The sequence below is a fragment of the Zingiber officinale genome, chromosome 2B (assembly GCF_018446385.1).
Source record: "Zingiber officinale cultivar Zhangliang chromosome 2B, Zo_v1.1, whole genome shotgun sequence".
NCBI lineage: Eukaryota > Viridiplantae > Streptophyta > Magnoliopsida > Zingiberales > Zingiberaceae > Zingiber > Zingiber officinale.
The window spans coordinates 1,062,729-1,203,068 of NC_055989.1; the positions used below are offsets into that span (position 1 = coordinate 1,062,729).

At 37.1% G+C, this 140,340-nt stretch overlaps 15 protein-coding genes and 1 pseudogene across 21 annotated transcripts; 5 read left to right on the forward strand and 11 right to left on the reverse strand.

Moving 5' to 3' along the window:
* The first annotated feature begins 6,866 nt into the window (after positions 1–6,866).
* On the forward strand, positions 6,867–12,909 carry LOC122044962 (protein EMBRYONIC FLOWER 1-like). Of its 3 annotated transcripts, none has more exons than XM_042604992.1 (7): positions 6,867–7,129; positions 7,674–7,776; positions 8,219–8,385; positions 8,667–9,085; positions 9,153–10,333; positions 10,968–11,133; positions 11,233–12,909. In XM_042604992.1, the coding sequence occupies exons 3-7, from the start codon at positions 8,285–8,287 to the stop codon at positions 12,555–12,557; spliced, it is 3,192 nt and encodes a 1,063-aa protein (XP_042460926.1). In that variant the 5' UTR covers positions 6,867–7,129; positions 7,674–7,776; positions 8,219–8,284; the 3' UTR covers positions 12,558–12,909. The 3 variants fall into 3 exon arrangements, with proteins under 3 accessions (XP_042460926.1, XP_042460925.1, XP_042460924.1); XM_042604991.1 differs by adding an exon at positions 7,304–7,437 and having other exon boundaries at positions 6,868–7,129; positions 10,968–12,909; XM_042604990.1 differs by having other exon boundaries at positions 6,868–7,129; positions 10,968–12,909.
* A 2,558-nt stretch (positions 12,910–15,467) lies between these two features.
* On the reverse strand, positions 15,468–19,067 carry LOC122044963. 2 transcript variants are annotated; one of them, XM_042604996.1, is made up of 8 exons: positions 18,934–19,067; positions 17,578–17,715; positions 17,383–17,491; positions 17,224–17,306; positions 16,530–16,593; positions 16,350–16,440; positions 15,858–16,012; positions 15,468–15,703 (listed from the first exon to the last, which is right to left on the reverse strand). In XM_042604996.1, exons 2-8 carry the CDS (start codon positions 17,685–17,687, stop codon positions 15,629–15,631), a joined length of 687 nt encoding a protein of 228 aa, XP_042460930.1. In that variant the 5' UTR covers positions 17,688–17,715; positions 18,934–19,067; the 3' UTR covers positions 15,468–15,628. The 2 variants fall into 2 exon arrangements, with proteins under 2 accessions (XP_042460930.1, XP_042460929.1); XM_042604995.1 differs by having other exon boundaries at positions 16,323–16,440.
* Positions 19,068–20,169: 1,102 nt separating this feature from the next.
* On the reverse strand, positions 20,170–22,659 carry LOC122044964 (transcription initiation factor TFIID subunit 11-like). Its single transcript, XM_042604997.1, has 4 exons — positions 22,340–22,659; positions 21,974–22,061; positions 20,758–20,857; positions 20,170–20,597 (listed from the first exon to the last, which is right to left on the reverse strand). The coding sequence occupies exons 1-4, from the start codon at positions 22,612–22,614 to the stop codon at positions 20,470–20,472; spliced, it is 591 nt and encodes a 196-aa protein (XP_042460931.1). The 5' UTR covers positions 22,615–22,659; the 3' UTR covers positions 20,170–20,469.
* A 1,614-nt stretch (positions 22,660–24,273) lies between these two features.
* On the reverse strand, positions 24,274–27,275 carry LOC122048063 (annotated as a pseudogene).
* Positions 27,276–31,110: 3,835 nt separating this feature from the next.
* Positions 31,111–33,897, reverse strand: LOC122048064 (putative ubiquitin-conjugating enzyme E2 38). The gene is made up of 6 exons (XM_042609672.1): positions 33,851–33,897; positions 33,501–33,777; positions 33,247–33,310; positions 32,394–32,533; positions 31,999–32,310; positions 31,111–31,666 (listed from the first exon to the last, which is right to left on the reverse strand). The coding sequence occupies exons 1-6, from the start codon at positions 33,895–33,897 to the stop codon at positions 31,307–31,309; spliced, it is 1,200 nt and encodes a 399-aa protein (XP_042465606.1). The 3' UTR covers positions 31,111–31,306.
* Positions 33,898–43,968: 10,071 nt separating this feature from the next.
* On the forward strand, positions 43,969–46,123 carry LOC122044966 (pentatricopeptide repeat-containing protein At3g49240, mitochondrial-like). The gene has a single exon (XM_042605000.1). It carries the CDS (start codon positions 44,026–44,028, stop codon positions 45,937–45,939), a length of 1,914 nt encoding a protein of 637 aa, XP_042460934.1. The 5' UTR covers positions 43,969–44,025; the 3' UTR covers positions 45,940–46,123.
* Positions 46,124–46,308: 185 nt separating this feature from the next.
* Positions 46,309–49,804, reverse strand: LOC122044969. The gene is made up of 3 exons (XM_042605002.1): positions 49,664–49,804; positions 49,154–49,335; positions 46,309–46,712 (listed from the first exon to the last, which is right to left on the reverse strand). Exons 2-3 carry the CDS (start codon positions 49,333–49,335, stop codon positions 46,526–46,528), a joined length of 369 nt encoding a protein of 122 aa, XP_042460936.1. The 5' UTR covers positions 49,664–49,804; the 3' UTR covers positions 46,309–46,525.
* Positions 49,805–51,486: 1,682 nt separating this feature from the next.
* On the reverse strand, positions 51,487–56,072 carry LOC122044967 (NADH dehydrogenase [ubiquinone] iron-sulfur protein 7, mitochondrial-like). The gene is made up of 2 exons (XM_042605001.1): positions 55,640–56,072; positions 51,487–51,967 (listed from the first exon to the last, which is right to left on the reverse strand). Exons 1-2 carry the CDS (start codon positions 56,038–56,040, stop codon positions 51,733–51,735), a joined length of 636 nt encoding a protein of 211 aa, XP_042460935.1. The 5' UTR covers positions 56,041–56,072; the 3' UTR covers positions 51,487–51,732.
* A 521-nt stretch (positions 56,073–56,593) lies between these two features.
* Positions 56,594–60,068, reverse strand: LOC122044965 (pentatricopeptide repeat-containing protein At4g39530-like). 2 transcript variants are annotated; one of them, XM_042604999.1, is made up of 2 exons: positions 57,307–60,068; positions 56,594–56,895 (listed from the first exon to the last, which is right to left on the reverse strand). In XM_042604999.1, the coding sequence occupies exon 1, from the start codon at positions 59,945–59,947 to the stop codon at positions 57,614–57,616; it is 2,334 nt and encodes a 777-aa protein (XP_042460933.1). In that variant the 5' UTR covers positions 59,948–60,068; the 3' UTR covers positions 56,594–56,895; positions 57,307–57,613. The 2 variants fall into 2 exon arrangements, with proteins under 2 accessions (XP_042460933.1, XP_042460932.1); XM_042604998.1 differs by having other exon boundaries at positions 56,594–56,937.
* Positions 60,069–61,303: 1,235 nt separating this feature from the next.
* LOC122044971 (inorganic pyrophosphatase 2-like) lies at positions 61,304–62,367 on the reverse strand. Its single transcript, XM_042605004.1, has 4 exons — positions 62,220–62,367; positions 62,027–62,148; positions 61,738–61,939; positions 61,304–61,674 (listed from the first exon to the last, which is right to left on the reverse strand). Exons 1-4 carry the CDS (start codon positions 62,355–62,357, stop codon positions 61,327–61,329), a joined length of 810 nt encoding a protein of 269 aa, XP_042460938.1. The 5' UTR covers positions 62,358–62,367; the 3' UTR covers positions 61,304–61,326.
* Positions 62,368–64,599: 2,232 nt separating this feature from the next.
* Positions 64,600–70,203, forward strand: LOC122044970 (inactive protein kinase SELMODRAFT_444075-like). Its single transcript, XM_042605003.1, has 9 exons — positions 64,600–65,947; positions 66,395–66,549; positions 66,627–66,721; positions 66,834–67,864; positions 68,208–68,368; positions 68,875–68,951; positions 69,027–69,174; positions 69,389–69,538; positions 69,621–70,203. Exons 1-9 carry the CDS (start codon positions 65,761–65,763, stop codon positions 69,732–69,734), a joined length of 2,118 nt encoding a protein of 705 aa, XP_042460937.1. The 5' UTR covers positions 64,600–65,760; the 3' UTR covers positions 69,735–70,203.
* A 174-nt stretch (positions 70,204–70,377) lies between these two features.
* LOC122044972 (RGG repeats nuclear RNA binding protein A-like) lies at positions 70,378–75,019 on the reverse strand. Its single transcript, XM_042605006.1, has 6 exons — positions 74,604–75,019; positions 74,010–74,421; positions 73,753–73,891; positions 71,005–71,163; positions 70,865–70,927; positions 70,378–70,774 (listed from the first exon to the last, which is right to left on the reverse strand). The coding sequence occupies exons 1-6, from the start codon at positions 74,776–74,778 to the stop codon at positions 70,580–70,582; spliced, it is 1,143 nt and encodes a 380-aa protein (XP_042460940.1). The 5' UTR covers positions 74,779–75,019; the 3' UTR covers positions 70,378–70,579.
* Positions 75,020–77,567: 2,548 nt separating this feature from the next.
* Positions 77,568–78,265, forward strand: LOC122048920 (transcription factor MYB1R1-like). The gene is made up of 2 exons (XM_042610432.1): positions 77,568–77,889; positions 77,952–78,265. The coding sequence occupies exons 1-2, from the start codon at positions 77,649–77,651 to the stop codon at positions 78,155–78,157; spliced, it is 447 nt and encodes a 148-aa protein (XP_042466366.1). The 5' UTR covers positions 77,568–77,648; the 3' UTR covers positions 78,158–78,265.
* A 2,145-nt stretch (positions 78,266–80,410) lies between these two features.
* On the forward strand, positions 80,411–82,035 carry LOC122044973 (pentatricopeptide repeat-containing protein At1g77170, mitochondrial-like). Its single transcript, XM_042605007.1, has one exon. It carries the CDS (start codon positions 80,438–80,440, stop codon positions 81,833–81,835), a length of 1,398 nt encoding a protein of 465 aa, XP_042460941.1. The 5' UTR covers positions 80,411–80,437; the 3' UTR covers positions 81,836–82,035.
* Positions 81,911–82,724, reverse strand: LOC122048065 (early nodulin-like protein 1). The gene is made up of 2 exons (XM_042609674.1): positions 82,430–82,724; positions 81,911–82,344 (listed from the first exon to the last, which is right to left on the reverse strand). Exons 1-2 carry the CDS (start codon positions 82,722–82,724, stop codon positions 81,911–81,913), a joined length of 729 nt encoding a protein of 242 aa, XP_042465608.1.
* A 6,290-nt stretch (positions 82,725–89,014) lies between these two features.
* On the reverse strand, positions 89,015–99,465 carry LOC122044974 (alpha,alpha-trehalose-phosphate synthase [UDP-forming] 1-like). 3 transcript variants are annotated; one of them, XM_042605008.1, is made up of 18 exons: positions 99,292–99,465; positions 98,329–98,784; positions 97,906–98,003; positions 97,325–97,713; positions 96,296–96,410; positions 96,018–96,119; positions 95,786–95,936; positions 95,115–95,203; positions 93,905–93,953; positions 93,036–93,136; positions 92,146–92,333; positions 91,588–91,705; positions 90,620–90,799; positions 90,430–90,552; positions 90,257–90,344; positions 90,036–90,166; positions 89,811–89,909; positions 89,015–89,659 (listed from the first exon to the last, which is right to left on the reverse strand). In XM_042605008.1, the coding sequence occupies exons 2-18, from the start codon at positions 98,762–98,764 to the stop codon at positions 89,240–89,242; spliced, it is 2,877 nt and encodes a 958-aa protein (XP_042460942.1). In that variant the 5' UTR covers positions 98,765–98,784; positions 99,292–99,465; the 3' UTR covers positions 89,015–89,239. The 3 variants fall into 3 exon arrangements, with proteins under 3 accessions (XP_042460942.1, XP_042460944.1, XP_042460943.1); XM_042605010.1 differs by lacking the exon at positions 99,292–99,465 and adding an exon at positions 98,911–99,057; XM_042605009.1 differs by lacking the exon at positions 99,292–99,465 and having other exon boundaries at positions 98,329–99,043.
* Positions 99,466–140,340: the final 40,875 nt, after the last annotated feature.

The following is a 140,340-nucleotide window of genomic DNA, read 5'->3' on the forward strand; positions in this document are numbered from 1 at the left end:
TGGGTAGTGGTGACGCAGCGTGGTAGTAGGACAGGGATCCCTCCTCTTGACTATGACACAGGGAGATGAGAGCATTGACCTCCCCCACTCTATTTGGGATAGGAGGATAGGTGTACTCCGACAGCATTATGTCCACTCGATCACTCAGGAGTAGTGATGACAGAGTGCACAGTTGTCATAGCCCTACCCACTCAACCTCACCATCGTGTGTAAGGTGGATGACTGACGTCAGGGGTGACCAGGACATTTGCATCATATGCATGGATTGCATCTATTACTTGTGATTGCTGCATTTTGGATGTTGTATTTTTGTGGATGCATATGTTTGATATGCATACAGGAGACATGATGTTTTTGGTTTGACAACCTTTATATCTGGATAGAAGGTCTTGGTTAGTATTGATTCTCCTGTCTTTCAGTTTTTTCCATTTCCAATTATTGTCCAGGAGACTGCACCGCATGATTATTACTGTTGGTTATATTTTACTATGCATGTCAGCTTGATACCCGCTGAGTTGTTGAACTCACACTGTTGATTTATTCCTATTTCAGGATGAAGTTGTCATGAGATTCCAGTTGCTAGTCTCCCACTCGTGATCTACATACTTGTGATGTGTAGTTTTACTCGTGGATTTCTATATCGAGATTTTAGGTCCATTACCCTTGTTTTCCGCTGCAATGGTTTTTCGTTGTGGATTGTGTTTTCCTCAAGTAGTGGAGTAGGTTTATTAAACTGCATGGTTGTGTCAGCCGGAGGCTGCACTATTATAAACTACATGATTGTTTATCATATTTTATTGTATATGTTCCGGGCGTGTTGGCTGAGGATTGAGAGCCCTGAGGGCTATGTAGTCAAGTTTCAGATTGTCACCTATACAGGGGAGATGCTGTCGAATTTTTCTCTGGCAGGGACTCCCCTGGGACGTGACACAAGTGGCGAATTAGCATGTTGACAAAGTTGCTTTTGCTAATGTAGAAGTCCAACCTGGTGACGAAGTTGCTGATGTGGATACCGATGATGGAAAAGAGGGCCAGCTCATGATTTTGCCTTACCATTGCCGCAACTAGGTCTAGCCAACATCCTACAAAGCGGACAACACGGTATAGTGCAGCGAAAGAGTCGGTCTACAGAGCTACTAGTAGGGTATATATATATATAATTTTTAATATAAAATTACTAAAATTATATATTCAAGTTTTGATAATAATTTTTTAAATTAATAAAATATAAATTATTTAATCTTTAAACATTACTAAACACATTATTAATTTTAAAATTTAATATCCCAAATGTATTTAATTCTAAATTTATTATATTTTAAAAATATTTATTTCTACAAATAAATCTAAATCATCCCTATCAAATAATATCTGGTTTAAATTCAAACATGCCAACTGTAGAAACTTTCCTTCTATACGTACTAGAAATTAAAGATAGTCATTTTTTAAATTATATAATAAAAAAATAAATTTTGATATTTAAAAAATTAACGTAATAAAATTTTTCCAGGAGGAAGAAAGGTGAGGAAAGAAAATCACTGATCCTTTAATAGTATGACTGAAAATAACATATTGTCCTGGTAATGTACCTTCTTAATTTTTTTTTAGATATCTTATAATCTAAGTTCTAGTTTTAGTAAATTAATATATAAATAGTTTTTAATGAACGGTTGACCTAAAAATACTGAATTGATAGATCATCCATTATGAACACTTCATAATTTATCCAAATGTATGATGAAAAACTTTTATAAGATCGAATCAGTCACAATTAATCCATGTAAGATGTCAATTATATAAAACTAAAACGGATTATTCGATGTCTAAACTCTCCTATCAAAAAATCTATTGCAGTAGAAAAAAAATATTATCCATAATTTATGTGTACATACTGTGAGGCCGGTAATACGATATTTAGGGGACGTTTGATTCGGGTAAGAAAATGAGAATGAGAATAGGAATGATTGTAAATATTAATGAAATAAGAATGATTCTCATATCACTCATGTTACTCAGTAATGACACATTTTTATATTTAGAGGAATGAATCCGTGGGACCCAGCATCATTTCTCCAAATCAAATATCAAATTTCATTCCATTCTCATTCCAAACCTCCCAACCAAACAACCCCTTAGGAGACATCATTAAACAAGAGAAAGAGTCAACTAAAACAATAAAGATATACAATTTAAAAACTCGGCAAAAAGAAAATATCTAAAACTAAAAATATTTTTTTAAAAATTAATCTAAAACTTAAAGTGAATGTTTTTTTTAATTATAAATAATATTAAAATGTAAAAAAAAATGACCCGAATCAAATTGGCCCTAGACATAGGCATTTGAGCCAACATTGGATTTATTAACAGTTTATGGACAAATTTATATTGGATCGTTGGCGACCGGTTAAAGGAGGTAAATAACTATATTTAAAAATTAGAATCAATCTCTTGTGTTTGAACTCGGTAAGGATATAATATTAATTAATCAATTAAAGACATAAAATAAAAGTATGAAGGTTAAAGATTTTTTATTTATTTATAAACTAGGTCGTTGTTAATCCAAGGTAGTTGAAAGCTCCACTAAAAAAATAACTCTTCCGTAAATGCGGAGTAGTCTCTTACCGACTTTGAAAGCTAAAAAAACACTTAAGAAATGAATACAGTTCTTGTTCTTTAAAATCTTGAGCACAAAAACTCTATTTATAGTCTACTGGTTGGTTGAATATGACCATTGATGACGTGGAACCTTCAGAGTGCTTGGAAGCTATCCAACAGCCTGGACCCATTGAACCCTATCTGTGCTAGCAATGGTCAACTAACGGCTATGGATGACTTTTGACATTCTCGGCGGTTGGAAGAAATCCAGGTGCCTGGAGTCTACTGACGTGACCACCATGTTGATCCGCTTCGGTAATGAGTCACTGACATGCCCAACCCTTTTCCGAGTGCATGGATTAGATCCGGATGCCTGGACTTGGTCCAGTACGTCGCTTGGAAACGGTCAACTTAGAAGTTAATTGTTTCCTCGGCCGGTTGCTTTGGGTAATACACCAGTCGTCAAGAGTTAAGTTCACCCAAACCCAACTCCGGCCTTCTCTTGGAGCAGATTTCCTCTTGGGCTTCTCGTCCCTTAGACGCAATTCGTGCGCGTCCTTCTGGCTCCCTCGGTGTACTCTTCTGTAACTCCTCATCTCTCAGATACATCGAGTATATCGACTCGCGTTATGTGTCATTCTTCTCGCTCGCTACGTCTTTCACTTGACTTCTTGTGTTCCTAAGTCCCTGTACTCTCAGACACAAGACGTCAAATACATAGACTCTAACTTAACTTGGTTGATCACATCAAATTTAACCCAGAGTACTTACAGTTTATATACATAGGGTTTTGTTATGCTGCGCAACTTACGCCACAAACTCGTGAGTATCTTAAAATTATTTTTATTTTAAATATTTAATATTATAACTTAATTGCCTATATATATATATATATATATATATATATATCAATCAGATTTTCTCTTTAGTATTAGAGTTAAGTTATAATATTAAACATAAAAAATTTTGAAATGCAAGGGATATACGATGTAAAAGTTTGACATATCAAAACTATATCTAGAGACTTATTTTCTATTAATGCTTGAGAATTTAAATTTATATAATGTGCATTGTAAAGTAATTATTTTATTTTGTCATTCATAACATACAATGAGGGGTAGTCTCCCATTTAATGTATTATATTGCGAGGACATGACACCTACTAAAGATGAAAAAAAAAATCAACCTTTAGAATAGAAGTCAAACAGGTCAAAAGTTTTAGACTAGTAACAAGTAGAGGCAGCATCAGTGGACATCGATCATAAAATTCTTTCTGATCATCTTAATTCATCAAGCCTGCCACTTATCAAATCATCAAAACGAAAGGAGATCAAATGAGTTACCAGCTGGGGCGGAAGCACTGGTCAGGCTGAGGAGGCAATCTCCCGCCACCCAGTAGTACTGTCAATTAATAGTATTATAAGAATTATAAGCATTGGCGGAACCTATCCGGATGATTTACTCGGGCTGTGGACTACGAGCGCTCGACATCCCGGACTAACTTCCACAATTTCTCATTTTTCTTCCTTTCTCTGTAATAAATTCAAACTGTATTTTTTCATTTCTACTACATTGGTACTCGGGCTACAGCCCGAGTACTTGTGAATCCGGTTCTGCCCTGATTATAGGGCTGTTTTTTAGGCCCCAACAGACGTAATTTCGATCCATTAAAGGATTTTTTCTTAAAACAAAAAAAAATAAACAAACGTCCAATCAAAGTGAGTCAAAAGACCCAAATAATCCAAAATCCAAACCTGGATAATTATATTTTGTTCATATATTTTTTTATCTTAGTGTAAAATTTTAATTATTAAATATATTTATTTAACCGTATGCAACCACGTTTACGAGTAGCATATGATATAAAATTTTCACTATTGTCAACTCTTTCTGGATGGGATCCATTTGTTTCCATGGTTGTAAATGAGCATAATATCCCCAAATAATGTCTTTTTTTTTCCCCTCGGATGGGTCTAGTGGCTAGCGCATGAAGTGTTGTCATAATGAGATCTGGGGTTCAAATCTCGGTAAAGTCGAGGTAAATACCTCCTTTATGTGCTAGTCACTATTCCAAAGGCTAATAGCCATATGTGATTTACCTCCTCCGTATTGACCGTGAAATAAATTGGCGGGGGCATTGGGACAAACGTATTTGTCTTTTATCATAATGTATAAGATTTTTTTTTAAAAAATTTATATTCGTTACGTATAAAGGCAACTAAAATATATATATTTAAACTTTGGTAAGTTTGTTGATTGCATTTAATGTTTGTGAGCAAAGCTTACCAATGTACATGTAAATTTGTCTCAAGTTAATTCAATTGGGATATTATTTATTTATTTTTTGATTCATTGGAGAAAAAGTTAGCAGCCCCTACAGAGTCACTCTACCCTCTCTGATAAAAGTATTTGTCCTAGTATAGTAAACCTTAACATGAGGAGGTCATTTATTTTTTTGATTCACGATCATGTTGATAATAAAAAGGTGAATCTATCATGACGACCCCTCTAAGATGACCCTCATATTGTCTGAAAAGAAGGTAAATATACCATAGGGGTTTTCGTCCAGCAACAATAATGCATATAAGATGTTGAAATAATCAGTAGGGCATTCCATACCCGTTAGAAATCGACTATAGACCTATGAATATAACACCCTTGTATGAATCAACTTGGTTAGTCCTTAGGGACTTTTGATTCACAATTATGGTGGTAAAATATGATAATACTCACCATAGACATCTCTTATAGTCTATCCATAAAAAAAAAATAAATCACATATGACTACTGGCCTGAGCAATGACTAGTACATGAGGTAAGATATAAACCTGATAGAAATTGACCTCAAATTTTAAGGTAACAACACACTATATACTAGTCAACTGTCCATCCCACATGGACAAACCTTTTATTAACAATCCAAATTTTAAGGCTCGCACCTCTGTTTTTTGTTTATATAAATTAAAGTTAAAATGAAGAAATTCTAATGTGCATGCTTGTGACCTTTTACGTTCCCGGGACTATGGTACTGCGGTAGGATATTTAGGTTGTCACCTAGATATCTACGGTTCGAACTCCAGTTATGATGTATTTGTAGAAATTTTTCCTTTAAATAGGAAACGTAATCAAAGGATATTGAAATACTGAGAAACTTCGATGGGACCAGACTGGTTACCCAAGTATATTCCTTGCCTTCTCATTCAAATATGCAAATTAAAGCATGCAGTTACCAAGAGATGTTTAATGTAACCTTAATTACTGTCCAGTACTAGTTCCACGATAAACATGTTTAATGAAACCTTAATTAATTACTGCCTGGTACTTGTTCAAATTTCTTTTTATGAGCTAGCTGATAAACATACTTAATGCAACCTAATCTTGGCTAAAACAAACTTGTCTTAATTACTGTCTCTTACTTGTTCCCTTAACAACTATTTAACTTTCCCTGCCAGTGAACGAGAGATTCATTAATTGCACTTCCCATACCTGTCAGATCTGAATCATAAAATCATCCTGTCTAACTCTAATCTAGAAAAAAAAAAAATTGACTCCTTCAATCACTTTCCATGCATATAACACACATGCTCTCAGTTCATCAAAAGCAAAGAAGCATATACGTATTATGGGATTTTGAGAGGGAGGATATCGCCCCTTGTTCATCATGATCATCCCTCCATACTTAAATTCCTAGATCCGTCACTGTACGTGCATGCTCTAACATTAACACACACGAAACTCCCTCTGCTTCCGCCGCCGGCCGCCGTCGACCGTGATCCACCGCCTCATCTCGCCATGCATCGATCTCGTCAACTTGGACGAACTGTTGATTATAATACAGGCGTCCTTAAACTTCTCCTTTAATCCTCCAAACTTTTCTGCAGTGTTGTCCTCTGCCCTTAACGTCAAACGAAGAAGAAGAAGAAATCTCATATTTTGCTTTTGGCCCAAGAAAAAAGGGAATTTACACGCATTGAAAAAACTTAAGCACGGTGAAGCTGTCCGCGTATTTATCTCTCATGGTGGATTCAAGCGGTAAAGGACGCGGACCGCTGCGTCAGCTACTCGCATTTCGCACCACACCTTTTCCCGCGGGCCCCGCACCAGCCCACGAAACGGGGATCTTTCCAACCGCAGCGCGTCATCGTCGTGGGGCCGAGATCAGATGCCGTCGAACCGTGGTTAGCTGCCCGCTTTTACTCTCCCGGTCACTCGAGTTAAGGTTAGGGTTAGGGTTTTTTTAGCTCAGTTACTGTGGACGAGCATTTGTGTGTGTCGTGGGTGGAGGATGACATGGCACATGGACGTGCGTTAAATTAATCGCGTGGAGGAGCACTATGTCGCTTGCTTTTGTTGCACATAGAAGTGGAGGTGGAGGAAGAGGAGCCCTAGAAAAAGGTCGGGTTTTGGGCCTTTTAGATTCGCGATCGATCCGTCTCTGATCCCCAACTCCTAGCTTTTTTCCACCCGATCCGCCGGTTTGCGCGAGGGAGGAGCCGTGACGAGGAGGGGGAGAAGCCGGAGGCTTCCTTTTCAGGTTTGGGAACTCTCTTGCTGTTAATTGGGAAGAGTTTGTGGTTAAAGTTGTGATTTTTTTATCGGTTTTATCCCGTCTACTTCTCTGCTTTTGATCAAGTGCCGGGTTTGAGTCGGGTGGAGGATGGCTTTTGCTTCATGGGTTGTTTTTGTGTACGGTTTATTGTACAATTAGGTCTGATTTAGATACGAGCGGGATGCCGAGGTGCTCTTTCCAAAAGGGGGTTTGCTGTTTGGTTTCGGGCTTTAGGGCGTCGATATAGTGAAGCCTGCTGTTTCTTTCTGGTTATGTGGAATCGGCTACAAATAGTGAGTGTATTTTTTTTTCCGTTCTATCATTTTATGTAGGAAACTTAGGATTGATTAATTAGAGCTTCTTATTAAGTTCAGTTCTGTCTTGGTTTAGTTAACTATTATGTGAGGTTTCATACTATGGGAAGTTGAAAAAAAAAACTTTTTGGAAGCTTATGTAGCTTGCTCTAGAGCTTTAAGTAACTTCTTGTGTTGTCTTTTGAACGTATTATTTTATGCTCAATATTGTGCAGGTAAAGGGTGTTTGATGTTTCATCTCGTTCGTCATCATGAGTGGAGCTTCAAAAGATTGCTTCTCTTTTATTTCATGCTCCAACTTGCAACTTTGAACTTCTGGTAACTAAAATGAAACTGACTATTATTTTTCTCAAAGTCAAATGTTTGTTCTATATCTTTAAGCTTAAACCATTGTTTGGTGCTGGGGACGATCATACAAGTCCTTTCAGTGACATCTTCTTCTATTTTAAGTGGTTAGCAAGTATAGCTAGCATCTTATCTAGCGAATGACTGCAAGATAAATGGATTTTAGTTCATTTCTATTTCGCGTGGCCGACTTATATATTCTTGAACCCATTCATAAGCTATTACCATCTTGTTTCATTAATTAGTTTTTTACATCAATTAGCTATCTTTTTAATGCATTTATACATGCAACCAACGTATTATATATCAAGTCTCAATGTGTTATATGTTTGGAGTTTCTTTTTTACCATTTTAAGCTAAATAGACTCTTTATGGAATGTTGGGTTTGATGCACATTGTCTTGTTTGATATTCAGCAAGAAACAGTTACCGGATGCAACTTCCTAAAACTGCCTGGAATATGATTTTGATTGTTTCAAGTAATGGAAGCATCATTGAAGGAGCTCCTCGATGAGGGAAAACAATCTCTTCCTAGGACTGATAACGAGGAAGATTCTGAAATTTGCAATCATTTTACCATTCGGTAATCGTAGATATCTATCATGTGCATTTTGCTTCTTAATCAACTTTCTCAGAGCTTTCTTTTTGCTACTTTCTCAATGTCAAGCTAGAACTTCTAAATTTGATAATAAGATACCTCTTCGACAGTAAAAATACTTTTTCTTCTCTAGATAATAGACTATATGGATGATTACTTAATAATACTTTAAACTATGATGCTCAAGGACATTGAAATTAACCAACCAAGCACATTTTCCTTATCTTTTTTGTAAAACCATTATTAATGTGTTTTCATTTTTACAGTGGTTATGTTGCTGGTGCTCGGGAAAGAGATGTAAAGACCTGTTGGCCATTGTTTATGCCCAATAATGAAAGTTCTAATACCCCTTCAAACAAGCTACCTCTATTACATGTTTCAAAATTCAAACGATGGAATTGTGTGAATTGCCTTCATACAAACTGCACCTCTGAAGATAGAACTGGAAATGCAGACCTAGGTGTACTTGATAACAGAAAAACAAAGAAAGAAAATTCCTTATCTTTTTTAAATTCTAATGCAAAAAGATCATTTTCTCGCCCAAAGAATTTCGCTGAAAATATCATACCTGGAGAGAGGCTAGTGTCAGATTCTTCTACTGACATAAACCGTGTCGAGTTCAATCCAGATCCATGTCATGGAAAGAAAGCAAACCGATTCACAAGAGAAGATGTGGCAAGAACAGGTAAAAGTTAATTTGCCACAAGTATTTTAGTTATTAACTTTTCTACCTATTACTGTCTTTTTGTCAGGTCTCCAAAAATGCATATATAGGAATTTTAGATCCAAAGAGAATCAAGATTGGTCATGCAAACCTACCTCTTCTGTGGCTGGAGATGAATTCCGAGAAGGAATGGGTCTAAGAAGGAAAATAGTTGCCAGTAAAGACAAATGCTTGTCTGCTTTTCGTTATCACGATGCTTCTCATGCTGTTTGTGACAAACCAAATGGAGGTTCTAACATTGGAGGTCCTGATGGATTTCATAGAGACAGTGAAGGAATTACTGTTAAAACAAAAGTGAATGTAAAACCTGATGGCAAGCACAAAGACTGCAAGAAGATGTTTGAGGCTGAACTTGGTGCTTCAGGGGATAATGCTCTAACTTCTGTTGCGGTTGATTATCATCCGGTGAATTTTGAGCAGAGAAAATTTGGAGCATCATACTGTAAGATGGGTTTGTCGAGTAGTATGAACTGTTGCCCACTTCAGGACAGTGTGTCTGGTGATTCACATGGTAAAGTGAACCATAAAAAGGTTCGGAAGGTACGCTTTATTGATGATATTATGAAGAGTGAAGAGTTGCACGTATCTAAAAAGATTTGCACTTTCAAAGGACATAGAGAAACATATGGTGTAGATAACAACCAAGGATTTAATGCGTCGAAGTCTGCAGCTCAACTTGGAGATCTAAGTAGCACTCCTTGTAATGATGGTTTAGAAGTTAATCAGAACAAGGAGGAGGAACTTTCTCTGATACATTGGCTGAAGAAGGTCTCAAAGAAATTTGTCACTGATGATTCTCACATAAAGAAAGTTCTTCATGAAAAAGAGCATGTCAAAATCCAGGAGATAAATAATAATGCTGGTATATACGACAGTAAACAAAATGGCAACGGTGCAAATCCTCTTCGGCAATGTTTAAAAGTGGGTAAACATAAAAAAAAGCAAGTTGTTGAAAAGGAAAAAAAGGTACTTCTAGTAAACTCAAATGACAATTGCTTCATTCCGCAAGAGAGAGATTGGATTTCTAGAGGTGCTATAATGAAAAAAGCTCACACTGGAAATACCATTCCTAACATGGGAAGAATAAATTCTGCAAGCAGCTTCCCACCTGCTCTAGGAAATTTAGATAGTAGTAGTGACACAAAGTCTAGAAGGAAAAAAGTGTCTCATGTCAAGTGCAGAGATTCTTCCCAAGTAAAATGGTCAGAGGTATGACCCAAATTCTTTCTTCTTGAGGGGAAGAGGGAGCTTCTTCCTTCTTCACCATTTCATCTCTGTGTTTGTTTTTATTTTGCAGAAAGACTCTTTTTCTTTGTTTTAATTTAGTCAAGTGTCATAATAACAGTATCCTTGTATCCAACTGATTGTTTAACATCAGATACTTCATTCTAGACCACTACATACCTGTTGCAAAAGAATCTTGAATCAAAAAATAAATAAAAATACTGTGTTATTAATTGAGACATTGTTATCTTTTCTTGTCCACTAATATGGAACTATGCAGGAGTCTAACATGGAAATTTCCTGAAATTAAGTTAATCAGATGGTGAAATAGACAATTCAACCAACTTTGTAGAACATCTATGTATTGCCTGCTGTTCTTGCTTCTGTCACACCAAAGCACATTAGAATGACTAAATAATTAAACTTGTAGTCATGTGATTGACAAAATAATACTTCTGTTTTCACTAGAAAGATGATACCTGAGGTTCTTATGGATTTTAGAGGTATACTAGTTAGTGGTATGTTTGTTCCTTTTTTCTATTATGTTAGTGAGACAAATGTCCAATTAGTTGATAAATGATTTTCTCTTCTGACGCACTCATACTCGCTTGTTTTGCAGAAAGAAATGGTTAAGAAACAAAAGACTGCAAAGGCAGTTGAGAAGGAAACTCTTGATGATATTCCAATGGACATTGTTGAACTCTTAGCAAAAAAACAGCATGAAAGAAATTTAATGAATGCTCATGTCACTTGTAAGAACAAACATGAACTATCAATAGCACAAGGTAAGATAAGACAAGGTTTTGATTCATACGCATCTGGACATTGTGAAGACAAGGTTTCAAATGCAAAATATAACAGCTATGCCAAACCTAATGATACAGGATATGGTATCCCTATTGCTTCCTGCATTAACCAGAATGCTGAATGTGGAGTCAGCAAATCTGAGCATCGGAAGCAAATCCTTATTGATCTTAACCAGCAAGCTACAGAGTTTCTGACAATTCCACAATATGATGGGCACCGATCATGTGCAACTGATTTTGTTGATGATTCTAAGAAAATCTATCCTTTTCAAAGTTCTTGGGACCAAATGAGGCTGCAAGATCTGGAATCCTACCAAAAGTATCAGGGATTTTCCGCCCCATGTTCAAGCAGAGCTACTCATCATTTTCTGTCATCACCATTCATGGACAGAAAATATGGAGTTGACCTTAGGAATATCGAGCCTTGTTGCAATCATGGGAAAGTGGTTCCTTATGATTCATTGTTTGATAGGTTTCAGCCGACAGTTTCTCAGGAGTCTGAGGTATCTGAAAGAATGAATCTCATAGGCTCCTGTTTTGTGAGTGGGGGAGGAACATCTCGGCAATCAACAAATGGAACTCAAATGGCCCGATCATATCTCATGGAAGGCAGAAGTAGGCTTCATTCAGGAAGTGTTGTTCCCACAGATTTGCATACCAATGAAACTGTTCCGGCATTGCATTTGCTTAGGCTTGTTGATCAGGCAGCTCATTCAGTTGCTTCATGGGATTTAAACTTCACAGGAAATGTCCAAAATTCTATTTTAAATCACCCCCCTGAGATTCTTGGTATGAAAGTTGGTCTCCAAATCAGGGAGACACCTGAAAATCCATGTGCAGCTGTATACTCTACTTGTGATCAAAATGAAGGAAACTTTAGTAGACCTTATCGCCCAGTTCCTAGAATAGGTGATCTTGGGTCTTTGCTGCAAAAAGAGATCATGTCTCAATCAAACAGTTCGTCATTGGGTTATAAAGATTGGTATTTTAATAAGCTGCCTTCTTTCTGCATTGGTGAGAGAGAGAAAATGCATGCTTCTTCAGAAATTACCAAGTCCAGTCTCTCAGCGAATGTAAATAACAAGAAGAATACAGAAGCTGGTGATTCTTTTCTGCATAAGTTTGGCATTGGTCAGGCCTCGATTAGCAAAATGGATGAACTAGTGCAGTTAGTGAGGCATGATTGCGGTACTGTAAATTGCATCATCAACCAAAACCCTGCTGATTTCAGCCTACCAGATGATGACAATGTTTACATGCGAGTAATTGAAGATCAAAGCTCTAAATGTATATTTCCCCAGCACAGAATTGAAAACACCTTTCCCCAAAGAAGCTCATTGTACCAAACTCACCATGATAGGAAGAAGTGGCCAGCTGCAAAGCTACCTGTTGTGAAGGGCTGACAAGAAATCAAGACGTCAAACATCGAGTGTAGAGGCTAAATATTCCACACAACTTTTGCTGTTGGATGTAACTGTATTGTGTATATTACCTAGATTATGGCTTGTTGTTGTATCAACTTTAGCAATCTCTTAACATGCTTTGCTAAAAGCGTGGAGAGTGATGATATGATTATGAGGAATTATTTTAAATCTGAACCGGCCTGTTTATAGCCGTCTGAAGTTTTCTGTGCAACAAGCAAAAAACAGTGCAATACTGGTATTTTGTATCTGCAGATGTTGTAGTTATTTACTCATTTTGGATCGTTTGTCCAAATAAATAAAGCTGCTGAATGACCTTTGAATTCGATTCTTACATTATCCTTTTTGACCCTATCTTGGTTCAGCATTCTTTACTGCAATCTGTTTAGAACATAAGTGCTATAATTGCTTAGTTCTGTTCAAACACCAAATTATGCTTGAAATGCTCACTTCGGTGATGTGCAGTCTAATATACCATTGAGTGACAATTATATGAAGTGGTTTTCTTGAATAAGGCATTGAAAGCTGTGATTTACCTGCACACAAACATTAAGGTGGGAAAACGAAGGTGAGTGAGCTAAAAGGTGGCATTTTACCCTTTATGTTGTGAATTGATTTGGGCATCAAATTCCTATTTGAAATTTGAGGAAATTTTCATTTTGTTTTTCTTTTGAAACGCCACGTAATAATTTTATTGTTATCATTTTCACTTCATATTTTTATAATTATTATTTCAGTATTGTTACTCTATTATTGTCTTACACTTCTATAAAATCTTAAAGCGTCTCGACCATTTTATTATTGTGAATTTACGTCACTTTTACTAATAATAACGGCAGAGCAAATCAACAATACTTAGGATAGTTTCTACAATTGTTTTACATATGAAAAGTTAGGGATATAATTTCTCGAAGGGTGTAAAGGACTTTATTGGACCAATTAAATATCAGATAATCGAGTATGAATATCCGAATACAGAGATAGATCTAATAAAATTTTATCTATATCTGATCTAAATATCTGATTAAATTTTATATATATACATGAAAATATTACCTTGCGACACGCATCCGTGCAGAACGATACGATGGATCGATCCAACGTGGTTGAATCGATCAATGGATCAATTCAGCCCTACCTGCCTGTCTTCTTCTTGTGTGGTGGATCAATCTAGGGGGACTGGATCGATCCAGTGGGAGTTGGATCGGCTGGAGTTGGATCGATCCAGCCCCCTGCTGGATCGATCTGATGCCCTCGTCTTCATGTGCTCAGCTCGCGATCCTGGACGATTCCGGCTGCAATCTAGCCTCCACCGTGGTCGGAACCATCTGGGTTCACTTTTTCCTCCAGTTATAGTAAGGTTCGGGGCAGGCGGCCGGAGGTCGCCGATGGTGGGAGAGCGCGACAGGTGCAACGGGGGCCACGGCGCGAGAAGACAAGGCAGATTGGCTGAGTTGATCCACTAATATTAGCTTGCGGCACGCATCCGTGCAGTTTGGTGCGGTGCACATCAAAATCCGTGTTGGATCAATCAGTGGATCGATTCAGCCAGCTTGCCTTATCTTCTCACACCCATCGCACCCTCCTACCGTCAATGACCTCCGACTGCCTACCCTAAGCCTTACTATAATCAGAGGGAAAAGTGAACCTAGAGGGTTCCAGCCACGGTTGGGGTCGGATTGCGGTAGGAATCATCCATGATTGCGAGTTAGGCTCAAGAAGACGAGGGCATCGGTGCTGGATCGATCCACCACATGCAAAAAGACAGGCAAGCGGGGCTGAATCAATCCACTGATCAATTCAATCACATTGGATCGATTAATGGATCGATCCATCACATCATTCCGCACGGATGCATGACGTAGGGTAATATATATATATATATAGAGAGAGAGAGAGAGGGGGGATGAAATGAAAAAAATATTAGTACAGAGGATATTTGATCTTTGAATAGAGGATATTTGATCCTTAAATAAGTAAATATAAGGATGAATACATATATTTATATATAAAGAGGATGAAATGAAGAAAATATTAGTTTGATCCTGGAATAGGTAAATATAAGGATGAATATACCATAGATATAGAAATGAGGATGAGAGTTGAAAATCGATAGAGATGTGTATAATAAATTATGGTAAAAGGTGAATATGTTCATCCTAGCGCCCCCGTCAATCCATCCCAAAGTCAACACGGAGGAGATAAATCATGGGCGACTACTAATCTTTGGAATAGTGACTAGCACATAAGAAGATGTGTATAATAAATATGGATAAAAATAAAAGAGATAAAATTCGATCCAAATATGACTCATTACTATCTCTAATAAAAGGTTCAGATTAGAGGTAAAACAGGAGAAAATTATATGAGTTATTTTAAAGAGGTACTAAAATTTTAAAAGGCGAAATGATGTTTTTTTTCTCATTGATAAATATCAGCAATACTCGAGGAAGATAAATTATGAGATGACTCATATCTTATTGTTTTACTAAGAGAAAAAAAAAAATTATACAGCTGAATTTCCGCTTACAAAATTACGAGGCTTAAAATTTCTAGGCAAAAAAGTTTTATAGAAATAAATATCTTTTAATTTTAAAAGGTGAAATGATTTTTTTTTTCTCATTGATAAATATCAGCAATAGTCGGAAAATAAATTATGAGACGACTCATATCTTATTGTTTTACTAAGAGAAATAAAAATTTTACAGCTGAATTTCTAGGCAAAAAAGTTTTATAGAAATAAATATCTTTTAATATTTTTTTAAAAAATTATGTAGAAAGCCTTTATTTTAGATAAATATCTTTTTAAAAATATATTCTATATGAGACTACTTATTTTAAATCTCGAAACCACAGCAACAATTGCTTACTGCACATATGATACTTGAGACATGGCTAACCACTAATAATATCTAAATCGATTGGATCAAAATATTTCCAGTAAAATATAAGCCTCATAAATGCACAAATAGCTACGAAAATACCCAATTGAAACACCATGAAGAAGTATTTACAAATTCCTACGCTATAACCTATCCAATAGATCCTGTGATTTATTCGAATCCTGAAGAGTTGACGCAGACTCGAGCTTCCAAATCTGTTCTTAGAGTAGTCCACCATGATTCCACCTATTCAAGATAATAAGCCTTATATACAATAGCAGAATAGCATTTGAACGACAAATCTTGCAAGCACATTGATTAAGAATTTTGTCAAGAGAGTACAATTTTGCTTATAATTCGAAGCTTCAGAATTGGGCAAGGACCTGAAAAACATATCTACCTGTCCTTTGGAAATACTTGAGCATTCAAATCGTAATCCTTGACTGGTTAAAAGGTAAAAACCATATCTTGTTTCTTTGTCTTCATCGATGAAGCTTGGAATTGATCCCAGTTCAACAATATCAGATAGATTTGTAGTATCCTGAGGACTCATATCTGGGGAAATGGAAAATAAAATACAGATTTGAACAAACACAATGAATCTTAGAAGGCAAAACAATATGTTTTTGGATAAAAAGAAAAGTATATGTGCATTCATATTCATGTTGGGTTAATTTTTGTTTAGTGTACACTCCTAGGAGAACAGATGTTTACATGTGAGATGCATTAAGATCTTCTAAAGCTCCTACATGACATGTTGGAACCAAATGAGGAATGATCATTTGCTCAAATCTTCTGATAAAATAATTTCTCAGTGAACACAAGATAAAGGGAAATAATGCAATTACAGATGCAAGCAAATTACCAAATGATCTGAGATAATAATAGATACATGAACCGTGGAGAACGACAAATCGGGGAATCCAATCATCTATATCATCATCATCTATTATAGGAGGTTCTCCGGGAAGTTGTGTCCATCTCTACACAAAATAAGATCCATGTTATACTATATTCCTTAGTTTGGTCATTCATAGGGGAGAGAGAAAGAAAGAGGGGCAGATATGCATACAGTTCGAACATAGAGATAAGCACAAAGCCGTGCACATCTCAAAACTCCATCAGCATGTTCCAGCCTAGCACAAAAGGGAAATATTTTAACATCAAGCAAATGGAAAGTGAAACGACTACGATAGCTACTAGGTCACTAAGCAGTGATGACACAAATCTATGGTGTATCTTGAGCGATGACAGAAATCTGTGTATCTGTCTATAAAATTAACTGAAAAAGGATACGCTGGATACTCATGCACTTTTAGTATTCGGCTACTAAATTCTGTGTCTCACTTAAGAGTTAAGATTGTTGCAAAAAAGAATGTAGCTTAAAAGCAATGTTTTCAATTATTATTATGGACTACATTTTCTAGTCTCAAAACATTCTTGTGCACCAGAGGTTGAAGAAACCACTGAAAAGATCTGTTGCTCTGACTCATATACAGGTATCCAACATAGTTGTTGATCTAAATATTTAAAACATATCTTAAAAATTATGTGTGATGAAAGAAGTGCCAATTGTCAATTGTCCACTCGGATGCAGTGTTGGACTATCAATGCCTGAAACAGGTTAGAAGAGAAGGGGGATGGGGTAAACTGAGAATCCAATTAACAAAGAAAAACAGAAGTGGAATATCAATTAGAATCCATACAGCAAGATTTTGCAGAAGTCATGCAATTTGAGGTCATGGTAAAAAAATAATGAAACTTACTGAGATTTTAGATGCATCTCTCTGTCCTCTGCATCTTCAATTTCAGACCAAAGAGACTCAAATTCTGCTCTAGTGAGTTCTACCTGATAGCAAGAAAATTATTCTCAGTATCTTAATACATGACTCAAGGCACTCTGATACTAGACATTGTGTGGTAACCTTATCATCATCATTGCCAGATCCCCATGGAAGACGAGGTAGAGAAAACAAGTTCAACAGAGACGCAGCACCCAGTACCCTACTTACAGTCCATGAATGACTACGTGATCTGGACCAGTGGAGATTACAGGAAATATGATACTGTCTAAATCCAACAGAACTGAAATGCATGCATATAGCAATGTAATATTTCACCTCAGTTTATGGTCAACGCTTGAACTGCTTCCTTGTGGAGATTCTTCAGATGCTTTGATGGACTGGAAGTGTTCTGGGAAGACATCTATCTTTCCGTAAATACCATCCATCAAGTTGGTTTACTTTTTTGAATCCAACCTATACAAAGGTATTGACAAGCAAAACCAACTTAATCGTATACCTTTATGCCATTAGAAAAAGTAGAATACACAATTTTTGATAGCATTAAGATACTTAACAACAGACATCAGTTATCCAAATTGTTTATGAATACTTTTAATGAAACCTGAACACACAATAGTCAGTTATCTGTATAATTTCTGCAGATAGTAAGATTAATATTAACTAAAAAGAGACGTGTCAGAATCCAGATATTCGAGGTTCTCGACGAATATTGAGTAGAATAAGAATTTATCAAACACTTGGAATTAAATCAATTCAACATAAATAGCTTCATAACCAACTACTAGTCCCTGAATAGGATTCCTGACCAAGGTAAAGTAACAAATAAATTTATTGTTAGAAAATATTCAAAAAATGGAGGTCATATACAATACAGGGCAAAAATATGAATTTGCCAAAACTACTAAAGACCAATAATCACTTCCAGCTTAGAACTTTGTGGTCCAGTTCAATGCAATAGGATAATAATACAGTTTGGAGGCATATACAACTGAGACCTTTAAACAAACCATTTTAAAAGTTTATCCAGCATACTAAAATTCAAATTGGAAAACATTTCTGCTAGAAGTCAAATTAGAAACTTGTACAGCAGCAAAAACTATGCCGAATTGTAAATGTTGTACAAGCAATTCCAATTCTAATAGTGTTTTTGAATAATTTTCTTTTAAAGAAATAATCCTACCTTATTCATTCTTTATTCATGAAAACAGTGCTCTCAGTTCTGCCTCAAGATCTAGATTCATCGTTTACTGTATAAAAGCACGCAGAAAGTAAATTATCTATAAACAAATTTCCTATGTCTTGTAAATTTCTTGAGCATTCACAAAATTCCAACTTTTCTCCAATCCTAAATGTTACCGCGTTGTCGTATTTGCTTCTTCCAGCACGACACCATCACTAACCCAATCTCTCCGCAAGAGCTCAACAAAAAGAAACCTAAACTAAAACAATCACCCAGCAAGCGATCGACGAGTACCAGAAACAGAACAGAATTCGGTACGCAAAAGAATCGATTTCAATCAGGATGTTGGACAAATTCGCATGGGACAAAAGATTCCCCAAATCGCGCGAGTAGCGAGGCAAAGGGAGAGGCTAGAACGACACCATCAAATCAACAGAAGAAGCGAGAAAAGGTATACGGAATCCTAGAAAAAGGTAAGAATCAGAGCAGACCTCGGGCGAATTAGGGGTTTGGAACACGCGCGGGCGCCGACGTGAACTCGCGGCGGAATCAAACCGTCGTTTCAGTTGGCTTCGCGTTCGTCGAAGTCGAATAGAGCAAGGAAGCGACGGGCCCACTGCCTGATCCTATCGTGTGGTACATCTATTTATAGTAACTTCTGGTTGCATTGGCTGTTGCCTGTAGGGATCGAGCAGCTGATCTCTTCAACCAACAGGATCATGCTAATGAATAATCCACTAAACTCAATTTTGGACGCCAATGCAGTTTTTTTTAAATAAAATTTAAAAAATGTCAAAATAACACTTTAAAAAATTAAAATAATCAATAAATCATGATATATTTAAAGGGAGGAGAGGCCACTGGACGTAAAAATATACAAATCCATTTAATTTATGATATTTTACTAGCTTTATATTTTTATTTTTAGTTGGCGATTAATCCTCCGGACTCGTCCAATTCCATTAAAAAAATTTATCCACTGATTCGTTAAAACTAGAACTCGATCTAATTCATGATATTTTACAAACTTTATTATATTTTTTTAACCAATTTTATTGAATGTATAAAAGGCACATTAATACAACTTTATGTATGTATTTATCAGAGGAAACTAAAATATAAATCTGATAAAAAAATTTCCACCGACTTATTAGAGGACATCCCTGAGCTAGAGTACATTTTCTATGCTTATTAGAGCTAGAGTACATTTTCTATGCTTATTCTCTATGCAGTTCATTATTCTACTATTTATTTGACTCCTAATATATTTTTAGAACTTGCCTCAAACATCGAGATACCAAGTATCAAAGCAACCACATTGCTATCTACATGTAATGTTGACCAAAAACCTTCTGACCACTTGATCACCATAGAAAACCCCTGAGCTAGAGTACATTTTCTATGCTTATTCTCTATGCAGTTCATTATTCTACTATTTATTTGACTCCTAATATATTTTTAGAACTTGTCTCAAACATCGAGATACCAAGGATCAAAGCAACCACATTACTATCTACAGGTAATGTTGACCAAAAATCTTCTGATGACTTGATCACCATAGAAAAAATGTTGACCAAAAACCTTCTGACGACTTGATCACCATAGAAAATAACTCCTCTAGATCATAATAACTAGGTCAACATTTCAGACACATCATTCCGATTGTGTCTTTTCAACTTTCAAATAGGATCAAACAGAATAAATCGAGAAGCATTCACAACCAAACAACCAAGAAACCAAGCATCCTGTAATTGCTGGGAGAAACATCTATTTTACAGAAGAAGATATCTATAATTACTTCTACCAAGCATGTTTCATAGTTCAATTAGACAAACAGACTGATCATTCCAGACAGTTACATGACTTGAGAGAATTGCAATCTTGAACAAAGCCTTAACGGGGCAAATTTCAGCTTCAACCCACTATAATCTTGAAAGTGCAGGGATTATGCTGTACATGGAGTAGGAATGTCCGACCAGCCCCAGAACCAAAAATGGTTTTCTGTCAATAATCAGGTAGCCACCCTTCTACCGGAAGAGCCGAGGCACCGATCTCTTCGGTATTTTCCCCTCGAGCTTGAGTCGTCGATAGGCTTCCCTGATGTGGCAAGGCCTGATTGGGCCACTTTCCTTTCTTTCCGTCATCACAATTCTTGCTGCAGCATCAACATTCGTTCATACAATGTAATTAGTTCAAAATCAAGACCACAGCAATTTAAGAATCCTCTGTATTTAACTAGAACAACCAATCCTGAGGAGCCAATAAAATGGCCAAGAAAACATATTATGTTGGTATTTTGACTAGAACCAACTTGCCTGTCTCAATTAGCTCACCGACAAACATTTTTGCTATGCCAGACACAACAATAGTCATGGGTATTGAAATTTTTTGGCTTCCCGTGATGCTCGTCAATAGCTGCACGCAAAGTCAGACAAGTTTTAATATCTCACCAATCTTCTCGATTAAGTAATCCCTTTGATAAGCGGGGAAAATGAGCATGCAAACCAATTTTACGAGGGAACATCTATTTTGCTATATTGCCATGGTTTTAGGTTTCTTGTTCTTATCATCAAAAACTCTGTGGAAGACCTCAGAAAACAAAAACACAATCTTGAAATCGCAAGTATTCGTGGGGTGGGGGTCGGGAATGGTACTAAATCAAGAAGCCTAAAAGATTTAGCACCCTACAACTATGTTGGGCAATCCATTTTTCAGCCAAAAAGACCATGAAATCTGAAGCCATCTGTGCATCAGGCTTCATGCTATAGTATAATTCTTTAACATGATTGGTATTTCCAGGTGATGGTGCCTCATGCTACAATAGTGTTGTTGTGTTCTTTAATATGAGTGATGATGCCAGGTAGCTGCATGGTCCACAATTTAAGGGGAGGTGGTTGCATCTGATGGTTGCAAACGACACCAAAATTTCATAACGGCAATATAGTCATAATACATGTATACAACAGATGCACTTCGCGGTAGATACTTAAAACAAGTACCTTATATAAATCATTATATATACTTTAAACTTCTTTTGATAATAATTGTCAAAACAAGTAGTAACCTAAATAAAAAGGCCAAACGAAAGGGAGTAAATCTCCACATGAAATCTGCAATCACAGAGAGCAGTCCCACTAAAATAGAATTCAAGCAATCATGCCAGCATCTTAATCCAGCCTATGGATATTACCAATACAAAACCACTAGTACTTTAAACATTTTGTTTCTTGTTTAGAGAGCACAAGCAAAATTATTTCAATTCTAAAGTCCACAATTAAAAATTCCTTGCCATAGAAATAAAATAAAGCAAACAATTATTAATCTTTTAATCTACATGAATGACTATAGAACCTAAGACAAGCTATCTCCCTCTGATGGCTATAAGCTAAAACTTATTGCAAGCAAAGATGGCATTGTTAAGAGAATGTCTCATGCCTCCTCTAATGCGAAAATGTCTTCACAGCAAACTGTCATTCACTATTTGTGTGCGATAATATCTATAATAGCATGATGAGTTAATGCTAAACATACCCGTCTCATGTTAGATTTCTGAAAGCCAGATCTCCTAAACGATTCATAACGACTCATCTGTTCCTCCGTAAATTGCGAAAGGATTGCCCTGAGGGAAATCAATACAAACAAATATAAAAAATATGTAATGGAGCATCAAGAGAACAAACACTTGTGTGACCAATGACATGACAGAACATTGAGCAAAAGTGGAAACTTAATGAAGTTAACAAAGAACCAAATCCGAGGTAGTAACAAAAAACAACTAGGAAGAATGAATGTTCCAGCAAGTATCACCAAACGGCAGTTGAATGAAGGCCTCAAAAGTTAAATAGCAAATGCACATGCAAAATGTTTCCTAGAGCTTTCAGTGAGGTGCAAACTTACTGCATCTTGGCCATCTTGTCCGGGTCGCCACCAGAGGGGAACTTGCCGAACTCGACATCCATGTTCTCCTCCTCTTCCTCTTCCTCCTCCTCCTTCCCTTTCCCGCCCCCACCGGCGCCGGCCGGTCCCGGGGGAGCGGAGGCCTGGGGCTGCGACGGGGCGTCGGCCTCCTCCTCGTCGACGTCTACGGCGACCGCCACGTCCTCCTCGGCAGGTATGGGCGACTCCGGAGGCGAATCTTGCTCCTCCGCCGCCGCCTCGAACGGGTCCTTCATCGTCCGTAGCTAACCCACCGATCTGACCTTCTCCATTAATCCTATCCGCCCCCGGAGTAGTTAAGGGGATGATAAATGGGCGTTCGGCCCAATTAGTAATGGGCCTTCATTGCATTGCCCAATTTATGGAAAATTATAATTTACCCCAAATGAAATATCAGTAAAAACTGGAGAAAACACTTCACAAAAGTTATGATTTCCCTTTTTTGAGGGGCGAAATAGAAAAATTGGTGAATCCAGCTGTGCATCATCACCAATCAGATTGACAATTGGATAAATAATGCAATCTATTAAATAATTTCCCCATTTCCACTCACTAAAGAGATTTTCCATCAAATTCAAATTTTTTTTAATGTTTTTAATATGTTTAGTTCAAATTATCATATATAAATATATAATAGGAATACATTAACAAAAATTATGAGAGTAAAATATAATCTATTTAAATAATTAAAAATAATGTATAACTTAATTTAATCTAATATTTTATTGTATTAATATCGTTACAAAATCAACATACATATTATTATATTTTTATTTTTTTAAATTTTATATTTTTTAATATATATATATATATATATATATATACTACTTGATGTTTTTAAATAAAATATCACATAATTTTATTTTTATCTAACTTTTATAATTTAAAATAAAATTTTCATTATAAAAATTTTAAGAATATTTTTTTCCAAAAATATAAATATCGGAGGATATTTTTGACCAATAAATTTTATTAATATCAGAATAATGAAAAATCTTACTTTTCTAAGGTTTTTCAATTCCAAATTGATTGTATGTTTTTTTTCTTTATCTACGTGGTGGGCATGAATCATACTTAAAAATCACTGATTAACTAAATAAATTAAAATTTTCGTTAATAACTAACTTTAGATGGATAATTAAAATTATCACAGATAAATTTCAACTAAATACAAGAGTATGTCGTTGTAGTACATCATCATGTGATTTCTTAGGCTTGGGTGGATGATAATAGATGGATAGGCTGCCTAAACAGAACTTCGGATATATTATTATTGAGGAGTTTGAATCGATTCGTTAGGATTCATATATATTTTTTAATTTATTTTAATAATCAATGAAAAATTTTTATAGGATCAAATTGATCATCTCTTGATTAATCGGATAGTAAAAATTAAATAATTGAATTAAAAAAATTAATAATAATAAAATAAAAAATCAAACTAACTTAGTTAATCATTGACTTGAGCCTTTATCTTCGTCAGCACTCAACTACCATTAATTCCTTCCCCTTGTATTCTTTATCACTCGAATACAATAGAAAATCAAGCAAACCTCCATAAATCAGAAACAAATTACTAAAACAAAAAAAAAATGAAAAGAAATAATGTCGGCCGTCCGATTCCATCATCGCCTTTTGCGGCAGGTCAACCTCTTGAATCGGAGCCGTCGGATGGCGATGCCAAAGTCCCACAGGTGCTCCTCTGCATATTGTTGCCGATAATAGAAAAATTCAGTGGGTTATAGTTTAGAGGACGTTCCCTTCGTATATATTGATAGGATGAATAATTTTTATTTATAAATAAATTAAAATCATCTATTTTATCAATACATATAAAACGATCATTCTCTTAACCGTAAAAACAGTTCAGAGGATCTAATTTCGGAGAAATTAGGTCACGGCGCGGCGCTGCCACGATTCCCAGGCAAAGCACCCACTCCGCCATGTCGATCACGTAGCCGAGGCCCAGCACGGACGGCGAAGGAGTTGTCGCTGTAGCCGAGGCCCAACACACCGTCCGATGCGTGGAAGTTGGATCCGACGGCGGAGGAGGTGCACCCGACCACGAGGCCCCACAGCTTAGTCCGCCGACCGTCCGATGAGATCACGGTCGCCGACTCGTTCGCGACGATGCTGTGACCAGCCGAGCCGTCGGACTACCTGCGATCGCATGCGGTCAAACCCACTGTGAAATTATTTTCATTAATAAATGATTTTCAACAGCGTATTCGAAACAGGATCTGCCAGTCTTTCACGACGCGTTCTCGCGTTGACCATGATTAACAATGTTATTGTTAATTCTGTTCCTAATTAATCTCAAGAGAAATTTTCACTTTGCCGCAATTAGTTTTTAACACGTTACATTTTATTCTCATGAATTTAAATATTTACATTTTGAGACTTGTAGTTTTAAAAGTCATTAAATTGTCGGTCGAGGCTGGATGAGATGCAATGTAATGTAATATTGTTAAAGTTCAGGATGTCAATTGGAAAAGGCTAATGTTAATTGCCCGTAATCGTAGGCACATGGGCTCGCCGGCGTCGGGCACGTGGTCAAGGAGAAGGGCACCGAGTTGCGGCACATGTCCCAGGTGAGGTCGCTGCCGGTGTCGGCCACCAGCTCGAAGCGCTGCGCCGGCGTGCCGAGTTGGAACCGCACGAAGTACTGGTCCGTCCCCGCGTACGCCCCGGAGTTGAGCGGCATCTCGAAGGAGGTCGGTGCCGGCGCTGGCGCCGCAAAGCTTCCCGCCGGTGGCGGGAATGCTCTAGCCGCGCGCGGATCGTGTGCTGCCGGAGCTTGTCGTAGAGCCGCCGCGCACGATTGGTCGAGCCTGGGCAACGCGGGGCGGCGGTGAAGCTCGAAGAGGAAGGAGTCTGAGCGTTCTCCCGCGACAGCGGCAAGGGAGAAAGGAAAGCAGAGGAGGAAGAGGAGGAGCAGGGGAGTCGACATTGGAGCAATATGGGACAGGAAACGGAATGTACATTAGTTAGAGAAGCTCAAGCATTAATATGGGGACTTTCTCTTTCTCGTCCTTCTCTACTTCAAAAGTATTACGAGCTTAGCCGATCCGATCCGATCCGATCCGATCCCAATAACGATGATAAAAATCGAATACGTTAGTCTTTAGTCCATCCCAAGGTCAATAATAATAGTATGGACAGTTGTGAGGGGTTGCTAGGGCTAGGAATTTCACTTTGAATTAAAAGTGCTACATAATTAACAAACATGTAAAAACAAATTAAAAAAAAGGAAGAAAATGAGCAAATAAATTAATCTGGAGACCAGATCTCTATATATAAAATACACAGAGAGTATTTAGTGTAATAATTTTTCTTTAGATAATAGTAGTTTGCCAACTTACTGGTATACCATTTTGATTCAACCAAATGGTAATTTAACATCTAGATCACAACCGCAAGAATATATATATATATATATATATATATATATATATATATATATATATATATGAAAAATCTTATGTTGCGGTGTCTTATGTGCGATTTTACTGCTGTACTTGCCACGTCAGCGAGAAAACACAAAAAAAATCAACCTATAGCCTGTCAGGAGGCAGAAAAAGATAGGGGGATCGGTCTGTGGACCGATCCACCTATAGCCTGATCGGTCCACAGACCGATCCGCAGACCGATCAGAGCCTTCCTGGACCGATCGCCTGATCGGTCCAGGAAGGCTGTGAATCGGTTTGCTGACCAATCCACAATAACGTCCGTAGTTTCTGCTGTTCGCAGCAACGCTGATCGGCTGATATATATATATATGAGAAATCTTATGCTACGGTGCCTTATGTGCGGTTTTGCTGCGGTACTTGCCACGTCAGCGGTCTGGACCGATCAGGCTCCAACCTGATCGGTCTGTGGACCGATCAGGCCCTAGGCTGATCTGTCGGCCTGGATCGATCAGGCTCCAACCTGATCGGTCTGGGAGTCTCCTGATCGGTCTGTGGACCGATCAGGCTCCAACCTGATCGGTCTGGGAGTCTTCTGATCGGTCCCCAGACCGATCAACCAACTCTCTGTGAGAGTTGGCTTCGAAGCCTGATCGGTCTGTGGATCGATCAGGCTATAGGTGGATCGGTCCACAGACCGATCCCCCTATCTTTTTCTGCCTCCTGACAGGCTATAGGTTGATTTTTTTTTGTGTTTTCTCGCTGACGTGGCAAGTACCGCAGCAAAACCGCACATAAGGCACCGCAGCATAAGATTTCTCTCTCTCTCTCTCTCTATATATATATATATATATATTTTGTTTTTACATTATGATGCTACATACTCATAGATAATTGAGTGTAAATTTGGACATCTCAATCCTCAAAAGTGAATCGGAGTGTTCGAACAGACTTATGGACATCCAGATTTGCACGCAAAGTATGTAGGATACCCCCTTCTTTCTCTATATATATATACTCGAATGTTCGTTTGCGACTGTGAGCAACATGCTGTTGTGATGTCCCAGTTAATTTTTATTAATATTTTTTTTTTTAAAAAAAAATCTTTCTCCCTATCCACCCTCCGCTCAAAACATTCACTTCATTTTTCCAAATATAATTTTTCTCTCTTAGTAGTTCCTTCCTTCGCCGTTGTCTTCCGTCGTTGTTGCTCCTGCCGGCAACGCTCCTTCTTGTCCACCACAAACAAAGCAAAGGCACCTCAAGCTTATTCTCGAATGGACTGAAAGCTCCCCAAACTGCTATTGTAAGATAAGCAAAGGGGCCGCAAGGTTCTTGAACAAGCCGAAAGCTCCCCGAACTACCGCAAGCAATTCTTCTCGAATGGGTGGCGCTGCCCAAAGCAAAGCTGTTGCTGTTGCTCCTTCTGGCAACTCTATTCTCGATCGTAAATCCTTCCCCCAATATCTATTTTTCTCTATATACAACATTTAGTCAAGCCATTATTTATTTTTTCCTTCTTTCCCTTTCTTATGATTAATTTTTGATTAGGATTTAGAGTTGGTATGTGTAGCAGCTACTATTCATTAGCTGTTACAACTACAATATGTAGCAGCTACTATACAGTAGGTACTACACCGTACAACCCTAACCCTAATAAAATTATGCAACAATCCTTTTTTATAATGTGAATAATCTTTTCTTTTGATAAATTTTAAGTTGTTACACCATGTAGCAGCTACTGTGCATTGGTTACTACAACGTGTAGTAACTATATGCAATAGCGGCTAACAATCCTTAAACCCTAATAAGATAGTATGCAATAATGTTTTTCTCACAACAGGGTGAATAATCTTTTTTCTTGATAAATTTTTTATTTTTAGTTATATAATTTACAGGAAACTTGACAAATATCATATCCCATATTTAATTCGATGGCAAGTCCTTTTATTTTAAGTTATAATTCTCTCTAATTCTAATATATTGTTTATACATGATTTTAAATGATATTTTTAATATAGAAAAAAATATGTTGTCTTTATTAGATGTTAGCCGAGTATTTATGACACCTGGATAGAAGTATCTAATCAAGTTAATGTGTAAAGAGGAGGTAAAAAGAGCTTTTGAAGTACACTTGGATTAAAATCTAACACCTACCTCCTTAACATCGAGAGGAAAATAAAGTTCATGTGTAACTTCAAATATACTATCATGCAAATTCAAATTCAGAGATAAAACTATCGAAGGCTAAAAAATTTAGTAAATTAAAAGATATGCATTAGAAGAGATAAAGGAGCAATTAGATTCTTTACAAATTAGTAATGAATAATAGATATGTTACTTGAAGTTGTAGTGTTTATGCGCCTTCTTGCTTAAACTTTTCCATAATGCATTAACTCTTGAACAAATTAGTGATGTAAAATAGACATTTAAATTTGTCTTATTGTCATTATTTCTATCCAGTATTATAGTTCACTATGTTTCATACATTTTAATATATTATGATTCAAGTTGTAGCTACTATAAACAGTAGTTGTTGCAACGTGAGGCCCACATTATAGCAACTACTTCGCAATAGTTGCTACAATGTGAAAGTGAAAGTATATTGTGTAATTACCCTTATACCCTCATGTTTCCCAATGTGATGACAAATGATAACCTCTAAATCAGGCGAGAAAACATTTTGAACCATCCTATTTGGGAGTAGCTCGGTGCCCGACGGTGTCTTTGTCTATCAACCTCACCATGATGCCTAAAGACAATTATTTAACTTCAATTTCTCAATGAACCACTAAATGAAATGAAAGTTTGATAGTACAAGTATAGATGTTAAGTCTTCTTCATATATGTCGTCATCATTGTTATGATGATTATTGATAATTGATCTGGCAAATATTTTTCCAAAGTTGCTACAACTTTGCAACAAGTAGGGTTTAACCACATTGTTGCAGTTAATGTCGAGTAGTTGATACAACGTTACAACCCCTTTTTTAAACTCTAAACCCTGAAAGTTGAATTTAAAAGTGAAGACCTATATATAATCAACTTAAATCATTGTAGCAGATAGGAAAAGAATCAAAACCCTTAAAAAAAATCAAAACCCTAAACAAGATGAGAAGAATCAAAACACTAAACTCTAACGAAATAGTTATGATAGAGGCGAAGCTTCGGAGGAGAAAACCAAGCATCGTGGAGAATTTGATAGATGGAGACATTGTCGGGCACCGAGCTACTTCCTAATAGGAAGAATCAAAACCCTTAAAAAATCAAAACCCTAAACAAGATGAGAAGAATCAAAACACTAAATTCTAACGAAATAGTTATGATAGAGCGAATCTTCGAAGGAGAAAACCAAGCATTGTGGAGAAGTTGATAGATGAAGACACCGTTGGGCACCGAGCTACTTCCTAATAGGATGGTTCAAAATGTTTTCTCGCCCAATTTAGAGGTTATCACTTGTTATCACATTGGGAACCATGAGGGTAGAAGGGTAATTATACAATATACTTTCACTTACACTTTGTAGCAACTGTTGTGGAGTAGTTGCTACAATGTGTAGCAGCTACCCAACAGTAGCTACTATAACGTGTAATAATTATCCGACGATAATTGTTACAATATGCATTATTATGATTCTCTTTAGTTTCATATTTTAAGATTAACAACACCGCAAGTGAAGAAGTTTCTATAAATACTTTGGACCAACGATATTAAATTAATTTTTTATGAGTAAGAATCAGTGCTAACACACATTTATCAAGTCTAATTTATAGACGTGAGGTACTAATTTACGCGGTGTGTGTGATGACTAATTTCTTATTATTATCCTACATTGTTGATGATAATAGGTAGTTTAATTTATCATTGTGACATGTAAAGCTGGTTAAGCAAATGTTTGTACTCAACTTTCAAACCACAAGTTTATATATATTAATATCAGACAGGTTAACTGGAATGATCTAAACTTATTAATAATTATCTATCTTCTTAGTTATTAATTAAAAAGGGCACTTTTGGTGTGTTTAGGTCTCATTCTCCTACTAACTCCACTGATATATTGCCTTTCATTTAAATACAATGTGTGATAGTGTGGCTATATTTTTAAAGACTAAACTTATTTAAATTTTTATTACATATTATGATTTCATATATAATATTATCATCTTGGTTATTTTATTTAGACTTTGTCGTTCTTAAAATTGATTATTTGGAATTGATCTTGAAATGATAATAGCTATTTTTAACTTTGGAAAAACAATTTATAAATTTTAGTCAAGATTATTGGATTACATATTTGGATTTTTTTTATACTTTCGTTAAAAAGGTGTTGTTTTGTGAAGGGTAATTTTAAAAAATCTTCGTAAAACTTAACAACATTTTTAAAAATATCTTTAAAAATCATATTAATGTCCATTTTAATATCACAATATCTCTACTCTATCAACAAAAACCTTAAAAATTAAACAAATATTTCAAACTTAAAAAGAGATATTTTTATAGCAAAATAAAAATATGAGAGGGTAAGTATTTTGATTTTAATAACAGATATTTTTGAAAAACTATTATATCTTAAAAATATTTTCATAATTTTGACTTATTAAATGGATATCATTTCACATAACAAAAAATCAATGTTTCCATTAGGGTGAGCAAAAGTTCGGTTAAATCGAATAAATCGATCGAATTTAAAATTTTAATTCGGTTTATTTAGAATTTCAATTTTTTTTCTCCAAAAAATAGATTAATTCGGTTCGGATTCAGTTTTGAATTTTTTTATTTGATTAAACCGAATTGATCCAATTTTTGAACCAAATCGGTTTTTTCCACCATAAATTTTAGACCGAACCAAATTTTTATTAAGACAAACCAAATTTTTAGAAAAAATTGATTTATTCGAGTTGTTCGGTTTTATTAAAAATTCGATTCGGTTCGGTTCAATTTTCATCAAAAATTAATTCGGTTCGGTTTGTTTGAAAAAAATCGGTTCGATTCGATTCGGTTCAATTTTAATCGAATACTCACCCCTAATTTTCATGGTGACGAAGAAAAATTTATTATTATTACAGTTCAGGTATCTAAATCTTTAGTTCAGTTAGTTTTGGAGATAAATAACCCAACCATACACCAACTACGAGGCAAATTCGAAAGTGTGAACAACTCCTCGTCCAACCGTCAATATCTCAAATTTTTCATATATTTGAACTTTATGATATCATCATAAATCAATAAATAAAGAAATAAATTTTCATAGAATAAGTATGAGAGGGACAAAAAAATATGCATATAGATTCTTGAAAGATTAAGACATTAAAACCAGTCCCAGCATGGAAATTACAAACAACTAAACTGGGCGACTAATTGAATGTAAACTCAAGGAAAAATCAACCTAGAAGACAAATTAATCATTGATGAACCAAAGAAATGCAATGCAAATAAACTTCTCATTTCCTTAGAATGATTTATTGCCTAGCAAACTAAAACCAAAAAACCTGAGATGATGCAGTTGCTGTGTTTTTTTCCATTAATGGGTGCCAAGACTAAAATATTTACCAACCTGTTTGAACGATGATAAAACTAGCGTCCAGCAGTATTTACCAGCTTGTTTGAACGATGATAAAACTAGCATCCAGCAGTATTTACTCATTCCTTCTTTCACCTTCTCGGCCAGGAATCCATCACAATTAGCGCCTTTAATAGTGAATTCCGTAAGAAGGTCCTCGAATAGTCTCTGTAAAGATGTCTTGAATGTGGTCGAACAACTCTTAAACTCGCCTTCACCGACAACACATCCAACTTGAGCACCATCCATGTAAGCTTTGCATGAGACTAGGATGGTACGCCCCCGGTCACGGAAATGTCCAGCCACGAAGTCACCAAAATGCTGCAAAATGTTGTTGGTTAAGTGGTTAAGCTTTCAAAATCGCCATGAATCAACAATGGCAACGATTATTCTAGTCATACTCAGGATCAAAAAGCAAGAAACGACGCATGATCCACAAAATCTTCCAATAGCTTGACCGTCAATATGATCATCATCAATAAGCCATGTTTGACAACTATTTGAGATGGGCTGATAAGTTAAGATAAATTTTGGCTGACATCTAGGAATAACAACAACCTTCTGCCTTTTTCATCCAGGTTTGGCACTAATATTGATAGTTTTAAGGAAAATAAAAGGAATTAAATAAAAGCTACAAAAACGAAATGACATACCATCGGCGGCTTCCGTAGTGAGTATAGCATTGTGGTGCAGGATAAGAGAAAGGTATTTTCATTATAAGTGAGGGATTTCTGCTCCCCATACTCTGTATTAGTTGTTCGTGCATATCCTGGCTCATTAAAGTATGGCTTTGCATTTAGAACTAGAGCCTGAATAGAAACCAAGACCTGCAACATTGTTGATTTTGATGGATTCCACCTTTCGCATCCCATGCCATACCAGGTATTCAGAAGGCTAAGACAAACCTTCCCATATTTATACAAGTTTGGGTTGAGTCTGAGTCCACCAGAGTGATAATGAAGAATCTAAATAAGGAGAATTCTAGTTAATTTGGCTAAACTCATGAGAAACATTGTTACATAGAAATAGAGTGAGAAAAGTTTCATACAGGAGGAACATGTGGATATTGTGGAGGAAAGTATACATCAAAGAAGAATAGACCATCGTGATATGGAGTTCCTGCTGCTCCTATAATTACAGCCCTCAGAATGTCCATCCTACCTTCATATACGCGAACATATATTGTTTCTGCTCGGGATATGAAAAAGAAAGAAATAAGACAGACAATGTCAGATCCAAGAAGCATGGCAAAAAGAAACGACATGATGAACCTGATAACCAAATATTCTAGTTTAATTCTCTGGATATCAAATAAGACCAGCTTACAAATCGACATCTAAAGGCGTGAATTCTCTCACAGAAGCACTTGATAATATTGATAATGACAATCAGGAAACAATATTGGACTTGAAATATCAGAGCAACTTGAATTTCAGTGCTGTTTGCCTGAGAAACACTGCCACTAGTGGACTTGTCCAAAAGATTTTGATGTGCATCATCATAAACAAGGCAAGTATTTAACAACCACAATTTTGTACTTTGTTCTCAGAAAATAAAACACATCACAATCTGTCACCTAATAGAAAGGTAATACTTTGGATATCTGAATCCTCTAGATATGCAGAATTATGCCAAGTGCAGAAGTTGATCTACGAATTGTATTTACATCTAAAATTCTAGCATTTCCAACCTACTTGATTATAAATTGTTAATGAATCCTAAAAAAACTAAATATAAGCATTTTGAAAAGCAAAAAAAAGAACTCTTCACAAACAGTAGACTTATAAAAGCATTTGATACAATCAGAGAATTTATAGTGTAAAACAATTGTAATAAACAAAAGAGTATAAAGTCGGCATTCAACATATCTAAATTAAATACCTAAAATAGAATGATCTTACCAGGTAAATCTTTCTCTAGAAGCTTCCACTCAAGCTGAATCCTTTTTGCCCAATTTTTTGAAGGCTGTTAATAAAAAGAGATTAGGAAATTATCATCATTCGTTGCCACATCCCTGCCCTACTGCCAGGCTATACTTCTGTATCAATCTCATCCACATTATTTATGCAATCGATCATATAACACCGACCGTGGTGGGTAGATTCAGATGACCATATCAATGGAAATTATCATCCCTAAGAGTGATGGCACTTACCTTAATTTCCCGACAAGACGGAACACCATCGAGATGCTCTGGGATGCTGAAATAGTGATCCGAGTGTTCTTTAACAGTATCAAATTTCTTAAATGATTTATACTTCACATCGATCTCATCTTCAACAATGATCTTCTTGTTCTTTTTTGGCTCTTCGGCTGCAGCAGGATTCTTCAACCGAGGTTCAGGTGCTTCAACACCAGTTGGCAGGTCTGTATCATCAAACTTAGCAGCCGAAACCAAATTGGAATCCTTCTCGCCGGTGTCAGCGCCAAGCCTATGACGAAATCGACAAATCGTGAGAAAAAAACAGGCGATCAAAAGGGGGGCGACGAGGAAGGAGGGCTCACTCGGGGTCGATGAAGATGGGAGGGTGTGACGGCAGCGGCTGCTCCATGGACTCCAATGCCAATGGCGAAGATCAGGGGCGATCCAACGAGGGCTCCCGCGAAGCGGAGGAGGAGGAGATGGAAGCGAGAAGAGGGATCGGAGGGGAAGCGATGACGATCCGCAGGATTTAATGGGTCGAGGAGGAAACATACCGCCGACGGAGTCGAGGAGCCGCGAGGCGAATTGGCGGAGAAATCCTATCCGATTACCGGAATCGGTGCAATTTAGTCGGATTGTTTTAATTGAAGAGTGATATTAATTTTGAATATTTTTTTTAATTATTATTTTAAATAAATTTAATTAATTAAGTGTTAACTGAAGTAATTCATTCGTTAATTCTATTTTAATAAAATTTTGATTTAATTTGGTTAGTTAATATTAAATCGATTTTCGATTAATTTATTGACTGAATTAATCGTATGCTCACCCCTAGTGTAAGGATAACAATGGATCGGGTTCGGGTCGAATTCTATATCCTCCGTCCCCATATCCATCGGGTATAGGATCTCCAATGGGTATACTCATACCCATTAAATGATCGGATATCTTCTAGGGTGCGTTTGGTTCAAGTTATCATGTATAACCTTGGTTATGTGATTATCAAGTAATCACATAACCAAGGTTATGGGAAATAAAACATAACTAAATTTGTTTGGTTCAATCTAGGTAATGCAACTAAAATATGTTTGTTTGAAGATTTTAATGAATAACCTAGTTTAATATTTTACTATATTACCCTTAGTTACAAAATCAACTATACATAATAATAATAATAATAATATTATTATTATTATTATTTAAACTCTATTATATTTTACTATATTTTTATATTTTTTTAATTTTAAATTTTTTAAGTTTTTTTTTAATTTTTTTTACTTTTTTATTTTTTAGGTTTTTTTTAAAAAAAAATTAGGGTTTTTTACATTTTTCTAATTTTTTTTATGTTTTTTAACATTTTTTTTATTATTTTTTACTTTTTTAAAATTTTTTACGTTTTTTCTATTTTATTATTTTTATATATATTTTTTTAAAAAATATGTTTTTTCTATTTTTTAATGTTTTTTTTTTAATTTTTTTAAATTTTTTACCATTTTTTAATATTTTTATTTTTTTAAAAAAAAATATGTTTTTTTTAATTTTATTTTTTTATATTTTCCATTTTTTTCTTTATATTTTACTTTTTTGTCACATTTTTATGTTATCTGAGAGTATTTTGGGTAAAAAAATTCGATAATTGCATGCCCCTTTTGCTGACGTGTCGGGCATGGAACATTACTCGGGAATCATCGATTACCTAAACCAAACAGAGTTTTTGTTGATAACCTTGGATGGATAACCAAGGTTATCAAGAATAACCCCCAACCAAACGCACCCTATAGTTATAATTTTTCTTCTTTCTATCCAACTATTATTATTCAACAAAAATATATTAAAATTAACAACCTATTAAAAAAATATATATAATTAAAAAAATAGATTAAACATCTATATAGTCTCCTCCTAATATCAACAAAAATTGTAAGTTAATTTTGGAAAAAGAAATTTTTCTTTAATATATGTATATATATTATTTTATCGGGTATTCGGGTCGGGTATTAGGTAATGATAGTCCATCCATATCCTCCTCCATTCGGGTCGGATGTCGGATCCTCCATCGAGTTCGGGTGAAATTGTCATCCCTATCACAAGGCATAATTCACCTTGGCAAACTTTTTCATGCAATTTAGTAGAACATTTCTACAATAGGCTTGTTACATAATTGTATATGTTATGTCATATTAAACATTCTGAGATAAAATTTTTTTAATCAACATCGTATAATATCATATTAAATATTTAGTATATCAAAAATTTCAATATACTATATATTTATTAGTATAAATTCTATACTCATGTGGCTTGCAATTCTCGCGGTGAGGCGAATTGGTGGAGCCGAAAATCCTATCCGAGTACCAGGATCGATGAAATTTAGTTGGACATGCTTTATTTTAATCGAAGAGTAATATGTGTCCGCTAATGGACCGTGCCATGGGGAATTGGAACAATAACTATAAAATTATCAGGGTAGAGAATCCGTCACAAGGCATAAACTCTTTCCGCCCCTGGCGAACTTTTTGATACATTTTAGAAGAACGCTCATGCGTAAGGCTGGTTACATAATGCTATATCTTATGTCATATTAAACATTCTTATACAAGAAAATTTTAAATCAATATCATATTAAACATCAAGTGTATCAAAAATTTCAATATACTATATTTCTATTAGTAAAATTTTTATACTCACGTGGCTTGCAATCCCCGTGGCGAGGCGAATTGGCGGAGCTGAAAATCCTATCCGAGTATCAGGATCAATGCAATTTAGTCGGACAGACTTTGTTTTAATTGAAGAGCGATATGTATCCGTTGATGGACCGTGCCATGGGGAATTGGAATGATAACGATAAAATTATCAGGGTAGAGGATTAGTCACAAGGCATAATTCACCTTGGCAAACGTTTTGAGGCAATTTAGTAGAACACTTCTGCGTAGGGCTGGTTACATAACTCTATATCTTCTGTCATATTAAATATTCTGATATAAGAAAATTTTAAATCAACATCATATAATATCATATTAAATATCTAGTGTATCAAAAATTTCAATATACTATATTTTTATTAGTATAAATTCTATACTCATATGGCTTGCAATTCCCGTGGCTAGGTGAATTGGTGGAGCCGAAAATCCTATCCGAGTACCACGATCGATGCAATTTAGTCGGATAGACTTTGTTTTAATTGAAAAGTGACGTGTACGTTGATGAACAGTGCCATGGGGAATTAGAACAATAACAATAAAATTATTATGGTAGAGGATCCGTCACGAGGCATAAACTCTTTCTTCCCCTAGCGAACTTTTTGATACATTTTAGTAGAACGCTTCTGGATAAAGATGGTTACATAATACTATATCTTATGTCATATTAAACATTATGATATAAGAAAATTTTAAATCAACATCATATAATATCATATTAAACATCTAGTATATCCAAAATTTCAATATACTATATTTTTATTAGTATAAATTTTATACTCATGTGGCGTGCAATCCCCACGGCGAGGCGAATTGGTGGAGCCGAAAATCCTATCCAAGTACCGAGATCGATGCAATTTAGTCGGCCAGACTTTGTTTTAATTGAAGAGCGACATGTGTCCGCTGATGGATCGTGCCATGGGGAATTGGAACAATAACAATAAAATTATCAGGGTAGAGGATCCGTCACAAGGCATAATTAGCCTTGGCAAACTTTTTGATGCAATTTATAGAACGCTTCTGCATAAGACTGGTTACATAACTCTATATCTTATGTCATATTAAGCATTCTGACATAACAAAATTTTAAATCAACATTATATAATATCATATTAAACATCTAGTAAGCCCCCACGGGCGGGACAACTGGTTATGACATGGATTCTTGCAGCATGAGTCGAGAGGTCGAGGGTCTGCGGCAGCATATGCGATAACATCAATATCTGTCCGTGCTAAACACCTGAGACCACCATGTCATAGCTGGGCCCGTATTCACCGTGATTTACTCCCTCTCATACTTGTGGGGCCGGGTTGAGGGGGCCGCTGGGTTGGCGGTTCCAACCTTTTGCAGCATATTAAACATCTAGTATATCAAAAATTTCAATATACTATATATTTATTAGTATAAATTCTATATTCACGTGGCTTGCAATTCCCGTGGCGAGGCGAATTGGTGGAGCCAAAAATCCTATCCGAGTAGTAGGATCGATGCAATTTAGTCGGATAGACTTTGTTTTAATTGAAGAGTGACATGTGTCCGCTGATGGACCGTGCCATGGGGAATTGGAACAATAACGATAAAATTATCAGGGTAGAGGATCCATCACGAGGCATAAACCCTTTCCGCCCCTGGCGAACTTTTTGATACATTTTAGTAGAACGCTTTTGTGTAGAACTGGTTACATAACGCTATATCTTATGTCATATTAAACATTATGATATAATACAATTTTAAATCAACATCATATAATATCATATTAAATATCAAGTATATCAAAAATTTCAATATATAGATGTGCAAGCCTAGTGCCCCTACAAATGTGATGTAGTAGTTAAATATTTACGAGAATAAAGAAGACGATCAAAGTTCGAATACCAATAAAAATGAATGTTGACCTCTAAGTAAAAAAGCTATACTTAGGATTTATCCCATAAGCTAATCGGGAGAGAAAAAGTCATCTATTTCTTAGATTAATCGAACAAAGTCTAACATCTGCATTATAAAAAAGTAAAATAAAATAGTGATGGTATCCAAAGTGCTTGCACGGTCGATCTTTATTACTCAGTCGGACTTCATTCATTATACTTTTCAGTCCGATTAAAAGGGAAAACATATGATGGTATTCAGAGTGCCCACATGAACTGATCTTCATTGCTCATGCTCATCATCCTTTCTCAGTCGAGAATCCTGTACGGGTTAAAACATCTTGAATGATGGTTTCGTTGTGCGCAGGAGTAACCATGCAACATGTGGTCGCCATGGGAATTGTCAGACCAAGCGATGCCACTTGGAGTTTCCCCAAACGGTTGTTCCCTAACAACTTCGCAAAGGGATAACGAGAGTAAACGTGCCCCTAACAGTTGTTTCCTAACAAATTCACAAAGAGATAACGAGAGTAAACGTGGCACGCCACATGGAGAATCCCCTAATAGTTGTTCCTAACAGTCTCACAAAGGGATAACGGGAGGAAATATGACACACCATGTGGAGATTCCTTAATGGTTGTTCCCTAACAACTTCACAAAGGGATAACGGGAGCAGAAGTGTCATGCTATGTGGAGGTTCTTCCTGACAATTGTTCTCTAATAGCTCCTCAAGAAGAAAAGGGAGGAGATGTGACACGACATATGGAGATTCCTTTCAGCCGTTGTTCCTTGGGAAGCAACTATATAAGGGTTGACGAAGGTATGACAAGTTATGATTGTTTTCTTCTGGCCCCTCTTTTCCATTACACACTTTCTATTTTTATTCTCGCACACTCGCCTTATCACAAGTCTTTCTTTATCCAGATCTTCACTGCCTTGACCATTGAAGGGGCAACACTGGTAAAGCCAACCCAACACTAACAACATTTATGTTGCAGGATGCGGCGTAAGTTCATTGTCGACAAGCCCTAATTTTCTACGAGTTCAATTAGAGATGGTGTAGGGAGGAGCCCAAGTGGATGAAGAAGAACCCATCAACTTGGCATTGTCTCTACTAAACGAAAAATTACAATGCTTTGTATTGGGATTCAATCAAAGTCACACATTGAAAAGATTTGGAAAAGATCATGAGTTTAAAAGAATGTATGATATATCCATTGGTATGAGACCTTTTGGAAAGAGCTCAAAAGCAAAGTGATGAGGGCTTAGACCCAAAGTGGACAATATCATATCATTGTAGAGATATGTGCATTCCTTTTAGACGCAATAATTGATATCAAAGCCATGGTCCAAACCAGATGCTCGCGAGGAGGCCCGAAGTAGGTCAAGGTGAACGAATGCTTGCAGGAAAGGTCCGGAGCAGGTTAGGATGACGGGTGCTCGCAGGGAGACCCGGAGCAGGTTAAGTGTAACCAGATGCCATGTAGGGGTGATCGGATGCTTACGGGAAAGGGCCGGAGCAGGTTAGGGTGACCGGTGCTCGCGGGGAGACCCGGAGCAGGTCAAGAGTGACCGGATGCTCGCGGGAAGGCCCAACCATGAGAGTAATGGTAGTCCTTCATTGTACAGATATGTGAACATTCTTCGATCGTGCTTAGTGGACGAGAAGAAGCTACGGGGAAACCTTTTTCGTTGGAAATCTTCACACATGGTTGTCACTATAGTGGAGGAGGCCTTAAGGTAGGCTTAAGCTCCTTGTGCTGAAGAAGAAGAGGCAACCCCTATTGGAAGGCCGCCAATACCTGAGCTTCAATCGCAAAGTTCCCAGGCTTCCTTTATCACCCTGATAAGTGACCTATGGATCTTGAACCCTTGGGTGTCATGCTCGCCATCTATTGCCCAGAGAAAAGGCATGTAGTTGAAGTACCTATGAAGCTGATAATGTCTAAAAGGATAGACGGCCAACAAGTACCCTTCTACAAGGAGGTTTTGAAAGAAGCTCTACCTAAGCACTTCCGACCTCCTCAAATTACGAAATATAATGGGGCGACTAACCTAGACATATGTCACTTTGAAAACCCAACCCTTTACATCAATATATTGAGGGGGTCAAGTGTTAAGTCTTCTGCACTACTTTAATCGGGCTTGCTCGGTAATGGTTCAATACATTATGGTCAAGATCTATCCATTCATTTGATAACTTCACTACCTTATTTTTGTGCCATTTTTTTAGTTCGAAAAGGTACCCTCCTATCTCTGTCAGTTTATTTAATCTCAAGCAAAAGCCTTAGGAATCTCTGAAGAAATATATATAAAACGGTTCACCAACACTGCATAGGAAATCTCGTTTGTTGTTCTTGAGATTTTAACGGGCACATTTGTTCAAGGATTACAGGACGAAGAGTCTTTTTTAGTCTCTATTAAAGAAACTGTCTGTTGATTATGACATCATGCTTGCTCAGGCTGAAACATATATTAATATGGAAGAGACTAAGAAGGCTCAGCAAGAGAAACATAGATCCTGACTTGGTGAAGTATTAGAGCACCATCCTGAGCCTAGGGTGTAGGATTAATGATGCACTAGAGTGGGTGAATACCACTTGCTCGCTTTCATCTTTATTTTATGTTGTTCGTTCTATCAAAGTCGTTAGTACGCAGTGGAAATATAGAAATAAAAACAACCAAGACAAACAAAGGAGTTTTACTTGGTTCACAACCCCTAGGGTGCTAGGTCTAAGGTCTACGCACTTAGCGTAAGTCCACTAGAACTTTCTCCTTCCAGATAATTTTTGGAGGAAGAAAAATTTCTTACACTTTGTAAGGCACAATAAAAAATAGATCAAATAAAACAGTATATAAATAAATACAAACACTTGTGGTTGAGTCGATCTGAAAGTCCTAAGTATCGCGCACTTCTCCCGGCTCGTCCCCAATCGTACAAGTAGAACCTTGAGCACAGAACACACAAATCGATGATGAAGTGATTGATGGAATTGATAATTTGAAGGTTATGTTCATGGTTTCTTATATAGACTAAATCCAGGAGGTTGGAAGCCCTTTCAAACGCCTACAGTAGAGCTTCATATGATATGACTTAATCGTGACTTATCCATGTCCAGGTGCCTGGATCATCCCCGGGAACCTGGATTACTAACGTGGTGCTTTCTCACCGAAGCATTATCCCATTGTGTCTTACCCGGATCGGGCGCCTAGATCCCTTCCGGACGCTTGGATGTTGACATTACGTTCTCTAGGTAAAACTTTATCTAGCTCGATCCATTGCAGCTTATCCTTATCCAAGCTCTTGGACTTGTCTCGGTCACTCAGACTCTAGAGCACCTAGAATATGCGCAATCAACCAATAAAACATAATCTTGTAATATATCTGACCTATTAGGTTTACTTGGTTCTTGCTTAGAGTTTACTCCTCTAAGACTTCTACATAAAGTTTATTCTATTAGGATTTTTCCTTTCAGCAAACATCTGGTCACTTTCACCTACTTAGACTTACCACTTGCCAGACATTTGGTCACCATTGACTTGTCTGGACTTGCTTTGCTAAATATTCGGTCACCCTTGACCTATTTGGACTAAGCATCTGATCACCTTGATATGCTTGAACTTTTTCCTTGCCTAACATCCGATTCTCTCTAACCTGCTTAAACTTTCCTTGCTAATCATTATGTTGCCCTTGACCTAACTGGTCTTTTGCTTAACATCTAGTTCTCATTAACTTGCTAAGTCTTGCCCTTGTTAGTCATTCAATCATCCTTTAACCTAACTAGACTTTATCATTGCTAATCATCCAATTAACCTTTGACCTGACTAGACTAGACTTCACTCTTGCTAGTTATTCGATTAATATTTGACCCGACTAGGCTTCACTCTTGTCTCACTTTCCAACATCTTGTACTGTTTGGATTAGCCCTTAGTCAAACACTAGTATATTGTCAAATATCAAAACCCTGACGGTTGATTGCACTAACAATATATTTTTTTTAAATGTTTGACAATACTCTTAAGTTACACTCAAAAGGGCTTCTTATGTCAACTAAAGGAAAGGGGATCTAAATTTCAAAATTTTATAACTTAAGCTAATCTCTCTCCCTTTGACACACATAAAAAAAATATGACCGAAGATTCTTCTAAGATGTAAACTTCTAAGGTTTTACACCAATAATATTGACATTGGTTAAGACTTTCTACACATACTTTTGAAAGACCAATTTTGAAAATATTCACTTAACTTTTAAAAGTCTTTCATAATTTTCAATTAGTAAAGGTATTTTTCCAATATTTTATATTATGAAAATTCTCAAGTGTTTTAATGTTTAAAATTTTAATTAAAAAATTTCCAAAGTTTTTCAAAATATTTTAAATTTTTTTAAGAATTTCCAAAAGGATTTTGTTTTTCTTCAGAAGAAAGATTTTTCAAAACGAATTTTTTCAAGAGTTTTCAAAAGGAGTTTTCTCAAGAATTTTCAAAAAAAAATTAAGAATTTTCAAAAAGAATATTTTTTTTTTCTTCAAGTGTGGTTTGAAAAGGTTGATCTTCCAAAAAAAAAAAAAAAAATCATTAGAGATACATACTGTCCATTTGTTGGTGTCCAGGTGTCGGTATTTGATATGGGTAGCGAAGACATAGATTAAGACTCCAATTATCAGATGGTATTTTCTTCTTAACTGTGCCACTGTTCTTTTTTTTTCCGATGATTGATTATATATATTTACATTATTATTCAAAGGGGAGTTTTTACATGATAAAATTATTATCATGGGATCAAAAGATCACAGATTTAAATTCTGAAAATAATCTCTTGTAAAAAGTAAGATAATACTATGTATAATGAATTCTTCCTCGGGATCCCGTATGACAGGAACTTCATACGCCGGAATCCATTAATCTCGTAGTAAGTCTTCAACCTCAGTGAGAAATCATTTACGCATTGGTTTATGGTGTCACTGAAATTTTGAGAAATTGAACAGTTTGTTTCTTTTTTTTCTTCTGACAAGTATTTTCAGTTCTGAACTCCCTGTGAATTTGTAGATAATCTGCCCTATTGATAACAATTGGGTACCTAGTTCCGAACTAGGGCCAAATCTACTGCTGATTATTAAAAAGTGTAACTGATACGGTGATAATGATGGACCCTTCAAAAATAAGTCAAAGCAATGAGGAACGGTTAATATGGAGGTCAAAATCAAATGGTCAAAATCGTAGAGTCGGATGAACTTGAAAACTACGAACCAAGCAGGGTTGGTTGAGCGGGATCTCGATGCCAGTCGGGCATGAAGGGCCGACCAGACTGTTAGATCGGTTTCCTCCATAACTTGCAGATGAGGTTTAGAGCTGAATACAAAATTACCCGGCCCATCGTCCTTGCCGATCAAATATAAGGGCCGATCGAGCATAATGCGCCTCTCCGATAACATGAAAGCTGAATGAAGAACAGATCAGTAGCTGCATGTTATACGATCGAGCTGGTGATATACCGGCCTAGTTGCAGTCGATCGGCCTATAGCCGAACTTAGATATCTGTCTTATCGTATTCTTTTGAAAATTTATGTCGGAAAGGACAGAGAATATTTCATCGGCAAATAGTTCTTTAGAAAAGCTTCCAGCCCATCAACTTACAACGATTTACGTGCTTATTTGAGGAAATGTGTTAGAGGCACTTTATGATATATCCTTTCTTAGGAAAGTTTCGAGAAACATGTTAATACTTTGAGATGCGAGTAGACAGTATCCATAGGGGTGGCAGCGCGTGCCTTACCGAACGCCCGATCCATCATCGCCTTCTTGGGCTTCAAAATCTTCACTGTTTCACTCGAACTCGAACCTATGGATAGTATGCTGGGCCTTACCCAGGCCCATATATGGTATTAATTGGCCCGTTCGTGTATCTTCGTGCAAACCTTAAAAACCCTCGTTCAACTCTGTCTCTACAGACCAAAACCTCGACGGAGAAGAAATGGCGATGTCGAAGCTTCTACGCATCTCCCACCACCTCAAATCCCTGAAATCCTACTTCCCTTTCACGCCGTTTGCCTCCGTCTCCCGCGTCCGCTTCCTCTCCTACGCTACTCCGGAGGAGGCCGCCGCAGATCGCCGCCGCCGCAAGCGCCGCCTTCGCATCGAGCCCGCCTCCTCCCTTGTCCACCAGAAGCAGTCTCCTCCCGCCGCCTCCTCGCCCAACCCTAGCGCCCCGAAGCCGCCGGAGTCCATCTTAGCCCTCTCCGGCAGTCGCCTCGTCCTCCACAACCGCATCCTCGCCCTAATCCGCGACAACGACCTTGATGAGGCCGCTTCCCTCGTCCGACACTCCGTCTACTCCAATTGCCAGCCCACCATCTTCACCGCCAACGCCGTCCTCCGCGCCCTCCTCCTCCGATCCCGCCACGCCGATCTCCTCGCCCTCCATCGCTTCATTACCCAGGCCAACATCGCTCCCACCATCATCACCTTGAACCTCCTGATCCAGTCCTATTGCGACTGCGGCAGGACCGGCATCGCCCTCGAGAACTTCCGTCTCCTCCTCAAGGACGACGCCCTCTTTCCTCCCGCCCCCTCCACATGGCGAATCCTCGCCAAGGGTCTGGTCGACAACGGCAACCTCCAGCAAGCAGTCGAACTCAAGGACGAAATGCTCGCCAAGGCTTTTATGCCCCCTGACCCCGTCGTCTACAACCACATCATGCAGGGCTTCATCAAAAATGGCGTGCCTGAAACAGCCATCACCCTCTACGAGGAACTGCAGGAGAAACTTGGCGGCGAGAAGATTCTCAATGGCATCGTGTACGGGAGCCTCATGAAAGGCTACTTCGGGAAGAAGATGGAGGAGCAAGCAATGGAGATCTACCGCGACGTCCTTGGTGATGACTCGAAGGTTAAGTTTGATGCAGTGAGCTACAATTTGGTGCTGGACGCTTTGGGAAGGAACGGGAAGCTCGAGGAGGCCATCAACCTATTCGGCAGAATGCTGAAGCAGCACAGTCCGCCGAGGAGGTTCACAGTCGATTTGGGGAGCTTCAACGTGATGATAGATGGTCACTGCCTCGCAGGGAGGTTTCAAGACGCCGTCATGGTCTTCTGGCGGATGGGCGAGCAGCAATGCACCCCGGATACGCAGTCATACAACAATTTGATCGGACATCTTGGCAGTAACAAGTTGGTCGCCGAGGCAGAGGAGTTGTACAAAGAGATGAGCGATCGCAGGATCAATCCGGATGAATGCACATATGGATTACTGGTCGAAGCGTGCTTCGGAGTGAATCGGGCAGATGATGCCACTGCATATTTCCACAAGATGGAGGAGTTGGGGCTGAGGCCAAATGCAAATTCATACAATAAAGTCATTGGAGGACTAGTGAAGATCCAACGCCTAGACGACGCAGACAAGTTCTTCGACCGGATGTTGGAGAGGGAAGTAAAACCGAATGCTACTAGTTATGAATTGTTACTGAAGGGTTTCCTCGATGCTAGGCGGCTGGATGATGGTCTTAAGATGCTTAAAGGTTTGTTCCTTGATGATGGAGTCGCATTTAGTGAACAAATGAAGGAGTTTGTGGATGAGGTGTTTAGGGAAGAAGGTAGAGAGGAGTTGGAAAAATTGTATGAGGATCTCAAGAGGGAGAAGGCAGAACAGTTGGCCCGGGAAGCGGAAGAGAGAGCTAGAGCCGAGGCTCTTGCTAAAGAGGAACGAGCCAAGAAGAAGAGGGAAGATGCTGAGAACCGAGCAGCTGCTGCGAGAGCTTGTGTCGAAGCCATGGAAGTGATGCTACGATACAAGAAGGATGCGACCGATGAGGAGTCGCCTGCCAATGGTTCCTCTGCTCCTTTAGGTGGATTGTTTGGTGAAGAAAAGACAGTGAATCATCTGTTATGAACATGAAGCTGCTTGTGGAATAGCTGAAGGGGAAGCAATGAGGGTGAATTTAGTTGTCTTCATTGTTTGAACAATAATATTATGTCTGTATTACTTGTTTTAAACAAGGTGTTAACAAAGTAGAATGCTAAAATGAGGAACAGATAGTAGAGTGACTGATTCCTTTGCAAATAGTAGAAGATCAGATGACCTGTTGATGATGGTCAGCATGAACTGGGAACTTCAGATTAACTGGAGCTGTCCAGCTACTTGAAATTCTTGGCTGTGGAATCTTCATGACCTCTAAACACATCAATTTTGAACTTCAAACCACAATTTGAGAGAACTTCAACAACCTTATTGAAAGTAAAGAAAGGCTGAACTCTACACTTTACAACCTTCTCGATAATAGTTTCCTTCATCTGGCTCAAAGCAAGAACACATAGTTGACTGAGATGGGAAGTAAGCCTCCAAATTATTCCACTTACAATTTTGTCTAGCTGACTCGCAGCTTGATGAATTAGGGGGGCAAAATCAAAAATTGTGATGAAAGAAAAACCCATTATCCACCAGCAAAAACCTTAAAAGACAGACCTAGTTTTAGATTTTAGACGTAGTAACCAGTGAAAGTAAATCCTCTTCCCGCTATCTCGCCCACACAGAACCACGCATACAACTCGAGCCCAAATAATGCTGCAATTCCAGCATCCTCGACTTTGAGATCTTTTCTGTTTCGCCATATGTTCTTGACTCCATCAAGCTCCTTCCAGAATGACTCGTAGCGACCAGGGATGCTGTAATAAAAGTATGTTAGATATGTTCATTGCTGGCAATGAAGGAAAAATAGATTACTTTGAGCAGCTACCTTCATAGTTTAAGAAATGATTCTACAATTTAAACAATCACAGGATCATGCACGATAAGCAAATTTAATAGCATAGTGAAACAATCATTTCTGGGTAACCATTTAAAATCAAATGTTTAACATGGGTTAGATGAATTTGGGGGCTGTGGTAAATAATTGTCCATGTTTTCCCCATTCACAGAGATTCATCTTGAAAACTTAAGCTTACAACAAAGATAAATATTGGAACTTGCAATCTTGAAGCATGTTTTACTATGGGTGGGAGCATAGTTAGGTTTATCAATTTTCTACAAAAATTTCTAAATTTACCTAAACAAAATAATTAACAGATTTTCAAAGTGAAAGTAGGTGATTAGATTTGGTTAAACCAAAAATGAAAAATATTATCGGTATTATTTAATATAAATAATTCATCAAATAATATGTTAAGTACTACATATATATTTTATTGGTTTATTGTTGTCCCCAGATTTGAAATAAAACTAAAACTGAAATCATGTTCATTTTCAGGTTGAAACGAAGCTATATTTGATAAATCAAAGCTTTCACTTCCATTTAGTTAGCTTGATTTGATCCTTCCATGTACTAATTGGATGCACTTAAAATTATAAAATGAGAACTGTCATAATTGCATTACAACATTAAGGTTTGGTTTACTTAGGTAAAAAGGTAGAAGGGGAAGGGAGAGGAAGAGGGAAAGGATCAAAGAATTTCACATCAATCATGAAGCTCATATACATCTTTTCTTTTCTCTCCCTTCCCCTCCCCTTGCTAGTTATCCACTCAAGTAAACCAAGACCAAAAATCATAGTTGAAAAAGCAGGAAGAGCACTAGGTAACAAGATGACTAATTGGAATACTTAAAAAAAGAAGCATTCATCAATTATCTCAACCACATCAGATTAATGATAGATCTATCATTCCTGGGAACTTAATACAATCCAAACCAGAAATTATTGCAAGAAAGTTTTCTCATAGTTGCAATTTATTACTCAGTACTTATCTACGAACTTACAATATGTACAAGCAGTAAGATACAAAAAAAAAAAAAAATACAAATTTCACTGAGTCTGAATATCTAAAACACTTGAAAAAAGGTTATTTGTTGAAATATATGCAATTTATGACCTTAGTATTAAACACCAGTTCTTCACAAGTTGAATACTGAACTATAAGCCTTTTTTCACTAGAATTATTGCTGATATGGATATTCTTACAATATTTATAGTTTTGGTCATCAGCTAGAGGGGCAATATGTATTTTGTTCGAGTATAAAATGTCACCACAAGCTGAAGAAGCTAAGAGTATTTCACCAGCATACCATATATGCTCATCAACTTAGTTGTATTCCAAGATTATTAACTGTGATGCCTAAATTAGATTTTGTTTATATATTCAAAATAAACAAAAATAATCTCTAAAGAAAACTAGAATTGTCGTCTTATACCTCGCTCTAACACTTGTACCAGCACAGAAGAGCAGTCAAAGCAAGCAAAAAAAAAAGTTTAGTATATGCCAGTCACACAAATCTGCATTGTGTGCCACGACAAAACCTCTCCCGTGGAATACCACACCACCCCATAGCTTAAGGGGAAAGCGCTCGGCCTAGGGCATGCCATTTTTAATAAGAAATCACTGAAGGTGAGAAGCACATATTGGCTAATGACAAATCACCGATAGGGGCTATATCGCCTTGATTAAAAATTTAAAAGAATCCAACTGCATAAACAACAATTTTAATCTTTCAAATTCAATTCAACGGCAGTCAACCCAAATGACATAACTGTTTATCACTAAGAGTACATGGAAAGTAAATAAATTCACTTTTAGTTTGCAAATATTATATCTTTTTTCATAGTTAAATGAAGTTGATGACAGTTTTAAGTGGAATAAAAACTGGACATACTTAGCAACAAAGAAACTCCAAATGTATCTGATAGAGAAATTAATTATCTACAATCACAATGTATATATACTGTCAGTTTCAACAGAAAATCAAGAAAAAGTTGATGACTTTATTGATTAGAACATCATAATTGCACCAAAATCTATTATTAACAGTTTAGGGAAAAACATGGCCCACAAGAAAAGATGAATACATAAAATTAAAAAAAAAATCCAATTGGCCGTCTATGGAAGGATCTGCAGACAAACAAAGTAACCTAACTATCAGCTGCCTGAATATATTTTACTTAACCTGTTGCAGATAAACCTTGTGACTTAATCGACATCAGATGCCGAAATAAGCAATATCTATGTTGAGCAAGACAAATAAAATCACGTAATGAAGAGGAAAAAACCATTCTCATGTTCATCAGTCTTCATGCCCAATAGAGCAGCAAGGCAAAGATAATTGATAAAGAGGCGGACCTCGCAAGACGGGTGTAAAAGAGCTGCTTTGACAATTCTTGGCACTTTTCGATGGTCGGCGGCTGCACAATGTGATGTTTGTTCTTCTCCAGAAGCTCCTTGTAGTAAGCGCCTCCGTGCTTACACACAAACCCAGAAGCTTGCACAGCCTTCGATCGCAGCTGCTGTAGTCTCGCCGCCATCTACAAATTACAACAAAGCCAATGCCAAAAACTTAGCTGCATAATTCCATAAGCCATTCATTTATAGCAAGCAAAAATAAGTAAACAAGTATAAATTCTGGGGGAAAAAACAAAAAATGGGAAGCACAAGGACATCTTTAGTGATCCATAGCATTCTAAAACTCAACTACGATCTCTTTTCGTTAAAAAAATTATACTATGATCGAAAATGGAAGGGATCGGCGAGATGCAAACCCTAGATCTAACTAAATCTCGAACCATTCGGAGAAATTTAGATCGAGAACGCGTATGACCAGCAAATCTAGAAGGAAAAAAACGAGGAGATTACCGTAACGACTCCGGAGGGAAGAAATCGCAGAGTGGAGAGCAACCGCAACGATTTCGATCAAGACATCCGGAATTTATTCATCCAGTCCAATGGGGGTAGTTTGGTAATTTCGAGTGCTAGGGCTCATCGTGCGCAATTTGGTAATTCTACTGCAAGAAAATGAAAAACTATGACACGATTTCACTTTAAATGTAAAATTTAAATAGATTAAATTAAAATTTTATCAATTTAAGTTGACTATAGATTGATCCGACTAGATTTGTAATCCGTGCAGGTCGATAAGCAATGGGTTTGGATTGACCGGCAGAAATACATATAAATCAAATTTTATATTATTTTATTATTATTTTATTATAATTTTAAAATAAAAATAATTTTTTTTATGTTGTACACTTTTGTATCCATTTATATTTAATGTATTTTTTTTGGATAAATTTAATTAATGAAATCTTTTGAAAGTAAAATGTTGGAGATATTAATTTTTTTTTATTTTTAATTGACCCATGAGTTAGTTTGCCTAACCCACAACGTGCCTTGGATTAGGTTGAGAATTTTCTAATTTGCTAAGATGACAGATTGATCCATCCCACTAAATGGTCGATCCACCACAAGTCAACCCAGCCTGTCATGATTTAATCTGTCCGACAACTCTACCTACAATCGTTAATCTATTATAAAAGTTTATGCTTGTCATATTACTACAATAGAGATCCTCTGATCTACAAATTGTGGATCAGGAAATGGTCCCTTACATGAGGATCTTTAATTTAGATAGACTCCACTTTTAAATAGGTGAGCTCCATCCAAATCAAAGGTCTAAAAAAATAGACCATCTTCTTATTCGCAATTTACGGATCAAAAAATCCAACCTCATATTACTATCACATCAAAATTTTAAATTTCACTTCTTTTAAATCCTCTTTCTACCATTATAAATCTCTTCCTATTATTATAAAGGTTTACCCTCAATTTATTCATTTTTATTTATATTTTATAGTTTTCACTTATCGTTCTTTATAAATTCATTTACCATATATAATATTAATTAATATTTTAATTTAATATTTATAATTATATTAGTATTTTAAAATTTATACATTTATTTATGTAATAATAATAATTCTATAAAAATTTAAAAATATTTAATAAAACTATAAAAGAATAAAAAAATAAATAAAAATTTTAAAAACATTAAATAAAGTATAGGGATAACAATGGATCGAATTCGGATCGGATTTTATATCCTCTGTACCCATACCCATCGGATATAGGATATCCGATGGATATACTCATACCCATTAAAGAATCGAATATCTTCTATACGTATAATGTTTCTTCTTTCTATAGAGTTATTATCATTCAATAAAAATATATTAAAATTAACATCCTATTAAAATATATATATATATAATTAAAAACAATAAATTAAACATATATATAATCTCCTACTAATATAAAAAATAATAATAAATCAATTTTAGAAAAAAAAAATCTTTAATATATATATATATACATTATTTAATCAGATATTCGAGTATTAATAATCCTTCTATACCCTCCTCTATTTAGATCGGATGTCGGATCCTCCAACGAATATGGATGAAATTATCATCACTAATAAGCCTATTACCTGCAGCTCACATGCGCACATCGAGAGAAAATAAATTCTCTTTATAATTTTCTTTTTTAAAAAAATATAAATGGATCCTAAAATCATTTTATAGAAAAAATTATAAACTCTACCTCTACCTATACAGTGGAGGTGAGATTTATAATGGAAGATTTATAGCATAAATTTCATACTATAAATCAAGCTAATAAGATAAAATAAGTCTATATAATTTCATACATTTTTGCTTCTGTCATTTTACAATCCAAACATACACATAAAGGCCCGAAAAACTTTCACATAAACCACAACTTAATAAAAAAGGTTGTGCAAAAACCTTAACACGACATTGATAAGAGTATTCAAGCTAGTGCATAAACTGCATGGAATTATTAAGTGGGGATATGAAAACACATGATCTATGGGACTCAGTGAAGCAGTGATTGATTGATTAACTGCTCTACTTGGTCCACCAAAGAAGGAAATCCTTGCGCCTATTAATCTTCTTCTGGAGCTGGAGGACGCCATAGAGTAGTGCCTCAGCTGTAGGAGGGCATCCAGGGACGTAGATGTCTACCGGAACAATCCTATCACAGCCGCGAACAACAGAGTATGAGTAGTGATAGTAGCCTCCGCCGCTCGCGCAGCTGCCCATTGAGATCACCCACCGAGGCTCAGGCATCTGATCGTAAACCCTGGATGAAGCAGAAAGGAGAGAAAATCAAAGTGTGAGGAACATGCTATATATTTTTCAGACAAATTTCATGAGGATATCAAGTTTTGTTTTCAGTTGCGTGATGAATGCTGAATTGCAAATAACTAAAAAATGAAGTGAACTAGCTGCTATAATTGCCGATAGGGATCCACATTCTGCTACAGTCACACAAGGAGATGGAAATTTTATAATTCAGATCTGTTTATACTTGCAGTTTTTGTATCAGGAACATTCAAGAGAATGTGTTCAGACAACACTATGATAAGTTCCATTTTCAATAGTATGAAATGACTTGGATGTTCTATCACGTTTTATTAAATCAATCTTGTCAATCCACAGCCAGTTCGCCCACCTAAAATGTAGCTCCCTCTCTCCCTCCCATTATCTAGATCTCTTCCACACAATCCCGACTGATTGTAACCCCCTAGCTCGTAATTCAAAAGCTGTAACCTCCTCTGCTAGATTTTGGCTGGCATCCCCTCACTGGCTTGGATCCAAACATTCATTTTTGCTACAACAGCTAAATTGTGTCTTCCCTTTAGTTTCCAAGTCTGTCATCTCATGGTGTTACCATAGTTGAGCAGCCCTCTTTATTCAACTCTTAGGTGAGAGCCATCTCAGCCTTATCTGTGAGATCCTGCTTCCCTTATCCTTCCTCTTGATATATCTTCTGTTCTTGTACTTCACCTCCATATCGAGCAGCAAAACGTTCAGTGCAACAATGTTGATTTGTGTGTGTATGTGCACGTCCATAGCTATGGGGCCGTTGTTATCCTTCTTTTCTATTTTCTCAGTTTTCTTAATCACCTGCCTTCTCCTTGGTAGCAACTTCTATTTGACTTCAGCAGCAATCTTTGAAACGTAGAGTAGTAAAACTCATATTGTGACAATTTAGTGATATGATCTTAGAACCCTTCTTCCTCCTATTTCTCTGACACTTTCACTGATTTATCCCTTCCTCAAGCATAGTGGACAGAAGCCATTAAGAATCTTAAAAACCTCTGTCATCACCAAACTTCATATTGAGGTGGGATTTTAATCCTCTTATTGAGTACTCTTTTATGATTGTTATGCTTCCTCCGAGGAGGAAGTGGATGATGGAACTATAAGGAAAGTAAGGGTAAAGATACAAGTAATACGTAAGGGGATTTTATCCTTAGAAGACTTGAATAGATTTTATTGTGAAAAGTGTGAAAGCCATCTTCATTTAAATATTATCAGTGATACTGCTTTGCATGAACTCAATGAGGAGATAAGGTCCATATAGCAAGCCCAAATGGTTGAGACATAGATGACTTGATCATGATGACAGATATAATGGTTGTAAGGCACAACAACCAAGAACTAAAAAAACCAAGGTCAATCCAATGCATATATACTTATGTGGTTGCAAGTCAACCATACTGGCTTAATTGATAAGGGAATTGGAAATTATTATCAAGATCTTGGGTTTGAACCATAGTTATTTAAGGTGTAAAGCGCCCAAAAGTGCATAATTGTTGTGGGGCCTGAGGCGCTTGACGCAAGGTGAGGCGCACACCATATTGAAATAAAGAGTTTTGGGAATAAATTTTTATAATTCAAATATATATATATATATATATATAGGGAATTTCTGTAAAAATATTTCACTAACAAAATTCAAATATTTCACAAACTATTAAATAATAATGTAAATATAAAATTCACTAACATTCAAATATTGAAATAGTTCATCTTCATAATCAAATTCAAATTAAACAAAAAACAAACTTCAAATTAAATATGCGAGGGGAAAAATATACCATTGTGACGAAACAAAAGGAGAAAAGTAAAAAAGTGTATCCAAATCCAGAAGACCGGTGTTGATGTTGTAGGTGAGAGAAGAGTTCACATTTGAGAAGAGAGGGGCAAAGAGGTTGATGCTAATTTTTTAGGGGAGAGGAAGAGTCACACAAAGAAAATCCGTGAAATAAGTTTGCAAGGAACTAAAGAAGGTTGATGTTCATTTCTAGGGGAGAGGAAAAGACACGCAGGAAAAAATGTGTCGCATGCATGCATGCAATCTAATTAATTTAAAGGGTAATTGGGATTTTAATTTTTTTTTAAAACTTCAATAAGGAGGAAAACCATGCCTTAACCTCTCAAAAGGCGCGCACTTAAGCGCACTTCATTCAAATACTACGCTTGGGTCACTGCCCAAGCGCAAATGGCCCACCCGACTACGCCTTGCGCCTAGACATAGCCAGACACGCACTTTTCACAACTATGGTTTGACTTGCCTTCATCATCCAGTTGGGTTTTATCCCTTATAATAAGAGGTGGCATCTCAAACATTATCACCTTTTGTTTCCCATAGTCCACTCGGTGTAAGTCTTGCACATGGGTAAACCTTCCTTTCTTGTTTGAATCTACATATTACCCCATGCAGCAACCAATTGCCTTATCTTTACTCACTTGGGCCTCATTTCATTATTTTCTTTGGATCATCCTTAGATCATATAGGCAAACAATTTAAGATAGGAACAAAGCAAAATCCAGAAAAGGTAGGTTACGAAGTTTACATGTAAGAAAGTACCAACTAGTTGATCTATTTAGAGGCCACTAACTAGAGTATGATGTACCATCTCCACTACGTTGAAAGAACATACTGAAACTTGCTTAACAAGGAATATACTGAGAGCTGATGGCTTGCAGCCTCTCACTTCCTCATTCACTATCCCTTATGAAAACGAACCAAGTTAGAAAACCTCCCAAGTGATGAATCCTTTGACATTGATAATGAAGCAAGTGGTACAAAGATGATAAGAATGGAAGTACTAATGAATGGTAGAAATTGAATAATAAGATAGACTGAGTAAATCTAGAAAATAAATGAACATCAGCATGAACTTTTCCAAAAGATCTTAACATGAGATTAAATCAACATCTAAGATTAAGAGGCAGAATCACCATGATCATTTAAGTTTTGAGAGGGAAAAATTATGTAATTCAACAAAGAATATACAACAGAAAAACGATGAGCAATACAAGTGAAAACCTATTCCATGCCTTAGATATAACAATTCCAGCCAAAACAAAGTAAACAACAAGCTCACTGAATCAATTACATAAATTGCAGAAGCTCACTAATAAGCAGATGTTATGGCACGGAGGATCAAACAAAAGGTATAGTATCCAATCATTTTAGGATGTCATGAAATTACCTAAAGGACTAGGACAAAATGGCATTGTCTGTTGGGACTAACATTTTGTAGAGCCATTATACTTGTACTCAAACCTATACAGGAAAAAGTTCATTTGAAGCAATTTTAAACCACATCTATAGATGATAGTAAGCAAATCAATTCCTAAAGGGGTGGTATGTTGATAGGAAAAACCTAAACCGGACGGCACTAACTTTCAGTTTAACTACTATCAAACTAAATGTTCAGCACGGATGATGAAGACCCATAAACACCAGAATTATGTCACTACATTAATTGATCTAAAGACCTGAAGTATCATCCGTCACCAAGGTCCAAAATCTATAATAACAATTGGCGGCCATTAAATTTTTGACATTCATGAGAAGGCCATTCAGAACAAGGATCATGCATCGTCATCAGGAAAAGGCATCAGTTTGAAGAATAAGAAGATCAGAAACAGGATAAAAAATTTAAATTCATCTTACTTGCGCAGAGCAGGTGCCATCTTGTTGGTGAGCGTTCCGGCGACGATCATGCAGTCGGACTGGCGAGGGCTAGGGCGGAAGATGACACCGAAGCGATCGAAATCATAGCGCGCGGCGCCGGCATGCATCATCTCCACCGCGCAGCAGGCGAGCCCGAAGGTCATCGGCCAGATCGACCCGCGGCGGGCCCAGTTCATCAGATCGTCCACCTTCGAGATCACGTACTCTGCCGTCTTCGAGAGTCCCGTCGGCGACGACGCCGAAGGGGGAGGCGCCCGCGCATACGGCGCCGGGGATGGAGAGGGGCCAGCGGAGGAGGATAAAGGCGCGGCCGAATGGATCGCGGCCGACCTTTGGGCGGAGAGAAGGGCGAGGCGCGCTGTACGAGGGAGGAGAGCCATGGCGGTTCGGGGAATCGATGCGGCGTTGTGATTCGTGAACGCCCAATAAATAGCATCAGAAACCACCAATTTCTGGTATTTTTTTTTAAAAAAAAGATTTTTCACTCCATTTTAATATTTTATTGACCCCTTCTACCTCCCACACAAAGATTTAAAAAAAAAACTCATCAAATAGATAAATAAATAAATATATATGTATATATATATAATAAGTCAAATAATCAATTAAATTACAATTATTACATTATTTTTTGCATTATATTATTTACAACTAGTCAAGTATACCTCCTATAGCTTGGAGATGTCTTGCCGCTACTTGGTCTCAAAATTGGAAAAGTCACATCGAGAAACCAAATCATGAAATACAAAATACGATAACAGATATCGTAAAACTATGCTCTGATACCACTAAATTGGTATCAGATTAACTCGAAAATACAAAACACGAAATCCAAATCATCGAAAATAAGACTCATAAACCTATGGCTCTGATACCACTAAATTGTCATCAGATTAACTCAAAAATATTAAACACGAAAAACAACAGAGATCGTAACCTGGCTCTGATTTCAACCAGTTGAACTTGTCTAATGATGAAATTCTATGTACAAGATATCTCATGGAGAAAGAAAACAAGTCATATGAATATGAACATGAACCTGCATTGATCTTCTGGTTTAACCTGAAGAGTTTGACATTACAGTCTCAGAGATTTGCCATTGCTGGAGTTGAACCTTCTGTCTTTTTTGCTCATCAGTTCTATCATCTGTGTTCTATCATGATACTTCGATATACGCCTTTGTATCAGTGTGTCCCTGTTTCAGCAATAACTTGCAAAATCTTCTGTTTGCATTCCTGCTTGGGAGTACTTTGACCATCAAATTCAAGAATATACCCCTGAATGATAATGGAATATTATTGAGAACAAAAGGAAATAGAGTAATACTCAGCTTTCCTAGGTTTATGAAGATTCTGAAGGTTCAATCTTAGCCTAAACACAAATCCAAGTTTGTCAAGAAAGCATCATAAATTTTGCATATTCTTTTCCCCTAGGGACAGGAAGAAACTACATAGTGTCGCTGTAGGCATCTATAACCATGTAGTAATTAGTCGAGGATCACTAAACATCTCCGCTGTTGTTCTAAGACAATTTTAGGCAATCACATGCTACAACTAAAGAAACACAAATAACAGATAGACTCTTGCAATAACTGAGTTACTTTCATCTGTCATTGAATTGAAATAATTTTGAAGGGGTTGAATTACCGCAGGAAGAGAAGGCGGCATGGTGACCAAGCTTTGGAAATGTCATCAGGGAGAAAATCTAACAACTGCTCTAATGACCAAGAGCCTTTTGCAGCAAAGATGATGAATAAAAAAAGGGAACCCTTGGATGTTTCCAGAATTGAACAATCTGCCTCTGTATGTTTAAGTTTAAAGAATATGGCAGCTCCACTCCTTGAGAGCCAGAAAGAGTATTCTCTCCTCCATATTGAGAGGTGTCAACCTGGTCTATCCTCTACAAACACTTTGCTTATCAAATCCTTCAGTTTCATATACATGGTCACTGTTGTTAGTCGGGATGATCTTGAGATAGAAACACATGAATTTGGTCATTCACCTCAATCCAGCTACATCCTGGCTCCTTTTTGACACCACGACTAGCCATAGTTTGTCTTGTCCTAGTGACATCCGTCCACCTTCCTGCAACTGCATAGATATTGGACATCAAGATGTAATTTGAATCCATACTTGGATCCAATTTGCACAGTTTGTTTGCCACCTTTTCTGCAAATTCAACATTTCCATGTGTTCTACAGGCTCCGAGAACTGTTTGCCATACCAAAGCATCTGATGACAATCCCATTTGATTGATACATTGTTCGACTTCATCAAACTTAGATGCTTTACCCAGGATGTCGATCAGGCAGCGTTGGTGCTCAATTGTAGGAGTGATTCCATAAATGTGGTGCATAGAATCAAAGTACATCATCCCTTCATTAAGTAAACCTGCATGGCTACAAGCTGAGAGGACACCAATAAATGTAACTCCATCAGGTCTCTCTCCCTCCTCTATCATCTGTTTAAAGGACTCAATAGCCTTCCATACATACCCATGTAGAGAGTATCCACAGATTAATGCATTCCATGAAACTAGATCATGCGAAGTTGACTCGCTGAATGCTGATTCTGCATCCATCAAACAGCCAGATTTTGAATACATATCAACAAGATTGCATGAAACGTACGACCCAATCAGTCCACGCTTTATGACATGGGCATGAAACTGGCGACCACTAGCTAATGTTGCCAAGTCCGAGCAAGCTCTCAGGCAACTGGAAATTGTGAATTCATTGGGCTGTATACCTTCTCGAAGCATTTGTCTAAAGATATCAATGGCCTTCTCACCTTGATCTGTATTTGTGTATCCGGTAATGATTAAAGTACAAGAAAATACATCTCTTTCAATCAGTCTACTAAAGATCAAACTAGCATTTTCTAAGTTACCACTACTTGCGTACATGTCAACCATAGCTCTTCCAATGAAAGAATCACCAGCTAGATCATTCTTCAAAATATGAGCATGAACTTGGGACCCACAACCGCTATCTCTCAGGCTAGTGCAAGATCTTAACACACTGATGTATGTATAACTGTTAGGGGCGATATTCTTTGTTAGCATGTTTCTGAAGATTCTTAGCCCTTTGTCACAGGAATTCCCACTGTGAAATCCAGAGAGAAGGCAATTCCAGGAAACTGTGTCATGGTCCGACATAGTGTCAAACATCACACACCCATCTCCTACAGCCCCATTCTTCATGTACATGTTTAATATAGCATTGCCAACTTCTATTCTAGTTTCAAATCCATTTTTCAAAATGTATGCATGAAGACTGGCACATAGAGCTAGATCGCCTAACTCAGAAGCAGCACTTGCCACACTCGCAAGAGTACGATGATTTGCTTTGGCTCCAACCCTTTCCATAATTCTAAACAATTCAACTGCCTCCGTGCTCAATCCTAGCTGAGTAAAGCATGATATAATCGCACTCCAGACAACAATATCAGGATCAATAGTTCTAATGAAGACCTTATGAGCTTCCATAGCCAAACCATATTTGGAGTACATATCCACTAGACTACTACTTAAGAACCCATCTTGTTCCAACCCACTCTTGATCACAAAACAATGAACTGACAGGCCTCGTCTAACATCATCCAAACCCCCACAGCACTTGATAACTGTAGGCAAAGTGAACTCACTGATTGTTTCTCCAGTCTGCATCAACTGGCAAAAAATCTTAAAGGCTGTCATGTTTTCACCCACAGAAATGTATCCACCTAGGATTGTGGTCCAACAAAAGGCATCCTTTTCTGGAAGATTGAAGAAGACTTTCTCAGCAAGATCCATCCGCTCACACTTTGCATATAGATCAACAAGCGAAGACCCAACAAATAGATCACAAAAAGGCTGCATTTTTACAACAACCCCGTGCAACTGCTGCCCGAAATCCAAGTCTCCACCAACCGAACAAGATTTCAGACAGGAGGCCAGAGCAAAAGCGTTCGGCCGAGCTCCATCCGTCAACATCTCGCAGAACAATCTGAAGGATTCTTCCGCGCGATCCGTACATGCATACGCTGACATGAGGGTCGTCCACGAGACATCATCGCGGTGAGGCATTTCGTCGAACAACGATCGAGCGGCTTCCAAGCAACCGCATTGTGAATACAGACGAAGCAAGCAGTTCCACAGATACGCATCGGCGTCGAATCCGGACCTCATCAAGCGTCCGTGTATGGCCTTCCCGTGGGTCAGGGATCTACTCGAGGTGAACGCTTGGAGCATCTGGGAGTAGCTTCTGGAGGAACACTCACGTGGAAGGGCGACCCTGCTGGTGCTCATGCGAGATGGGGAAGGGGTTGAAGATGGCAGAAGAGAGTTTCCGGATTGTGAAGGCGGCGGGATTAACGGCGACGGGGGAGGGAGAGGCGTGGTCCGGAGAAGAGACCAGCAAGTCGACGCCATGGTGAAAGCTCCCAGCTCTTGACAAAAGAAATTTATATATAATCGTCACTTGAGGACACGTGGATTTTTTAAAAATATGAGGAAAACAAAACTCCCGTGGGATACATTTAAGTTGGTTGAACAATTGGCCTTTTAAAATTGTGAAAATCTCTGAAGACCTATTTCACTTTTTGATTTTTTTTTTTTTTTACTGTGCCCTTTTTTTTTCATTTTATCCTTTTCCATCCATCATAATAATAATAATAATAATAATAATAATAATAATAATAATAATAAATTTATTTATTTATTAATTATTATTATTATATTTCTCATATATATTTGTGCTCTCTGTATTTCTATCATCAATCAAATATCTCAATTTTTTTAAATATCCTAAATCTTAGGATCAAATATCATACAATTCAAATATTTATAGAGTCCAACTATTAAATATCTCATTATTAAATATTCTAAAGTCCACCATTAAATATATTTTTTTAATTCTTCTTGTTAAAAAAATAAAGAGAGATTATGCTCGATGATTTCAAATCTCCTCCTCAATATCCTCTTCCAATACGGGATATTTGAAATTGAAAATATTTAGAGAATATTCTCTCCAAATATCCTTTATTATGGATTCTCTGAAGTTGAATTTTCAAGAATAATAATCACTATGATGTTAGATTTCATAGAACAGTATCATTGTGGTGCAGGATTTCAAAGAATAAGAATAACATCATAATGACATTGATTTTAGGATTTATGTAACACCAAAGTGCTGGTCTTTGAAATACAACATCATAGTGGTGTTGTCCTTTGAACGCAACATCACATTGGTTGGTAGGAGAGGTAAAATAAAAAATAAATGTGCCTTTTGGAAAATATGAAAATTAGGTATTAAACACTCTGATGTTAGATTTCACAGAACAACATTACTGCACCATAGTAATATTAATTTTAAGATTTATACAACATCAAAGTAATATTGATGTTTGAAAATACAATACTATAGTGGTGATATTCTTTGAACACACCATCGCAATAGTTGGCGGAAGAGGTAAAATAAGAAACTAATGTGTCCTTTGATAAATCTAAAAATTAAGTACGTCATATGAAAATTCCATGACTTTAAATGCATCCTTTGATCCATTGCCAAAGTTGGTAGCTTAGTTTTGGCCCCCTTTTAAGTTAAACTTTAGTTTAGCTTTCTTCATCACATACATAATAGCAAATATATGAAAGTTTCCTTAGTTTACATTGATACACAATCAAAACTAGTTATGCATTCTAAGAGCTAAAGAAAGTACTTCTTGTGGAGATTCCTGAATTTCCTTGTGATTGCAACCCACCAAGGACAGTGAATTAGCTCCTAACTGAGTGATGAGTCGGAGAAGCACTTCTTTGAGCTCTTCGCTACTACTCCAATGGTGTGGTCGAGCCTTTAGCAAGTCGGAATTAGCATACAAGAGTTTAGACAAAGGGAAGTCCTTTCTCGGCATCAGACAATCTCCTTCAGTGAGCCTAAGGGAAGGGCAATAGTCACCCTTGCCATCTCCTACATAGATGAGTTGCTTCTTCCCCGCAATAGCGGCCGATGCTCGAATCCGATCAAGTATCATCCCCTACGACCAAGTGCAACCATTATAGGTCTTTTATATTAGTGCTGTTCGATAGACTAAATATACCTTGCACATATTTGGAGGGCAAAGATTGCACCCATGGACCGCCATGATGTGGTCATGATATGGCGAGATTCTAAGCCTTCCTTCTTCATCGACATAGCAAGGGTTTGTGTTGATCTCCGAGAAATACTCCAATAGCCCATGTTGGACTAGAATTGTCTCTATAAATAGTTTGTTCGCATCGCTCACAATCCTCAACTCGCACCTAATCCAAAAACAAAAGAAAGAAATAATAAAACTTGGTCATGACTAAAATCTCAAGATTGGTTTCATGTGGTAAAAGATGATTCACCCGAGAGCATGAGCAATTTTAATTACACTGGCGACATGAGAGTCTAATGGAATAGTCCTCAAGCACCCTTCAATGTCTTCGATTGATAGTCCTTTCAAATATAACTCTTTCATTATTTTATCCTGAGATGAAAAACAAATAAGAACTTATTTGTAGTGTTAATGCCAATACGAATTAGTTAAAGATAGCAAACCATGAGAGAGTTCCATGACATCGTAGGAAGACATTGTTCGAAGAGATCCGTGAGCCCAAACGTATCCACGACCCAATTTTCACTATCATAATCGATAAGGGTGAAATCGAAATCAAACACTACGACTACTCCGGCCATGGACAAGAGGTCAAATGAAGCTCTAGTGATGCAAAGTGGGAGAGAAAGAAGAGTATATATAGAAATCAAGGATAGTGGTAGAGATGAGTCATTGATCATCAATAAGTTACTTAGTTGAGTTTCGTTACGGAATTCACTCCAATTGAGTGATGATGACATGGAATCATATTAAATAATAAGCCATTGATTCCAAAAAGTAGAATATCATGCAAAGAATATTCTCATATTCGTAAAAATGAATTATCATCTCAAATAATGGCCGGGTGGACAATGCACTCGGTAAAAGTGAAAAAGAAAAAAAAAATATAATGGATTTTGTGTTTGGTCCGATCCGGTCCGGCCCAGCCCGGCCTATTTACCATGCCGAGCCTTTTTCTTCTTTATTCAAAATCTTCGTGTATCCTTCCTTATTCAAAAGCTTGGACTCAATTTCCGGTTCATTGTCCGGTTTAGAAACAACAAATCGAGCCGTTGAGATGAAATGCACGTCAATTCCCAACTAGAACGGTAAATGAATCAAGCGTTTGTGAACAAATTTGATGTTCAACTTGATAAAAATTTATTTATGTTAATTCAATATATAAAAGATTAATTAAATAAACAAGCTTGAACAGCTTATTAAACTAAACAAATAAGCTTGAACACATATGTGTTATGTTCGTTAACGTTTGTGATTCATTAATAAAACTCTTTTCAATATACTAAATAAATAATAAAATAAAATAAACAAATAAGTTTAAATTATCAAGTTCAATAATCAATCAAATAACTAAAGTTTTCAAACAATCAAATAAATTTGAATTGAGAGTTCAATAACATCTAAACAAACTAAGCTTAAACTAAGCTCAAGCCAAGCTTGAACCAAACTCAAGCCAATCTTGAATTGAGAGCTCAATAGCATCTAAACAAGTAAGCTTAAGCCAAACTTTAAACAAGCTCATAAAAAATAAACTAAGCTAAGCTTGAACAATCATTTCAAAAACTTGATTCATTTTAAGCTTGGCTCGGCTCGGTTACATTATCAAATAAGTTTGAATACCCCAAACCTTAGCTCGACTCAATTCGTTTACAGCCCTATTCCCAACAACCAAAGATGATAATTTCCTCAAGGATTCGATCCGAATCCAAGAGGATATATCATTTATATATAATATTTGATCTTATGATTTTTTATCAAAAGAAGCGGTCACGTTTCTTTATTTATCAAAAGAAACATTTTAATTTCAAAACTATCAAAAAGAACATAAAAAATAGTATTATTCCCTTCTTACCCCTACTGCCAACCTCCTAAATCTCACAATGTTTTTCAATATATGGGCATGATATGGAAAATATCAGGCCCATGTTTGGCCTGATATTTTCTATATCAGGCTCAACATATATGATATGGGAAAATATTAGGCTTAGTGTAGGTCTAATATAGAAAATATCAGGCCCGAAGTAGGTTTGATATAGGAAAATATCAGACCCACCGTAAACCTGATATGAGAAAATATCAAACCCACCGTAGACCTGATATGAGATCGTATCAGGCCCAACGGTGAGCTTGATATGGGAAAATATCAGACCCACCGTTGGCCTGATATGAGATCGTATCAGACCCAACGGTAAGCTTGATATGGAAATATATCAGATCCTTTTTAATTCTGGAGAGAGGAGATCCATTGAAAACGACGAGAGAGAGGGGATTATTATTAAAAAAATATTAATAATAGTGTCATTAAATAATATTGGTAATAATATTAATATTAATTTTAAAAATATTAATAATAAAATTAATATTAATATTATCGTTAATACTAATAGTAAAATAATAATAGTATAAAATTTATTACGGGAATAGGAGCAAGGATGAGAATTAATCACATTGGGATTCTCCGAATACGAAAAAATAGAGATAAGATAGGGATGAGATTCAGGTATTCAAAAACGGGAATGAGGATGATAAACAAGTCTCCACCCCGTCATATTATCATCCTTAAATAAATATCCTATGCCTAACGAATAAGGGGTTTGAGAATATATAATCTGATTTAAATCCGACTTTTATTGTCATCCCTAGATTCATTATATTATTCTAATTAATTATTAATTAAATTAGACTCTGCCAGCTGTCGCACTAATGTAACGTGTTTTGTGCTAATGAAATAGGATTAGCTATAACGACATTGTTAAAATTTTGGAAGATGTTTTACAAAAAATATTATATCCAGTAATTATTGTTAAGGGGTAGTTTGGCAGAAGTGGTAGAACACGAGGGGCATTTTGGGAAACGAGGTTTCCGACGGCACCTCAGCAGAGCGCGCAGGAGGCGTTCGGAATGGGGATCGCAAAAGCCGAAGAGATTGGAGAGGTTTTTGCTTCGTTTTGATCGCGTCGGAGGACGAAAGGGATTTGAACTAGGGTTCTCTTGTTTTGGAGTTATCTGGCCAGCGAAATTTCGATTTGGAAGCAGCTTTTAACACTGTCGGCCTGCGTCTGGATTCATCCGCTCCCCTGGCTTACTCCGGGAGTCTGACCGACGGCGTGGATTTGGAAGGGAACAGCGCCCTGCCGAGGCGAAAAGTTTGGTTTTAGATGGATTTCGACAGCGTCGTCGAGCTTGGGGTTCTAGTGTGACGCTTCTTCTGCACTTCCTGCGTCGTGGTGGTTTTGCAAGGTGTCGGGAAGGGTTGTGTTGCTCAGACTCATCTGCAGTTGATTTTCGTGGGGTGGATGAAGGAGACGATTCTTTCTTCCGATTTCATAAGAATCTTCAAGGCTTTTTTTGACGTCCTTTTTTCGATTCCCTGAACAAGATACCTTGTTGCTGCCGAGAAGAAGCTCTTTTAACAGAGTTTAGGGTTTCTAGCAATCTGATTTGGGAGTTCAAAGAGCGTTGCAGTACATCATCCACTTGTCACTGTCCGTTTCCTTGTGAAAAGCAGCGAGCACATTTCTATTAATTCATTGCATTTTCCCATTCGTTTACTTTGGAAAACCACCTTTTGCTTTGTATGAAATCACCGCATCGTCTGAGCAAGTACTATGCAGTTCCTCTGTATGAGTTGGACTTAGACCAGAAATTTTGGATATAAAGAGACGGCGATGGTAACGAACAAGGAAAGTAATAGTTCTCTGGTTGGTCAAAGTGAAAGCATTTGATCTGCTGGGTCAAAAGCGTCCTTTTGGATCGCTTTAAACATAGAAAATAGTTCTCCGTGGTGTGGTTCAGATGATGGTCATCTGCAATGGCTTCCCCCTCGTAGGTCCGACCAGTGGAACAGGGAAAGAAAAGACCTATCTTTATTTCTCTTCTTGTTTTTTCTCGTCTTATGGAGGTTCATACAAGTAAACATGACCGGGAGAAATTGACATGCAGCCAAGAGCTTATCTAAGAAAGTTCTTCTTGAGTTAGGGAGAAATGAGTACCAATCAGCAGCCAGAGCAGGGGAAGAGTGTCAAGGGTCTTGATGCTACTGTGAAGGTTGTTGTTGCAATCAGGGCTTCAAAAGAGATCCCAAAGACAGCACTTGTATGGGCTTTATCACATGTTGTTCAGGCTGGAGATTGCATAATGCTCTTGGTTGTGGTTCCTTCGCACAGTTCCGGTACCATTTTCTAGCTTCTCTTGGTGTTCATTTCTCTAGTTTTCTGTTCTCTTATATTTCTTTCTCAACTTAAGAAGAAACTTGATAGTTAGCTAGCCATTGGTTATGATTGTTTCAAATCGGTTGTCTTGCTCATTTGGTTACTCACAAGTCACTATGCCTAATGTTGTTAGACTCTTTTTTTTTTGTTGGAATTGGAAATCAACGAGGTGGATTTGATATTTCATGTTCCTGCTGTAAAATATATTAGTCAATCATAATGCTTTATATTGTATATAATTTTTCATCTTAGTAGATGGCATATATTTGCCAAAGCATCACAACCAAACTCTTTGTGGCTGTGGATTTTTTTCCTTTTAATGTAATTACTAAACTATGTGATGCTAGCACATTTTGTCTTCGCTGGTGTATGATTGATCTGCTTTATTAAATTTTTTATTTGTTTAGGTAGAAAACTATGGGGATTTCCGAAATTTGCTGGTGACTGTGCTAGTGGCTATGGGAAATCACAACCTGGAACACCTTCGGAGCAGAAGTCTGACATTACTGATTCCTGCTCTCAAATGATGCTGCAACTTCGTGACATTTATGATTCAAACAAGGTTAGTTGCTTATGCCAATCCTCTATAGTCTTCCTTAAATTTTCCCATTGAATGTGCCTAATTCCTTTTCGTTGTAGATAATTGTCAAGATAAAGATTGTTTCTGGATCACCTTGTGGTGCAGTGGCTGCAGAATCCAAACGAGTCCAGGCGAACTGGGTAGTGTTAGACAGGAAATGATCTACCCGAACTTTTTTTTTTTGACAACCGGCTTCTCTTATATGCAACATGAGCTAATTATGCTGCTTTCTCATTTTGATATCTTGATGCTATTTCTTTCTACAGACAGCTGAAGAATGAAGAGAAGTGTTGCATTGATGAATTACAATGTAACATAGTAGTAATGAAACGCTCCCAACCTAAAGTTCTTCGCTTGAATTTAGTAGGATCTGATGATGCAGAGATGCAATTACTTTGTCAAGTACCCTCAGAGTTAGATAGCTCAAAGGCTTCTGCCAGCAACAAAGATTCTCAAAAATCTATTAGAGGACTAGTTGTGACACCAACTAGTAGTCCTGATTTAGAGACATTATCTACTACTACTGAAGCTGGAAGTTTGTCAATGTCAAGTTCAGATCCTGGAACCTCTCCTTTTTTTGCCATTGAAGCAATCAGTTGTTCTCAGAAAGAGGAGCATATAGCTCCAAAAGATATAAGGAACATAGATATATCTTCCTCCAATTCTGATAGTGAGAATCTTAGCCCTGGTAAAGCAAAATTTGAGCCCTGGATAGCAGAGATTTTTGGAGGTGGCTGCCCATTGCCAAGGGAAATTCATGAACAATCTCCATCATTTAATAGTAGTGCTCGTACGTCTACAGCCGAAGCCTTGTTGGATAAACTTTCTAAGCTGGACAGAGAATATGAAGTTGGTTCTGTGAGTTGTAAATTAGATTTGAACTTCAGTGGAAATGTCAGAGAAGCTATTTCTCTCTCAAGAAATCCACCTCCAGGACCACCTCCTCTATGCTCCATATGCCAGCACAAGGCACCTGTATTTGGAAAGCCTCCTAGGTGGTTTAGCTACTCAGAGCTAGAACTTGCTACTGGTGGGTTTTCGCAAGCAAATTTCTTGGCTGAGGGAGGGTTTGGATCTGTACATAGAGGTGTCCTTCCAGATGGTCAAGCAATTGCAGTCAAGCAACATAAACTTGCTAGTTCGCAGGGCGATCAAGAATTCTTCTCAGAGGTGGAAGTGCTAAGCTGTGCACAACATCGGAATGTGGTGATGTTAATTGGATTTTGTGTAGAAGATAGGAGGAGGTTGCTGGTATATGAATACATTTGTAATGGATCGTTGGATACTCATCTCTATGGTCAGTACTAAATTCATTTAAATCCTTTTAATTACTACACTATTAAGAATAAGGTACATTATATATCAATGTTACACAAATCTTCTGAGAATGAAACTCCTCTTCATAATAAAACTGTACTTACGGTCACTGGCAGAAATTGGCTATGACCACATAGTAGTGCTCTAATATGTTTAAGACATGAATGTCAAAAGTTTCTGAATGAATATTCTCCAAAATCTTGTTTTTTGTAATGATTGCACTTTATACTAATATCCATCTAAATGTTTCGTACTTAAAAATAAATTGCTGCATGTGGTGAATTTGTTCTGATCTAGAAGATCATAAACCTTTATTCCTGTAGGTCGTAAGCAAGAACCATTGGAATGGTCTTCTCGGCAAAAAATTGCTTTAGGAGCTGCTCGAGGTTTGAGATATCTTCATGAAGAGTGCAGAGTTGGTTGCATAGTCCACCGAGATATGAGGCCAAATAACATTCTTATAACCCATGATTTTGAACCATTGGTATGGTTTCAAATTCCCTGCAGCAAAAATTGAGTTGATGTGGATTTATTGGTTTTCTCACATAATATTCTTAGAGTGTTAGACGTAATTACAACATTTCTGTTTGAGATATCACTCTTTACGCTGCTTTCTAAATAGCCTTGAATCCTACCGTGCTTAATTCAGTTTAACCCTGATGAAAGCTTTTGAATGTTGTTCTTCCTGTTCTTAGTCCCCTTTAGTTTTGAAAGTTTGCTGCTGTTTGGCTATCCATGATAAGAACATAATCGTGCCACAACTATCTTGTTTTGTTGAGATGCAAACTGACCAAGAAAAGCAGCACTAGTACCTAATACATGCTGCTATGAGTATAATGATATTAGATACAAACTCTGCCAATGTTTTGCAACCTAGTTTCATATAAATTCCATTTGCCCCTCAAGAATCTGAAGCTAATATCCTCTAACAGTTTGGAGTGTGATTATTTTGACATAAAGACACCTGACCTTTTAATGTGTAACTCAAAGGTTGGCGATTTTGGCTTAGCAAGATGGCAGCCAGATGGTTATCTTGGTGTCGAAACAAGAGTGATAGGAACCTTTGGGTAAATCTTGCACCATAGCAAAAAACTTCTACCTCAGTGATTGGACTATTAATCTAAAATCATCTCTATTTGTAGATATCTAGCACCTGAATATGCTCAAACCGGGCAAGTTACAGAAAAAGCCGATGTATATTCCTTTGGAGTAGTCCTGCTGGAGCTTGTGACTGGACGGAGAGCTGTTGATATAGACCGACCAAAGGGTCAGCAGTGCCTCACAGAATGGGTGAGTGGAAACTTTTTTGTTTCCAAAATTCCTCTGTACTTCATTAATCACTGGCTCAATTCTTTGTTTACTTGTGAAATTGAAATTTTTTAGTAATGATAGCATCTCATTTTTGCGGGACTTTCTGTTTCTACGATTAAATTTACTTTTAGTAGCGCACGGCGCAGGTATTATACTATCTAGTATACATTCAAGCTTTGTCTTGGTTGAACAGGCACGCCCTTTGCTCGAAGAATATGCTATGGAAGAGTTTATAGATCCTTGTTTAGGTAATGATTACTCTGACGACGAAATACACTGGATGTTGCACGCTGCGTCTTTGTGCATTAGACGAGATCCTCATGCCAGGCCTCGGATGTCCCAGGTACGTCCTTAAGAGTTTTGCAGCTCAGAGTACGCGAAGAAAATTGATTTCCTTAGGTTTAACAATGAATTTACCCGCGAAGGTTCTTAGGATTTTGGAGGGCGACTTGAAGGATTCTTGCTACACTTCAACGCCAAGGTATGCCAATGGAAACAAGAGCGACCTCAGCAACAACAATATTCCTATCGTGTGGTAGAAGGTGAAATCGTTTGCCCCCAGCGCCTCCGACCTCATGCCATCACGAGGGAGATAAATCACGACAGCCGAGAAGGCAAATGGTGGTGAGGTGAGTTGCACGGGATCTAGGGATTTACGATCCGACAGTCCTGTGGTTCGACCCCGCAATCTCATGGGGCAAGCATGTCACCACTTACTATCTCGGATGACCTGTGGGATCAACAATATTCCTATAGTGAAACAAACTTTGGAGGTTTTGTCTCAAAAAGACCACCAAACGATACTTCACAAACAGCCTGGGAGCAAGGAAGAGTGTTAATGCCACATTCTTGATCTAGATTTTGTCACATCGTTAGATTGCAATGTAATATTAGCTTTATTTGGGTCGTACTACTCTTTCTTGGCTTATAAAAAGCTTGTCTTTGTTATCTCTTGATCTTGTTTCTACATAGTTTTGGGATAAATAATATCAACAATTTTATGATCTTTACCAACTGAACTAGTTACCATCCTTTATTATTTATGTTTGTCACTAGTTCCCATCGAAGAAACCAGAAAATTTCTCATAAGCAGAACTTCTCAAAGTGAAATCTTTTTCCCCACTGATCAGGGACCATAACTAGGAAAAAATTTTTGATGAAGAAAACTCGACAGACTAATAGTGTTTAAATGCAAGTAGCAAACATATTTAAGAAATTACTGTTAATGAGACAGCTTCAGTATAGAAAGTTTAAGCGAACCGAAGAACCGAACCGACACACATTGATTTCTCAGGAGACGCGGCAAGTCTTAACTTAAGAACTAAAAATCTCTAAAATTTTCGCAGGCTGATAAAAACTCAATCTAAAACTTAATAATAATGCTCTACTTCCCACCGAGTGTGGGAAACTGGCCAGGATCTTCAATTGATGGCGCAGCAGCTGGGAAGCTTGAGCCTCCGCCACTGTAGCTGCCTCTCGATGGTGCACGGTCGCCTCTTCCCCTGCCACGCCCACGGCCACCCGGACTGTAGTACTGTTTACCTTCGCCGGTCTTGAAGAACTCGTTCATGTTCAAAGGCTATAAACAAAAATTCAAATTTCAATACTAACAAAAAGGGAGAATCTCAAAGAACTGATAATATCATGTAAAGACGCATCGCGTAGGTACTTTTTTGCTCCGTTCATCACGATCAGTGTTTTCTTTCTTTTTCCCAGCATCCTTGTCCGAGCCCTGAAAGATGTATCATATAACAATAGCGAAATTGTAGACGACTGGTCGTCAATAAAAGGCCTTAGCAGTGAGCATACCAATTTAACAAAAATAGGATCGACTTCTTTTTTCGTTGATAGTAGCTGCATGGACTGCAAGTCCTTGTCAATTTCAACCTTTCTCTCCTCGGCTTTTAATGCAAGCAAAGCTTTTCTTTTCTCCTCTTTGATTTTCTCATATTCTTCCAAAGTCATCTCCTATACAGTATAATTAAACAGATCATGTTGTTTAGTTACTGATTTCTACATCTGGAATGAACAGAGTAAGAAAGAAGGCAGTAGCAGTAATAGAAGATCCATACAGAATCACCCTTTGACAGATACAATTACTTTTAAATTTGACTCTATTACTTATGTCAAGCAAAACAAATAACTAAAGAAAGACATGGAGAATTGCTCAATACATTATAGTGCTTAATGATGCAAATGCTAACTTCAGTAGTTTAATATTAAGAGACCGGCAGTCGATGTTTACATAAACAAATAAAAGACTTCTAAATGCCACTCATGATGTAAAAGGGTCATATCTATGAGATTCAGAAGGCAATCTTGAGTCACAAAGCAAAGAGTTCTCAAGAAAAATTTCAGTCAAATAATATATGATCTTTGTTAATACAATTTTATAACTGTTACAAAATTATAGTTGGTCACTCAAAGTTCAAAAAGACAATATGATTATTTAATCTAACATTAGAGAACAAACCATAGTAGGCAGTAACAGAAAGTGTATACAGCGGCAAGACAATAACAAAAGTTGATTAAAAAGAACCGAATGATAAAACAAATCATACGTATACCTTGATTCAGTCACATAGGAAGCTAGTTTTATTTTACTCTCCAGACTGGTTTTACTGTTTTTATTTTAAAGAAATGAACTGATATTTTAACAAAAAGACAGATTGAAATTTCAACAACTAAAATAGTGGTTTTCTTTGAATTATGATGGGATGCAAACTTGATGGTGATGGTGGGTGACTACATAGTTATTTAAGGTATGAGGGCGCCCAAAAGCGCATAGCATAGGTGCTATGGGGTTGAGGTGCACAACCCAAGGTGAGACACATGCCTTACCGAAGTAAGGTGCTCTGGTATAAATTTTTGCAATTCAAATATATATATATAGGGAATTTCTACTAAAATATTGCACTAACAAAACTATAATTCATAAAATATTAAATAATAATGTAAATATAAAATTCACTAGCAAATAAATATGTTATGCACATAATTCAAATTAAAAAAATCAAATATCTAAATCTGCATCATCTTCCTCGATCATATCATTATCATCATCACCAAATATTTCAGATTTGTATAGCTGAATTTTCATCGGTTTCCTAGGACCAATTTATTCCTCCTCTCACAAGGTGCACGCTTAAGGCGCAAGAGGCTCGCCTGGCTACACCTTACGCCTAGGCGCAGCCAAGCGATCGCCTTTAATAACTATAGGTAACTAGTTAAGTATAAAGTGCAGAAGCAAATTTGATCAACCTCACTGTTTGAAAGAAAGTTCTCCGGTGCACGAAGCTTCCATCAATGCAGTCTTATCTGCATTGCAAGAAGTTGTTTACGTGACTAAGTCACACGGAGCCAAGGCTGCCCTTCAAGCTTGTAGAAAGTAGAATTTCTAGACGAAAAAGAACAACAACAAAAAATCCCAATTTCAGTGAAAAAGGTGTTCCATACACATTGATAAAGGTTGTAGTTGCCAGAATCTACTAACCAACTGAACTAAACACTCCTAATGATGAATCATTAGCTTGATGATGACACATATGAAACAATGGTCAAAAACACTAGGTAAGCTACAGGATATTTTCACACTATTAGTTGGAGCATGTGTTCACAAGAGTGATTACAAGCGATGAAGACTTGTAGACATCTACTGGTCATAGTTGGGGAAAAAATGAGTACACCAAGAGGCTTTCCCAAGAGAGATTGCATGCCAATGCAGATAGAAACACTATCACAAAGTAAAAAAAATAAAAAAAAAGATAGATGCACTAATTATCACTTGCATTGCGAGGAGAGATAAAACACTATAACCTGCACGATAAACAACTCTGTGCACAAATTACGAGCATGATTTTCCACTGACAAACTTGATATTTATTGAAATGTATACATCTGAATGGTAGGAACTCAGGACACAGGAAAGTTTCTAAAAGAGTGTTGATGAGTCAAGACTCAAGAATCCTAAAATGGATAAATCAAGAAAAAAAATTGTGAGCTTTATTCAAAACACTGACATTGAACACTTTATACACTAGATAGATGGCCAAAGGAAATCTACGAATGCTCTATCCAGATGAAATGGATGAATGAGAAAATGGGGCAAGATCATAAAGTCAACAAGAAATAACAGTTGCTTGGATGACATCTGTGATCTCCAAATGAAAGTATACACAATTGACTAGATATTAAAAAACGAACAAGAAACTAGTTATTCTTTCACACGTGCATGCATAAAGATAATAGAAGATATTTTAAAGATGAGACGTTTTTTCTTTTGACAAATCAAGAAATAATCAGTTGAAGATACCAAAATATTCATACTGTTGAAAACTGGGTATAGGCTTTTGAAAATTGGCCTATTAATAAAATGTTTACATAACATAACAAATAAAATCTAAAACATTTTAAATTAAGATTTTCAAAATATGGTAACTTGACATATGCTAAGATATTATTTTAATAAAGAACTATTGTCAATAAACTACTATCACTATCATTTCAGCCGGCAATCTTTATAGTACAAAGGAATTATGTATCTAAAGAGAAGTTCACCTTGTCCTCTTCCTTTTCTTCAGTCTCATTAACAGCAGCCTCCTTGTCCTTACTCTCCTCTGTTAATGGTGCATTTTCCTGTTCTGGACGCCCCTCAGTTGGCAACTTATCCTCAGATTTAAGGGCATCATCCTTTTCCCTGCTCAACATAGTTTCAACTCAGCATAATTCACTCACACAACTGAAAATAAGCTTCAGTTTCAACTAGAACAAAGATGAAAGGATGTTTCAAGTTTCAACGAGACCAGAATCTTAACTGTTCAAGTGTTTCATCAGCTACAGTTCCCCAGTTACCACGCCCTGCGCCTTGACGTTTGACCTCAAAACTACGCCCGGTTCCACTCCGACGCTCATACACCCTCCGCGGAGGGCGTTCAGAGTCCCCTCCGGATTCATCATTCCCATAGCCACCTCGGCCAGCATAGCCACCACGACGGCCACCACTGAAAGGCTGACGTGGAGGACGTTCCCTGTCAGGCTTGTCAGCATCACGATCCTCTCCGACGCCACCGCCACCACCACCATAGCTCCTGGATAATCCATTCAGGTTCTCATTTCCAAATTCACGACTTGGACCTCGCCCACCGCCTCGCCCACGGCCAGGTCCGCCACGACCAGCTCCGCCACGTGCTGGTGCGGTGTTGCTTCTCGCCTCCCTCGCCTCCCTCACTGTGCCACGAACATTCCCAAATCAGAGAGTAAATTTTTGAATCGGATGGAAACTTCTTCCAACAAATTCAGAAACAAACAAAAATCATCCGCTGAACATAGACAATGATACGATGGGGAAAACATCCAAAAGATCGTTTTTTTTCAAGAGCAACCTGACAATACATAAACCAGAAACTGACCGGCTTGAGCAGGAGGGGCCGGTTTCGTCGGAAGCTTCGCCGCTGCCGGCGCAGTAGCGGCCGGCGCAGCGGGTTTCTTAGCAACTACCTTTTGCTGCTGGACGACGACCACCAGCTGCGAAGGGTCATCGTTGTCGTTATCCCCAAGTATATCAAACGGATTCGCGGTCGCCATCTCCGTAAAATGTTATCCAAATCGCCGCTCTCAGAGTGGCACCAGAGGCACTCCGGGACTAGCAAATCCGCCGACGCGAAGCACTCTCCATTAAAATCACTAGAAACACAAGGAAAGAGACGGATTCCTCACCGGGTAGCAGAAGAAAGGTACGAGTTTTGTAGGCAAACAAAAAAAAAACAAAAGAAAAAACCCTAGCCGCACTCTTCCCCCATGAATAGGCTTCCGTCCAGAGGAGCAAGGAAACCTAATCTATCCCTATTGACAATAATAGGGACACCGCATTGACTAATTTACGCACCTTGATTGAGACTCGACGGATATTATCAAGGGTCTTTTTGTCATTTCAACTCCATCCAAATCTATCGTGATCGACGGATTGGGAGGCTACGTGGATGCAATCGGAACCGCGATTCTTTCATCGTGCGGTCGAGATCTTCCGGTTCGCTTTGGATTACTAGATTTGGTCCTATTTACAGTAATGGGCCAGGCCCATGTTAGAGCCCATAACTTATTCCTAATTCTCTTTATTACCTTCTATTTGGATGGAACGAGGGAAGATTCATTAGTGAAAAAGGAAAGGGAGGGAAAGGGAGGGAAAGAAAAGGAAAATGAGGAGAAGTAAAGTATTTAATTTATCCTTATTTGAGAGAGAGGGAAAGTTCATTAAAAAATATATTTACTTTTAAAATTAGATATTTTTCATAATATTAATATTTATTTTATAAATATAAATTAGTTATTTTTAATAATAAAATTAATTTTTTATATTATGATTTAAATTAGTTATTTTTTTAATAAAAAATTAATGTTTTATACTATTCATAATAATGAATTATCGATAATCGAGTAATTAAATGAGAAATAATGAAAATAAGGATTTCAGAAATCTTAAAATAAAAAAAATTGAAAGATAACACTGAGAATTCTTAATTTTTAAAAATTTATTAAATTTTGATGATAAAATTAAAAAAATAATAGATATCCTCTTAAATATTGATGGTAAAAATATTTTCTCCTTTTAATTCAGTTAGTAGATTATCTGACAACAAGCGAATTGTGAAGAAAGCAAGAAAATTGGACCCCGGCGACATATCAAAATTAGAAATTAAAAATTTTCTTAAACTATTACGAACAAGGATAAAAATAAAATAAAAAATATTTTATTTTCTCTTTTACACCCCAATTCGGAGTGTAAGAAAATTTCTTTTTCTATGGATAACGAAGATTAAAATTTATCCTTCTTTATCTTTCCTTCCCTTCTTTCACTCCATCCCAAATAAGGTTCAAATTTTCCATTTCCTTTATTTCCCCTTCCTTCCTTTTCCCTTATCTCCTCCCAACCAAACATACCGTTAGATGAGATGAGAACGACAAGCACAACAAGATCGCAAGAGATCTTAAACGAGCTTCAAAAAGACACAGCAAATCTGATTTTTTTTCCTTTCTTTTTTTGTGTTCTGCATCGAAGAAGGCAAGCAATAAGGTTGCATCAGCCATTAACTGTGTCAGGTGGCTGCTGATTCTGAATCCTTGTCACTCGCAACTTGCAGCCGAAAACAGAGAGAGCTTTCTGCTGCTCGTGTTTCTCCATGAAGTAATTGAAGGATTGGATGAGATCGATAAGAGCCATCCTTGTCATGCAGCAAACGCCACAGTAAGTCCACCACCAATAGATCAGCACATTGAATGGATGTTTAATATTGTTGTTGTGGTTGTTGTTGTTGTTGTTGTTTACTCCAAATGACTCATTTGGCGCGCTTGGCTCATCCAATTGGATAGATTTGGTGCTCACTCAGACACAGAGTGACTCTTCAAACTCACTCAACTTCCACTCAAGTAAATGAGATCCGAGTGATGGATGAGGTAGCAACAATGCAATGTGTAGAGTGACATGTGATGCGGTGGTGAAAAAGGATCCCACATAAGTTGGGTCGAAGTAGGAAGGAACGACTGACGTGGAGGTCAAAGTAAAGAGTTATTCGGCCGGACATAGTGGGTCAAACGGGCTATACTGCTGACCAGCCATGTTCGAGCGGACAATCTCTCGGACCATTGTCTTAGCCAGACGTCATGACCGGTCGGATGGAAGGCAGCCCTCTGACAAAGGAAAGGTCGAATAAATGAAGATGATCGAGTGGAGACGTCCTTGTCGAGCGGGCCCCATTTGGCGTCCGATCGACATGCGATGGGATCCACTCACATATTTCATCATACTCTTTTTGGAAATTTGTGCTCCTGACAACAGAGCATATCCAGCAGGTAGACTGTACTTTAGAAGCTTCCAATCTATCGCATCAGGGATTTGTGTGCTCGTTTAAAGAAAGATGTCAAAGATATTTTTTGATTTATCTTTTCTTAGGATGTTTTGGAAAACGTGCATGCGCTTGGAAAGGTGTGCACAAACACTGGTGATAAAAGGCGAATATGCTCGCCCCCAGCGCCCCGGCCAACTCGTCCCAGAGTCAACATGGATGAGGTAAATCACGGACGGCTACTAGCCTTTGGAATAGTGAGTGCACAAACACTATAGTGACACTATAAAAGGGAGTTCTTATCTACAGGCGAAGGTATGCGTAACTTCGTTATTACACACGCTCTAGTTATAGTTTTCTACTACTCTTCATTTGTATGGATCACCGACTTAAACATCGAAGGGTCAACGCCGAGAACTCCTTCCTAGTCCGGTACTAACGTTCTTTGCATTGCAGGATCACGCGGAGTCGTCATCCCATCAATCTTCCAACCACATCCCTAACTTCTCTTATTCTCTGCTTTCGGATAGGATCAGCCTACATAATCAATATGTGTGTGTATATATATATATATATTTGGTTTACACTTGCAATTCTAAATTTGAAGACGAATGCATGAGCTCCACAGAGGGGAAAGAAATGGTGGGAGGTGGGTTGAAGCTCTTTGGCGTGCAGCTAGAGATGCCTAGTACATCTCCCATGAACACAGACTTCAGCTCGGAGACACTCAACTTCGACACTTGTGTTTCTTCTTCTTCTTCTTCGCCGTTTATGGATGAAAACGAAACCGGGAAGGAGATTTCTAGAGGTAATATGTCTGATGGCATGGCTGTTAGAACACAAGAAAGGAAAAAAGGTAAGTAATTGTTCTTTTCCTTTTTCTTTTTGAAAGAGTTGCAGTAACTTGTCATTCTTTAGGAGTTCCTTGGAGTGAGGAAGAGCACAAGCTGTTTCTAACTGGGTTGGAGAAACTCGGGAAGGGGAATTGGCGAGGCATATCGAAGAAATTTGTCACAACACGAACACCGACTCAAGTCGCTAGTCATGCTCAGAAGCACTTCCTCAGGCAAAACAGCCTCAACAAGACGAACCGGCGATCGAGCCTATTCGATGTCGTAAAATGATCCTCATCTTCTTCATGAACTTGAAAGAAGCTGTTGTGATTGTTGATCTGAAAAGGGCTGAATGCTATTCATGCTGAAGTGTTAATTGAAATAATATGATTTATGATCTTGTTAGTGCCTTCAAAGATCAATCAAGAGGATGCAAATGAGAATAGTTTACATCTTGAACCTTTAAAATGTTCTTTAAGGTGCAATATTCGAGTCACCGGATGGTTGTCTGTTACGTTGACGAAGTCTTCGTGTACGGAAGAGAGTAGCAGTTGCCAAGGAAATACGAAAAGCCCGAGAGAAAGAGAGAGAAGGAGAAAGCCAGGGGTTGCCCCGGCTTAACCCCTCCGACACTCAATTAAGGTTTCCAGTAGAGAAATGAAGAAAATTAATAGTAGAAGCATACATCTTTTATAAATGTAAATTCGTTATATTAATGGTTCTCTTAGTGTTGGTCCTATAGATATGAAAGAAGGTGCATACAAATATACAAACGTCAAATGCATGATAAAATAAATCTTAGACCGTCAGTTCTTAAAAATCGATAAGAGAAATATCGATGAGGGCAACACACATATTGATTAAGACAGAAGCATACTGCTTTTATAATATTATCAGAGAAGGATAGTACCTCATTTTGGTTATAATTAATAAGATATTATATCTTGATAACGGAAATATCATGTCACTATATCTATGTTGTATTATATATGAGACCTGCTTTTCCCCCCTCCCCTGACACCCTCATCACCCGGCCCCACCCATTTTTTTTTTGGACCTTTATACCCCTGGCCCTTATTAAGTGTCCGCAATTTTTTTTTACAAATTTTTATTTCTTTTTAATCAATTTTTTATCAAAGTTTTTTAACAGTTTTATTTTTTAATCAGTTTTTATCAATTTTATTCTTTTAAAATAATTTTTTATTATATATTTGTAATATTTTATTTATTTTTTAGTTATAGATTTTCACATTTCACACATTCGCTCCTAGCTCCATCATATTATTTACCTTTATATTATATTTTATTTCATTTATGTTTGTTTTTTATTTTTTTATTAAGTATTTTTTCGGCAAGAATATCATATTATTTTTATATTTGTAATATAAAATTGGATCCTATGTCCCCAATTTTCTCTTTCCCCGTGTTTCACTCGTCGCCTCCAGCTTGCTACCAACGGCCTCTGGTCGTCGTCCTGACCAGAACTATACCCTAGGGGGAAAGTAAACCGAGGAGGATCGCCATCGACACGATTGACATCGAAATTTGACCGAATTTGAGCAGGGACTCAGATCGATGGTGAAGGAAAGTCTGCTCAAATCCGGCTAAATTTCGGCGCTGATCGCATCAATGCGACCCCACTACGTTCACCGTCCCCTTAGGATATAATTTTAATCGAGGCGGCGACCGAGGCCCGTCGGTGGTGCCAGCACCACCGACGGTGGGTTGAGGTAACGAGTGGGAACAGAGACAGACGATATTAGAATAGAGGATTAGATCTCTTGTAATCTTTTATTTTTTTAATAGTAAATTACAGGGGTTGTTATTTATAAAAAATTTAAAAGTAAAATATAGATAAAAAAATAAATAAATTAATGAAAAAATAATAAATAAAATTTATTTAAAAAATAAAACTAAAGGAGTAAATAAAATTGAAAAAAAATTAAAGAGGTAAATAAAATTAGAAAAACATAACTTTTTATTTAAAGAAAGAAGGGTTAAAAGGTCATTTAATAGGGGAGAGAGAAAGAGGGGTGGGCTGTCAGGGGTGGAAAAAGTAATTTATATTATATATAGTCACATTACCCATGTTATGTATAAGTACAATTATTCTGTTCCATATACTCTGACAACCTATGTATTATCCCACGTGCTACATCAGTCCAAATATTATCTCACATGCTATGTCAACCCATGCATTAGGGCAACACACAAATAGGGACAATTGGGCCAAAAGGCATGGCCCGTCAAGTACAAAAACGTAGGATCGATGGAGTTGATCTGATTGAGTGGGATAGAACTGAAAGTCCGGTCAACTAAATCGAGTGGAGAGGAGCAAAGTGTTCAGTCGACGGGACCAAGTGGAGAGGAGCTGAGTGTTCAGTCGGCAGGACAGAGCGGAGATGAAGCTGATTGTTCGATTAGAAGAGTTAAGTCGATTGAATCGGGCCTTTAATCGAAGGAGCTGATCAAATTGAGCGGGACGATCAAATCGACGGAGCAGATTGAACAAGACGACGGAATATATTATTTTTTTTAATGTCTATTAATTCAATTGAGAAAATTTCCCAAATGTACACAACGCTGCGTTATGCGCCCGCTCGGCCTCTCTTCGCCGCCGCCGTCGCCGCCGAATCCAACGTCGCCTTCTCCGCCCCTTTTATTCCGTCACCTCCCTCCTCCTCCTCCTCCTCCTCCGAGCAATGCCTTGGAGATCCCGCGACGATGGTGGCCACCCGTCTCGAGGCTTGCGCTGACCACCGTGATCTGGCGCGGACGCATGCCCATGTCCTCCGCTTCCATCTCCTCCGCGCATCCTTCCACTGGAACGCCCTCATCCGCTGTTACCTCCGCCTCGGCCGCCCCCGCGCGTCCCTCTCACTCTACGCCCAGATGTGCCGTTCCGGCGCAACTCGGGACCGCTACACGCTCCCTCTCGCCGTCAAGGCCGCCGCGCTCCTCTTTGCCTTCGCGTCCGGGGTTCAGCTCCACTGCACCGCCGTCAAGCTCGGATTGGCCTGCCATGAGTTCACCGAGAGCGGTCTCATCAGCCTCTACGCCAAGGCCGGACTTTTTGGCTCCGCGGCGAAGGTGTTCGACCAAAGTGCGCACAGAAAGCTCGGTTCTTGGAATGCCATCATAAGTGGCCTAACGCAGGGCGGCCGACTGAGGGAAGCCATGAATGCGTTCGTGGAACTACGGAGAAGCGGGCTGGTGCCCGACGACGTGACGATGGTCACCTTGGCTTCTGCCTGCGGGGGTCTAGGCGACATCGATCTGGCCGAACAAGTGCACAAGTGCCTTCTGCAGGCCGGCCGCTCAGGGAGGTTGGAGGTCACGCTATCGAATTCTTTGATCGATATGTATGCTAAATGCGGCAGGACTGACCTCGCCCGCAAGGTGTTCGTTAGAATGTCAAGGAGAGATGTTTCATCTTGGACATCCATGATAATGAGCCTGGCAGTGCAAGGGGAAGAATCTACCGCACTGGACGTCTTCCAAGAAATGCAGGTGGACGGAGTGCGACCGAACCAGGTGACCTTTGTCGCCGTGCTGAGCGCCTGCGCCCACGGTGGTCTGGTGGACGAGGGCATGAACTACTTGGAAGCAATGACCAAGGAATTCAATCTAGTTCCCACCGTAGCCCATTACGGTTGCATTGTGGATATGCTGGGCAAGCTGGGGCAGCTCGAGCAGGCGAGAACCGTAGTGGAGACGATGCCAATGGAAGCGAACGCGGTGGTTTGGGGAACGCTCTTGGGCGCGTGCGAGAAGCATGCTAACGTCGAGGTTGGAGAGTGGGCGGCTAAGAATTTGCTGGACCTGGAGCCTTGGAACGACGGCGTTTATGTAGTGCTGTCAAATATTTATGCAGAGGCAAAGAACTGGAGGGAAGTGGAGAGAATTCGAAAACTGATGAAGGATAGAAGAGTTGCTAAGGCCCCAGGCTACAGTTCTTCATCAACATAAGATGAAATATGTAGTGTGGTCATCTTATTCCTTCTTATTATTACAATCAATCGACTAAGCATGATGCAATGGCGACTACAGAATTTGAATCAGAAGCACAAATTGGGTAATAGCAATTAGTATTCCGAGAGAGCTGATCGCAGCAGCGTAGGAAGTTGCAGGTAGCTGGGCCGGTGCTGGCGCGGGCGATGTCCAACTGCCAAAGGCATCCGGAACAGGCGGCGGAGTTGCTGACAAAGGAGGCGGTGCTTTTGGCGCGGGACAAGGGGTTGAACGAGGCGGAGGCGGAGATGGCCGGTGGCGGATGGCCATGACCACCACCTCTAGCTTCTGCCCCAGCTCGCACTTTCCTGGAGCGCCGCTCACGAAGAAGAACGGCCCGGAGTGGTTGAACGCAAATCGGTCATTGCCTCCGTCGAGCCGCAGTAAGGGTCTGCTCAAGTTGCAGGAGTGGAAATCATGCTCCGGCACCGCCAAAACAGAGTCCTTCCCCTTCTCGTACGCGAAAACTGTAAGACAAAATCTAGAATTTACTAATTACCAGTTCAGAACTCTCGATCTGATTCAGAAAATTAGCAATGGAAGATCACGAACCGATGGAATCACTGACTTGAAACCTGTTTCTCTCGGCCCAATGGCTGTAACTCTCAGAGGGATGCAGCACCCAGCCGTCTCTGCCGCCGGCGTAGAAGTCGTAACCCCGAGTCAAGTCCATTATCGCCAGCAAAACCAGAGCAACTCTGAGAAGCTGCAGAGGAAATCCATTAGAAGAAAGAGATGGAACCTCCATTGTTCTCTGGCTTCTCTCCTTCGAAGAACAGAGCAAGGCAGTGTGGAACGATACGCAGAAAACAGTCTTAAATAGGAAGAAGTTACCGTTGAGACCCATGGCCAACGATTTCCGTAACGTAAATAAGTGGACGGACCGATGGAAGACACGTGGAGGAAAAAAGAAAAACGGACGGCGAATGATTGCGGTTAAATGCAACGCATTAATTGATATTTTTCATCTTTCTTTTTTCCCGTTGAGCTGGTTAATTAATTAATGTCAATTAATTTGATGATTTTTAAAAGGAGTTTTTTTCCCTAATTTGTCGATGCATCTGGGCTGATTGGGCCATTTGGGCCTTTAGTGTACAGATTGGGAGATGGGGTGCAACTTTTGCTTTTTATGGAAATTTGGTGGTTGGATTTGACAAAATGTAATTAAGATTTTTGACAAGTTTGGATGCAATTAAGATTCATGTGCATAGAGAATTAGTTGGTGTGGATGTGAGGCTTTAAATCACATCAATCAAAAATTTTTGGACCTTAAAGTTGAAAGAAATCATAGATGCTCCCTCTAGCCCCCGATCGGCTACGTACTCTGATCGGGTCTCTCTCGATCGAGACCTTTGAGCGAGAGTCTCGGTCACTTTTGAGTAGGAGTATTTCATTTCTCTTGATTAATTTATCCTACTCCCTTCCATTCACTAGGCCCTCACTTTTAGTGGCCTAGTGGGTCAACCTAATTTGACGACCTTTACACTAATGGTATTATGTCGTATGTCTTTACTCCGCTCATATCCATTGAGGCGTTTCTATAGAATGTCTAATCATTAATAAATATGCCATTAAATACCAAATAAAAAAGACGTCATCACTACTGTATAAGGCATCTGATCCTACGGACGGAAGTACGTGTAGACGATTATATTCATTTTCTTCTTTGCTTGTTTTCTCTATTGTGATAGGATATTTGCTTGAGCGTCTGAATGACTTTATTTGAGGACTCCCCGAGCCTCCATTCTAACTCTCTTATCCCACACTTTTCTTCTTCTCCATAAGTACAGTAATCTCCAAGTGGTGGTGATTCATGGGACCCATCAACACTCCTTTCCACACATTCATGACACATCCTCAATGAGTTTTAGAGAGAAATATGTATTAATATATTTTTTTATTTCAATTAACTATCGTCTTTATCTAATATCTATTTTAAATTTAATCATATTTAATAAAAAAATATTAAACACTAATAAAAAAAATTATAAGTGAGTTTTGAAAAATTTTCTTTTAAAATATATATATTATTTAATCGAATATTTACATCAATATAAATAGAACTATATTAAACCTCCATATCTAAATATTCATACATAATTATCTATTTATTTAATCGGATTAAAATAAATCTTTCCGCACTCTCGTTCATGCATTCATTATTAGATATCAAATTCTCGGTGGAAATTATCATCCTAAAATTATTATCATGGAGAATTAGTTGGTGCTGATGTGAAGTTTTAAATCACATCAATCAAAATTTTTTCCGTCATCAAAGTTGAAAGAAATCATATGCTTTGTTTTTTTCGTCAACTAGTAATATTTAAGCTTACGTGGGAAAATTCAATCGAGATGGAAAGTCAAGGTAAAGAGTAGACTACTCTGGATCGGTATCAACATCGATATCGACAAAAAAGAGGAGGCTAATCTAGATGATAACATACGAAAAGAGAAGATTACTCTTCGATGACAGAGTTGGCATCGGCGCTCAAAGCCCACAATCGGGCGGGCTCCACCATTAGCGTATGAGTGTTGAAATAGTTAGTGATATATATTTAGTCCTACATTAAAAAGAATGGAGTTGTTTGATAATTTTATTAAAGGATGTGTATCAAGTATATTGTATTTAATTGATGACTTTGTTAACCAAGTAGAGCATATTTATATATATATATATATATATGTTAAAGATGGACATTGAACACAGATATTAGTTTAATTTTGAATTTTTTTTTTGAACAGATGTGATAGTTAACGTGCCCATTCATAAATAAGTGTCTCCACAACCTTTCCCAAATATTGCATTGTTCACTATATATACATCTTTTTAACATCTTCTTTGTAATCACTTTTCATTCTCTAAATTGTCTCGGGGGAATCTATAGAATTGTTGTCTATAGATTCTACATTATTTTGAGTATCCTGGAGGGGATTTGCCGCTAAAACCTAGCAGCAACATAGTGGTGGCAAAATTTCCTTAAGAAAAGTGATTCACGCTTAAAACAGAGTTCCATCTTCGAACTGCTTCCAACAATGGGCGACGAAATCTTTTGAACAATTATACGTTCAAACTCCATATATATATTTCCAATCTCATATGATCTCATTCGGAAACTAAGTTAAATGGGGAAGTCGATGACAAGGGTGAGCACTTTTACGAGACGAAGACTTTTATCTGTAGTTGGTAGACACGTCACAGATTCTGAACCTTTAAGCAAAGCAAGGGGAGTGAAGGTCGTTGAGGGGTAACATGAGCCTGCGCACACATATAACACACAGGAAAACTAGAGTCAAAATCAAGGAAGAGGTCCTTGGTGCATAGCCTCCGACACTCAAGACAGAAGCAACACCAAGTCAAAAGTATGGAAATAAGATGAATAGTACTACGATAGTAGATACATGTAGATATACGTCTCTAAATTTTTTTTTTATACTACTTCTCATAATCTCTATAATCATTACTATTAACCTATCATATTATCAACGTCCTCCATTATGCAACCTATCATAATTTCTCAATAAAAAAACATGCAGGAACTTGGACGCAATACCGTAGCAAATTAGCCAATTATTGATTCACTATGACATAATACACCTTACAAGGAAAGCCACCGTGTTACAATTGCTATCTGTCAATTATAATATAAGATATCCTCCGATGATTTTTTTTAATGATTTTTCCAATCCTAATGCCGTTGTTTTTTATTAACAATTGTTTTTGAAGCAAACAATATACACATTATTTTTTTATTAAGTCGAAGAAATAATAAGACTTTTTGCTCGAGTTATCCTTCTCTCGAATATTCCACGCGTTAATTAATTGATTAAGTAATTAACAATGGGCGCGGTGCAGCCACGCGTCAACTCGCCTTCAAAAAATCCGGTCATGCGCAGCACCGCGTCCCGCACGTGCCTCAGTTCCCGCCCCTTCAGCCTTCGCCGCCCCTCGCCGGAGAACCCCGCCTCGGCCCACCGCCGCGACGCCACCACATGAGGCGGCTCCCACTCCTCCTCCTCCTCCTCTGCCTCTCCATCTTCTCCTCCCTTCCTAATCCTGCTTCCGCCGCCCGGGATCCCCACCGGCGGCGAGGACGATGCCGCCCAACGTCGACTCCATCCCTCCTCCTCCTCCGCCGCCGTCGTCTTCCGGCTCGAAGTCATCTCCCTCTCCTCGTTATCGCTCGCCGCGGTCGCTTCGCCGCCGCCGTCCGCCTCAGGCCACATCACGTCGGACTCGTGCAACTCCTCCCCCATTTCCATGCTCTGTTTTCCGACCGGCCGGCCACTTGTTGATGAAGCCTTCGCTCGTCGGAGATGGAGCGGCCATTTATAGGCCGTAGTAGAATCTACTCGATCTACGCGGCGGTATCTGATTGGTTGAATTTGCATGGAAATTTAAATTAAATGCTTGCATTATCTGTCCTGGATTTGTCGTGCGAATTAAAATATGTGATGGATCCACGGCACCATCAACTCTTAAGCTACAAACTGGAATACGTAAAAGTGAACAATAGCTTCTAATTTTGTTATTCTAGAAATTTTCAACCAAATATTCTCATCAATATACAATTAAGTTAGGTTGTGGACATTACAGTTTTTTTTTGAAAAAAATGGTTATTATTATTTTTTTTAAAATTCCAGTTATATCAATAAAATTTAGCCTCTAAATTGAGTTATAATATTAAGTGACAAAAATTTTTAAAATAATTTTTTAGATGGTAAATCTAAAGTGGCTTAAGTTCTCGTGACTTTACTCTTGAACTCTACTCAAAAGGACTTATGTCAATGGAGATATCATACATTCTTTTAAACCATGATATTTTTTAAATATTTTCAACGTGGGATTTTAATTGAATTCACAACAATTCTCTCCTCAAACAAAGGACCATAATTACTCTCACGGTCTGGGCCTCCCCATGAGCATTGGGTCACCCTTGATCTACTTCTGGCCTCTTTACAAGTATCCGCATCTAGTTACCTTGATTTGCTCTAGACTTCCTCATGAGAATCCGATCACTCTTGATCTACTTGGGGTCTCCCTGCGAGTATCCGATCAGTACTCTTGACATATTTCAGGCCTTCCCGTGAGCATCCAATTATCTTGACATAGTTCGGACCTTTTTGCGAGCGTTCGATCATCCTAACTTATTCCGGGTCTTCCTGCGAGCATCCGGTCACTCTTGACCTGCTTTGAACTTTCCCGCGAACATTCAATCATCCTGACTTGCTTCAGACCTCTCTGTGAGCATCCGACTACTATTGACTTACTCCGGGTGCACCCCTGTAAATGCCCATCATGGGTGACTAAGTGCACGCGAGGAGCCGGGAGATGTTCCGAGCGCCCTACGTGTACCACAAGCTCTTAGTCGTCCATGTTGGGCACCCATGAGGGGCATCCACTATATCCAGCATGTATATAAGAAGCGTTACAACCGAACCAGGGATGCTCTGGTTATGATATTGTATCCTTTGACTGAGGTGTCAGGTCCGAGCACCCCCTGCGCAGGCTCTTATCAATTAAGTGATATCGTTCACCCAAAAATCCCATTGAGGGTTTCTGATAAGGGGTTGTTTTGGCGGTGGTGTCGGTCACTATAAAAAGTTTATCGATACAGTTTTGTCCCTTCGGATGGGTCTAGTGGCTAGCGAATGAGGTGTTGCCACAATGAGGTCTGTGGTTCGAATCTCGGTAAAGCCGAGATAAATACCTCCCTTATGTGCTAGTCACTATTCCAAAGACTAGTAGTCGCCCGTGATTTACCTCCTCCGTGTAGGAGTGTCAAAAATAAACCCGATCGGGTTGGGCATTTTCGGGTCGGGTTCGAGTTGGAGGGTTGGAGAGTAAAAAAGTTTTGGGTTGGGTCGGGTCGGGTTCGGGTTGACCCGGGTTAACTTAAATATAGGGTTTTATGAGTTTTTTGGGATTAAATTAAATTTTATTTTAAAAATTTAGATGTTTTTATGTATATTAATAGCATGTTTGTATGATAATAATGAAGTATTGAGATAAAAGTGAAGAATTATAGGGAAAATAGCTCAAAAAAGTCGTTTTGAATCAGATTTTCGGGTTATATGGGTCGGGTTCGGGTTGATCGGGTTGGTCGGGGTCGGGTTCAGGTTCGGGTTCGGGTTTGGGTTGAGGTGTTTTGGGTTGAACTCGGATTCAGGTCGGGTTCGAGTTGGGTTAAAAAAAAAAAAAAAAAACTCCACCCGACCCAACCCGACCTGACCCACCCGAATTGACACCCCTACCTCCGTGTTAACTCTGGGACAGATTAATAGAGTATTGGGAGCGAACGTATTCATCTTTTTATCACAATATATATAAGAAGCGTTATGTTGCACGCTCCTCTATCAACGACAACTTCCGCGACTGAGTTCACGAGGCATCTGAAAATACTCCAGGTGTCCGACCTACACTCAATTACAGACATCACTATGAACTCTCTCTCTATATATATTTAATATGTTAAAAATTTTACATCACGCACGTCGTGCGCATCTAAATTTTTTATTCTTAATACTATAATCAATTCACAAACTCTAAGGGTAAATTTTTAAATGACATATCAATTTTTTAAAAAAATTATAAAGTCGCCGATGAAGTCCGTAGGGACGAGTCCGCAGCATATATACTCTGTGTGCTACGCGCAGCTGTTGCCTGAGTACAGGACACGTTATTTTATATATATAAATAATAAAATAACCCTTAAAAGATTAATATGAAAATATTGCATTGCACATACACATGAGGCATGTCGACAATAAAATGAAAAGCTTGAATTTTAAGCTACACATGAACTGTGAACAATCAATCAATCAATCAATCATTCTCGCATTATCTTTAACATCAAGAAGAGTTTAACAAAAGCTTCACACATCAGTAATCAATGTCAACAAATCATATACTAACTCCAAAGGAAGACCTTGTGGGGATTCTCCAATCAATTCATTGGGTGAAGGAACAAAAATCCAACAACGGAAGCAAGAGACGTAGAGTCTTTCATGGGTTTCCTTCTTTGCTTGATGTGCTTGCTCACCATGGATAACCTTATCCACTCCTAATAAATAAATAAAAAGTAAACGAGCTAATTCCAAAAGACTTTGGGACAAAGAAAAAAGTTGAGAGGGATCAAATTTGAAGGGCAGATTGATGTTATTCCATGGTAGTTACATTCCCTCAAGAGCATGAAATGCCCATTATTCTATCTCTCCACGATACGCAATTATACGAATAAATATCATATACAAATGCTTTGCTCCCTCACAAGGATGACTTTGCGCGTGAATTGCATCGGTCGATAACGGTATACACACTCCGATAGCTAAACTGATCAGCTGAAATCTATCGCCTAAAGGGTATCAGCATTCCTTGCAAACACCTACACAAGCTGCCTCAGCCAGCTTCTTGAGGAATGCCACCACTTCGTCCGATGAGTTGAGCAAATACCTTGCGTTCGAACACTTCCTCCCGACAGCGCAAGAGAAGTAGTTGTCGCCTTTGAGATCGAGCACCGAAGACCCCTCGCGCCATGACATTGCCTCTTGAGGAGATCGCCAGCCAGCAGGGATGTTGTGGTTTGCAGACATCTTCTTTTCTGATCCTACGGGAGTCCTTTGAGATTTTACATGTGATCCCCTGGAGTTGTTCCTGATACTCGATGATCTTCCGGCGGGTTTTTTGTCGGGGGCTGGTTTGCTGGCTTCAGATATTTTCATTCTCAAGGAATTTGCAGGTTCAGACGGAAGTTCTGGCTCGAAGAAAGTATAGAGATCCTCGTCCTGCAACATTATCTTTCTAAATGTTATAGAGTTTAAATGTGCATGAACCAATAGAAATAATATTGTCGTCGTCATCTTTGAGCCCGACAGTTTTTGACAAATCCAATGTCGAACTAGTTCTTGCAATATTAAGAACTCAAGAAATGCTTACCTTCCCAAGGAAATGCCCGACGCACAAAACATAGTCGATTGGTGTAACCATGCTTTTGCTATGAACTATTTCTCCCAATATCCGATCAATTGCGGCACCCTACATAAGTGCGCACCCAGAGAACAATTAAACTTTGACATTCCACTGATAAGTATTACAGAATGTAAGGAAATGGGTGTACGGATTTACTTGCAGAGGAAAACAAACAGTTCATAGCATAAATACCTTCGTAACACCAACAGAGCGAACCTCCACCGATCGGCTACCTTGGACAACATCGACTGCTGCATTTGAAATAGGACCCGTCCACAAGTGCTGCAACATATCTCGTGCTTGAAGCCTTCCAAATTCAACATCTGGATAAACATTTAGGAAGCAAAATAAAACTAATGAAATGACAAGAATTCTACATTTTGTTTTCGCAAGAAGTTATGCTGAGTAACAACCTGCGTATTTATAGTTCCAAACAAGAGACGTCTCACGATGCTCAAAATGAGACCTAGGTGTTCTCTCAGTGAAATACTCGAAGACATGCTGTAAAATTTCAGACAGATATCATCCATTTAACATCGAAGATGAGAAGAAGAAGAAAAAACAAAAACCTTATCAGTATGAGTACCTTTACGCTGTCTACCCAGTCCATATTAAGGTGCTCTGGCATTGTTGTCATCCAGTCTCCACCTGTTTGTCGCAGAAACATACCATTTTCTGCCGCAAGCCACATATTATACTCTCCGAAGTTCTGAGAGGAAAGGTTTGTTATCTACGAGATTAACAAATTGAAATTAAGACGCATTTAGTTCCCTTACATCATCTAAAACGATTCTGTCACTTCCACTGAGGACAACTACTGTAGTTTGTGCATCGTTACACATTGCTGTTAGTGACGCTTTCAACTCTGGATGCAACTTGAGCTCCATTTCTTTGATCTGATCACCCCCTCTCCTTCCGGTCGACTCAATTGATTCAGTTAATGTTGAATTGAAACCCTATGTTTGCAAAATCATACAAAGAAACCGTTTGAATGATGTTTGGGAAGACATTGAAGGAGCAGAAACAAATAAAACCATTAATTAAAACTAATCATGGTTGGCATACAAATTGTGAATGGAAAATTGATTAATAGTTAAACATGACAAATAATCTTTCTTATTACGATCCACGTTGGAATATCCTATACAGAGAAAAGCAAGTACCCATAAAAAAAATGGATTTCTTCTAAGAAATATTGAAATGTAACAAAATCTGGGGATGTTGAGAAATTAGATTTCTCACTTATCATGCTTACCAAAGGTGAACAACAGAAAAAGTGAGCTGCTAACATTTTAGTAGGTACTGAAATAAAGACAATTGTGAATAAATTTCAAAAAAGTTAGACAATGACAACTTACTTAGAGATAACATCCATTATTTTGTAAAAAAGTAATCATGACTACGACCATCATCATGAATAGATAGCTAATTGTTCATTGTTTAATGACAATTACGTTGGAAACGCATCAAAACCTCAAATGCTTTTGGAACATATCTTGACATTAGAAATGAGAAAGTTCATAATTTTTTAAGTTCTTGGGAATATTTAATAATACTTCAGCATATGCAAACATCATTAGCGCATAATGGACACACTTTCATAAGCAGAATATTTCAGAATATAACAAGCGCAGAGAATGCAATTCATGAAAAATCAATGTTGACATTCAGAAACAACAGAAAAAGAGTTTACAAGCGCATTATGGATTCAGGAACAAAGCTCCACATGGAAGAAGAAGAATACCAAGATAACCAATCGATTCATGGATTGCAAATACCGGTCCACAGCAGTACTCATAGGAAGCATAGGAGGAATTTGTCTTGTTCTAAGCTGAGCTTCAACAACAGTATCATTGAGTTCACTATATCATAAAAAGGAAGTGGTCAAAATAACCTAAAGTGTAGACAAACAATGAAGTATGCATCTAAGCTGACAGCATTTCTAACATTGCATTGAAGTACACACATCAATGTTTAAACTCATTACCAATTAAAGCTTGAATCTTCAGAGAGTTTGTTCACGCTAAGTCACGAGAAAAGATGTCATTTAAATCATACCAATATCTGCTAGAACATCATGTTACCAAATCAAGGAATTCATGATAAGGATCTATTATATACCTGTGCATACAACAATCTTTTTGTTCTTTTTCTCTGTCATGGCATATATTCATGGAAATGGAAGGCTCTTAGATTTACTTCAACAACAAAAATAATTTTTTTGTACTTAAACTACTAGATTATGTGACATCTTTATTTCAACACAACAAGTGGTAACAATTTAAGTTAAGCGGAACTGCACCTCACAAACGTTTCTGCCCAATCTTGAGCAGTGTGTGTAGTCACATGTGCATAGTTATGCCTGTGCCGCTTCTCCCTCTCGTCAGGAGTCATGTTCAATGCATATTCAATAGAAGTAGCAACCTCTGTGATGTTCCATGGGTTAACTAAAAGAGCACCAGCTCCAAGGGATTGTGCTGCTCCTGCAAACTAGATAAGAGAACAAGAAGGATGAGTTAATCATATTTATCATACACATGGAATGCAAGGAAAAATTGTATATTATGAAGCAGGACATCTTTGCATTTCACAAAAGAAAAGAAGTTGCAAATATACAAAGATTGACAATGATAACAATTTATGAATGAGCTGCGCTCCTGATTGTCTTAGTACTTTGTAGTTTAGACTTGGAAATTTAAAATTTAAAAGAGTTAGCTGAAAGAGAACTCCAAATAAATCCATTCTACCATTTCGTTGCTTAATAGTCTTATTAATGGAATTAAGTCAAGTATTCTATAACCGAGTTCTGTCTAAAACCCAAAAATGTTTTTTCCAACGATCTTCAAGATGTTGATTAAATTATACACGGCATCAGTTGTGGAAGAGACTACTAAACAGAAAGATTAATAATTAAATGCAACACTTCCTGCAAAATATCTTCTAGGAGTGTATTCGCAATTTAATTCCAATGCCGAGCTCTCCTTGTGTCTTATTTTGTTACCAAGATGATGCATAGTTAATAAAATGTGAATGTAGTTGTAGTAAATGTGGGAACTAGAAAAAATAAAAACATATGTAAGAGATACACAAAACAGTAATTCTATTGGCTGAAAACTTGTATATATTAAAATGGAAGCTGCCATACAGAATATCATACATTCACTTTTTTAAGTAGGTAAGATAAGAAATTACTTCACTTAAAATGAGAACTCCTTTGGTTTGCCCTTGGCATGCTACAAACTCATAGCTTACAAGATTCATTCCATCTCGCAATGACGTCACTAAAGCCACATCTAAAGTGAGAAAAAGAAAAGCAAAAAAGAGAAAAAAAGTCAAATACATCTGAATGAAAACCAGGAAAGCAAAAAAAAATATTAAGGTCAATAAGTTTGGTTGATATTATTAAACACCAATAGTACTTCCAAACTTTTTTCCCTATCTATAATTGGTTTAGCAATGTAGAAACAAAACAAGTTAAATTGCTTAAAGATAACTAATACATTCAATAGTTGAGTTAATTAGAGTTAAAGGATACATTCAATAGTTAGAGTTAAAGGTCCGAGGAAAAAATGAAGGATAAAGGAAGAGTAAAGAAAACTACATCATCCAAATGACGTATGTATTACAACTACATGGCCTCATGTGAAGCTCAATGTAGGAAGAAAATTCATGCGTCCAACCCAAATAGATAGCAAAAACAACTTTAACTAAATGCATCATGGTGGATAGCAAAAGGAACTAAACCAAGGCAATTATAAAGTTAATACGCTTCTACTTAATTTTATGCACAGCTACACTACACTATGGTTCAAAGCCAGACAATTAGCTAGACATAATTAATTCATTTAATATGAAGTAAATGGTTTATTTTATCTGTTCTTACAAAAATGCATGGTTAGCAGTTTTAAAATGAATGTGAACTTATGTCAGCACTATGGACAACTTAACATGTTTTATTAGCGTCAACCTGATATTTTTATCCATATTTCATAATTAATGAGAAAAAAATAACATGCTTTCAAGTATAAAAAGAACAGATTTCATGGTAAAAAAACAATCACCAGTAACCGCATAGAGAGCACATAATGCATGAAAGTCAAGGGACCGATCCTGCAAGGAGATAGCATTCATTAGAAGACCTGATATTTTTTTCAACACAAAAAGCAAATAACAATGAATACAATTTAAAAGAAAAAATGCTTAATATGCATATAAAGGAACATCACTCATGTAAGATCAAGAATTGTGCAAGATGCTACAATTTGCACTTTTTACATTCATAAACTAGAGAAAAAGGTCAACCCAAATTACTTATTGTGACAACATCTCTCCACAGTTTGCACCACAAGCGGATCTAGAAATTTTAGATAAATAAAACTCAAAGCATTTGCAAAACTCTTTATGTTTAATTCAGAAATTTACAAGTTCCAACTATTAAGTTAGTTGATAAGTGTAGATATGTAGGAGAATTAATAAAAATATTTCGATCTAGTAGTTCTTTTTTTTCTGACTATACTTATAGAGTGGTTGTTAAGGCATAATCTCGTTTTCTTTAGTAATCTACATTAACTCCAATAGATGCCAAGTATCCTTTCATTTCAAAAATTAAATATTGTCTGTCATGATTAGGCTATTCAGTTTACTAAGCCTGACACCCAACTATTAACAGGAACAAATCATATGCAGGACATGAGAATAACAATCTAAAAATAATGTGATGGCACTATCTAAGCTTACAGGATACATCTATCTTCCATAAAACAGGAAACAGCATTCTATGTCTGCAGGATAAGCTTCTAAACGAAGTTGAGCATAAATAATAGAATAGGAATTTCTTATCTTATTATTCTATTCTAACCAACAAACAGTTACATAATCAAAGGTTTTTAGACATGAGAATAGAATTTGAATGTCACATAAATGTTAACTTGAAAGTGATTTATCTTTGAAAATCACACTGTATAATTGAGGCTACATTGTTATTCCAATTAACAATCTTCCACTTCAATACCCGACACATGCCTTATCATGTCATTCAACTAATTAATTTTACAGTTCTTTTTCCTCAACTGGTTTTATCATTAAGCAATTTAACATCAGGTGAAATCTTATTAACAGCTATCAGCCACAGCAGAAAACAACAGTAACAAATATTTTAGCATAATGTAAGTGTTAACGGTTTATGCTTTTAAAGGAGTTGTGCCAGAGTAAAGCTATATGTGGACAAAAACGAGATGGTGAAAACTACAATGACAGTAAATTGAGACAAACCAGATGATGGATTGGAACAGCTGTAAGCGTTCCAAATCGACCATTTATACGACCCACAATTTCATGAACCTGGCTAGTAAGCTTTTGATCTGTGAAAGAAAAGGGAGTAAAATTAGAATTCAATTAATTTGATTTATAAATCAACAAAGCATGTTTGCTTCTAATTAATGCTTACGATAATTTTTTATCATCATTAGCAACTGGTGAAAGAAAAGATCAAGTTATAGTTACATGTGGACAATATCCCTCCTTTAACACTTACCATTTTAGATGGATACAAAATCAGTTTCACAGCCAATACTATGATTGACTCAGGCAACTTCACAAATCACCGAAATACAAACACAATTTGATGCTAAATTGAATGCCAGCAAATTATGCTAAGAATGTAAAAATGTATGAGGATCAAACAACCGTGTGGATCCAAGTGTATGATGATCAATATTCAATAGAGGTGTAAGGTGAGGTAAAGGAGGTAAATGAAGAGTTTACTGCCATCAGATGGCCTTCTAGCACAGGTCATATTGATTTGTATGATCAACATAACCTTCCATAGTGTGTCCAAACTTTGATAAAATTGAGATTGTAGTACTATCCAACTGTGATTTTACGCAGATGCCAAAACTGAAACCTAGAGCAAAGTAAAATATAGTCCTTAAAAGGATACATACATTCAGGAACATCAGTTCTTGTCGGAACAGCTATTTGGAGCAAGACTACTTTGCCACGCCATATTGGATTTTCTTCTAGGAACTTCTCAAAAGCTAAAATCTTTTGGGGAATCCCTTTAATCATATCCAGACGATCTACACCCAGCATTACCTATCATCAAATTATTAATTAATAAAATGAAGCAACTGCAATATTTCAAAATTACATTAATGGAGAGGGTTTGCTACCTACCTTCCGACCTTTAAATCTATTCCTCAACTCATGAATGTGCTCTTTGACAGCAGGAAGCTCAAGTGCTCGTTTAAATCGATCAGCATCTATTCCAATAGGAAACTAAAGACAAACAAAAAAAATAAGGTAAGAAAAATCAACATCAACTTTAATGAATTGATGTTCTCCTTTTCTTAAAAATACATAATAGATAAATAACCAGGAAAACATAAATAGATAATGAATATTGTAAAAAACTGATGATGAGATGATATTAGGAATGAGCAAGTAGATCGTACTGCAGCCACCCTAGTCAGCCTTCCTTGGTCTTCCACCCCTTCAGGTGTACCCTCAAGTCCAAGAATGCGAGTGCAGGCACTAACAAAATGTCTCGCATAATCATATGTGTGAAACCTACAGTAAACATTTAAATGATCAGATCACTGCAATGAAGATAGGCTCATCAAGTTACAACAATAGTCATTTCGATAGTAGAAAAATAAGACTGCAAAGTTTTAGGATCTAGAAACTGAAATTGTTGTTTCATGAACAAAAATATGGCTGAACTTGATTCTGCATTTACATATGCAGTGCTTCATTACATCGTATATGCCCTCGTATGCTGACATTGTGTTTCTTTAGTCTTCAACTTACCTCTATGACTAGAGCAAGCTTAATATATTTAGGAAAATACCAGATGAGAAGACAGCCAATCTAGTTTATATGTAATCTAATCCAAACATTAATAATATAAAAATGAGTAAACAAAACCCTTACTAAGCTGCTGTATAACAGCAATAGTTATGCAAAGATATGATACAAAAAAGAGTTTTTTTTTTTCAGTTTTACAAGGGATAGTTGAGACTACCATGGTATGATAAAGATAATGACAAATGATGACTTATAAGTTACAAGTATTTCCATCTGTAAATGTTAGAAATTTTATTTTTTAAATCATTACATGATGAGAATGAATCATCTTTTAAGTATTCTATCAAGATTAAGGTTTTAACAATTATACTTTTATAATTGTGTATGCACCGTGGTGACCTGTTTGCATCCTGCACACATAAGCTTTTAAAACCTTATCAAAATTTCCATATTCTGCTTAATTGCAATGTTAAAGTTAATTGCAAACTGACCATGAAAGAATATACAACTAGACATCCTAACACAATAAAACAAACAAAATAAAGGAGGATACATGCTTAATGTCTCAAAATATCATATGACATGATTGTCAGTCTTGGAAACAACATGCATGCAGGTGGCAACCTATGTTATATTCCACAAGTCTCTCCAAATAATAAACAGAAAAATTAGTTTACCCGACAAGATCAGCAGCAAGAACTGATCTTAGTAAATCAGATCGAGATGGCAGGGTCCTGTGGATTTCTGAAGAAGGGAAAGGTGTGTGAAGAAACCAACCAACTTTCATGTTGCTATTGTGCTCCTTGAGACATTTAGGAAGAAACATTAGATGGTAATCATGACACCAGACCACATCGCCTTCTTGGTAATGCTTATTCACGACGTCAGCAAACATCTGGTTCGCACGCTTATATGCATCAAACTGAGATTGGAAGCTGCGGGTGGTCGCCAATCGATCTTCTTGTGGAAGCCCAATATAATGAAAAAGAGGCCAGAGCATGTTGTTGCAGTAGCCATTGTAATACAGATGTACAATTTCTTCATCAAGGAAAACCGGAATACATCTCTGCTTGAGACAAACAACTTGTTATAGTTGAGATACATAACCCTTCATCAACAAAAAGAGACATTCCATATTCCCAAAAGAAAAATATTAGCATCCTCCCTGACAATCCGATTTAATGCAAACTTATGCAGATGGTTAAAGATGAATTCCGAAAATGACAAATGGGAACACATTATGAGGGATAGACATTACCTTTTCAGCCAATGCCTTTGTAAGTGCCCTCTGGCCAACTTCATCGGGCACATTGACGCCAGCCCAGCCAATCCACCTGGCATCGACATCCTTTACACCTACATTAAAGAAGCTAGTAAATAGAGGCCTTACAATCCTGCTGAACATGTATTGTATATGAAATAGTGCATATAACAGCCATGTTAATCATGGTTCTTCTTTGAATGCATGAGCAAGAAGATAAACTAAGGAACACCAGCATTACTAGTCAAACTAAGTATGGAAGGAAATTTTATAAGACAGATACGTTCACGCTAGCATATTACTATAGAGGTTAAAGAAATGTTCTTAAGCTGAAGGAGCAGCAAACAGGAGATCGAAATACAGAACTTATTATGTCCTATAAAGCATTTGGAATCAGAGAGCATATAGGCAGTTGTATACCGAGTAGCGCGCTGACGAGCCCGCCGGCACTGATCTCCAAAGACCACGAATCCTCCCCCTTCCGGACTGCAGACACGGGCAGCCTATTCGCGACGACAAGCAACCGCTGTTTCATGGGCTTTCCCTTGTTTCTCCTGCTTCTCGCTCCCATCATGGTCACCGGAGTAGAGGGACCATCTGTTATCTCCTCATCGAGCTCGACGCCGATATCCTTCCCAGTTCCGTACTCCATGGGATGCTCGGGAGACTCCGCCTCCTCACCGCCGTCGCCGCTGCTTCCTGCCTCGTCCTGAAGGAATGCCCTGTTGATCTTCCTGAGTTCTCTGTCGCGGAGCAGCCGCTCGACCCGCGTGGTAGGGTTACGGCCGCCGCCATACTTTCCCCCTTGCATGTTGTTATGCTGCTCCTCGGGCGATTGCTCCGAGACCGGCTTCATACAAGCAGATTGAGGCCGCCCTGCATCGGAACAGCGGTAAGGCCCATTAGCCGGCGAGAAAACAAATCCACCGGAGACAGGTGAATCCCGGCGTTCCACATCAGCGGCAGGTTAAGCAAAATGCCGCCTTTGAGTGATCCCCTTACCCCAGACTCCGGCCAGTTGCAGATTACCTCCTCACTCACCGCAAGCTCTCATTTTTCCTCCTCCGTACCGTCTCGTACTATTCCTAGTCCAGGGACTCCAGGCCATGCGATTGTGAACAAGAAGGCGAGAAAGAAAGCGAGACTAAACGAGATTGGGTCAAGTCAAGAGTGGCGGTGCGGAGCGCGGTGGTCCCCGTGAAACCCACCCCCTCCAACCTCACCTCCTCAATTCGACCACACACTGATTTGGCAATCAAGATCACACAAACCAATGGTCATTCACCGAGATCGAAACCCACGAGCCAGCCCTAAGCCACGATCGACGAGGGGAACGAAAACAAAGATATATTACACAAAGAGAATTGAGAGAGACTCCAGTACCGCTTCTCTTCTCCCCGCCTTTGCCTTTCTCCTTCCTTCCTGTCGCCGCCTGCTGCTCCGACCCGGCCTCGCCCTTGTGCGATAAGAGACGAGAAGAAAAGGGAAGCGAAGCGATCGAGGGACACGGGAAAGGAGGAAGTTTGCGATGCTGCTACCTGCGATCTCTGACACCTTTTTATAGTGCGGCAGCGCTGTGGAGCGCATGCAAACGAGTCGCTCGTGTCCTGCCTGACACGAGTTGTGCCTCCATGTTTCTCAATCTTTTTTGACCCCGTGGATCATCCGAGATGATATGGGACGGAAATTACTGCAATGACGTCGGGTCGAAATTCAGTGGTAACAGGAGAATAAATTCTCTATCTTTGTATCCCACCCGGCCCATCCTATGTTAACTCTGGTGCTGCAATTTACTTCCCTTACAATGACCGTGGGTTCAGTCGGTGGATTAATAATCATTTATAATTTACTTTCTCCGTGTTAATTTTAAGACAAATTAACGAAGGTACGGAGACGATCGAATCCGCCTTTTGCCATGATTCTCAATCTCTCTCTTTTTCTCTTTTATATATATATATATATTAAATTTTTTATCACGTTGTTTTTTTTTTTGCCCTATTTAAGTAGGAATAGAATGAAATCATAGAATAGACAAATTAGAATTAACTTCTTTCCTCTATTTCTTTATCTTCCTTTCAAAAAAAAAAAATTAGAAAGATATGCAATTTGATTTAATTTTTATCTTATTTTCTATGCAAGTAAACACATCTCTCTATCTATATAACTCTGACTCACACTTTGTGAATATTTGCAACCTTTTAATTAGGTTTAATTATGGGATTTTATATATACATTTATGAATTTAACTACTCATTATCATACACACGCCACTTATTGAGAAGAAAATCATATTTTGTTGGGTACTAGACTAAATCGAGAAGTACTCTCAGTATGATGGTTCACCAACCTAACGTTCTTAGATCAATCAACTGATTTGAGACATAATTTGACCAAATGGATCATGCATGTACTTAGATCAAGAAGAAAAAAATATATAAATGTGTTCCAACCGATCGAGCTCGTAGCTAGCTAGCTAGCTAACTAACTAGTTGATTCTAAAAACACATGGAGGTAAAAGCGCGAATAAAATTCAATGATAAATAAATGTGGCAGAGTAGTGTCTTCCTTTTTCTCCCGAACAAAAGCACACCGCAAAGCAATTCAAGGCTGTCGATCACTCTCCATATTCCAAATTAAAGCACTCATTAATATTCTTAGAAACATATTCAAATTGGCGTTGGAATAATTGAAAGAGATAGCATGATTCATATTCCTCATGAACATATTTGTGTGCATCTGCCCTTCCCATGCATGCATCTTATAAACCCTAGCTAGCTCCTACAAAGTTGAGAGATGGGACATGAAAAAGAAATTCCAACCCTAGCTAGACGATGACATTTGCCCTAACCTCGTTATATATCAATCCGAAGCTTAATTCTAATCAAAATCAATCACGGAACAATTAATATTAAAGATGGGATTCATGGCACTAATTTTGATGCATGCATGCATGAATTAATGGAATATATATATATATATATATATAGGCGACGCGTCTTGTGCGATCGTGAGTGACGCGTAGATGTGATATTGTCAACCTAATTTCTTAAAAAAATAATATTCTTTTTATTCTCTCTCCTTCTACCTTTTAATTCAAATCGCCGGCGAGAGAAATTTTTCAAATTCTAAATTTTTCTCGCCACTGTCTCTCTTGCTCTCGCCTCTTCCTTCGCCGTCGTCTTCCTTCGCAACGTGCTCCTACAGGGCAAGCAAAGGCAAAGGCACTGTAAGTTACTTGGATAACTTATAGTCGCATGCTTGTTCTCGAGCTTGCTGGAAGCTCGAGAAACTACCACCGAACACATACCTACGCTGGTCTGCTTACCATCCTTCTCCATTCTCGATTGTAAGCTTTTCTCAACTCCACTGTCTAGTTTTTAGCTTGTATAAGGATATATCATACAATGTACAAGCCCTAATTACTTTCTTACAAACTTTTGCTTATATGATTTGCAGGAAACTGCCTAATCATCAATTCTCATATTTTATAACCAATGGTAATTCGTTTCATTTAAATTTGTTATTCCCGACTGTGATCCTAATATTATATTACAAGGATTTATGCTACAACCTACAAGGCTGACGTCTGCTACAACGCCTGCAACCACTTCCCACATATGTTCTCTTTATTGAACGTATAGCTACTACAACATTGTAGCAACTATTTGGAATGTTAACTGCTATAACGGTGTGACAACTACTTCGATGGCTAGATGCTACAACGTTGTAGTAACTAATTGGAATGTAAACTGCTGCAATTGTATAGTAGCTACTTCAACAGCTAACTGCTACAATCGTACAATAGCTACTTCGACAGCTAGCTACTACAACGTTGTAGCAGCTACATTTAGGGGTGTCAATTCGGGTGGGTCGGGTCGGGTTGGGTCGAGTTGAGTTTTTTTTTTAACCCAACCCGAACCCGACCCGAACCCGAGTTCAACCCAAAACACCTCAACCCGAACCCGAACCCGACCAACCCGATCAACCCGAACCCGACCCATATAACCCGAAAATCCGATTCAAAACGACTTTTTTGGGCTATTTTCCCTATAATTCTTCACTTTTATCTCAATACTCCATCATTATCATACAAACTTAATATTAATATACATAAAAACATCTAAATTTTTAAAATAAAATTTGATTTAACCTAAAAAAAATCCACAAAACCGTATATTTAAGTCAACCCGGGTCAACCCGAACCCGACCCGACCCAACCCGAAACTTTTTTACTCTCCAACCCTCCAACTCGAACCCGACCCGAACCCGAAAATGCTCAACCCGAACCTGATTTTTTTTCGGGTCAACTTGGGTTGGGTCGTCGGGTCAAGTTCATTTTTGACACCCCTAGCTACTTTGATAGGTAACTGCTACAACGTGTAGTAGCTACTTTGACGGCTAGCTACTACAATGTTGTAGCTGCTAATTCGACGGTTAGCTGCTACAACGTTGTAGCGGCTACTTGGAATGATAGATGCTACAATGTTATAATAGCTAATTCGATGGTTAACTGCTACAACGTTGTAGCAGCTACTTGGAATGACAGTTGTTACAACACTTAGCAGCTAATTCGACAGTTAACTACTACAACATTGTAGCAGCTACTTGGAATGATAGCTGCTATAATGTTGTAGAACTACTTGGAATGATAGCTGTTACAATATTATAGAAGAATTAATAGTTGCTACAATATTGTATCAGCTACCTTGACACTCCAAACAACCTTTTCTTACAATTTTTTTATTTATAAAATTTGCATAAAACTTGCCAAACATCATTTTTCACAAACTATTTGATGGTAATTTCAAGGTAGCTATTTAGATGATACTATACTGAGTAGATAGTAGACATTTATATTTAGGGCTTAGGGTTTTAATTTTTTATGATTTTAAGTTGTAACTGCTACAACATGTATCAGCTTTCAATCGAGTTGCTGCAACACCTTATACCAGCTATCCAACAGTAGCTGCTACACAATGTAGTAACTACCCTATAATAGCTACTCTACGTTATAGCAGTTACCTCATAATAGCTGCTACACGTTGTTGTAGCTACTTTGACACTCCAAACACACATTTCTTACCAATTTTTTGTTATATAGGTTACAAGAAACTTGGCAAACATCATTTTCCACAAACCTTTTGATGGTAAGTTTTTTCAAGATAAGTTGTAAATCCCTCTAATCTTAATATCTATTACCATGCACGGGCGGAGAAAGTGAAAATATATTATGTAATTACCTTTTTACCCCTCATCGGCCGAAGTTTTACCCCCTAAACTTGTTGTGTGACAAATATTTCAAAAGAATTTCATTAATAGTAGATTGGTGTCCCATGGTGTCTTCATCAATCAATCTCACCACGATAACTTGTTTCTCATCCAAATATTCGCTTCCATTGTAAGTATTGGGTTAGGGTTTAAAGTTTTGATTCTTCTCATTTTGTTTAAGGGTTTGAATTTTTAGGGTTTTGATTTGTCTCCTAACTGCTACAATGGTGTTTAATGATTATAGGTCTTTGAATTGAAAATTTACTTTGAGGGAATAGAGGGTTTAAAAAAGGTATATCTTTGTACACAGAAGGAGTAGAGAACAAGATGATCAACCTCAGAAAACAACCTTCATCTGCTAAATCTGATACTCTGTTTTGCCAATTTTTAATATCTTATTATGTTATTTGTATTTTATTTACTACTACTACTAATATATCTAGATTACCAATATAATTACTAATAGATTGTATAGATGATTTTGCTAATTTAGGTAAGTATAATTGTTGTAAGGCTATGAGGTCATTGGTGTGATACTTTCATAAGGTCGAAGCCAGAGGGCCTTGAGGGAAATCAAGCTCCCATGCTCAAAGGGTTCGCACATCTCCTCGCTATAAGTTCTTAAATTTAATGATAGACTCATATAATTTATGCATAAAATTTTATATTTAACCATTTTTATTGTATTGCAGGTGTAGATGTGTAAACATATCAGAATAATGGATTCTTACAGACAACATGCCCTTCCAAGAATATGCAAATAGAAGTGGTCAGGCTCCTCTGTAGAGACAATAAAGTCTAGGATTACAGAATTATCCACTGTCAAAATAATTGTTGATTTAAGTCCATCGTGTAGGATGGGAAAGACACTAGGGGGGGGGGGGGTGAATAGCGATCGTCAGAAAATTCAAGAGCGAATCGAAGTTGCGCAGCGGAGAATGGAAGCAAAAGGAAACAATGCTAAAACAGGTTATTTTTACTTAGTTTGGAGCCTTCGACAACTCCTACTCCAGAGCCCGCACTCGTTGAGTACTTTCGTTAGACAATTCACTAATAGTTCAAAAAGGTTACAGATTTCAAGTATAAGAACTATAAACATAATGTTCCGACAATAAAAAGAAAAGGATTTTGATCGTCGATTGTCGGAGGAGTTTCACAGTGTCACAGGAGCTTTTTTGGAACACCAAGCAGAATAGAAAGTTATAGCAATTGTTCTTCTGAAGCTCCGGGTCGAAGGCTTTTATATAGGTCCATTCCGAGCGCCTGGACCATATTGCTCGGCCAATCGATGCTCTCCACGTTAGCTTGTGGATGAGTTTGCAGGTCCGAGCACCTAGACCGAGTCCAAGAGCCCGGTGAGCGCCTGTGGCCCGCATCGGGTGAGCCTGGTCTAGGCACCTGGACCCCTTTTCTTCAGCAGCTTTCCCCTGTAAAAAAAAGTTAGTCCTAGGCAACAAAAAAAATATATTCATCCTGCAAAACAGAGTTAGCACAACATAATAACATATGAGTAGTAATTAGATCTTGTCTCCTGGAAATCGAGATCTAGTCAATATCTCAGGTTAGGCTTTCAAAATGGGCCTAAGCTGGATCGACGCCTACAGTTCCCTCAACGGGGAACGCATCCTCATTGGATCTCTCCTCCAATTGCTTACCTTCACTTACCACTTGCAGTCACTTGACTTGCCTCTAACCCACCAAGTCTTCCCGCCAATTGCCAGGTCCGTAGACTTAATTGGACTTCAGTCGATTGTCAGGTCCCGCGGACTCAACCGGACTTCCCGCCAAATATCGGGCCCCACGAACCTATCTGAACTTCTCACCAACTATCGGGCTTCATGGACCTAGCTGGATTTCCCACCAACTATCGGGGTCTGCCAACCTAGTTAGATTTTAACCTGGTGTCATGTCCTTCAGACCAGTCAACTCCTGCATACTTGGTAGAAGCGTTAGACAAACAACTCATCTAACTTTAACCTATTTATCATACATTAAAATCATATTGTTAGTGCAATCTGCACTAACACATCGGATCTAGAGGCACATTTGCTCTCAAATGATTCCCTAGAAGATGTTGTAGAGTATATAGATCAACAAATTATTGAGGGGTTTATACAATCAGTTTCTGAGGAAAATCCTGAATAAGTTCCTAAGCAATTTCCTGAATAAGCAGCTGAAGTTCAGAAATATATTGTAGAATGTATTCAAGTGAAAGAGACTTGTATAAATTGTCAAGCAAGGGAGGGCGAAATTAATCATTTGACGTTTGTGGTTGAGGGGAAGGACTAGCTCATTGCAAAGATGGATGCATTAATTAGTGAGTTAAGTGATGAAATTAAAATCTATGCAGTGATTCAGAAACTACAATAGTTGCCAAGGACAAAATAATTAATGAAAATGATAGAATTATAGCTGTAAAAGAAAAAAATTATAGCAGAACATGCAAGAAAAATCAAAGATCTTCAAAGTTAGTTGTTTGCCAAGGAAATAGAGGCATTACCTGCTAATCAGCCAATAACAAGGTCAAAGAGGAGTGCTACAAAGAGAATCATACCTCCACTTACAAAAGGGATTGAGGGAATGCTCGTGGCCAAAAGAATTAAAAAAAAAAAAAATCAATTTCCAAGATGAGCATGAGACAGAGATGCATAAGGGAAAATGAGATGAAAATATTGAGCATCCAGTTAAAGTTCAAGAAGCCCCTGTCTCATCTTTGGATGTAGCTGCCACATCTTCATCATCTAAATTCTTGTAGCCTCCCTCCATATCCGTGGGACCGGCTCTAGGGGGCCGCTGATGTGGCGGTTCCACATTTTTTTTTGTATACGCTTGTCAAACAAAAATCCAAAATTATGAAGGTTTGATTTAAGTTGGTTAAATGTTTTGTCTTTTATTCATATATCACATATAATTACTCATGGATAAAACTTTTGTCTATGTATTTATTCAACAAGCGAAGTCATATTTATAGAAAAATAAACATGATGTGGTGGTAGAGGTATTATTGAAACTAGGGGTGTCAAAAATGAACCCGACCCGATGACCCAACCCGAGTCGACCCGAAAAAAATCAGGTTCGGGTTGGGCATTTTCGAGTTCGGGTTCGGGTTCGGGTTGGAGGGTTGGAGAGTTAAAAATTTTCGGGTTGGGTCGGATCAGGTTCGGGTTGACCCGGGTTGACTTAAATATAGGGTTTTGTGAGATTTTTTGGGGTTAAATCAAATTTTATTTTAAAAATTTAGATGTTTTTATGTATATTAATATCATGTTTGTATGATAATGATGGAGTATTGAGATAAAAGTGAAGAATTATAGGGAAAATAGTACAAAAAAATCATTTTGAATCAGATTTTTGGGTTATATGGGTCGGGTTCGGGTTGATCGGGTTGGTCGGGTTCGGGTTTAGGTGTTTCGAGTTGAACTCGGATTCGGGTCGGGTTCGGGTTGGGTTAAAAAAAAAACTCAACCCGACCCGACCCACCCGAATTAACACCCCTAATTGAAACTGAGTCAGCTAAAGTAAGTCAAATGTTTGTTGAGTTAAACACTTACTGTAATATAAATATATACTGAATTATGTTATTACTTCTATTTTGAACACAAGGATAAATTACATTGGAATTATCTTCTTATCGTATAGTCAAACAAATATTTCATATTGTTGAATAAAATCAACCATCTAATTTAGAAGTTGCTATAACACATATAATTTCCGTAACTGCTTCAATTGTAGCAGCAATAGGTACTAGTGTTGTAAAAATAATTTATGGACATATTTTATTTTTTGTTTATGTAGAGCTACGACAAAGGCAATATAGTCCAACGGAAAGATTTCATTGAATATGTCATCTTTCCTGTGTGTTTTTTATTGGATTGTTGCCACAGATGGTGATTGCATAAATGCATATTTTGCAATAATTGCAGAGGAAGCCAAAACCTTTGACATACCATATTGGTCATCTATATTTTGTACGGTTAGTTTTGTTGTAAGTATAACACCAACTGCTACTACCAAATTTTTTTTCTCTATATATTCCTCTAACAATGTGTGTCTGCATACACAGGATTTGTTTGAAATGTTGTTTTATGAGACATTTAATCTATCACCAAACACTGACAATGACAAGTCAATCACGGGCACTTACTAATCATAGATCTCCAAGAAGCTTACTATATGCATTATAACTCACTTGCAACCTCAGAACTGTACACATCTAAGTTTCAAAGTTATGTCAGTACCTGTCATGTTGAAGAAATCAATATGCATTAGATTGTAGTGTGTATTGGTTACAAACTTTATCCTAATGCAAGTGGACTTTTTTAAAAATATGGACCCATCTTACTACGATATGTGGTATTTAGGACTATATTCGTTAATGTCAAGAGACTTTGACGTATCTATAATCTCGGGTCCAACACAAGTAAAATCATAAGTATTTGTTTATCTAGGTTTTTTATACATCTCCATATTTTTGGTTGCAATTAAATTATTAAGAGTGTAAAATTAACTCTATCTTTTAAGTTAGATTGTGTTGTATTTATTACACGGTACATCGAGAGTTTAATGTACTAAAGTTCAATAAATTTTGGACAAGCTAGAATGAGAGAATATAGTTTTCATGTTGATCATAAAATTTTTACTAGCGAACACTAGATTACTAATAAGCTGGTGGTATCAATTTCTTGTAAAACTGATGTCAATTTAAGTTACCTTATGATTTTTGCCTATGTGGTGTAAATATTTTATAAAATTGTTGTAAATATCTTGTCAAGCTACTACACAGTGTAGCAGCTACTCTCGAGTAGTTGCTACATGGTGCAGTAGCTAATATCGAGTAGCTGCTACAATGTATAGCTGCTAATCAACAGTAGCTACTACAACATGTAGTAGCTTATTGACAGTAGCTGCTACAAGGGATAAATAAAAGTTAGATTAATCTATTGTAAATCACCTGTAACTATATTGTCAAGCAGTCTAGTGCACGTTGTAGCAACTAGTCAGTTGTTGTTGTTACAACATGTAGACCAACAAATTTTAGACAAGCTGGAATGAGAGAATGCAGTTTTAATGTTTGTCATAAAATGTTTACTAGTAAACACTGGATTACTGACAAGCTGGAGGTGTAAATTGATTGTAAAACTAATGACAATTTAAGTTACCCCATCATTTTTACCTAGGTGGTGTAAATGTTTTGTAAAGCTATTGTAAATATCTTGTCAAACTACTACACGGTGTAGCAGCTACTCTCGAGTAGTTGCTACACGGTATAACAGCTACTATCGAGTAGCTGCTACAACATATAACAGCTTATCGATAGTAGCTACCACAAGAGATAAATAAAAGATAGATTAATCTATTGTAAATCACCTGTAATTGTATTGTCAAGTTGTCTAGTGCATGTTGTAGCAGCTAGTCGGTTGTTGCTGCTATAACATGTAGACCAACAAACTTTGGGCAAGCTGGAATGAGAGAATTTAGTATTAATGTTTGTCATAAAATGTTTACTAGCAAACAATGGATTACTGACAAGCTGGAGGTGTAAATTGATTGTAAAACTGATGGAAATTTAAGTTACCCCATCATTTTTGTCTAGGTGGTGTAAATATTTTGTAAAACTACTATAAATGTCTTGTCAAGCTACTACTCGATGTAATAGAAAGTGGCGTGGGGAAAATGACGTCAATACATTCATAAGCTACTCGTTTACCTTTGGATGCATGAAAGGAGCCTCCCTCTGTTATATAGGAAAACAATGGCACTATTCTATTCAATCTGGGAATAATTGTATTCACGAGCCCACAGTTGCCCTTTTGACAAAGTAGGATTTTACCAGTGTTTACGGGTTATGATTTATGGCAGGTATGACCAGCCATATAGTTTATGACAGCTATGAGTGGTCATTCTATGGACGTCACGGATCAATGGACAAAATTTGATAAGTCGTCATTAATTAATTGATGTGTCTTCATAAATATATTAATTTTAAATTATATAAGTGACCATTGAATTATTAATAGAGATTACGGTTTGTTAGATGCATCGGCAGTAGCTCTGGAGTAGCTACTACAATGTGTATCAGCTAATCTGCAGTAACTGCTACACAATGTAGCAGCTACTCTTAAGAAGCTGCTACAACGTGTAGCAGCTTCTGTCAACTAGCTACTATACGTTGTAGCAGCTTTTGCTTACAAGCTGCTACAATGTGTAGCAATAGCTACTACAATATATAGTAGCTTCTAGCTATTTAGACAATAACTGATACAACGTGTAGAAGCTACTTGATTTGATCTAGATAAAAAATTGAGATTAATATGATCTATTATTGATTTAAGATGCAGACTAACTTCTTGTGTACACGAAGAAATAGTCGGAGACTTTAGTTGGGTTGATATACAGAAAGGGAATAATATTAATATTCTAAACAAAGATAATAACATAGGACAAGCAAGAAAATCTAAAGCCAAATAGTTAATACAAACACTAATACTATAATCAATTGATTATTAGCGTTCTCTAATGCTACATTAACTTGGAACAGTTGTTGTCGCACTTGCATAAGTTTAGTTTGATTCTTTTTCGCTCGCAAAAGGGCAGCATCAATAGGGAGATGTTAGGCTAAGAATGATATTCCACACAAAGAATGTCGCACTTAGGACAGTTATCATCGCACTTGCACAATTTTAGTTTGATTCTTTTCCTCGTGTAGAAAGGCAACATCAATAGGGAGATGTTAGGCTAAACTTCACAGGAAAAGATGTTTCACTCCGTTATTTGATTTATAGCATCCTGTAATACAACATTAACTTGGGACGGTTGTCGTCGTAACTGCACAAGTTCAGTTTGATTCTTTTTTTCTCGTAAAAGGGCAGCATCCAACTCATTCCTCGCCTGATTCCGTTGTTATGTGAGAATCTTAATATAGCCACAAACAACATGATAATTCATGGTTAGACTAAGATACATATTTGGATTAATTTAAAAAATTCATAAATTTAAGGAAAGAATGATATATATAATAGATGAATGATGGATAATATAAATCGAGAAGTAGACAAGTTTTCTGATAGAGATGATTTTTCAAAGACAAAAGACATAGAGCTTGAATCCTCATCGTTAGAGGGTTCTCTAATACCACTCTAAGTGGGGTTTGTCTTCCTGCTAAAGCAAGACATGATCCTTGAAGAGCTATACGAAAACCACTGTATAAGAGGAAGAATGGCTAGCCAGCATGAACGAGAGTTATGTTGATAGATGATTTATAGGAAAATTGAATCTAACAACATTAACTCTTGATAAAGACAACTTAAACAGAAGCGTCTTTTCGATACTATAAATAGGGTCATCAAAAAACTCATTACAACTCATCAAAACCTGTGAAAAGATAAGACAGAGAATAATGATAAATAAGGATGACCAACTGTTAGCCCTTGAATCCTTCCGTGCACCTACGATACAGAAGCTACTACATGTGTCGCAGCTTAAAATTACTTCAACGAAAATATTGTAAGCCCTACGCACTAATAAAAAAGTATGCAGCAATCTGTTTTTATAATGGGGTGAATAAAAAAGTTTACTATACTAAAACCATTGTATAAGAGGAAGAATGGCTAGTCAGCGTGAAAGAAAGTTAGGTTGACAGATGATTTATAGGAAAATTGGATCTAACAACATTAACTCTTGATAAAGACATCTCAAACGGAAGCGTCTTTTCGATACTATAAATAGGGTCATCAAAAAACTCATTACAACTCATCAAAACCTGTGAAAAGATAAGACAAAGAGTAAAGACAAGGATAACCAACTGTCGGCCCTTGAATCCTTCCGTGCACCTATAGTATAGAAGTTGCTATAACGTGTCGTAGCTTAAAATTATTCTAACGAAAATATTACAAGTCCTATGCAATAATGAAAAAGTATGCAACAATCTATTTTTATAATGGGTTGAATAAACTTTTATTCACCAAAATTTTAAAATTCTACCCGTTGTAGCTGTAACTGCACAGTTACTGCTACAACGTATAACAGCTATAGCATGAAGTCTTTGTTGTAGCAGTTATGGATTAGTAACTGCTACAACAACCTCTTGATTATAATTATTAAATTTCACCAACTTATCTGCCTCTTGTTTCATTTAATGTGATATTTGGAAATGAGGTTTTAACTCTCTGAAATAAATTTCAACATCTATCACACTTTACCTTTGGAATTGATGAAATTACACCATTATAAAGATAACATCCTAAATCCTTTATCCTTCATTATGCTAAACCATTCAATTTCAGATAATGACTTCTCCTTTGGGAGGGAAGACAACAATACCTTGTTCTGCGCCCGTGATACTAATCAATGAATCAACATCTTCCTCTTCTTTGGGGTTTTGGGAAGACTCTTCGGCTCCCTCCCTTCTAAACTACTGACATCTTTGCAATAAAAGCGGGATCAATCGGTGATCTACTTGAAGCGAGCCCTTCAAACACTGGTGGAGACCGAGACAACTATTAAAGCAACCATCAATCTGCTGGAAAGGATGGAATGCTAGGGGCTCACCTTATAAGTCCTTAGGCTAGGGAAAAGTCATTTTTAGGGATGACAATGGGGCAGATTAAAATCTAGACCCGTAACAAACCCGTCCCAGCGGGGCGGGTTTATATCTGCCTAAACGGGTCTTAGGCGGGTTCAGGGTGGGCCCCGAGTTTAACCCGACCCGCCCCGAACTTGCCCTGTATAATAATTTTTTATTAATTATTAATTAAATAAAAATTGGAAATTAATTTTTAATTGAATCAAAATTGATATATTTTAATTTATGATAATTTTTTTGTTACAAAATATTATTAATATAAATATTGAAAATAAATTTAATGTTTAATTAATTTTAAAATTTTTTATTTTATATTTAAAAAAATTTAAAAAAATAAATATGACGGGTCTAATGGGTCTAACCCAGACCCACCTCGCCGGCTTCGTGGGGCGGGGCGGGGCGGGCGTATTTCGGGTTTGGCCAAACCCGTCCCAACCCGGACTCGTTGCCATCACTAGTTATTTTGTAGCACTTCATTTTGTTATATTGATTTTCCTTGTTTATTTTGTTGGTGTTTTATAATTACTATCTTTCGTATTTTGTCTGTTTAATATAATCAGTATTTTTTACTTTTAATTTTATACTGTAGGTTGATCAATCTCAGTCTTGTACAATACGTTATAGCATCTACGGTTACATAGCTTTTACAACACAAGTTTATCATTGTAGTAGCAGCAACTATTGTCCAATAGCTACTACAACAAGCCATTCCAGTAATGTTCATGTGGTAGCAGCTATCTGGATTAGTTGCTACTGTAGCAGTGATTATTACTTGAATCATAATACATTAAAAAGTATCAGACATGCGACCTATAGTATTGGATAGAAACAATGATAACAAGACAAATATAAATGTCTAATCTTCGTAAGTAATTTGTTCAAAAGTTAATATATTGTGGAAGATTTTAAGTCAGAAGACCTATAAACAGTACAACTTCAAATATCATATATAATGTTCATCACTAATTTATAGAGAATCTAACCGTTGATCTATTTTTTCGAATGCATCTTTTAGTTTTCTAAATTTATTTGTCTTTGATAGTTTTCTCTTCGATTTTTAACTTGATGCTATATTTGAGGATGCACATGAACTTTTTTTTTCCTCTCGATGTAATGGAGGTATTCTCTCGATTTTTATCATTGTAGGTTTCAAAAGCTCTTATTGCATCCTGTTTACTCTAGAAGGGTTGGTGTATAGAGATCTTAAAACGATTAACTTGTATAGATGCTTCTATTCATGTGTCATAAACACCCGGCTGACGTCCAATAAAGATAACATATGTTTTCCCTTATATTAATTAAATAGATCATTTAGAATCACGTATAAACAATATATATTAGGAATAAAGGGAATTACAACTTTAAATAAAATGACTTGCCAAGTATCTGCTACATGTTGAAGAAGTTAACTGTCCAAGTAGCTGCTATAACGTGTAGCAGTTACTTGTTGTACGTTGTAGTATAAATCTTAATAATATATTTAGATTACTGATAATTAAATCTTAAAATGATTTTAAATAATTATTTCCCAAGTTGGTATACATAACAAAAATATTTTTAGGGATATTATCTGGTAGAAAATGAAGTTGCTAAAAACATTATATAACCAAAAAATTTAATTTTATAAACAATATTCACAATGAAAGAAAATATTATTTGCCAAATTATTTTTAATAGGGTTTATGCTACAACGACAAACGTATAAGCCCTAGCTGCTACAACGTATAGCAAATAGTTGGAGAGTTAGTTGCTACCGGTCGATCACTAACATTTTAATGTATCATCAAGATTATCACTAAAATCTGATGTATTTCTTTGACAGAATTTAACGGCGAGTCGGGGAACTTTTTGTTATATTGTATTGCAGGTGTAGATGTGTGAACATTGACATCTAATTTAACTTTTACAGACAGCCACCATGACATTCCAAGAATATGCTAGTCCACTAGCTGATCACCCTTCTTGTCTTTTCCATTTACCTCGCGTAGTTGTGGGAGAAGTTTGGCAGATCATATCAACATAAGAGGATTCTTGAAATTCATAGAGGCGCACGGTATGGAAGATGAAAGAATAGAACATGGAAGACACATAACCAGATGACGAAGGTGGTGTAGGGAAGATGACGTGATAGTTATGCTACCCGTAAAAGTGTCATGAAACAAAGAATGACAAAGAAAGTGATAAGGCTCATAAAAGAGTGATAATGTGGACGCGATAATGAGAAGCGTCCTTTTGCGACACCATCATTTTATAGGAAAACAAGGCCGCTGTAAAATTTAGGCATAGGAGTATCACACGCCCATAGTTGCTCACTTGCCCTTCTAGCAAAGTCAGATTTTCCCTATGTTCACGACTCATGGTTTATAACGGATATGAGTGGTCATTCTATGAAAGTGACAAATTAATAAATTAGAGTAGATAGGTCTCCATTAAAATAATAATTCATGAGTTATCATATATTAATTGGTGTCAGCTAGCTGCTCCAACGTGTAGCAGCAAATGTAGTGTAGCTACTATAATGTGAACAACTATAGTAGGGTAAATGTTACATTGTGTAGCAGTTATTGTCCGATAGCTGCTACATGTTGTTGCAGCTACCCCGTTGATAGTTGATACATGTTGTAGCAATTACAACTTAAATCATAAAATATTAAAATGTATCAAACATGTGAACTATAATACTGGATATAAAAAATTAAAACTCACACAAATATAAATGTTTATTAACAATTTAGTATCATCTAAGTAGCTAACTTAAAAAGACTTACCAATGAATGGTTTGTGGAAAATGATGTTGGGCAAGTTTTATACAAATTATAGAACAAAAAAATGGTAAAAAAAAATGTTGTTAGAGTGTCAAAGTAGCTGCTACACCGTTGTAGCAGTTATTCATCAAAGTAGTTATCACAACGTTGTAGTAGCTAACATTCCAAGTAACTGCCACAACATTGTATAGTGAGTGTCGGATAGCTACTACAAGTTGTTGCAGCTATCTTGTTGATAGTTGATACATGTTGTAGCAATTACAAATTAAATCATAAAGTATTAATATGTATCAAACATGCGAACTATAATATTGGATATAAAAAATTAAAACTCATACAAATATAAATGTCTATTAACAATTTAGTAGCATCTAAGTAGCTAACTTGAAAAGCCTTACCAATGAATGGTTTATGAAAAATGATGTTGGACAAGTTTTCTGCAAATTATAGAACAAAAAAAATGTTGTTTAGAGTGTCAAAGTAGCTGTTACGCCGTTGTCGCAGTTATCCGTTGAAGTAGCTGCTACAACGTTGTAGTAGCTAACATTTCAAGTAATTGCCACAACGTTGTAGCAGCTAACATTCCAAACAGCTCATACAACGTTGTAACAACTATATGTCGAAGTAGCTGCTACCACGTGTAGAAGCTATTTACCGAAGTAACTTCTACACGTTGTAAAAGATAGTGCAGAAATTAAGACTTAAATTTAAACGTCTTACCATTGAATGAAATGTGAAAAATTGAAGCTCCTCAAATTGGTAAGTTTGCTGCAATTTATACAACTAAAATAAATATAATGCATTATTTAAAATAAAAAGATTAATAACGTTGTAAGATAATACATTGTAAGCTTCAAAAGCTCATATTGCATCATATTTACTCTCGAAGGACTGGTGTATAGCGCCCCTAAATTGATTAACTTGTGTAGATGTTTCCATCCAAGTGTCATAAACACTCGGCTGATGACCAATAAAGACAACATTGTTTTGCCCTATATTAATTAAATATTTCACTTAAAATCATGTATAAACAATACAGATTATGAAGAGTAAATTACAACTACATTGTGGAAGTTAACTTTCTAAGTAGCTGTTACAACATGTAGCAGTTAGTTCTTGTACATTGTAGTATAAATCTTAATAATATCTTAGAATTAAAGATAATTAAAGATTAAAATGATTTTAAATAAATTTTTACCAATGTTTATATACATAACAAAAATAGCTACTACAATAATGTAGTAGCTAACCGTCGAAGTAGCTGCTATAGCGTTATAGCTACTACACCGCCAAAGTAGTTGTCATAACGATGTAGCAGCTAGGCAGCTAGTCGTCAACGTAGCTACTACATCGTTATAGCAGTTACCTATCGAAGTAGCTGCTACAATGTTGTAACAGCTAACTGTCGAATTAATTGCTACACCATTGTAGCAGTTAACATTCGAAGTAGCTGCTACACTATTGCAGCAGTTAACATTCCAAGTAGCTACTACAACGTTGTAGCAGCTAGCCATCGAAGTTACTGGTACACCATTCTAGCAGTTAACATTCTAATTAGCTACTATAATGTTATAGCAGCTAGCCGTCGAAGTAGCTGCTACCCCATTATAGCAGTTACCAGTCGAAGTAGTTGCAATAACATTGTAGCAGATAGTCGTCAAAGTAGCTGCTACAACGTTATAGCAGATAGCCATTGAAGTAGCTACTATACCATAGTAGCAGTTACCTGTTGAAGTAGCTGCTACAATATTGTAGCAACTAACTGTCGAAGTAGCTGTTATATCATTGCAACAGTTAACATTCCAAGTATCTGCTACAACTAGGGGTGTCAAAAATGAACTTGACCCGACGACCCAACCTGAGTCGACCCTCAAAAAATCAAGTTTGGGTTGGGCATTTTCGGGTTCGGGTTCGGGTCGGGTTCGGGTTGGAGGGTTGGAGAGTTAAAAATTTTCGGGTTGGGTCGGGTCAGGTTCGGGTTGACCCGGGTTGACTTAAATATAGGGTTTTGTGGGATTTTCTAGGGTTAAATCAAATTTTATTTTAAAAATTTAGATATTTTTATGTATATTAATATCATGTTTGTATGACAATGATGGAGTATTGAGATAAAAGTGAAGAATTATAGGGAAAATAGTCCAAAAAAATCGTTTTGAATCAGATTTTTGGGTTATATGGGTCGGGTTCGAGTTGATCGGGTTGGTCGGGTTCGGGTTTAGCTGCTTCGAGTTGAACTCAGGTTCGAGTCGGGTTCGGGTTGGGTTAAAAAAAAAAAAAACCCAACCCGACCCACCCGAATTGACACCCCTAGCTACAACGTTATAGCATCTAGTCATCGAAGTGGCTATCTGCTACACTGTTGCAACAGTTAACATTCCAAGTAGTTGCTACAACGGTAGCAGCTAATATTGAAAGTAGCTGCTACTGCGTTGTAGCAGCTATATGTCCAATAAAGAGAATATATGTGGGAAGTGACTACAGGCGTTGGCCTTTTATGTTGTTGCATAAATCCTTGTAATATATGTTAGGATTATAGTCGGGAATTATAAATTAAAATTAAATGAATTACCATTGGTTATGAAATGTGAGAATTAATGATTGGGCAGTTCCGTACAAATCATATAAGCAAAAGCTGCAGGTAAGAAAGCAACTAGGGATTGTCCGTTGTATGATATATCATTGTACAAGCTGAAAAATAGACAGTGGAGTGGAAAAAAACTTATGATCGAGAATGGAGAAGAGTGGTAAGCAAACCAGTGTAGGGTATGTGTTCGGTGGCAATTTCTCGAGCTTCCAGCAAACTTGAGAAAAGCATGTGACTATAAGTTGTCCAAGTAGCTTACAGTGCCTTTGCCTTTGCTTGCCCAGCAGGAGCATCCTGTGAAGGAAGACGACGACGAAGGAAGAGGCGAGAGCGAGAGAGAGAGAGCGACGAGGAAAATTTAGAATTTGAGAAATTTCTCTCGCCGCTGATTTGAGTAGAAGGCATAAGGAGAGAGAGAATAAAAGAAATATTTTTTACAAAGAAATCAAGATGGTAACATCACGTCTATGTGTCACTCATGGTCACACACGAAACGTCGCCTAACATATATATATATATATATATATATATAAACATTCTAGTTAATCGAGCATCTTTTCCCATGCATCACCCAAAATAAATAATTAATTAAATTTCTCTCCCTCAATTAATCACCAAGCAACCATCATTAATATCAACCATTCACATTAATCAATTAAGTTGTTGAATATTAACAAACAAAATGTTAGAGGCCCTACATGTTAATATAAATCGCGAAAGCAAATTACATGCTTCAAACATGTTCTTCATGCTAGTCACCCATTCTTATTAATAATAATAATAATAATAATTATTATTATTATTATTATTATTATTATTATTCTAATGGCCTAGGATATATACAATATTTATTATAATTGATGTGTTTTTATTTTATTTTCCATTTATATAATTAATTAATATGGAGATTATATTATATATTGTTTGAAAATAATAAACAAAAAGACGATGATAGCGTGGATTTTGGCTGTAGTGATATAAAATAATAGAGTGGTGGGTGTCGTGGGGTTTGGTCCCCCAAGAATGGGGCATAGGTGTTTAAGAAATATCGTTACGAAAAAACTCACAAGAAAAATTTCAATATTATTATTATTATTATCATCTATTACATTATAACTACGATTTCATAATTATTATAATATATACTTAACTTATTTAAAAATATTTATATTATAATAACTATGATTTATTATATAATACGTACAATATGAATTCAACCTTGTTCACTTATCATTCATGCTGTTTGGATGTCAATTAATTTACATATATTAGTTTAAGGGTTGATTGTTTGGATAAAGATGTTAGGGTAAAAGTGAAAAAGGAGTTTCGTAAATACTACAATGCATACTCAATTTATTAAAAAATATTCATATTGCAACATAGCTATAGTTTCTTAGATGCTACAATGTGAATTCAATATATGTTCATCTATTATTCACATTGTAATAACTATAAAATTGTAACTTTTACAATACGGATTGACATATTCACATGACATTTACATTGTAGAAATTATAAAATCATAATTATTATTTGTATAGTAGTTATGATTTCATAGTTGTTACATAGTGTTAAATCAATTTAAAATTTAAGTGAGAAATTTAGACGGAATAATAATAAAAATAATACCAAAAAATAGTTGAGTAATTATAAAAAAAAAATTATAAATCATCCTGATAAATTAGAACGCACAATTAATTGACTCCTCGTCCAACAACCAACCTCGGAAGAGAAAATACTCTTTAATGCATCATGGACCATAATTGAAAATCAAACTTGTAAATCACACCTATGCCATCATGGACCATATCATTCACACCAATTAGCAAAGACCAAATTGTGAAAAACAGCTGCAGGGCCCACACCCAATTAACAATCCAACTCATCTCCATCCCTAGAAAAAAACACAAAAGGTGCGACCATGGCGTGGCTGACCATGGCGTGGCTCATGCATTCGTTATTTCCGTTCACTGATAAAAGATGAATATGTTTATCCTCGGTGCTTATGGTCGGCTCAAGGCATAGGTCATTAAGGTCTATGCCTAGGGCCCCTATTTTATTGGGACCCACAAATTTTATATATATAGCTATATAAATCAAATATGAATATTAATCTAAAAACATATGCGTTTAGATATTAAATATTTAAAATTTTAGTTAAAATAAATTTTAGTCGAGATTTATGTTCATCGATAATTTTAATATTTTACTAGCTAAACTATATTTGATAAAAAATTTAAATTTTTTATAGATTAAATCTCGATAGTTTTTATTTTATTTTTACTTGTATTAGATTTAATTAATAACTTTAATTTTTTACTATTAAAATTAGATTTGGTTGATAATTTTTTTTTATTTTTTATTAAAATTTAATTAGTAATTTAAAATTTTTTACTATTAAAATTTTTATTTATTAATCAAAATTAAATTTTGTTAATAAATTAAAAATATTTATTGATTATAATTAATTAATATTTTTTTATAAAAATATTTTTCAAAGTTAAAAGCATATTTAACATTATCGTCTTGTTTCTTTCTTAAATTTTATTTTCCTTTCACTTTTTTAATAATTCACTAGTTAAATATTTTTGAATAAATAAATTTTATTAATAATTTATCAAAGTTAAAATTGATAAAAAAACAGTAGTGACTATATCTAGTACTCAAATCTATTTCCTCTAGGTCATACATTAATTTTACTACTATGTCGAGACTTTCCTTTTTTGGAGTAAAAAATAATTGATATTTTTTTAAAAAAAATTCTAATTAAAATGTATATTAATAGTATTACAATAATTTATTACTTGTTTCTATATTAGTTAATATAAAATATTTTTTATTTTTTAGGTTTGACATAAGATAAAATTATTGCTACGTGGCCTAGTTGGTCACTACTTCCAATTGTATAAATAATCATCGGCAATATATGAAATTGCCCTTTTAAATTTTACTAATAAAAATAAATGTCACCCCATGGACATAGTTGAGTTGACTAATACGTGATAGATATTGTTGCAATGGGTAAGGTGTCGAATCTCGGTAAAACCAAGAAAAATACTCTCCCGTAGTGACCAATTGCAGCTTCCCGATTTATATCCTTACAGATGCATGTAAGATCAGTCGTGTTGGGTTGTTAGGGTGATAAATTTAACTTTTTGCTATAACTAATAAAATTAAATATTTATAATAATATTTATTAAAAAAAATATTATTTTTTTTCATGCTTTAAAGTGTCATGCCGAAACGGGCGAAATGGGCGAAACGTCTCGTTTCACTTGGCGACCGCCACCGACACGACAGGTGCGACGTGTTGCACGACCCCCGTGGTCACAGTAGAGGGGCCACTCGACCCTTCAACAGTAGCGAAGGGGTCGCATAACCCTTTCATTGCCGCAGCGGAGGCATAGTGCGACCCTGCGGTCACTGCAGAGGGGTCGCACAGCCAACGTGGTCGCGCCTAAAAAGTCATGCAATCCCCGCGGCCATGGCTGGTCGCGCAACCCCGCAACAGCGCCGAAGTTGTGCGGGCTCGCGAGTGGTGTCGAATTTCATATTTTTTTAATTAAACTAGGTTAATTATTTTAATCAACTCCTAGTTATGATAAAAATAATCTAAAGAGACTTTATTAAATTCTAATAAAATTATCTAATTAATTTTATATTTTATTTATTTTAATTTAAAAATTATAATCAAATTTTTATATATTTATTTATCTATTTTCATATCTTTTCCTTTTTAAAAGATTATTTTTTATCTTGTTTATTTTTTAAATAATTATGTTAAATATTTTATTTTTTAATTAATATATTTTATATTTAAAAAATATCGAAACTATATTGGCACGACATAATATGGTACCGAAATCGTATCATTCTGGACCAGGATCGAAACCTCGGCAAAGGTCGAAATTTTAAACCTTGATTTTTTTTCCGCCTAGGGCCTCAAGAATGGTTGAGACGGCCCTGTCAGTGCTCTCGTCAATTCGTCTAAAGATCGAAAGAGGTAAATCACCTATCAATTTTTGGAATACTAAATAACACATAAAAGAAGTATTTATCTCAACTTTATCGAAATTCAAATCTTAGATCTTATGATGATAACACTTCATGTGCTAACCACTAAATCTATCCAAAGGGACTCCGTTATTTCTGTTCATGTGGCAAAAGGCGATTCGCTCGCCCCCAGCGTCCCCGTCAACCCGTCCTTAGGCCAATACGGAGGAGGTAAATCACGGGTGACTACTAGTCATTAGTGTAAATAGCCAAGACATGGGAGAGATTATGCTCGATCACGCTGAGTTTCGATCCCAAGATTTCATATGACAATACTCTATATTTTAACTATCGCACCGCTATGAAGAGACCCGTTATTTCCGTTCATGCATCAGGTATAAATTGATACATCATTCTTACTCATTGCCGACATCTTTTTCCTTGCACGAATTGACTTGAATCAATAACCAATTGAAGATGGCCGATAATAAACATGAGGCATGCTTCAATTTGAGTTATCTAGTCAAATCATAAAATAAATATAATAATAAAGAGATGCATTCTATTAACGAGTTCAAATTTAACACTTTTAATAATAAATGATCATTTCTGATAACATCGATGGTCAATTCATCCATGAAGTATAATTGATGTTGACTATGGAGAAGTTTTTCAAAGAATCTAAAATGAAAAATATGTTTAGAAGAACAGGTTGGAATGACGATTAAAGGATTATCTAGTACAGTCAATCTGGCACTCAAGTTAATAAAAAAAAAATCATATAAATTAAGATTTGATGTGTTATATGTACGTATCTTGGCTTATGAAAGTCGGCTACCTTATATAGGATCAAGTTTCTTTGTCACGTTGACCTCGTGGATCATCCGAGATGGCATGAGGCGAAAGTTGTTGCAAGGAGGTCATCGGGTCGAAACTCAGCGACAACGGGGGAATAAATCTCCTATCCCTGTATCCCACTCGGTCCGTCCCATGTTAGCTCGGATGCTACGATTTACCTCCTTCACAATGATCGTGAGTCCGATCGGTGGAGACCCTGGGGGCGAGGATTTCACCTTTTACTGCAAAGTTTCTTTGTCACATTCTCCCAGTGCCCCCCTCCCTCGTTTCTCACAATTGTGACCACATTCTTCCAAATAAATGACTATTACAATTCATTTATCGGGATAAATAACGGTATAAATATTGATACATCTGTCTTACTCATTGCCGACATCTTTTTCCTTGCACCAATTCACTTGAATCAATAACCAATTGAAGATGGCCGATAATAAACACAAGGCATGCTTCAATTTGAATTATAACTATTCAAATCATTAAAAAAATATATAATAATAAAGAGATGCATTCTATTAATTAACCAGTTCAAATTTAACACGTTTTTAATAATAAATGATCATGTTCTCAATTAATAAATGATCATGCACTCAATGAGAAGATCGATGATCAATTCGTTGAAGTATCGTTGATATTGACTATCTAGAGGAATCATCATGAAGTCTTTCCAAAGAGCTTGAGATGAAGAATACGTCCAGAAGAATAGGTTAGAATGATAACTAAGGGGTTTCCTAACACAGCCACTCTGATACTTAAGTCAATAAGATGGAGAAGGAGAAGTATCATAGAAATTAGGGTTTGATGCTTTATGTGTGCGTACCTTGGCTCATGAGAGTCGGCTACCTTATATAGGATCAGGTTTCTCCGCCATGTTCTCCCAGTATTCCCCCTCGTTTCTTGTGATCATGGCCACATTCTCCAAAATGGATACTTATTACAACCCATTTATGTCGGGATAAATAGTTGTATTTTCTGTCTTTCTCGTGATAATGGCAGCATTATCCATGTCCTCATAGAATAACGGTTTGCTTTCATTCTTGATAGTTATGGCCGTTTCAGTTTAGTCTAAGGGAGCTTGAAACGTGAGTCGGTAGCCTAGAGCCGGGAGTCGGGAGTCGATAGTCAGTAGTCGGTAGCCTGGAGCCAAGAGTCGTTAGTCGATAGTCTGAAATCGAGAGTCATGAGTCGAGAGCCTGACTTCCCTGACTTTGACTACCATCATGGCAAGACTTTTGACTTTTTTAGCCACGTGACTTTCGTTGATTACCCTCGTATCACTAATCTCCCTCTTATGTCTAGTCGAAGGAGGCGAAAGTCCAACTGACTAGACTAATGTGATGTGGCAAGATATCTCTTTCACTTCTGTCATGTGGCAAAGAGCAAATCAAGGGCATATCCTTCCACAAGATCAACACTTTAACGCCCATTAAATATGGGGCATGCTTTATCAGCTTCGATTTTTGAGTCTGGAAGACGTCATTGTTGTTAGATTATATAATTAGAATTATTTCTTTATAGCTATGAGAGCAATTTAGTCTTTTACCTTTTTAATTTAGGATTTAGACTTTCTGATAATTCTCTATATAAGACTTTGTACTCTTTATTTTCTATTAACCCCTTTTTTGGATTCATCAATAAAGAAGACTACTTTTCTTTGGCATCAATTTCTACAATTGTCTCCTAGATTATATTACATTAAAGTGAGGTGAACGTTTAGCAAGGAAGACTAATCGTCTATCTAAGTGTAATAATTATTAGGAATTGTCATAATTTGCGTTTGATCGAACGATTAATGATCTCTCTCACTTTTTAAGATGGTTCAAATCTAAAGGTCTTGATCAGACGCCCCATAATATAAATAAGATTGTGATGACTGTTTTCACTTTGTGCAACCCTTATTCATGCATACCCGATCTTCTTCGTCTTCGCTTCACATCCTCTGTGTTTCCCTCCGTAAGTTCCTTGTCTTCCCTCTGTTGAAGGTTTACTAGCCTATCTTTTGGCCTTCCCTTTCCTTGCCAACGCCTACATCCCAATATTGGTCCAGTGGTGGTTGTGGGTCTTCATCTACTCGGTGTCGAGCTGTAGAATCTAGTTATAGTAATGCTTCGTTAGTTCAGATTAGGACTACTTATAGGATTCCAACCGACCGTGTCCTAATACTTTCCAATGGTAATGACCACCCTGATCGTCCCCCTCTAGGATGTGTAACCTTCTTTTGAAGTCATCTGATAAGTGGGCTTCACTTTCCTATTCTTACTTTCTTCTCCGAGGTGTCTTAATATTTCTTAGGGATGTAAACGAGCCGAACTGAGTCGAATAGAATTAGGCTCGAGCTCGGCTCGTTTAAGTTATATTCGGGCTCGAGCTCGGCTTGAGCTTGAATCGAGCTTTTATCACAAGGCTCGAGCTCGGCTCGTTTTAGAATTATCAAGCTCGAGAATAGTTCGAGCTCGGCTCGTTATTAGCTCGATTATTAAAGTTAACGAGTCTAACTCGTTAAGCGAGCTCGGGCTCATTTTCGGGCTCGTTTAGAGCTCGTTTTTGGCTCGTTTTAGAGCTCATTTTTTCGGCTCATTTTAAAACTCATTTTAAGGCTCGTTTTAGAGCTCATTTTTTTTGCTCGTTTTAGAGCTCGTTTTTTTGCTCGTTTTAAGGTTCTTTTTTTTTGGCTCGCGAGCCTATAAATGAATATGTTCGTGAGCTCATGAGCCGAATATCCTTAAGCTCGAGCTCGACTCGATAAAAATGTCGAGCTCGAAATCGAGCTCGAGCTCGACTCGATAAGATAAACGAACGAACTCGAATGAGCTTTTTACCGAATCGAGCTCCGAATAGCTCGCGAACCGTTTGGTTCATTTACATCCCTAATATTTCTACATCCTTTTGTCCCGGTTGAGGCCTAATTCATTCCATATCCTAACCGGAGTGATCATCTTGTTCCGTTTGTATTGAATCCCTCTGTCTGCTCAACTATTCCATTGCTTCATTTATCCCAAGAAAATGAGGGATGAAGTATTCTTCTTTTCGTCCTGCGTTGGTCATGGCATATTCAAAGGTTTTCCCTCATCGCATAAGGGTTGGAAGACACAATTCTTTTTTATCCGACCTCCGAACCCTATGTCTTGGCCTACCCGATAGCAACATGACCTGCCGACACCCCCCTGTGTGAAGGATAATCATCTGGTACAAGACTATTTTTGTGCATTTGAGCAACAGCAGGTTTTGAAGTTTGGCAACACTTCATTACTGGAGGAGGGGTTGCTTCACATCTTCGTTCTGAGTCCTATGCTCATTCCCCTTCAATTATCTTTTGGTAAACCCTTATCTCTTTCCTTTGAACTTTAATTTTTAATTGAAAGCTTATATTTGTTGTTGCAGCTACTACCATATTAAAAGTCTTTTTGGATCAGGCAATGAGGCTATCAGACGCCGATTTGGAGGGCTGAAGCCTTGAGATTGCCAATTCGACTGAACAGGCAGGAGCCAATAGGAAAGTTTTTCTTATCTGAATCAGAAATGGGATGTGGGATGTGGGATGTGGGATGAAACTTCATCATAATCAGAAATTGAAACCTACATCGGACTTGCGTTGATGGCAAGTTGCCAAGAAGAAGAAGACGAAGCAAGCTCATTAGAAATGAGCATCGAGGTATCGATGAAGGGGAAACAACATTAGAAGAAAGTAGCTCTTAAGGGGGAGCGTTTGAGATTGAAAAGGTAAGTTAGGTATGATCACTACCTCTGGATAAATTGTTTAAATTTATAAAAATATTGTCAAAAATTTCTTGTAAATTAGAAAAAGAAAATAAAAAATTACTAAAAGAATGAGTTAAAAGGAACTCTAGCAACATCTTATCAATTAGAGGATTTTGACAAACTAAAAATTTAAAAGAATAAATACAAAATTTAAAAAATTCTGCATGTTCAACTTTTATTCCTTCAAATTTTAGAAATAATTCAGAACTAAATTGCTATTTTAAATATCATAATTGCAAAGTTAGAAAGTTGTCACCAAAATATATCCCTAAAAAATTAATCCAATAGGATGGAACCTATTTTAGGTTCTAAAATCATGCTTGTATTAAATTTTTATGTCTTACATTTGAATTGATTGAATATTTTTTTACTTGCTTAGAATTGAATAAATAATTGTTTTATATAATTTCTGTTAAAATTTAATTTGATTCAAATTTTTCTGAGAAAGAAGATTTTATTACTCATCTATAGAAATTTTTTTAAATTTTTTGACCTTTGCATTATTTTTCTATGAATTTTCCAACAAAATTCTTATTTTTTAATTTAAAATTATTTCACCAAGTTAATTTCTACAAAATTTATCTTTCTGTAAAACATTATCATTTTCTCTATTTATGAAATTTTTTCTAAAATTTTTTAACCGTTGGTAAATTTTCTATGAATTATTTATCCAAATATAAATTTTTAAAATTAAAAATTTTTGAAAAGTTATTTTTTGAAAATTTATTTTCTTTGCAAAGCTATTTGCTATAATACATACTTAGAAAAATTTTCAAACTTAAAAACTATTTTTAAGAATTTATTTTGAAAATTCAACTTGTGTAGAAGAAAATTTATTACTATTTAAATCAAATTAATAATTTCATGAAGATTTTATTACACCTTAGTTATGTCTGTTTTACAGCTATAAAATTTTCAGATTAAAAATATTTTTTTAATTATTTTTTAAAAAATGGTTTATAAGTTATAAAATCTAAAATTTTGAATTTAAGTTTAATGATTTCTTTATTATATTTTTTTCGAGTTATTTTAATGGAATACCTCATTTTTAATGTGATCAAAGGGGAGAACTAGAGGTTAAGTCTAGTGAGAGAGTACATTTTTAATTTTTGCATATTTTTCTTAAATACAAAATATGTACTTGCTAGTTTTCTATTATTTATTTTTTGTTAACCTTAACTTAACTTGGATTGCTCACATAAAAAATGAGGAGATTATAAATATCCCGTGGTAGTTTTGATGTGATCAACCAAGTCAAGTTAGGTCCTGTTGTGGTTTAATCTTTGTGTCTAAGTGTGCAAGAGCTTAGGAGCACAGAAAGTCGAGCAAAAGACGCAGCTAGCGAGAAGGACTCCATGGGAGAGAGTTGATGAACTCCGTGTATTCGAGGGACAAGGTGCTGCGGAAGAGTACGCTGGCGGACGAAAAGGATGCGCGTGGCGGTTCTGAAGGACGAGAAGCTAGAGCAGAAGGTTGCTCGAGAAGGCTGAAAAATGAGTTCTGGTGAGCCCTCTTTCAGATGGCCGAAATCACTCGGAGCGGAGTTGGAGCAGAAGACCCGGACAGGAAGTCAACTTCGAGTTAACCCTGGTCTGGGCGCTCAGATCACCCGGGGCAACCAAGGCGCCCGGATCACCTAAGGCAGCCAAGGCGCCCCGGGTGTGAGCCCGCGGTCGCGGGCCGGTTCATCCTGGTCCGGGTCCAGGCGTCCGGACTAGAAAGTTTATCGAAACTCAACATGTCCCGATCCGTTGCGACTTGGATAACATTTTATCCACGTTCAGTCACCTGGAACCCTTCCAGGCGCCCCGATCAGGGTTATAAATACAACCATAATCCCAGAAGCTAAGACAACATTTGTAATCAATTCTATTTGAGTTTAGTTTTGCAATTCAGTGCATCAACTGCTGTAAGAGGCTTCTCCGCCCGAAGGAGACTTTAGTAAGCTTTCAACGTCCTGGATTAACAATTTTCTGATTGAAAACCAAGTAAACCTCGATGCCTATTTCTCTTTAATTAGCTGTTTAAATTCTATTTATGTAAGTGTTAGTTTTAATCAAGCTATAAAGATCGAGAAGAGTGTTCATTTTTTGTGCAAGGCAATTCACCCTCTCTTACCGACCTCCAAGGGACTAACAGATCGAAACCCTAAAAGCCTCTAAGATTAAACTGCAGGCCATCTTCAAAGCCCAAAGGGATAAGTTGACAAGCTTGACAGTCGACCTCCAAGAGTACCGTGCTAGCAAAAATGAGCACTGGTCTATTAAGAAGAAGAAATTCCTCAAATTCAAGGAATTTTATGCTATGGTCAACAATCGTTTGACCCGAATGATGTAGTATGGCGTGGATGACACCTTGAAGCAGCTACAAGAGTTTGGCCACCTGTGCTCCGGCAAGCCTTTGCCAACAGTCAAATTATCCAAAGTTTCGAGCAACATCCTCGAGGAAGATGTTGCAGACTTCACATGAATATTTCCTTTTTGTGTATAACTTTCTTGTACTTGGTCTCTGTGCATAATGAAACTTTTGGTTTCTCGATTCCCTGCCTAGATTTCCATTCTTGCTAAGATTTTAATGAATTTTGTTATGGCTTTTACCTCGACTCCAACAATGCTCGAGATGGGGGGAATTGAATTCTAAAAAAGACCTAGGCGATATAATATGCGCACAACCCCTTTACAGAGTGAGGTTTATTTATATAGCAGCCAGAAGGATCTCGACCTCGACTATATTTGAGTCAGGGGAGTTTGGGTCATGAAAAGGACATGGATGATATGATATATACTTGACCCCTTTATAAAGGTGAGGTTGATATCACAGCCAGAAGGATCTCGACCTCGAGTATTTATAAGTCGGAGGAGTTTAGGCCCTAAAAAGGACACAAACAATACGATATATGCTCGACCCCTTTGCAGAGGTGAGGTTGATATCACGACTGAAAGAATCTCAATCCCGATATGTCCGAGTTAGGGGAGTTTGGGCCCTGAATAGTGTTAGGATGTATACTAAAAGCCTAGCTTTTGGTATAAACATTTATCTAGAAATAAGAATCACATTGGTCAAATGTCTACATTTATGATAAATGTAGTTGTTCAATTAATTTATATTGTAGATAGCATGGTGTGTGGTGTCACACACAGAAGATCATGTTATTGGTTATTTATAAATTATAAACAGTTGCTCACGACTAAGATGGAAAGGAACAAACCATTTGAATAGTCGTAGTGTAATTAGGTATTAGTTACACTAGTACACTCTAAGTGTATTGAGTAGGACCATTTTAGGTAAGTTCTTTTTATACTGACTTGATAAAAGAACTAGACCTTAGTTATTATGGAAGTGTGTGCTCTTAATCCTAATATAATAACAAGCACATATATTTGATATTTATTTCTTTAATTTATCAATGGGCGAGATTTAGTTTGATAAATCAATAAGCCCGATAAGTTAGAAATGATATCACTTATAGTGTATGTTGTTGATTATAGAAGGAAACTGTGTCCTAGTGATCTAGGTTGATAATGTCCCCAAGAGGAGCTCATAAGGATTGTCATGTTAAACCCTGCAGGTGGACTTAGTCCGACATGACGATAAGGTTGAGTGGTACTACTCTTGGACTAAGATATTAATTAAGTGAGTTGTCAGTAACTCATTTAATTAGTGGGCATTCGACATCTTAAATACAGGGAGACTAACACATTCATAATAAGAAGAAGCCCAAAATGTAATTTGGGATTGGTGCGGTAGTTCAATAATAATTCTTTAGTGGTATGAATTATTATTGATGAAGTTAAGTTGTGTGTTCGGGGCGAACACGGGAAGCTTAATTTCATCGGGAGACCAAAACCAATTCCTCCTCTCGGTCCCTATCGTAGCCTCTTGTATATAGAGATTTATACCCACCACATACCCACCTTCTTACCCACTCTTTGGTGGCCGGCCAAGCTAGCTTGGAACCCAAGCTAGGGCCGGGCAAGACCCAAAGGTTGAGCCAAGTTGGTGGTCGGCCAATGCTTGGAGTCCAAGCATGATGTGGCCGGCCACATCATATTAAAAAAGAATTTATTTATAAATTTTTCTTATGTGGATTCCATGATTTTAAAAGAGAGTTTAAAATTTAAATCTTTCCTTTTATAGCTTTCTACAAAAGATTAAGAAAAGATTTGAAATCTTTCCTTATTTGTAGATTGAAAGGTAGATTTTAATTTTGAGAAAACTTTCCTTTTTAATCATGTTCATGATTTAAAAGAGAGTTTAAAAATTAAATATTCTCTTTTATAAGTTTCTACAAAAGATTAAGAAAAGATTTGATATCTTTCCTTATTTGTAGATTGAAAGGAGATTTTAATTTTTAGAGATAACTTTCCTTTTTGGAAATCATCCACATGTTTGAAAGAAATATTTTGATTTATAAAATTTCCTTTTTATAATCCACCATGGAGGGAAAAATTATTGGAGAAATTTTTATAAATTTCCGGAAACAAATTAGGAAGTTTTAATTTTTGTTTTAATTAAAACTCTCCTTGTTTTGGGGAAATAAGTGGCCGATAATAATGAAAAGGAAAATTGTTTTTAATTAAATAAATTTTTTCTTTTCATGGCAAAAGAATTAAAGAAGTTTTAAATTAAATTTCCTTATTTGCCAAGACCAAGGAATATAAAAGAGGAGGTAGAGGTGCATTCATGAAAAAACTACTCTATTATTTTTCTTTCTCTCTTTTCTTCCTTAGTAGTGGTCGGCCCTATTATTTTACCTTCTTCCTTTCTTTCTTCTTCATTGGCTGGACCTTGTAATTTCATGGAGCTTAAAGATGGCCGGATTTTAGCATGGAGAAGAAGGAGAGAAAAAAAGTATCCCTTGGAGCTTGGTGGTGGTGACCGAACCACATCTATTCATGGAATATTTGCGGTGGCCGAATCATGCTTGGAGAAGAAGGTGGCTTAGGTGGATTCTCATCTCGGTAGATCGTTGCCCACATAATGTCCGGGATAAGAAGAGGAATACGGTAGAAGATCAAGAGGTTATTTTTGCTTACAAAGAAAGATATAACTAGTAATTGTTTTTCGCATCATACTAGTTTTCTTTGTATAGTTATTTTTGGAAATACCAAACACAAGAGGCATATGATTCTAGAGTTTTGGATTTGTTTCGAGATTGTGTTTCTTTTCTTTTATTTTTCGAATTTGTGATTCGATTGTTCTTTTTGGTTAACCTAGAGTTATTTAAGGAAATTAAATATTAGCTTTCCTTAAAAGGTTTTGTCTAGGCGGTGGTTGTTGCTCCCATATCCAAGAAGGTCATATGCCTCACTATGCAGTCCTGGAAGCCAAATTTGGAAATTAATATTTAATGGAATTAATAACATAGGTGGATTTTGTTGGTGCGGGAAGCATCCGACGATCGAACCTGAGTTTTGATAATGACAAACGATTCAAAGTTAAGGTGTGTTGTTATCTAACATGTTAAATGAGTATTTTAGGAAAGTCCTAACTATGGTTAGGCAGGTAAAACCCTAGGGGGTGGTAACCCTAGGTCATAGGGGGTGGCAACCCTATGCAGAAAGTCTTGGCAGGTCGATAGCTTCAGGCAAAAGTCCTAGGGGGTGGTAACCCTAGGTGGAAAGTCCTGGTGTCGCGAACCAGGTGAAAGTCTGGACTAGCCGGGAAGCGGATGTCCAGCAGAAAGTCCGGAAGCGTCGAGTGCTGAGCAAAAGTCCAATCGATCTGGAGGATCGCACTGGCAACAGGTAAATCTCCAGAGTGGAGTAGGTGAGGACGCGTTCCCCGTAGAGGGAACAATAGGCGTCGGGTCAACCTAGGGTTTCCGGTAGGAAAACCCGAAGTCAGACTCGGACAGTCCGGAGACTGTCTATACTTCATTTATCACATTTATTGCATTAGGTGCTAACTTTGTGTTGCAGGGTAGTGTTTGGGACTAACGTATCTTGCAGGGGCAAAGGAGCAACCTAAAGCCTCGGATGAACAGTGTCCGAGGCGCCTTCATGGAGCTTGGAGGCGCCTCGGGTGCAAGGCAAGGAGCTGGCTGCGAGAAGCTGTTCAAGGCGCCTTGGTGAACAGATGAAGGCGCCCTGTGAACAGTGAAAGGCGCCTTGAATCTGTGATAAGGTTCAACCAGTTCACCCCTTATCTCCGCGGCTGACTCGGCCATTCAAGGTGCCTTGGTGAACAGTAGAAGGCGCCTTGAACACCCTTTATAAGGGGTTTCGACCAGCAGCTCTCAACAACGAACTCCAAGCAATCCTTACGCTACAAGCTGCTCTAGAAACGCCCAGAAGTGCTGTTACGAGTCCCCGACAACCCGGAGCTTCAGATTCTGCTACTTTATTGTTGTCAGTATAATTTGTTTTAGTTCTTTCAATTGTAATATCTTATTGTACATTTTACGAGCTTATAGTTGTTGCCCACGGAAAGCGATCAAGGATCGCGGGCCTTCGAGTAGGAGTCGCCTTAGGCTCCGAACGAAGTAACTCCTTCGTGTCTGTGTCTCTTTACTTAATTTTCGCTGCATTAACTCTTACGTTTTACGATTCCGATAATCGAACGATTTTAGCCACGAGCGCTATTCATCCCCCCCTCTAGCGCGGTCTCGATCCAACAATTGGTATCAGAGCGGGGTCGTTTTGAATTGGTGCAACCACCTTTCAAAACAAATTATTTTTCGTGGTATTTTTTTTAAAAAAAAGGGTTCAATTAAAATTTAGCTTTATAGCTATATTTTAATTCTTTTATCGAATCGATTTTTTTGCTCAAAGTTGGTCAATACCACTTGAGCTCGTTTTCTTTTTCTTCTTCCAGCACTACTAATCCAAGACTCAGTCTTGGAATAGATCTTCATGTTTTTGTAGTTTTTCAGATCAAAATGTCTCAACAAGAGGGGTTCAGTACTGTTCGTCCCCCACTATTCACCGGAGATGATTTCGGTTACTGGAAGGGAAGAATGGAGACGTATCTGAAGATTCAGTTCGAAACATGGATGATCATTAAGACGGGACTTCAGCTACCATCCGATGACGACGGCAAAACGACTCCCTGCGAGAAGTGGGACGCCTCTATAATCAAAAAGGTGGAAGCCGACGCCAAAGCTACCTGCACCCTCCAATGCGGCCTTACCAAGGAAGAGCTCAACAGGGTCGGCCCATTCACCTCCGCAAAGGAGCTCTGGGAAAAGCTAATCGAACTCCACGAAGGCACTGACGACACCAAGGTAAGTAAAAGAGATCTTCTACTTAATAAGTTATATAATCTAAAGATGCAGGAAGGCGAGACGGCGAGTTCCGTACATGCAAGAATCCAAGACATCCTCAACTCTCTTCACAGAATCGGGCAGAAGATAGAGAATCGGGACGTCATAAGGTATGCTTTAAACTCATTTCCAAGGAACACATTGTGGGCATCAATGGTAGATGCCTACAAAGTCTCCAAGGACTTGTCTTCATTAAAGTTAGACGAATTATTTAGTGAATTTGAACTACATGAGCAGACTAATGCACAGCCAACCGAGAAAGGTATTGCGTTGGTTGCAGGTACAAGTCAAACACGGGAACCGAGATTACGACGAAGAAAGGAACCGGAGTCGGAAGTTGAACCAGATTCAGACGATGAAGACATTGAAATTACAACCGAGCTTGTAAACCTCGTAAAGAAGCTCTACAAGACGAAGGGCTTCAACAAAAGAGATCTAAAGAAGGCAGTGAAATCGAAGGAAGGTCCACAGAACTCAAAGATGAAGTTTGAAGTTACATGCTACGGATGTAACCAAAAGGGGCACATCAAATCCAACTGCCCTAACCTGAAGGAGGTCAAAAAGCAAAGAAGAAAAAAGGCCCTTAAGGCAACATGGGACGAATCTTCATCGGAGGACGACGACGAAGAGCTCGAACAGACGAGTCTACTCGCACTAATGGCCCGGGACCAGATCGTCGAATCCGGAAGCGAGAACGAGTCAGAGGCGGAGTCCGAGCAAAGCCACGGATCCGTATCCGTTTCCGAAGGGCCAAACCCCGCTGTAAGTATCTCCCCGTTAAACAATTTAGTTAGTTACTTATTGCGCAAATTAGCTAAGTCAAACCTGAAAGTTAAGTCACTTCTAAAGGAAGTAACTATCCTTAAAGAAGTGGCTGACACTAAACCCTTACCTGACCAAAGTCAGACTGAATTTTCAACTTAAGTTCAAAAACTTGAGGAAGAAAATTCAAGTCTAAAAATTCAGGTAAAAGATTTAAAAAATACCTTAGAACGGTTTTCGTTGGGCTCCAAGAATTTGGACTTAATTCTTGGGACACAAAGAGCCGTTTACAATAGAACTGGGCTAGGATATAAAAGTAAATATAAATCTTATTTATCCTTAATAAACAAACAAAGTAGTAACTCAGTCCAAGCATGGGTCCCCAAGTCCAAGTTGATCAATCAAGTTGGACTTGGCCAATACTGGGTTCCCAAGGATCAAATACACTACCTCGATAGACCATATCGAGGCCATGATCCAGGGGGAGCAAAAAGAAAAACGATCTTAAAAATTAACTTATAAATTAAAAATTCAAAATTAAATTAAAAATTAACTTACAAATTATAAATTCAACATTCAAAATTCGAAATTAAAATTAAAAATTCAAAATTAAATTAAAAAATTAACTTATAAATTCAAAATTCAAAATTCGAAATTAAATTATAAATTCAAAATTCAAAATTCGAAATTAAAAATTCAAAATTAAATTAAAAAATTAACTTATAAATTCAAAATTCAAAATTCAAATATAGATGGAGGATCCAGAATAGCTGGCACCCCCAACTAAACTACCCGGCAGGGTAACTAAACCTAATCTACCCGAATCGGGTAAAACAAGAGTAGATTACCCGGCAGGGTAATTAAGGTTAGATTAAAACGGGCTAGGTTTAACTTGACCCACAGTACTGGTGAAGTTTTTGGATGATAGTACGTTAGGGAAGCTTGGGCATCGCATGTCTAGGAAGATATGGCTTCGACCTGGTGCATTTGGCCAAGTGAAACTGACCGAAGCTACCCTTAAATGGATCCTAACTAGTTAGACCAAGGTTTAGTATTAAGCTCAATGGGTAGGACTATTTGGAAAACCTCGAAGGCATGGTTACTTTAATGAGTTCCTTGTGACTCACCATAGCCCAGAAGTTTATCCAGAGAATGCTTACTTGTTGAACCCAAAGCTAAATCTGAATCTAATACAAAGTTAAACCAACTCCTTAAACTAAACCTCAATTCATCTCACAACAACTATAGGAATACCTGATTGAAAATTTAGATCGGGTGAGATGACTAAGAAAATAAAACAGAAATTAAATCAAGTTATTTCAGAATTATTTTAAAACTCAATTTGAAAATTATTTTAAAAAACTCAATTTGAAAATTATTTTAAAAAAACTCAATTTGAAAATTATTTTAAAACTCAATTTGAAAATTATTTTAAAAAACTCAATTTGAAAATTATTTTAAAAAACTCAATTTGAAAATTATTTTTAAAAACTCAATTTGAAAATTATTTTAAAAAACTCAATTTGAAAATTATTTTAAAAAAAAAAACTCAATTTGAAAATTATTTTAAAACTCAATTTGAAAATTATTTTAAAAAAAAAACTCAATTTGAAAATTATTTTAAAAAAAAAAACTCAATTTGAAAATTATTTTAAAACTCAATTTGAAAATTATTTAAAAAAAAAACTCAATTTGAAAATTATTTTAAAAACTCAATTTGAAAATTATTTCAAAACTCAATTTCAAAATTATTTTTGAAACTCAATTTGAAAACTCAATTTCAAAATTCCTCAAAAATCTTTCAAAATTATTTCAAAATCAATTTAAATTATTTCAAAATCAATTTAAAATCCTTCAAATCAATTTAAAATCTTTCAAAATCTTTTGAAATCTTTCAAAATCAATTTAAAATCTTTTAAAATATTTGAAAAATCATTTCAAAATCATTTTAAAATTATTTCAAAATCTTTTTATTTAAAAATCTTTTTCAAAACTAATTTCAAAATTAGTTAAAAATCTTTTCAAAATTAATTACAAAATTACTTTAAAAATCTTTTCAAAATTATTTAAAAAAAAAAAAAAGGGCGCGCTTGAAGTAATAGAAACTTCTGTGCATGTTTAGTCAGTTTCACAAAATCTGAGTTTACTTATCACCTATTCAAATTCTAGAAAAAACATTTTGTCAAAATTCCTACTTTTCTAGAATTTCAAAAATTAGACTTAACCTAGGATTTTCCCCTAGAAATCATGTTCCCCTAGGACTCAGCCAGAGCATCTCACAAACACCTAGGTTTACCTTGATTGTGTTTGTAAAACATAGAACGGCGTGAGATGCATAGGGTACAGCCTGGACTCAAGAATGCTTATATCTGTGCATCTATATGAGTCTGGGCGTTAAATATGCAATAAACATTAATCAAGTTAAAGTTCTCCAGCTCTAGTCAAGTCTACCTGGACCTAAATAACTTAACTTGACTAACCTAGCAAAAGCTATTGTCCTATAGACAATCAGCAAGTAGCTAAAGGCTAGATAGTTGGCAAAAGGATATTCAAGTTGCAGTTTAAGCATGCTTGTACTTTAAGGGTCTGATATCTGATCAAATTACTTTCGGGCTCTGATACCTAATCAAATTATATTAGATAATTTAATTTGACTGATACTTTGACTTAAGATCAATCTGAACTAAACATGTAGCTACTCTTTTTGCTAATAAAACCTTTTAACCTAAATATTTTTATATAAAAATGTTCGTCGTTACTTTATGGTTAGCTATACTTTCAAACTCTTGCATCTTTTCAAATATCACCTTTTAGGACTTCTTCAAAATTCAACTAAAGTATTTGCAAAAACGCTTAGTCAAGTGATCTCTATAATTGAAAATTCAAATATTTAAGCAAATACTTTCAAACTTAGTTCAAAAAGCTAAGTACTTATAACTTTTTAAGTTGTGTTTCAGTGACTTAAAATCTTTTGTATAATTTTATAGAGAACTACATCGTCAAAACAAAAATTTTAAAACAAAAGATTTTTTTACTTTGCAAAAAATTAAACAATGAAAATTAATTATACCAAACCTAAATGTTATAATGTCTTGCTCATCTTTAAAATTTCAGATTTTTTGAATTTTCAAAACCTGTCTACTTTTATCCCTCTTTAAAAAAAAAAAAAAAAGTTTAGAATCAAACTCACTTGCTTCTCTGAAAAGTTCAGACTTGGTTTAAACTGGCTTATTTTTTTGATAAATGGCAAAGGGGGAGAGTAGGAAATTCAAAGTAAATCAAAATAAAGGATTAGTAGGAAATTCAAAGTAAATCAAAATAAAGGAAATTCAAAGTAAAAATCAAAATCTAATTCAAAAGTAAAATGAAGCCCTGTATTAAGGGGGAGCTTCACAAAGATTAAGTGTTAGCTTAAGCTATGCTTTTATTTGAATTTATGTACTTAAGCTTGCTCACTTAAAATTTTTTTTGCATATGTTTCACTTAACTTTGAATTTGGGTTGCCATAATCAAAAAGGGGGAGATTGTTGGTGCGGGAAGCATCCGACGATCGAACCTGAGTTTTGATAATGGCAAAGGATTCAAAGTTAAGGTGTGTTGTTATCTAACATGTTAAATGAGTATTTCAGGAAAGTCCTAACTACGGTTAGGCAGGTAAAACCCTAGGGGGTGGTAACCCTAGGTCATAGGGGGTGGCAACCCTATGCGGAAAGTCTTGGCAGGTCGATAGCTTCAGGCAAAAGTCCTAGGGGGTGGTAACCCTAGGTGGAAAGTCCTGGTGTCGCGAACCAGGTGAAAGTCTGGACTAGCCGGGAAGCGGATGTCCAGCAGAAAGTCCGGAAGCGTCGAGTGCTGAGCAAAAGTCCAGTCGATCTGGAGGATCGCACTGGCAACAGGTAAATCTCCAGAGTGGAGTAGGTGAGGACGTGTTCCCCGTAGAGGGAACAATAGGTGTCGGGTCGACCTAGGGTTTCCGGTAGGAAAACCCGAAGACAGACTCGGACAGTCCGGAGACTGTCTATACTTCATTTATCACATTTATTGCATTAGGTGCTAACTTTGTGTTGCAGGGTAGTGTTTGGGACTAACGTATCTTGCAGGGGCAAAGGAGCAACCTAAAGCCTCGGATGAACAGTGTCCGAGGCGCCTTCATGGAGCTTGGAGGCGCCTCGGGTGCAAGGCAAGGAGCTGGCTGCGAGAAGTTGTTCAAGGCGCCTTGGTGAACAGTGTAAGGCGCCTTGAACAGATGAAGGCGCCCTGTGAACAGTGGAAGGCGCCTTGAATCTGTGATAAGGTTCAACCAGTTCGCCCCTTATCTCCGCGGCTGACTCGGCCATTCAAGGCGCCTTGGTGAACAGTAGAAGGCGCCTTGAACACCCTTTATAAGGGGTTTCGACCAGCAGCTCTCAACAACGAACTCCAAGCAATCCTTACGCTACAAGCTGCTCTAGAAACGCCCAGAAGTGCTGTTACGAGTCCCCGACAACCCGGAGCTTCAGATTCTGCTACTTTATTGTTGTCGGTATAATTTGTTTTAGTTCTTTCAATTGTAATATCTTATTGTACATTTTACGAGCTTATAGTTATAGCCCACGGAAAGCGATCAAGGATCGCGGGCCTTCGAGTAGGAGTCGCCTTAGGCTCCGAACGAAGTAACTCCTTCGTGTCTGTGTCTCTTTACTTAATTTCCGCTGCATTAACTCTTACGTTTTACGATTCCGATAATCGAACGATTTTAGCCATGAGCGCTATTCACCCCCCCCTCTAGTGCGGTCTCGATCCAACACATTTGAATCAATAGTGTTAAGTTCCGCTTGCGATTCAAATCTAAACCATTAAGAATAGATAAGTTAAATTTGGAATCAATGATGTTAAGTTCCGTCTGCGATTCCTAATTTAACTTCTAAAGAACACAATAGGTTATTTAAGGAAAAGTTCGACACTTGTACAAAATTTTTGTACAGTAAAACCGGTACAATTTTTCTAGGACTAACCAACAAATAGGACATGGACGATAGGATATATACTCAACCCCTTTGCAGGGGTGAGGTTGATATCATAGCTGGAAAGATCTCGATCCCGACTATGTTCGAATAGGGAAAGTTTGGGCCCTTAAAATGACACGGGTGATACGATATATGCTCGGCCCCTTTGCAGATGTAAGGTTGAGATCCCAGCCGAAAGAATCTCAACCCGACTATGTCCGAGTTGAGGGAATTTGGACCTTGAAAAGAACACATGCGATGCGATATATGCTCAATCCCTTTGCATGGGTGAGGTTGATATTGTAGTCGGAAGGATCTCGACCTCGACTATATCCAAGTCGGGAGAGTTTAGACCTTGAAAAAGACATAGGTGATACGATATATGCTCAACCCTTTCATAGAGGTGAAGTTGATATCACAGCTGAAAAGATCTTGATTCTAACTATGTTTAAGTCAGAAGAGTTTGAGTCTTGAAAATGACAAGAGCAATACAATATATACTCGACCCCTTTGCAGGGGTGAGGTGGATATCGCAGCTGGAAGAATCTTGACTCTGATTATGTCCGAGTCGAGGAAATTTAGACCCTAAAGAGGACACGAACGATACAATATATGCTCGACCCCTTTGTAGAGGTGAGGTTGATATCATAGTCGGAAGGATCTCGACCCCGACTATGTCCGAGTCGGGAGAATTTAGGCCCTAAAAAGTGTTAGAGTGTATACTAAAAGTCTAACTTTTTGTAAACATTTTATTTAGAAATAAAGAATCACATTGGTCAAATGTCTACATTTATATGCTAAGTGTAATTGTTCAATTAATTTATATTGTAGATAACATGGTGTGTGGTGTCATACACAGAAGATCATGTTATCAATTCCTTATAAATTATAAACAGTAGCTCACGATTAAGATGGAAAGGAACAAACTATTGGAATAGTCGTAGTGTAATTTGATATTAGTTTATCTTAACTATAAAATTACACTAGTACACTCAGAGTATATTGAGCTGGACCATTTAAGGTAAGTTCTTTTTATACTGACTAAATAAAAGAACAAGACCTTTATTATTATGGAAGTGTGTACTCTTAATCATGATATAATAACAAGCACATATATCTAGTATTTATTTCTTTTACTTATCAATGGGTGAGATTTAGTTCTATAAATCAAGAGACCCGATAAGTTGGGAAATGATATTATTTATAGTGTGTGTCGTTGATTATAGAAGGAAATTGTCCTAGTAATCTAGGTTGATGATGTCCCCAAGAAGAACTCATAAGGATTGTCATGTAAACCCTGCAGGTGGACTTAGTCCGACATGATAACAAATTTGAGTGGTACTACTCTTGGAGCTCTTAAGCGAGTTGCCAGAAACTTATTTAATTAATGAACATTCTATATCTTAAATACAGGGAGACTAACACACCCATAATAAGAAGGAGCCCAAAATGTAATTTGGGATTGATACAGTAGTTTAATAATAATTCTTTAGTGGTATGAATTATTATTGATGAAATTAAGTTGGGTGTTCGGGGCGAACACGGGAAGCTTAATTTCATCAGGAGACCAAAACCAATTCCTTCTCTCGGTCCCTATCGTAGCCTCTTATATATAG

Bases quoted from the DNA above. Each gene is read 5' to 3' on its own strand.
- LOC122044962 (XM_042604991.1), top strand. From the start codon at position 8,285: ATGGAAGCATCATTGAAGGAGCTCCTCGATGAGGGAAAACAATCTCTT. The intron at 8,386-8,666 runs GTAATCGTAGAT...TCATTTTTACAG, and splicing joins TGCAATCATTTTACCATTCG to TGGTTATGTTGCTGGTGCTC. The intron at 9,086-9,152 runs GTAAAAGTTAAT...TCTTTTTGTCAG, and splicing joins AGAAGATGTGGCAAGAACAG to GTCTCCAAAAATGCATATAT.
- LOC122044963 (XM_042604995.1), bottom strand. From the start codon at position 17,687: ATGGATGGTATTTACGGAAAGATAGATGTCTTCCCAGAACACTTCCAG. The intron at 17,492-17,577 runs GTGAAATATTAC...CCACTGGTCCAG, and splicing joins AGCGTTGACCATAAACTGAG to ATCACGTAGTCATTCATGGA. The intron at 17,307-17,382 runs GTTACCACACAA...TCTTGCTATCAG, and splicing joins CTGGCAATGATGATGATAAG to GTAGAACTCACTAGAGCAGA.
- LOC122044964 (XM_042604997.1), bottom strand. From the start codon at position 22,614: ATGAAGGACCCGTTCGAGGCGGCGGCGGAGGAGCAAGATTCGCCTCCG. The intron at 22,062-22,339 runs GTAAGTTTGCAC...GATTTCCCTCAG, and splicing joins GACAAGATGGCCAAGATGCA to GGCAATCCTTTCGCAATTTA. The intron at 20,858-21,973 runs GTATGTTTAGCA...CTTTGCGTGCAG, and splicing joins AGAAATCTAACATGAGACGG to CTATTGACGAGCATCACGGG.
- LOC122048064 (XM_042609672.1), bottom strand. From the start codon at position 33,897: ATGGAGCAGCCGCTGCCGTCACACCCTCCCATCTTCATCGACCCCGA. The intron at 33,311-33,500 runs GTAAGTGCCATC...TTTTATTAACAG, and splicing joins CGTCTTGTCGGGAAATTAAG to CCTTCAAAAAATTGGGCAAA. The intron at 31,667-31,998 runs GTATGTCATTTC...AACATTTTGCAG, and splicing joins CACTACGGAAGCCGCCGATG to CATTTTGGTGACTTCGTGGC.
- LOC122044966 (XM_042605000.1), top strand. From the start codon at position 44,026: ATGGCGATGTCGAAGCTTCTACGCATCTCCCACCACCTCAAATCCCTG.
- LOC122044969 (XM_042605002.1), bottom strand. From the start codon at position 49,335: ATGGCGGCGAGACTACAGCAGCTGCGATCGAAGGCTGTGCAAGCTTCT. The intron at 46,713-49,153 runs GTCCGCCTCTTT...CTTTTATTACAG, and splicing joins TTTTACACCCGTCTTGCGAG to CATCCCTGGTCGCTACGAGT.
- LOC122044967 (XM_042605001.1), bottom strand. From the start codon at position 56,040: ATGGCTCTCCTCCCTCGTACAGCGCGCCTCGCCCTTCTCTCCGCCCAA. The intron at 51,968-55,639 runs GTAAGATGAATT...TGCTTCATCCAG, and splicing joins ATGGCACCTGCTCTGCGCAA to GGTTTACGATCAGATGCCTG.
- LOC122044965 (XM_042604999.1), bottom strand. From the start codon at position 59,947: ATGAGCACCAGCAGGGTCGCCCTTCCACGTGAGTGTTCCTCCAGAAGC.
- LOC122044971 (XM_042605004.1), bottom strand. From the start codon at position 62,357: ATGGCCGGAGTAGTCGTAGTGTTTGATTTCGATTTCACCCTTATCGAT. The intron at 61,940-62,026 runs GTGAATCATCTT...TTTTTGGATTAG, and splicing joins AAAATTGCTCATGCTCTCGG to GTGCGAGTTGAGGATTGTGA. The intron at 61,675-61,737 runs GTATATTTAGTC...ACTTGGTCGTAG, and splicing joins GCCCTCCAAATATGTGCAAG to GGGATGATACTTGATCGGAT.
- LOC122044970 (XM_042605003.1), top strand. From the start codon at position 65,761: ATGAGTACCAATCAGCAGCCAGAGCAGGGGAAGAGTGTCAAGGGTCTT. The intron at 68,952-69,026 runs GTAAATCTTGCA...CTCTATTTGTAG, and splicing joins AGAGTGATAGGAACCTTTGG to ATATCTAGCACCTGAATATG. The intron at 69,175-69,388 runs GTGAGTGGAAAC...TTGGTTGAACAG, and splicing joins AGCAGTGCCTCACAGAATGG to GCACGCCCTTTGCTCGAAGA.
- LOC122044972 (XM_042605006.1), bottom strand. From the start codon at position 74,778: ATGGCGACCGCGAATCCGTTTGATATACTTGGGGATAACGACAACGAT. The intron at 70,928-71,004 runs GTATGCTCACTG...TACATCTTTCAG, and splicing joins ATCCTATTTTTGTTAAATTG to GGCTCGGACAAGGATGCTGG. The intron at 70,775-70,864 runs GTACCTACGCGA...TTTTGTTTATAG, and splicing joins GTGATGAACGGAGCAAAAAA to CCTTTGAACATGAACGAGTT.
- LOC122048920 (XM_042610432.1), top strand. From the start codon at position 77,649: ATGAGCTCCACAGAGGGGAAAGAAATGGTGGGAGGTGGGTTGAAGCTC. The intron at 77,890-77,951 runs GTAAGTAATTGT...GTCATTCTTTAG, and splicing joins AACACAAGAAAGGAAAAAAG to GAGTTCCTTGGAGTGAGGAA.
- LOC122044973 (XM_042605007.1), top strand. From the start codon at position 80,438: ATGTACACAACGCTGCGTTATGCGCCCGCTCGGCCTCTCTTCGCCGCC.
- LOC122048065 (XM_042609674.1), bottom strand. From the start codon at position 82,724: ATGGGTCTCAACGGTAACTTCTTCCTATTTAAGACTGTTTTCTGCGTA. The intron at 82,345-82,429 runs GTTCGTGATCTT...TTTGTCTTACAG, and splicing joins TCAAGTCAGTGATTCCATCG to TTTTCGCGTACGAGAAGGGG.
- LOC122044974 (XM_042605008.1), bottom strand. From the start codon at position 98,764: ATGAAGCCGGTCTCGGAGCAATCGCCCGAGGAGCAGCATAACAACATG. The intron at 93,954-95,114 runs GTTTGTCTCAAT...ATCTCCTTGCAG, and splicing joins CTGTTCCAATCCATCATCTG to GATCGGTCCCTTGACTTTCA. The intron at 91,706-92,145 runs GTGCAGTTCCGC...TTTATGATATAG, and splicing joins TGGGCAGAAACGTTTGTGAG to TGAACTCAATGATACTGTTG.